The sequence below is a fragment of the Miscanthus floridulus genome, chromosome 18 (genome assembly GCF_019320115.1).
Source record: "Miscanthus floridulus cultivar M001 chromosome 18, ASM1932011v1, whole genome shotgun sequence".
Taxonomy (NCBI): Eukaryota; Viridiplantae; Streptophyta; class Magnoliopsida; order Poales; family Poaceae; genus Miscanthus; species Miscanthus floridulus.
This window is the reverse complement of record NC_089597.1, coordinates 24,253,888-24,389,666: the sequence shown is the minus strand read 5'-3', so window position 1 is coordinate 24,389,666 and position 135,779 is coordinate 24,253,888. Positions and strand designations below refer to the sequence as shown.

Sequence of the window (135,779 nt, the reverse complement as noted above, 5' to 3'; positions counted from 1 at the left end):
ATATGGAACTCTTCTCCTCCTGCTGCAGCTCACAAGAAGCATGATGAGGCCTTCCTTCCAACAAAGCATGTAATTTTTTTGATTCCAGTAGGATAAGTACATAATTTCCAAACATCTTGTACAGTAGTGCTTCAATTCTATGGATTTCTGAAAAAAAAAGTTGCTTACTGACTTTGGAGTTTCACTGTCTCTAGCATTCTATATTCATAAAAATGCAAAGGTCTCCTACAAATGAAATGATAATAGTGCATTTTGGGTTAAAAATCACAATGGGCTGAATGCAAAATTTATATAAAACTTAGAGGACCTTAATTAATTTAGATGACTACAAAGCAGGATACAAATTCCAAGTAAATTTTATATGCTTCTGCAATTTTATAAGTGTTTCTTTGCTTCTGCAATTTTTGTTTTTATAACAGTAGGACCTTAATAGAATTTTGCTTCTGCAGTTTTGGTTTTTATAAGTGTTTCTTTGCTTGGGCAATAGGAGCTCCAAATATCTTATATGCTTCTGTAATTTACACCATTGCTAAGATAGCTCTCCTTAGTGCTGCTACTGCAGCCTTCATCATATCCTATACTCGTATAAAGCTAAACCCCACTACCCATTTCTCTTTGATTTCGTGAGGCCACGTCATCGAAGGGTCCCACAAGTCACTATGCTCAAAGCTAAACCCCACTAACAATGCTATCTGATACTAACGTCATCATCAACTAATACAGAAGAAGCATCGTCAACTAATGCAGAAGAAACTGAAAAGCTGCACGGCATCAAGTCGACTGGCCTTTACAATTCCAATCAACTGAATAGGTTGAGAAACCGTCGTCATGCAAAAAGCGTGTGAGGAAGAGAACGAGATTGTGAAAGATATACTGCTCTATTGCTCGCTGGAATATACTGCTAATTTGGATTTGGGTATCCCCCGATGAAAACAGTCTACATGAAACAACTAGCTGAATGAAATGAAAACGGTGATAATTATGAACACTTTTTTTGGCAATAGCCTTCTCAATCAGCTTTCTGCATGATGAAGAGTGTTTACTGTAATTTGAGTTGTTCAATAAGCAATTAGCTACTTACGTTCCCAAATTATACTTAAGTTTTAAATACTTTGTGCTCCATAATAATAATAGTAATAATATGAGATGAATCTATCGCTAATTCCCATAGCAACACGTGAAAACTCCATCGCTGATTCCCGCGGCAACGCTGGGGGAGTTGTTCTAGTTGTTGATAATTGGCATCCCGCCAGCTGTTGATCTTGCCGTCGCCGGGGAGGCCACATCTAGCCCAACGGAGGCCGCATCCCACTAGCTGTTGATCCTGCAAAAAAAAGTAACTTTTTCCCTGTTGTTCATTACTGTACACTGACATAAAGGAGAAAGGCTACACCTAAAACAGGTGCTGAAATGAATTGATCCCAGTATGACACTATTTTAATCTTAAAAGAAGGCTAAGAGGTCTAACTCCCATCCTCACCCAGTCACCCCTAGAAAATTCAGCTTTGTTTCATAGTCACTACATGGTGATTACTACAACATGCACGAATTTTATTATTAGAAAGTCTAATCTTGAGTTAGTGGATTTACTGTCCTACTGTTACTGATGCGACTCTGCAGAAAAGATAGTACGGAGAAACTAATGGTGTTCTTGGATGTATTGAGCAATGGGATGCTATACCAAATACTGATGTTGCAGTTGTGTTCAGCCCTTGACAAAGGTGAAATTATTTGTCCTCACTATTTGTTAGTTTACATCTTTAGAAATAATCTGAACTTTGCAATTTGGGGATTACTCTATGAAAGAAAACCAACGAAGCCCAATCACACAGTGTCCTGAATTGCTAATGCGTCATCATGTAACCCTTTTCCTTTTAATGCGATATATGTGATTGAGGACTTCATTTCAACATGTGTAAGCAACTTATGATCTTAAGAGAGACACTCTTTTTTGCAGGTAGCAAAATGTGGTACAACACACACTTTCAGTAATTATTACACATGCCAGCGACATTGTTCCCAATACAAGAGAAGAGCTCCAACTTTGCACAGGTCGCTCTGGTGGAAAGATGGTGGCCCAACCTTTTCTTCTTGCGTATCGAACTAGCAATGGCTACTTCCCAACAGTTTTACAGGGAATGGCTGCTTTCCTACGGTTTTACAGTTTGAGACAAACAATTCTCTTCGAGCATGGAATTGCCGCTGCGCAATGCAGCCTTATAGCTATTGAATTATACGTATACATATATGTGTAAGGACAATCAATTACTCATCTATAATGATCATAGGTTTAAGATCGACTATAGATACATGTGTGTGCATAATCGATTACTCACCTATACATAGATATCAGCTGGCTTGGTAGTGGGGTTCTGGCTAGTTATTCTTAGGCCCTGTTTGGTTTCGACCTCATAAAACTTTCTTAAAAGTTTTAGGTAGCCTTCTAAAACCTCCTAAAAGAGTGTTTGGTTGCACCTCCTAAAACTGACTAAAAGCAGTAAATGTTGTTGAACAAAGATACTTTTACCCTTCTTTAGAAGCGAGGGAGAGGGAGGGGGCAATAAATGAGGGGTGGTGGGGGTTTAGGAAGGACTTTAGGAGGTTTTAGGAGGGGGTGGAGCTCCTAAAGAAAAACCAGCCTCCTAAAACTTTTAGGAGGTTTTAGGAGGTGGTGTTTGGTTGTTTAGACAGATTCTATCCAGATTTTAGCTCCTAAAGCTTTCAGGAGGGGTAACGCCTTATTCTCCTCAGGGTAAATTGGGTGGCATTGCTAGTTTCGCACACATCCAAGGTCTGCAACGAAAAAACACACGAGCCTCTTGCCCGAGCCGCCTCCGACTCCCACCCTTCTTATACCCGGGAGACTAGGGTTTTAGTGGCCTCATTTCTCTCTCTTCTCCCGCCGCCCAGCTCCGCGCCCCTTCTCTCTCCTCGGCGGCGCCGCGGCGATCAAGTGCGAATCGAGTGCGAGACGGGCCTAACCGAAGAATCCATTATGGGCGGCGAGAAGGAAACCTTTGATATGTCCGACCTCAACGCCTCCCTCCCCGCGGCCGCTGCAGGTAACCGCCCGCTCCGCCGACGCCGTATCGCATACGCTCGCCCCTAATCGATCCGCGTTGTATTTGTGGTTTGCCTGTAGCCCTCAGCGCCGAGGACCGCGCCGGCCTCGTCAATGCCCTTAAGGTACGCCGATTTGGGATTTGGGTTATAGGCTTCTGTAATTTCCTTGCATGCCTTTTGTTCATGTGTTGTCTGATTCGGTTGCAGGATAAGCTGCAGAGCCTGGCGGGCCAGCACGCCGATGTGCTAGAGTCGCTTTCGCCCAATGTTAGGAAGCGTGTTGAGTTTTTGAGAGAGATCCAGGTTGACCAGACTGTTCCCTTCTTCGCTTTCCGCTTCTATGCAAATCTGATATGAACTGAATGTGGTATCCCTTTTCAGGTTTAGCGTATTTCCTCTCATTGTCTTTTAGAATGAAGTGATGATACACAATTCCCTTAGTTATAATGTTAGCCTGAGTGTTTGTCCCGGTTCTTTGAGGCTATGATGAAGGACTACAATTTGTTGATTTGATGGATTGACCAGACTGCCTTTTGTTGACCATAGGTGTAGTTATTAGACAACATCTGGATGATATCTGAACCTGTAGGACATCTGTATTCAGTTGCTTGTTCTACATTGTTCTGATTGATGATAAAACTAATGAACTGGCCTTTACTCCTGGGTCAGGAGAGCACATGTGATCAATTTTTAATAACTACAATAGTTAGAGATTTTAGCTGGTCCCATGGAGTTGGTTACGGATAAATCACATAAGATTATATGTAGAGTGGATCATTCCATTTGAATCAGTTAAGCCAAAATCCCTCTGGTGTATTGTGTATATTGTTGACTGTTAATAACATCCCACACACCATTCATTCCCCATCAGTCGTCACTAAGTTCAAAGAAATGTTCAGTTGTTCAATCTTTGCATTTGTATTTACCTTGACTTTTAATATGATAAAATGCCTAAACTGGTGTCAGGTTTTGTTTGGTTTAGTAAGAAACCTATTACACAGTACCACTGTTACGTGGATAGGGGTGTGGGTGTCGATGTCTAATTCGAGTTCGTTTGTCTGATTTGGCAATTTTTCTTGGGATGTGCCAAATATACCACTTGGAATCTGACATGGGTGCCCGGGTAACAGTGTAACATGCGTTCATAATTTTGGGTGTTGATGTGTCAAGGAAGGATACATAATTTCTAGCAGAAGACAATCAAGGAGGACATGCGCATGAAACATCATGTGACCTGAGCTATGTTGTAGGCTGCCATTCAAATTGCAATACCAATGCATGGAAACACCTAGGCCTAATGCCAATCATGGGGATGAGGGGAACAAGGCTTGATATATTATTTATATATATATAGGTTTGCAAACAGTGAAGGCACATCATTCTTATTTTTCATCTTCTCTTAGATTTGTTTGTGCAATGAAGGAGTGATTCATTTCCATTGTATTCAGTGATATCCTATGCAAGACCTTTTATTTCCATTTTTGTTACATTATTGGGGAGCTAAATTTTGCAATGTAGTATATGAAATCTTCTATTTTCTTTATAACTTGAAAGCATTTCAGTGCAATGCCATTTTGTGTGCCTCCTTTTAACAACTAATTGTGATAACCTATCTAAACTATGTCAAAGGCCAGTTGCCGAGCCTTTTCCTTTCTTGGTTTCCAAGCATAAAATTTCTTGTTTGTTTCTTTTTCTGCCCTTGAAAGTGTGAAGCCTGCTTGGGGGCACAAACTCTTCTCACTCTGTTCCCTTAGCCTGCACTTAACTATCATGATTGGAACTGAATTCTTTCAAACTTTTTTCTCGGTAATAATGATGTAGAGCCAACACGATGAGATTGAGGCCAAGTTTTTTGAAGAGCGAGCTGCACTTGAGGCAAAGTACCAGAAGCTTTATGAACCTTTGTACACAAAGGTAGAGTAGTTTTTTTTCTTTCTGTTTATACTATTTCATCTAATTTTTGAAAACATCTAGTTTGTGGTGTGTCCTTTTTTGTGCAAATTGCTGGTGTCACCTGTTTTATTTTATTTCATCAGAGGTATGACATTGTAAATGGAGTAGTGGAGGTAGATGGTGTCAGTGATGAACCGACCGGTGACAATGCTGCCGAGGGAAAAGAACCAGATGGTATAAAACTGAACTTGGAACTCTTGTTTAGTTCCCATTCTGAATGACTGATTTGTATTTAAACCATTTTTCAGCTAAAGGAGTTCCAGATTTTTGGCTTACTGCTATGAAAACAAACGAAGTTTTGTCTGAGGAGGTAAGTAATTTGACTGCCCTTCTTTCTGTGTTGTTTTCTTTCAATACATTGTTCTATGATACTGACTAGATTTCTGCTTAAAGATCCAAGAGCGTGATGAAGCCGCTTTGAAATATCTAAAAGATATCAAGTGGTCTAGAATCGAGGATCCTAAGGGTTTCAAGCTGGAGTTTTTCTTTGATACAAACCCATTCTTCAAGAATTCTGTCCTGACAAAAACTTACCACATGGTTGATGAAGATGACCCAATTTTGGAGAAAGCTATTGGGTTGGTGTTTTGTATTCTCTTTTTCCTCTATAGGTTGCTGTCACTTTGTTCTTCTGTATCGCTGCATGTTTGTGCATGGCTTACTGAACACATTGTGTTTGCAGAACTGAAATCGAGTGGTATCCTGGGAAAAAACTAACACAGAAGATTCTAAAAAAAAAACCAAAGAAAGGTTCAAAGAATACTAAGCCTATTACTAAAACTGAGGACTGTGAGAGTTTCTTCAACTTTTTCAATCCCCCACAGGTCCCTGAAGATGATGAGGACATTGATGAAGACACTGTACGTCTAAGATCTGTTGTTGACTTTTTTTTTAGTTGTCACGTTTCATATTGCTCCATAGTGAGCTGCATTCAATGTTCTATGTAGGCTGATGAGCTGCAGGGTCAAATGGAGCATGATTATGACATCGGGTAAGTGCAGTTTGCTTCCATTTCCCAAGCAATCTTGAATCCATCGCCTGCTTATAGTATTCCTGTCTATTATATCGCTCATGTACTGATATATTACTGAAATTGGTTTTCAGGACCACCATAAGGGATAAAATTATCCCTCATGCAGTTTCCTGGTTTACTGGGGAGGCTGTGCAAGGCGAGGATTTTGCTGACTTGGGTGACGATGATGATGATGAAGACGACGACGACGACGACGATGAGGATGAAGAAGAGGATGAGGACGAGGATGAGGAAGAGGACGAGGATGAGGAAGAAAGCAAGCCAGCAAGGAAGGTAGATTTGCTTGACCTGCAATCTGTTTAAATATGGGAATTGAACCTTTCCTCTTGCTAATACATACATTTCATTTCTAATTGTCTGAACAGTCGGGATCCGGTCGCAAACATAAGGTACATGATCAGAAATTCTCACGCTGAACTGAATTGTCCGTATATACCTATTTTCTTATTTTCCAGGTATCGTACCAATGCACATATCTAACTAATGGTGTGTTACAGGTACCGCAGAAGGTGTCGCAAGGAAATGCCGAACAACCAGCAGAGTGCAAGCAGCAGTAAACTGGCTGGTTGCCATTTCCGGCCTGTTGCTGTTGGTGTTTGGTTGATGCAGTATTTTCCATTGAGCTGCCTAGAGGTTATGTCGGTGGTTTTATGCGCAGGCCAGATGTTGATTTTGATATCTCAAGTGTGGTTTTTATTAGGTAGTGAGGGTGTTGTCTGGAGCACTTTGTGCTGCGTCGGTGGATGGAATATTGGTTTGCTACTTGTCTGCTATTGTCTTGGGGTTTCAGCTATGTGCAATCGGATGATATTATATGGTTGTGTAATTATCTTTGCACTCAGCCGATAATGGCTCGTTATTTACCCTAGGTCTATATTGGCTATCTTGAATTGATTTGTAGTTAGCTTAGGCTGTTTCATTAGTTTGCAAGGGATGACTGAAGAGCTCTCTTGTCAACCATTATTCGTGTCTCGTGCTCTATAAGAATAGTTGACAAGATGAGATCTGTGGCGCTGTAGCATGCTGGAGTCGAACATTTTGGATTATTTCAAATTGCGAGTTTGATGATGATTTTGACAGCACTTGTTGATGTTGATGACTCTATCTTATCAACTTGACGGTGAAGGGTGATGAGGACGGGAGGAAGACACCAATTACGTCCCTTGCTTTCGAGCTGTGCATTATCCACATGGCTCTTCGAGGGCTAAATCTGGACGTCCATGGAGGTGTATAGCTAACTTAATCATAGTGTGTAGAACTTCTATCTTCAGGAGTGTCCGACAATTGCAGTTGTTGTCAGCATCCAATGGCATACGATGATTGAAGCATTATTATCCAGCATCCAATGGCATACGATGATTGGAGCATTATTATCCACATGGTTGTTGTCAGCATCCAACGGCATACGATGATTGGAGCATTATTATCCACATGCTTCTTTGAGGGCTAAATCTGGGCATCCATGGAGGTGTATAGCCAACTTAAGCATAGGGTGTAGAACTTCCACCTTGAGGAGTGTTGGACGCTCTTGCGGTTGTCAGCATCCAAGGCCATCGTCTTATTTTCAGCCACAATTGCAAGATTAATCAATTCATTGAAATCCTTGAAGTGAGGTCATAGACAACCTCTCTTGAAGCCTCAAGCTCAACCCGTTCTTGTTTCTAATGCACTCTTGAAGCCTCAAGTTCAATCCATTGTTGAATCTAATGCACTTGAACTGCCTCAAGCTCAACCCTTTTTTGTATCTAATGCACTTGATCTTATCAGTGGACACGTCTAGTGGGGAGGGCATTGATCTTTTCTTTATTTTTTTAGATTGCTATATCAAAAGCAAATGTGGTTATGTAAAAAAAAAACTCGACCCTCGAATAGCTAGATAGCCCGGAGCTTTGCGCTTTAAGAAAGAGACCACTCACGCAGGTCGAGAAAAACCCTAGAACCCCATACCCTACCCGCACACACGGGCCCGTAACCCTATGAGTGGACCGGTCCGCAACCTGTGCTTTGAGAAAAGCAGGGCAGGCGAGGGGATTTTTTCCCCTCCGGCCAGCATAAATCGCCCCCAAGGGGGGTTCGATCCCCGGACAGCAGGGTGCCGCGGGAGCACTAGACCAACCGGACTAGCTCCCGTTGGCAATGTGGTTATGTAGACATTGTACACGGTTGATATTGGTGACTTGCTCCTACCAGGACGCTCGTCCATGACTGCGTCCGAACACGCTCCCCAGGAGCGGGCCCCAAACTAAAAACAAATCCCTATTCAGACGGACGCCTCCCGCCGCTCACTCTAGCACGCGCCGCTCGCCTCGCTTCCTCCTCCCCATTCTTATTCCTTCCGCGCTGAAAGGTCCTAATATGGCTAGAGGGGGGGGTGAATAGCCTATTTAAAATTCTACAAATCAACTAGAGCAATTTGATTAGTAAGACAAATAGCGAAATGCAAACTTGCTCTAGCTCTACAAGGGTTGCAAGCCACCTATCCAACAATTCTAGTTGCAATGATAGCTAGACACACAACTTGCTATGATACTACTCACTAAGAGCTCTCAAACTTTCTACTCTAAAGAGCTCCAATAAGCAAACTTAAATAGCAAAGCAAGCTCTCAAATCTAATTACACTAAAGAGCTTGCTACAACTAGTTTGCAAGAATATAAATGAGTGAGTAGGATGGTTATACCGCCGTGTAGAGGAATGAACCAATCACAAGATGAATATGAAACCAATCAACAACAACAACAACAACAAAGCCTTTAAGTCCCAAACAAGTTGGGGTAGGCTAGAGTTGAAACCCAACAGAAGCAATCAAGGTTCAGGCACGTGAATAGCTGTCTTCCAAGCACTCCTATCTAAGGCTAAGTCTTTGGGTATATTCCATCCTTTCGAGTCTCCTTTTATTGCCTCTACCCAAGTCAACTTCGGTCTTCCTCTACCTCTCTTCACGTTACTGTCCTGACTTAGGATTCCACTACGCACCGGTGCATCTGGAGGTCTCCGTTGCACATGTCCAAACCATCTCAACCGGTGTTGGACAAGCTTTTCTTCAATTAGCGCTACCCCTAATCTCTCACGTATATCATCGTTCCGAACTCGATCCCTTCTTGTATGACCGCAAATCCAACGCAACATACGCATTTCCGCGACACTTAGCTGTTGAATATGTCGTCTTTTCGTAGGCCAACATTCTGCACCATACAACATAGCAGGTCTAATCGCCGTCCTATAAAACTTGCCTTTTAGCTTCTGTGGTACCCTTTTGTCACATAGGACACCAGACGCTTGCCGCCACTTCATCCACCCTGCTTTGATTCTATGGCTAACATCTTCATCAATATCCCCGTCCCTCTGTAGCATTGATCCTAAATATCGAAAGGTATCCTTCCTAGGCACTACTTGACCTTCCAAACTAACATCTTCCTCCTCCCGAGTAGTAGTGCCGAAGTCACATCTCATATACTCAGTCTTAGTTCTACTAAGTCTAAAACCTTTGGACTCCAAAGTCTCCCGCCATAACTCCAGTTTCTGATTCACTCCTGTCCGGCTTTCATCAACTAGCACTACATCGTCCGCGAAAAGCATACACCAAGGGATGTCCCCTTGTATGTCCCTTGTGACCTCATCCATCACTAAAGCAAACAAATAAGGGCTCAAAGCTGACCCTTGATGTAGTCCTATCCTAATCGGGAAGTCGTCCGTGTCTCCATCACTTGTTCGAACTCTAGTCACAACATTGCTGTACATGTCCTTAATGAGCCCGACGTACTTCGTTGGGACTTTATGTTTGTCCAACGCCCACCACATAACATTCCTTGGTATTTTATCATAAGCCTTCTCCAAGTCAATAAAAACCATGTGTAGGTCCTTCTTCTTCTCCCTATACCGCTCCATAACTTGTCTTATTAAGAAAATGGCTTCCATGGTTGACCTTCCGGGCATGAAACCAAATTGGTTCATAGAGACCCGCGTTATTGCTCTCAAGCGATGCTCGATAACTCTCTCCCATAGCTTCATAGTATGGCTCATCAACTTAATTCCTCGGTAATTTGTACAACTTTGAATATCCCCTTTATTCTTGTAGATCGGTACCAATATACTTCTCCTCCACTCATCAGGCATCTTGTTCGATCGAAAAATATGGTTGAACAACTTGGTTAACCATACTACAGCTATGTCCCCGAGGCATCTCCACACCTCGATTGGGATACCATCCGGTCCCATCGCCTTACCTCCTTTCATCCTTTTCAACGCCTCTCTGACCTCAGATTCTTGGATTCTCCGCACAAAGCGCCTATTGGTGTCATCAAAAGAGTCATCCAACTGAAAGGTTGTGTCCATATTCTCACCATTGAACAATTTGTCAAAATACTCTTGCCATCGATGTTGGATCTCATCCTCCTTTACCAAGAGATGCTCCCTTTCATCCTTAATGCACTTAACTTGGTTGAAGTCCCGTGTCTTTCTCTCACGAACCCTAGCCATCCTATAAATGTCCTTCTCTCCTTCCTTCGTACTCAAATGTTGATAAAGATCCTCGTACGCTCTACCCTTTGCCACACTTACAGCTCGCTTTGCAGTCTTCTTTGCCACCTTATACTTCTCTATATTGTCCACACTCATGTCATGGTACAAGCGTCTATAGCATTCTTTCTTCTCCTTAATAGCCCTTTGGACTTCCTCATTCCACCACCAAGTATCTTTAGCCTCACGTCCCCTTCCTTTGGTTACTCCACACACCTCTGAGGCTACCTTCCGAATGTTGGTTGCCATCTTGTCCCACATATTGTTTATGTCGTCTTCTTCCTTCCAAGAGCCCCCTTTGATAACCCTTTCCCTAAATACCTCTGACGTCTCCCCTTTCAGTTTCCACCACTTTGTTCTTTCAATCTTAGCTTGTTTATCCCTACGGGCACGTATCTGAAAACGAAAATCTGCCACCAAAAGCTTATGTTGAGAAACAACACACTCCCCTGGTATCACCTTGCAATCCAAGCATGCTCGTTTGTCCTTTCTTCTTGCGAGGACAAAGTCAATCTGACTACAGTGTTGTCCGCTACTGAAGGTCACTAGATGAGATTCTCTCTTTCTAAAGAAAGTGTTGGCTATCATCAGGTCAAAAGCTACCGCGAAGTCTAGAGCTTCCTCCCCCTCCTGATTCCTACTACCATACCCAAAACCTCCATGAACTGCCTTGAAACCTGCGCTTGTAGTACCTACATGCCCATTAAGATCTCCTCCTATAAAAAGCTTCTCACTACTAGGTATAGCTCTAACCAGGCCATCTAAGTCTTCCCAGAACTATCTCTTAGCACTCTTGTCGAGGCCTACTTGAGGGGCATACGCACTAATTACGTTCAAGACCATATCACCAACGACAAGCTTGACTAAGATAATCCTATCTCCTTGCCTTCTCACTCCCACCACACCATTCTTGAGGCTCTTATCAATCAAAACTCCTACTCCATTTCTATTCGCGACTGTCCCTGTATACCAAAGCTTGAAACCTGTATTGTCCACCTCCTTCGTCTTCTGACCCTTCCATTTAGTCTCTTGAACGCATAATATATTTACACGCCTCCTAGTCGCGGTATCAACTAATTCTCTTAACTTACCTGTAAGTGACCCTACATTCCAACTACCTAAACGGATCCTAGTTGGTTCGACTAGCTTCCTTACCCTTCGCACCCGTCGACTCTGATGCGAAGACCCTTGCTCATTTTTCACTACACCCGGGCGCCGATGTAGCGCGCCACTAAGGAAGCGATGACCCGATCCTTGGTTACTTGACACCATGCCCAGATCACGACACGGCGCGTCACGGGGGTGACGACCCGGCCCTTGCCCATTTAACACCATACCCGGGTTCCGATATGGCGCGTCGCTAAGAGGGTTACGCCCCAACGATTTTCTTTCGGGTTTCATCTCCATTTAAGTGGCTAAGTTTTTACATTGGCTCGCCACGCCTAACACAACCCTCCTAACCAATCACCGGGAGAATATCAAATAGCAAGAGACAACCAATTTTTCTCCCGAGGTTCACGTGCTTGCCAACACGCTAGTCCCCGTTGTGTCGACCAACACTTGGTGGTTCGACGGCTAAGAGGTGTTTCACAAACCTCATCCACACGATTGGACACCGCAAGAACCTACCCACAAGTGAGGTAACTCAATGACACGAGCAATTTACTAGAGTTACCTTTCGGCACTCTGCCGGGGAAGGTACAACTCCCCTCATAATCACCGGAGACGATCACGAACAATCATCAACTTATGCCGATCCTCCACCGCTGCACCGAGCCGTCTAGGTGGTGGCAACCACCAAGAGTAACAAACGAAATTCGCAGCGCAACACGAATACCAAGTGCCTCTAGATGCAATCACTCAAACAATGCACTTGGATTCTCTTCCAATCTCACAAAGATGATGGATCAATGATGGAGATGAGTAGGAGGGTGAAGGGTCGAGATGGCGGACTAGAGGGGGGTGAATAGTCTTTTCTAAAATTAATCACGTTGGCTAACCGAAACAAGTGCGAAATTAAAACTATTGGTCTAGCCAAGACAACACCCCTCTATATATGTTCTCTAGCACCTTCCAAAGATACTAATTATGCAACTAAGGTGCCGGGCTAGCTAGAGCTCTCCTAAACAATTCTAGGAGCAAGGTTACACAAACCTATGCCACTAGTACTTTAAGCAACAAGGGAGCTCCTACACATGCTAGTAAGCAAAAGCACAAAGCTAACTAAGCTCACTAGCAATGCTCAATAACAAGGCAACCAATGTCTAATTAGAGAGCGCAAATACTTAGCTACACAAACTAAGCAATGTGACTAACAAGGTTACTAAAACCAAATTAGCCACACAAGGGAGCTACTTCTATGCTACACAAGCAAGAAGGTAATTAGCAAGCTACACAAGCTATCTAATTACAAGAGCAACTACATAAGCTTAATATGTATAAAAGTAATTGCAAGCTTGTGTAATGGGGATGCAAACCAACGGGAAGAACAAGGTTGACACAATGATTTTTCTCCCGAGGTTCACGTGTTTGCCAACACGCTAGTCCCCGTTGTGTCAATTGCTCACTTGGTGGTTCGGCGGCTAATTAGCATCACCCGCTAAGCCCGCACATCGGGCGCCGCAACAACCTACCCCGGAAGTGAGGATAGCTCAATGACACGCTTTACTAGAGTTGCTCTTCGCGGCTCCCGCGGGGCGAGCACAATACCCCTCACAAGCACTTCTCCGGAGCGCCGCACAAGCTTCTTACGGGCTTCCACGGAGACCACCACCAAGCCGTCTAGGAGGTGGCAACCTCCAAGAGTAACAAGCATCACCGGCTTGCAACTCGATCACCTAGTGCCACTCGATGCAATCGCACTAGAATCACTCACTCACACAATCGGATGATCGCTATCAAGTATGTGTGAGATGGAGGGCTCCTAAGCACTCTCAAGCATGGACATAAAGTCCCTCAAGGTGCTCTCTACTAGCCATGGCCAAAGGCCACTTCTATTTATAGCCCCAAGGGCTAAACTAGCCGTTACCCCTTCACTGGGCAAAAATCAGGCCGGCCGGATGCTCCGGTCGTGTTGACCGGACGCTGGACCTCAGCGTCCGGTCGCCCGCAGATGGCCACGTGTCCCGATTCCAACGGTCACTTGACCTGACCGGACACAGCAGCTTCAACTGACCGGACGCAGAAACCTCAGCGTCCGGTCGTTTCCAGTAAGCTCCCCGAGGCGTATTTCTTCGACCGGACACGTCTGGTCGCATGTGATCGGACGCAGCCCAGCGTCCGGTCACACGCCAGCTTCTGCATCACCGTACGTTAGCCTGACCAAACGCACCCTACTAGCGTCCGGTGCTTTCAGATCCAGCGTCCGGTCAGTTGACCGACGCCAGCATCTTCGCGATCAACTCATTTTCACTTCTAACTTCTTCACCCTTGCTCCAATGTGCTAACCACAAGAATTTGCATCCGGCGCAATAGAAAATAGGCATTCCATTTTTCCGAAAGCGCCGAATCCCGCCGCCACGCCACTCGATCCTAGCGACGATGCAAAGTTAGATCACTCGAGTGGCACTAAATGACCGATATGCAAATAAGTTTGCCCCTCTTGATAGTACGGCCATCTATCCTAAACCCGGTCATAAACTTCTCTACACACCTATGACCGGTGAAATGAAATGCCCTAGGTTATACCTTTGCCTTGCGCATTCTATTCCATCTCCTCCAATGTCGATGCAACACATGCACCAACACGATCAACAATGATATGATCCACTTTATATCATCACGTGATCATATTGGTTCATCGATCTTGACTTTACTTGCTCTTCACCGTTGCCATCGTCCATCGGCGCCAAGTCTTGCTCAAGCTTCACCGCCATGCGGTCCATCACTCCAAAGCCTTTGACTTGCCCTTCACGCTTGCAACCGATCCATCAAGCCAAGTCTTATCTTGATCTTCTCCACCTTGATCACATGACTCAATGTCATGTCTCATGTGCATTTACGCTCCTTCATCATCACATGTGTGAGCTTTGCAACATCTCCAAGCCATTTTCACCTTCATGGCATATGTTGCTCACACACATGTACCTGTGGACTAATCACCTGTGTATCTCATATAAACACAATTAGTCCACCTAAGTTGTCACTCAATTACCAAAACTAAACAAGGACCTTTCAGAGGGCTTTGGCTAAGCTCACAAGGTTGCTATGTCAATGAAAATGTGCAAGAGAGTGAGCTTAAACCGGCCATAGGGCTTAAATAGAAGCCCCCCACGAAATAGTGTCGCTGGCTCAAATATTTGGCTGACTGCGTATCGACCGGACGCTCCGGTCACAATGCACCGGACGTAGCACCGGACACTCCGGTCGTGAATACCGAACGCGTCCAGTCAGCCTACCGGACGTGTCCAGTAGCTCCCAGACTGCCACGTGTCCTGTTCAAACCAGCCTAGCTGTTGCTGCTCATTTTGCCGACGGTCGGACGCACAAGCTCAATTGACCGGACGCTGAGCCGTCGAGTCCGGTCGAGTCCAGTAAGCCACCAGGGCCGACCGGACGCATCTATTAGAAACTGATCGGACGCTGAGCCTTAGCGTCCGATCGAGTACAGTAAGCATCCACGCTTGACCGGACGTGTCCGGTCACACCGGACTGGACGCTGCCAGCGTCCGATCGACTGCTTTGCCGAACTCTGTGTTTTCTGATTCACACCGGACGTGTCCAGTGTGGCGACCGGATGCGTTCGATCGCTAAGTTCGTTGCCAAATACCAGACGTGTCCGGTCATCATACCGGACGCATCCGGTCACTCTGTAAACAGCGCGACTAACTCCTCTTTGACTCTATCTTCTTCACCCTTGCTCAAATGTGCTAACCACCAAGTGTATCACATTGTGCACACGTGTTAGCATATTTTCATAAACATTTATCAAGGGTGTTAGCACTCCACTAGATCCTAAATACATATGCAATGAGTTAGAGCATCTAGTGGCACTTTGATAACCGCATTCCGATACGAGTTTTACTCCTCTTAATAGTACGACTATCTATCCTAAATATGATCACACTCGCTAAGTGTCTTGATCACCGAAACAAAATGGCTCCTACAATTTTACCTTTGCCTTGAGCCTTTTGTTTTTCTCTTTCTTCTTTTTCAAGTTTAAGCATTTGACCATCACCATGCCATCACCATTGTCATGATCTTCGTCATTGCTTCATCACTTGGAGTAGTGCTACCTATCTCATAATCACTTTGATAAACTAGGTTAGCACTTATGGTTTTATCAATTAACCAAAACCAAACTAGAGCTTTCACGTGCTCGTGCCCTGCCCCACCCCGACACGCGGCCATGGCTGCCTCCTTGGATGGCGGCGGCGCCCTCCCCCACCCTAGCGTCTCCTTTCCCCACCCAACAGCGCCCTCCCCCCACCCCGGCGTCCTCACCCACCGGGAGCGCCCAACGCCCGTGGATTCGGTGGCCCTCTCCTCCACCCGGCGCGGCGCCCTCTCTCACCCTGGCGACTGAGCTTCCCCCCCCCCTCGGCGTCTGGAATCGACCGGCCCAGCATTCCTCTCCCTTATGTTGTATATTTATGTTTCAAGTGTTTCAGGCGTATGTTGCATTTGTTTCATATGGATATTGCAAAACTAGATCGGGGGATGTTGCACATGTTGCATTTGTTGTAATTGTTTCAGAGGCATGTTGCAAGTGTATGTTTTAAGTGTTTCAGATGTTTTAGAGGTGTGTTTCATCTGTGTTTTTTGGACACATGTTGCAAGTGTGTTTGTCTAAATGTCACATATGTTTCACACATACGTCGTATGTGTATTACTTGATGTTGCGTATGGTTGCAATAGTTTTGAAGTGTTTTCATGTGTTTTATTCAAGCGTTTGAAAAGCATGCTTCAAGTATTTCAACTGTCTTTAGACATATGTTGCAACTGTTGTATTTGATATTTCAAAAGTAGATCGGGTGTTGCATCGTGTTGCATCTCTCCTCCCCACCTTCAGCTGCGTTGTCTCGGTGTGTTCTCCTCCCAGCGCCGGCAGGACATCCATACGACGCCGCGTCCAGGTCCTTCCAAATCAGAGGCGCCATGCGTCCTTTCCCTCTTGTCGCTCAGGCGGCACGAGTCCCACGTCCACGCGAAACGGTGGGCAGCGACATCCGAGCACTAGCACTACCGAATATAATATACACATCCATACACGAGCACACAAGTCATTGGTTGGCTATTGTAATGTAGCGTAGGCACTAGAAGTACTCGTGATTATTCAGAAACAAAAAAGTCACCTTACCCAAGAAATACAACCCTCATAGTAGCCCTAATCGCTTCTCTTATAATCCATCTTTTTTAGCTTGTTTTTTCAGCCAGAACAGTGTTTTTCTCTCACAACAAATCAGCTGGAACAGTATTTTGACTTATTTTTTCAGCGAAGCGAACGAGGCACTCACAACAAATCAGCTGGAACAGTGTTTCGGCTTATTTTTTCAGCGAAGCGAACGAGGCCAATAAATATCTGGAAGGTGATTTGGGTAAACAATAATATTTGGAAGGTCACACAAGAAATAGAGTAAGCATGGAAGTGCATCAGTGTTGTACAAAAGCCTATGAACAGTTAGCCAAAAAAAATGCTCACCGCGAAAAATCTTTAAACATCGTCTGTGCTAAACATTGAACCTGATATCTGCACATATGCCATCTGAGTGTAACCATTGAACACCGAGGCATCCAATCTTGCTAGACCGATTTTTCGAAACAAGCCGTAGCAACCATCTTCAATGATTGGGTCAACTGCACGTGCTGGGTCATACCTTGTTTGATGTGTTAAGGATGGACCAGCAACAGGAGGAAGCTCCCAATACAAATCCATCACAGATTCCACGAGCCTACTGTTCTGAAAATGCTCTTTGTGCGAGATGGCTTTATTGCTATGGTTGAAATTGTCTCGCATGTAACCTTTAACACCCCACCATGCATCATCCTTTCCACATAGATCATCTATCTCCACAGCCTTTTCCCAGAACTTCTTCCGTTTAAATCTTAATCTTGCCTCGTCACTATCCCAAAAGCAGCTATGTCCACCACCTGGATGCAAGAGAATGTGGTGATTACATTTTGCAATTATGGTGCACTATCACTATGTTCTTTTAGAATAATACTATACTTTATCACAAGGAATCTTCAGGCTGCAGAACATATCACAATAATGTGCGCAAACAAATACTACAGATTAATAAAAACCCTTTGCTCCATAACAAGTAATCTAGGAATCTTTGATAAGGTGAGCAAAGGGGAAACAAGTACGTTACTCTATGGGCAATGTTGACAAATACATTCCTTGTCATTAATTAAAAGAAGATGTAGATCTGATGTATGATTGATCACAGATGTGTTGCACAGTGGATATGCTGTACCATGGACATTTAAAATCTAAGGTGTGACAAGCCACAAACCTCTGATGTATGATTGATCACAGATCTGCCTCAAGGAATAATGGTCACCTGTACCAGTATCATAGTTGTCCTCAAATATGAGATGCTTGAATCCAGCCTTTAGTGCTTGCTTTAACCTATGCATAATATGTTTTAATATAAGTATTAAAACAAAAAGTAATAATTGTTTGATTTCTCGTCACTTTCATGCTTAGGATTGGTGGCAAAAAGAACGGTAAGCGCACACTAAAAAACATGGTACATGGAATCAGAATTACAGTTTACCATAATCAAGATAAAAACAAACAGAAAAGTTCTATGAATAGATTTTACCTTTTCAACTCACTTTGGTGGTCATCAAAGAAAATAAGCACCTTATCGGGATCAGAAATGCCATGATTTCTCAATAGTTTTCCCCAATCAACGCTTCCAAAATCAACAAAATCCTTCCCAGCAAGGTAAGTGCAGTTTCCATCAACATATGCAGGTCCCTTCTTAAGATATTTCTCAGGGTGCCTGGGAGAGAGTGATATAATCCTAGTATTTGGCATGGCCTTCCGCAAAACCCAAGTAGAGTGCCCCTTGAAAGCACCACTCTCAATCATCAGATCCGGTTTAAGCCAGCGAGCCATAAACCAAAGCCCAAAACTGTGGTCAAAGCCCATTCCATACATGTTATTCTTGATGGGGCGTGTCTCATATATTGGTACAAATTCTTCCAATCCATTAAGTAGGTCTTTAGATGTCCATTCCACAGTCTTCCCTGTTTTTGATCTGCCTTTTGTGACGGAGAAAAAGGATAAGATATGGCATCCCACATAATGTAAGTTTATTGTATCGAATAAACTGACACCAAGGAAATTATGGGTGGCATCATCGAAAAAAAACTCACTTCAGAATTCACACCATCAACAACCTACCAACATAAATAACTGTTCATTACAGCCAACAAGTCTATTACTGTCCAAAACGTCAATACCAAGGAAGTGCCAATAGTTATGGACTGACGTTTTCAAGAAAAAATTGAACAACTTATGCCATGTACGGGTTAGCGGAAATGAGTGGGTTATACGTAACCAGTTGGCCCTTACTGATTATAAAACTAACAAATTAGCCATTGCGGAGAGCAAGATTTCAAACAATCGTACCAGACTACCAGGCAGCATTTCAGCTGAATCTATGAAGTGGCTAGGTGGATTATCTATTAAGTGACTGGAGAAGGCAGATTAGTTTGCCACATGAGGATTTCCCCCACACAAATCGATTAGGTTGGCCAAGCACGAAGAAGAACCAGAGTGCTTGAACGAAGCAACGAGATCTCTCTCCCCGAAAGTGGAAGGAAGGAAGAAACAGCGGCGCGAGTGCTTACACCAGGGGACGCCGAGGGAGCCAAAGTCGGAGGCGGCGGCGGCGTCGGGGAGGGCGAGGAAGCGCGCATCGAGGCGCGGCGGCGCGCAGTCGACGCTGGGGCGGGCGCGGCCCGCAAGGAAGGCAACGACAGCGACGGTGAGAAGGAGCAGAAGGGAGACGACCGCGCGGTGGGAGGAGTGCAGGCGGGTGTAGGCGGCGGCGGCGACGAAGCCGGGGTGCGCCTTCCGGGTCTTGGACTCGTCGCCGCCGTCCCCGCCGCCGCCGGCGGCGGAGGCGGAGGCGGAGGAGCAAGACGTAGCGCCGGCTGCGCGGGCGGAGAGGCCAATGTCGTGCATGCCGACGGAGACGGTGAAGAGACGACAGATCGGGGGAAAGTTTCGGTGGTGGACTGGTGGTGGAAGATTGGCCGGGCACGAGTGCGCTGTAACTGTGCGCGAGTGGGAGTGGAAGAAAATTGGTTATCTCCACTCCTAATAATTCCTAAAAGGCCGGTGAGGGTCTCGCGCCTCCTCCACTGGTTCGCACTCGCCGCCGCCGCCGCCACCACCGCCCGCTTCCGTATCTACCAAGCGAGCGAGGAAGCGGCGCGAGGAGCTGTTGAGGAGAAGAACCCCTACGCGGCGTGCCTTCCACGTGGCTGTCGCCGCTTCTCAGTTTTGCCCAACGCCCGAACTTAGGACGAGATGCTGTCGAGGAGGACAGGTAGAAATCACTTTCTTTCGTATATCGTTCTCATGTTGTAAAATAGTCTCTTGCCCACGTAGAAGCTGGCGTATCGCTTTGATATTTTTAGTATATTTATTTTATTATATATTTAGATATAATATATGTTTACATACGTACCAAAATAAACGTTTATAAAACAAAACAACTTATAATTTGAAATGGGAGAGTATAAATTAGGGTGTGTCTCCTGCGCAGGTGTCTTCAACCCCGCGTGTTCACTCTCGCTTGCCTCAGCGATGGTCGCGCATTCTTCCTCCTGACGTCCACCCGTGCCTTCTTCGCTGGCGGCCATGCCTCCTCCTCAACCTCGCCCCTGTCGCTGCCCATCGTCCCGCCGCGACGCGCTAGGGTTTTGCCGGAGCTCCAGCAAAACTCTAGTGTGCCCGTGGTTGCTGCCTTCTTTCCTTCTCCCCTTTTCTTGGACACGTCGTGCCCTGACTTGGCCCGGCCGCCTCCACCACCGCCGGGACCCCTAAACCGCCCTATCGCCGTCCCCACTGGCCCTTCCTCCCCCCAAACCCCTTCTCTTCTAAGCCCGTCGGAGTTGGGGAAGAAGGGGGTGGGGGCAGGCACGGAAGATGGGGTATAAGAGCAGTGCGGCCGATGATACCCACCACGTGCGGCACGCTAGGGAGGGAGATAGGGGAGGTGCGCGCAGGCGCGTGCGTGTGGGCGTAGACGTGGGCGCGTCGACTGGCGGATAAACAAAATTTCAGTCGCCTGCGTTTGACTAAATCTGTATAAATTAACCACATGAGTTTGGATAAGCATTGAACGATGATGTTATCTATCATGGCAAAAAAACAACAACTGTGGATTACCCGCAAAACAAAAGAATTGTGGATTAAAGGAAGGAGGGTCCCTAGAATGAATCTGCTCAAAGTTTCAGACTTCTAGTAAATTAAAATACTTTGTTTAGTTAATGCCCTTGAGTCAAGCTAAAGCCCTACGTTGATGCATGACACCAACCCAATCTAAACACATATGTATTGAAGTAAATATATGGGCATATAAATAAGCCCTCATGTGTTCATCTGGAAGAGTTAGAGCACTTGAAGAGAAAAGCCACAAATTGCTTGGACTCCTCTACATTCACCAGAAAATGAATCATCATCTTCAAGTATTTGGTATGGCTCTTTCGACTCATCCGCATAAGCTACTGTTAGATCCATGCCAAACAGATCCTGAAAAATTATATTACTAGACCTTTGTCGCTTGTTTGTCCAAAGGCCCCTGAAATTATTGATACGACCCTCAATGTAAGCAGGAGTCTCAGGAATGTCCTCCGTAACATGCAAGGAAATAGCCTGTCATATGGCCACGCTCGCGTTTTTTCTTTTCTTTTCCGGACTATGGCCACGCCCGCTAGTGGTGCTGAGTTTGTCCGTGGTGTTCTTTTTCTTTGTTTAGTTGTGTTGGTGGAGGTATTGTAAGTTTTTTTTTGACCTGGTTTTCTTAAAAAAAGCTAGAGAAATATTTATTTTTTCTTGTTATTTTTTTGAGAGGTTGTTTTTCTCGTTCTAATAAAACTTACTTCAAAATTTTTACCGTCCTTTTTTTTAAAAATACCGCCACACTCGCTCCTAAGGAGGTGACCCCGCAAGCCAAAAAAAAAAGTCGTGAAAGATAGGTTCAGTAAGCGACAGAGATTTGAAAAAGGAACAAAAAAAAAGAGTGCATACATTGTTGTTCGTAGCGATGGAAATACAAAACGTGCGCTGCCTCCAATCCAAAAAATAAAAAGTTTTCCTTTTTTGAAAACGTGCAAATCTTTTTTTGAACTGGGCCCCCAACCACGGCCCAGTGAACGCTGCGTCCCGATGGGCTGTTCTCAAGTTCACGGCTGGGCCCAACTAACCACACGGGTCGCCGGCGGCACTCGGCAAGTTTGCGCAGACGACGACGAGAGGGAGCGAGATGGAGGCGGCGCTGCGCGGGATCAGGGCGAAGCTGACGGAGCACCGGGAGAAGGTGGTCAGCGCCCTGCTGCTGGGCTCGTTCGTGGTGCTGGGGTGGCGGTCGTCGGAGCAGCAGCGCGAGATCGACGGCCTGTTGGCCGAGAAGCGCTCCCTCCGCGCTACCAACGCCTCCATGTCCGCCGCCATGTGGGCCTGGCGGGAGGAGCTCTTCTCCCTCGCCGCCACGCCCTCCTCCCCCATCTCCGTGTCCCGGCTCCGCCACATCTACGGTGAGGAGGAGCCCGCACCGCCCGCGTCCAAGCTGCCAGGTGGGTAACCCAGTGCTCGCTGCAGTGATGTGATTCACTGTATTTTTTTTCTTGTATTCCGGTAAAATTTCATGTTTGATTGCCATCGAAACGTATACTAGTTGCAATCCAGAACTTCATTGAGTTTGCAATCTCGTTCTTACGAATTGTCTAGTGAGATTTCACTGTTCTAAGTGTGGAGGTTATGCTCTTGCACTTGACTTGACAGGCCAAGGTTCTTTGCTGCACTAGTATGATGCCATTCTCCATACTGTACTGAATTTACAATTTCCTGCGTGAAGAGTGTAGGGACTTAACAACACATCATATAATGCCAAAATTCCAACCTGGAAATCAGTTTGTGGGTTGCACACTTGCTCTCTTGGAGCCATATTTGAGAGAATCGCTTATAGAGTTACAGTTTTGCCATTTGCATACCATTTTATCCATTTAAAATTCCCTGTCCAATTAGCATTTTGGGTTCCATGATTCTGTTGTAAAAAAATGCTTAGGCTTTGCTGTCACCCAGATTGAATGAGATTACATAAATAAAAAAACACGAAATGCACTTCAAGGGTTTCTTGTAGCTTCAATTCTGCAAATGTGCGGTTATGCTATTTTCCTTGTTCTTGTATTAGGCACCTTCAATCACATTGTACTAATAGTCTAATACTGGTACTTAACAATGACAATGTGCATAATGGATTTATTCTTTGTCAAAACTAAAATTATCATGCAGTCCATTTCTAATGTTAGATGTTCTGGTTTTCCATGTTCTCTGTTTTATTTGCTGAGAGAGAAGAAAAGTAGCAACTTAATATGCATTGGAGGTGTGGAGTATGCATATTTGTTCTTTTGTTAATAAGGTATTATGAATTCACAATCTGTCCATCAACCATGCCTTAAATCTGTATATTTTGGCATGGGTTTACCATAAGAGTTCCTTAACAAGTGTGCAGCGAGGGTGATTATGATTTTCCTTCTCAGTTCTTGAACTAGAAATCTTTGGGTCGCAACATCACATCTACATTTTCTTTCCAAAACAAAAGAATCACATCTACATTGCTTGCGGCAAGTAATTGCGAAAATGAGCAGGTCACTAATTTTGCATCTGAATTTTGAATGCATCGTGGCTATAATAAAACCGTTGGCCTTTTCAATATGCAGGATCAGATGCTGGGAAGGAATCGATCTCTATAGCCTGAACTCTTTCGCACCTTTCCAATCGAGCTTGCCGTGTACATGGCTGGCTTCCTGAAGGCTAGGATGCTTTGTTAGATAATCATGAGTAGTTCTGCACTGAATTGCAAATAAATTTTCTATGGACCTAACGTAAGAAACAGTGGTATCTCAGGTCTGGCTTTTCAAAGCTGTACTGTAGACTGACATAAAGGAACAGTCAGTTGTCAGTGTTGTATTTGGGTGCTACAAATATGAGCTTAAGGCTCTAGATAAAGCAAAGTCGAGTGTCAATTGACAAAGAAATAAACAACAAAACGTACACGATTTGAAATGAACGTGCCAGCGACCATGCAGGAAACGATGAAGCTGAAGGCATAACTGAGCTTTGATCTGTTCGTTTGAATTTATCAGCCCGACTCATCAGCCATGGTATAGTGTTTTTCTCTCAAAAAAAAAAAAAAGCATCAGCCGCAGAAACCGTCCACCGAACAGCCTTGTCTCCAAATGTTTGCATCGTTTTTTTAGAAAAAAAACTCATAACCGGTGAAAGTAGGCGCTCCATATCCTGAGAATTTTCAAGGAAATGCTAACTGTTTGAAGGCGACGTTTTGGATAGTTGAGACTTGAGAGCACATTGGATAGCAACATGCGCTCGGCCTGTGAAATACTTAGGGGTGGATGCAGACTTAGCCTGAAGGAGAGGCTTCATCTTCAACCTTCAGCCTCCAGCCCCTCCTATCTTCTACGCATTCAGCATCCAGCCCCTCCTATCTTCTACGCATTCAAAAATGAAGCAGGGCTCAGGGAGGGGCTTTAGGGCTTGCAGTGGGCAGGAGGGGCTCAGCCGCTCAGGCCCACCTGCTGGATCCATTCTCCTAACTAGATAGCACTAGTTTATTAGGCAATTGTACTTACTTTTGTATAAAGTATAGTCTTGCAGATGAAATAGAGTAGTGCTAGGAGTCAGTAGATCGAGGTAGCTGAAGAGCAACACAACACACTGTCCGCTCTTCCGTTTCACTGACAAAGGACTAAAAGAGCAAGAAGAGAGCATGGAGGAAGGGGCAGGGAGGAGAGGGATCCCTTCGCTGCTGAAATCACAGGTGCCGGCTGAAATCGAAGCCGCTTCTCTGCAGCAGGAGCACATCGCCTCTGATATTACCCAGGTGAGGCCATCTAGTCTCTCTGTCCTGGGCTCCTGGCATCGGTTTCCGACTTTTTTTTTCAGTTTATTTATTTTCTTGCTTGTTTGCATTTTTTTTGTGAAGATTTATTTCCATGTATTTTAGTGTTGGTTTGAACTGCCATATACATATGTATCAACCCCAGTTTCCCTGCAGCTTGTAGGATGGACGCCACTGATAGAACTGAAGAGAATAGCTGAGAAGGACAATGTCAACGCGCGGATTGTTGGCAAGCTGGAGTGCTACCAGCCCCTCTGCTCCGTCAAGGACCGCAGCGCTCTGAGGTATTATCTAGGGTTTGAACTCGTGTCATGTTGAAGCTACTCGCTGATGCAAACATTACTATCCAGTCTCTATCAGAAAGTAATCCATGTTATTTTATTGGTCCATTACCAATGGCCGGCACTGTGACTGTGATGTTCTTCACAGAATGATTGAAGATGCAGAGGAGAAAGGGCTGATCTCGCCTGGCATCACAACACTGGTTGAGCCGACGAGCGGCAATATGGGCATAGGTCTGGCGTACATTGCTTTGACCAGAGGTTACAGATTCGTTGCAGTCATGCCTGCAGAGTACTCACTTGACAAGCAGATCTTGCTGAGATACCTGGGAGCCAATTTGGTGTTAACGGGTAAGGATTGCAGCTATGGAGCACATACTGTCATCTTGAGCCTTGAGACCAATGTAAAAAATGGAGTAGTGCATTTGATGTCTGTTTAGTTTTCGCATTTGCAGGACTGGCTTATATTACGAATTCTAATCCAATGCTATGCTGTTTTCAGATCCTACGCTTGGCTTTCATGGACAACTTGACAAGGTGGAACAGCTCAAGAAAGAAATACCCAATGTGCATGTTCTTGACCAGTTTGCAAACGCAGCAAATCCTGAAGCACACTTTAAATGGACTGGTACCTATCTTTACAAAGGATCATCTAATCACATAAGAGTGATAAATGAACTTACCTATGAAACATTAGCAGCATTTTTTTATCCGGATCAGAAAATGTCATGTTGTATGATACATCACCTCTGTCCATTTGTACTTAGGACCTGAGATTTGGAAGGATACAGCAGGCAAAGTAGACATCTTTGTGGCCGGTTCAGGCACAGGAGGTACTGTTTCTGGTGTCGGCAAATACTTGAAGATGAAGAACCCAGCTGTGAAGGTCATTTGTGTTGAGCCTTCTGAGAGTCCAGTTATTTCAGGTAAACTGCTAGCCCTGCAATCATGTAAAGTTGTAAACATAAAATACCTCATCGAATGATAAAATGCTACAAGAAATAAAAAAGACAAAAAAAATCTAAATTGGCCACTTGCAATGATTTTGCTACACGAGTTAAATTGATTTGATAATAGCTTTGCTGATTTTGTTACAGGTGGCAAGCCTTCTAGGCATAAAATTCAGGGAGTTGGCCCAGGATTTGTGCCCAAGAACTTGGATACCTCAATCACTGATGAGATCATTACAGTAACTGCAGAAGATGCAATGGCAAACGCTAGGAGGTTGGCCAGGGAAGAGGGCCTGCTAGTTGGCATATCATCTGGAGCAAATCTGGCAGCTTGCCTGAAGGTTAGCACTATCCCGAACTCTTTAATTCTTCTGACTGGATGTAGCTCCATGCATTCTTTCGTATCTTTGCTCACCTTACCTTATATTTTAAATAATCAAATGTATTTTTAGGTGGCATCAAGACAAGAAAACAAAGGGAAGATGATTGTCACTGTGTTTCCTAGTGGTGGCGAGAGATACATGAACTCCGATCTCTTTGCCTCTATAAGAGAGGAATGCATCGCCATGACCTTCTGATCTCGACGCTTGTGCAGATCTGTAATGGTGATCTGTTATTGCTCGGCATGTAATAAACTTTAGTATCATTGATCCATCCAATCCAACAAGTTGCTGAGGCGGGCAGGGTTCAAGATTTGGGACCTGCTGGCAGAAGATTGCTACGCATGTGCATTCCATTAACAGGAAAGACATGTTCTTGGCTAGGGACCTTTACAGCCTTTTGAGGATTGATGTAGTTGGTCGTGTTTGTTTGCTTCCTAGTTTCCATATTTCTTGGCACGGAAATTTCAGCAAAGAATTGTACCAGAAATTATAAACTGTGATATGCAAATTTTCTATCTTGGATCTAAGTGTCATGTTTGAAAAAAAATAACCACTTGGCCTCTGAATAAATACATTAATTCACCTCAGTTTACTTCATTTATTTGCCGGATTGCAGTTTGCATCTTGTTTTGAGTTCTAGCAAAGCCAAGACGCACCTCCTTTAACAAAGTAGTCATAACCGATGGACAATTACCAGGCCCGTGTTCCAAATGTGGACTGACCATTTCATTTTTCTCGTGCTGCGAGGCTGCGACTCACTGTCGACGAGCAAAGGAGGAAAGCCCACTTCCGAGCCACCGTTGTACCTGTCGCAGTGTCTTTTCTCAACAAAAAAAAAACATGTCACAGTGTCACCTCAGCTTAGTGTTTAGCACCACCTCGCTAATCCACACTCCACAACACCAGTTTAAATATTCGTCCCGACCGCCCACTATCGCCGAGCTCAGTAGCGAGAGCTTGTAACCCAAGTGGGGGCATTAAGGTGGTGCGGATGCTTAGTGCTGGCTTCTGGGCTTGGGCCCGTGGTGTGCCTTTGCTGGCCTGCCCATCCCAAGTTGGTAGTGGTTGGCGGGGCCTTGGCGAAAGCTTGGGCCTCTCTAAACCTGAAGTGGCAGGAATGGCGTGAGGCTGGTTTCACAGAGCAGCGATCACTGCCCGCTACCAACGGTGGGAGGATAACAAGCCGCTGCATCATGAGCCCAATTCAGGCCTAGAGTCTCTCTATAGCAGACCGCCACTTTTTTTTTTTTTTAATCCAGTTAGCTCTATTTCTTCATATTTTGCGATCCGCAAAGTAGTCTTCAGTACCTGCCTGTTTTCCGCCAATGAGAAGAGCAGAATGGGAGTATCCCTTCTCTTCTGTAGTCAAGTGAAGGTGGTGTTGGGCAGGACGAAGTAGGCACACAATGACTGATGTCTCATTTAGTTTTCAGTTTGACCGATCTGTTTCGTGCACGTCATTTAGATCTTTGCTTCTTCAAATCTATCCAGACCGTGAGGCTAAACTAGTTGGACATAATAAGCTAGAACTCTGACGAGCTTCAGCTTTTCTAGTGTTTCTGAACCACATCTGTTCTTTAGGTGAATAATACCATAATTTGTCTAGTGTTTCTTTTGTTCAGTTACCAACGTAGCTCTTGACGTAGACACAAGTGAGCCATAACCATTTGTCCAAATAAGGTCATGGGTTAGAGTGGGGCTGCAGCTACAAGCCTACAACAAATATCTCCGAGCTGCAGGATACACTCGTCCCTGTCTGCCTACTCCCTCCTCCAGCTCCAGAGAAGCGAATCCAAGAAGGAGCAGGAGTGTCGAGCTGGAGCAGCAGCCATGGATGGCGAGGAGGGGTATTCCTTCTCTGCTGAAGCTATCTTCCTCCTCCATTGATGGCGGTGCTGGGGAACAAGAGCACATCGCTTCTGACATCACTCAGGTAAGATCTTCTATCCTCTCTTGTCATCCAATCTTTTTGGTTCTATGCTACTGGTGGAATAAGGTGAAATGAGAGATTGATTGTTCTTGTGCAACAATTTCCTCAACTCATAGGATGGACACCACTGATCGAACTGAAGCGAATCACCAGCAAGGCTGGGATTGATGCGCGGATCGTTGGCAAGAGGCTTACCAGCCGCTTTGCTCCATCAAGGATCGCTCTGCTTTGAGGTACCATCTTTTCCATTCAGAGACCTGTATTTGTTTATGCTAATCCAAATAATTTTTTTTCTCTCCCGAGAAAGGATGGCGAAAACTTTTTCATTGCGGTTGTATTATTATTAGGAGAAGAGAATAAGATTCAGCTAACATCTGTGTTGACACTTCCTTGTTCCTTCTGTTTTCTTCTGAAGAATTGACATAAGATGCACACCTGTGCTGACACTTACCTTCCATTTTTCTTCTGAAGAATGATAGAAGATGCAGAGGAGAGGGGATTGATTTCACCTGGAGTCACAACACTAGTCGAGCCGACGAGCGGTAACATGGGGTTAGGATTGGTTCTATTTGCTATTCAGAAAGGTTACAGGCTCATTGCAGTTATGCCAGCTAAATATTCGCTTGACAAGCAGATCTTGTTGAGATTCATGGGTGCTGAGCTGCACTTAACTGGTATGATTAGTTGAAGAAAGTTATGGCATCACCTTAATTGCTTTTTTCAGTCATATTCCCTTGATTAAGGAATTTTATGGGTGACCTTCTTCCTTTGGGTGTAACGTATGTGCAGATCCGGCCCTTGGTTTTCCGGGCATGTTTGACAAAGTTGAACAGCTCCGAAAACAACTGCCTAACGTACATGTTCTGAATCAAGTTACGAATAAAGCAAATTCTGAAGCGCACTTTAGATTGACCGGTATGGATATAATATGTGTTCAAATGGTGCTTATATCTCGGTAAACAGGAGTTATCTGCTATCATTTTACGGATATAAGAGGATTAGCTGCTGTGGAATAGTTTTTTTATGAGAAAGTATCATTTATGCATTTACTGTATTTATGAAAGTTTGTTTTTTGCTTCTACACATGCTAATAGGGGTGTAAATGGTACGGACATTTTTCTGACCGACCGTCATACTATGCTAGTGCAAATATCTGGTATGCTAGTGCAAATATCTCTGTACCAGAAATTCAGAACCTGAATCCTTCGTGCAACATGTTACTCTACAGGTCCCTGTTGCCATCATAGTATAGAAACCCACCAAAATCTACAAGAATTTTGTATTATACTAGAACAGTAACCGTTACTGGTCAGGATTTGTATTACTAAACAAATTCTGCTAGTACTGTTGTAGCTTAATACTATGTTGTTACTACATGGTGTCATGATACCTTGCCTACTGTTTACAAACACAGGACCTGAGATCTGGAAGGACACAGCAGGCAAGGTGGACATATTTGTGGCCGGTTCAGGCACAGGAGGCACTGTTTCTGGTGTCGGAAAGTATCTGAAGATGCAAAAGCCAGGCGTCAAGATCATCTGCGTTGAGCCTGCAGAAAGCCCAGTGATTTCAGGTAGTATTACACAAATGTAGAAACGGCAGTTAATTCAAAATAATATTTTGAAAGCCTTGACTCTTGAGCAGTGGCTTAACAAAATACAATATTTGCTATAAGAATCACAATCTCTAAAATTGTATATGCACATTAACACTAAATTTTATATAAATCCCCGTTGAGGAATACCATTTTTACATCCATCTGATATAACTCTAAATTATAATATGCCATTAACACCATTATGATTTTAAAAAAATCCTTACATAAGACTAGAGAGAAAATTCTCATTATAATCTTTTTATTCTCTTTGCGTAAAGCATATTGCCACAAGTCGTACTTTATATCTTTCTACATTTTCTTTGAAGTCACATTTTGTCTTGTAGACCCATTAACAGCCTACTGTTTTGGCTCCATTAGAAATTACTTCTAAGTCCCAAACATCGTTGGTACTCATCGAATTTATTTCAACTTTATAGCTTTTGCCATTTAAACGAGTAAATGCTTCTCATGGTTTCTTCAAATGAGATGGGATCACCCTCCATTTGAATTTTTTTACTAACATAGACTTCATAGTCATCAGAAAACTGATCTACTAATTCTTTGAGACCTTCTAGGGCCTCAGCTACTGACACTTTCATATGGGGCTGTTGTTGCTCTTCATTACCAAGAGACAATTGATTCTACATGCTCCTGTATTACAAGATCTTTGTTTACATTATTCATCTTCTTCGAATAGCCAACAACAGGTGTTATATTAGTCATACAACATCAACATGTATTGTGAAATTCGTTGTTTTGAATCACTGAAGTGGGCACGCAGTTCCGCTTCTATTCAAGTCTTAGGTCTCTATATACCTCTACATACCATGCTCCCCCAGATCTTCTCATCTTTTCTAAAGATAGTGTATCTTCAAATATCTTATTTTGGATTTAATCCGTTAAAATCTCATATGACGCTTTAGCACCACCTTAACATCTTTGAGACTGATCGCACTATTTTCCTGTCAGAACTTTAAAAAATCAGGAATTTAGCTATTTCTCTGCTTAGGGGTATCATTGTTGTAACCGTTGTACTCCTCCAACGGTCATATTAATCTTAATTAATCTTTATCTCACTCTTAATGAAGAGTGTCTTTCTTAATTGATCTTCATATTCCCCCCTCGAAATATGGCATGAACTTTACTGTCATAATTTCGATAATTATTCAGAAAGCCTATAAATGAGGAGACACTTATAACTTACTTCATTCACATGATGTCATGTAAATAAAGTTATTTCTTGATCCGTTTAGGAGTACACTTTCCTTAATTCACTTCAAGAACTCGACGCGGTCTTTCATTAGCAGTACTTTTGTAAGTCACGCTTGCATATTTTCTTATTCTTTGGTTAGTATTGACCATGATGATGCATTTCTATTGTGCCATGGTCAATACTAGGATAGCCTAAGAGCTGTCCAAACTTCTCTCGCTATGTGGGATACAAAAACATATGAGTCATCATAAAACTTCTCCTGCCATGCTGGATGAACTAGCATAATTACTATGCCAAAACTTCTCCCCATGCGGGATACATCTATACTAAAACTTAGTCATGACGACTAACACATTCACTTATACTTTATTTTTCAATTAAATCTTCCCGTTGGTTCTAATTTAATCAGAAAATGAGTAAACTAGCAAAAACTGTCATGAACTGGCTTGACTCAAGCCTTTTCATTCACATACCCTAGCATTGCAGCCCATTGGCATGCAACCGAGTGATCTCGTCGGTTAAATAAACAAGGTGCTTCTGTATCAATTCTACATCACCGTTGGGCAGAAAATAAAATTAATGCATAAAACTCAGAAATTAACTTGAAATCCATATAACTACTCTTCAAAATTAAATTCTCCTATCGGTTCGAATTTAATTGAAAGATAATCAACTTTATTACAGTGAAAACATGTTAATAAAATACATTCTATTAGTTCAGGAGCATTTCTAGGTCCTTATCTACTCTGAAAAATTGACCATGTTGGTGTGAAATTTATCAGAGATTTAAAACTTAAACTTGAACTCATTATAATATTGTCATCATCAACGTTGGTCAGAAAATAATAATACCATAATCTGACTTAAACAAAACGGACTACTCCTCTAATTTTAATTTTTTCGTTGGTTCCAATTTAATTAGAGGATAAACATGATCATAATTTATTAAATATAACTACTCTTCAAATCAAATTCTCCCGTTGGTTCGAATTTAATTAGAAGATAATAGACTTTAAACTTTGCAGCGGAAACATGAAAAACTATTTATCTACTTTTCAGAAGCATTTTACTGTGTACTTATCTACTCTCTAAACAATTTATCCCGTTGGTTCAAAATTGAATAGAGATGAAAAACTAATAAAAAATTCATCAAAATTCGCTTCTGAAAATAAATAAACTAATTCTGATCGGTACTGTGCATTTGGCTCGGCCTGGAGAAATAGTCCGCAACCCATTTTTGAAATCTTGCCTGGGCGCCCGGCCCAGCACGCCTAGGTGCCGGTCCGTGACCCCATTCGCGTGCGCTTGCCCGCGCTCCCCCACGCCCAGGCCGCAACCTAGGCCTAGGCCGGGAATCCCTACGCCCGCCTGGGCTGTAAGCCGGCCCGGTCATCGTCGCCCGTCCATCTCGATCGGACGGTCGTGCGCGTTGATCGGGAGAACAAAACCCCACCCCCTCCCGGCCTGCCTACCCAAACCCTAGAACCTCATTTCCTCCTCTCCCTTCTCTCTCGGGCCGCACAGGCGTCAGCGGCGGCGGCCATGGTGGCCGTCGCCGTCAGTGAGGAAGGCAGCCACCATAGCAAGTCTGGCTCCTCTTCCTCCTCTTGCTTTCTATTCCCTTTCCCCTTCTCTTCCTCAGCGCCGCAGTCAAAAACGACCACGACGCGACGGTAGCCCGTGGCGGCCGAAGAAAAGGAAGGTGGCGGCGCGGCTGCGGGGACCCTCATCGGCGCGCGCGCTCGCCCAAGGCTGAGAGCATCGCCGTCGAGCGGCTTTGTTGCTGCGCCCTTGACCCCAAAGCCCAAGGCGTAGGCCGCGTGGTGACTTGACCTCCCGGCCGGCGGCTTGGGTGGTTCTTCCTGCGCGACATCGGAGCAACGCCGACGATGGTGACAACGGCAGGTGAGCCCTAGGTAGGCCCCTGTCACGTCCGTCCATCATTCATCGAATTAGGGTTAGGGTTACTCCCGTTTCTGTTCGCTCCCCCAGCCGCTCAGGTGGCTTCCCGCGCGGCGTCGAGACGACGACCGGCGGTGATGGCAAGGTAAAATCCCACCGTCTCTAATCTAGGGTTAGGGTTAGAATTTTGGGAATTTGAAAACCTGTTCATCTCCTTCTAAATTTGTTCTTCTTTTCTACCCCAAGACTTAGATCTACACCCTAGCGTGGCTCTTGATACCATTGATGGACTGTGAGGTCAACTAGGAGTAGATCTTGTGGGTTTACTTTACTATTGCAAGTGTATAAGCCATGGGAAAACTGAGAAGACTTGGAGAGAGAGAAAAGGAGTAGAGGGCCATACCTTCGGGCTTGGCAGAGTAGACGCCATGGCAGTGGGTACGCAGTGCGGGCGGTGAAGTCCGGCATGGTGGTGGCCATGCAGAGGCGATGGTGAAGTCGGTGGCGGCTTCCCGTCGCTAGCAGCACACTCTCTTTAGATCGGGTTAGGGTTCCTCTGTAGGAGGGTTGCGGTGGCTCAGGTCAACCTCGTACCTCGTGTCCCGGCCCCAACTTCTCTTTTATGGTGCTGTGCGACGGGGGGCCACCAACCATGGAGTGGTTGGACGCCCCCGATCAGGGCGTTGATCCAAGGGCTCAATTGGCCATTGGGCCAATTGGTGGAGATCAAACTAACACCCAGGAGCCGACCAAGAGGAAGTGTGAGATCTCCGGAGCGGACAGGCCGATGCGGTCACGGAGAGCGAGGAGGCGGGGCCCGATCTTGTTTACACAGGAGCGAAGGATCAGTGGGTCTGCGGCGACGGCGGCGGCGATGTCGGCGCAGGAGAGCAGGGCGAGGACGGCGTCGGGATTGGAGGCGGGGGTAGCAAAGCTCCTCGAATGGTTTCCCGACTTCTCTGGATGCCTCCTCGAACGCTTGCTTGGACGCCTTGCGGGCTTGCGCTGGGCTGAGGCCACAAGTGGCCACGAGGTAGTCCTCGAGGGAGAAGGGGGCGGCCGCGGAGGCGGAGAGGAGGCATGCGCGGTGGTGGTGGATGGGAGAGAGCAGCGGGGACGCGGCGCGGAGCAGAGGGAGGAGGTGGTTTCGGAGGCACAGCATCGCAGCGGTGCAGCTGGCTCGGGCGGCGACGCGGTGAGTCGGCGCTGGGTGGGTGGAGGTACTACCCTGAAGTCTGAAGCCTTGGACGCTCGAGTGGGCTGGGCGGTGCCTACTGCCTAGTGGGCCAGTGGCAGCACGAGGGCCCTGTCCTTACGACGAATGGTGCGACGAAACTCAACGCACGTTTAGCCCGGCCCGTAGAGGAGAGCACGAGGTGCGTGGCCCGTGACAACTCAAAAGGGCCTAGAGGTGGGAACTGAAAGCGCATGTTTTTGTCCCACCTCAGAAGGGGAGAGACGGAGTGACAGGTGGAGGCGAGTATAGTAAGCGGGGGCGGGCGACCTGCAGAAACAATCTTTTGCGCTTGGGGCAATGGCGCAGCTTATGAGGTCATACCGAGCCGCGTCAACCGCTGGTTGAAAACTATTTCCAAACCTCCTTTTTGTCCTCTGGGCCACTGAGAATTTCTGGAAGGGCTCCTTCTCTTCGGAGAGGAGAAAGCCCTACAAATCAATTGTTAGTAGCAGCTAATTGAACAGAATCAGTTTACCAGGTGGCCTCTGGCTGAATGCCTGCATATCTACGTACAGCAGAGCCTAGTGTTCAAATTATCTTGCCTGCTGATTCAAAAGCCGGGCCGGCCTGATCAAACCCCAAACGTCAGACGCTTACCCTGACACGTGGTACTTTGGTTTTTTTTATTATACTAAAAAGAAAAACTATCGAACATTCAGTCTGTTCGCTTGTTGGTTTCAGCCAGGACTTATCAGTCAGTCAACAGTGTTTTCCTCTCACAACAAACCAGAATCAGCCGAACTTATCAGCCTAGAAACCAATCAGCGAATAGGCCGATTGATATAAGACGATGATGGGTTTAAAACCATAATTTATTTTATAATGAGTACGACATCTTATATTATAAGTGAATATGATAATATCCTATAAAATGTATCGGATTAGAGTATATTGTTTTAATAAAATCACAAATAAATCAAGGAGTTAATAGTGAAATTTTTAGTTGTTAGGAATTAGAGAATGGTGAAATTCAAAAACTCATAAAATTTCATTTATTATTTATTTTTAATGTTTAAAATGATTAGCACTCATGGAGGGGCAAAATTCCGGCGGACGGGATTTCTGCCTGGGCAGTATTGAACTATTGACCTCCGGACGGCCACGGCACCTACAAGCTCGCGCCACTCGGGGATCGCTCGCTCCCCGCCGCTTTCCCCTCCGCTTCTTGTGCCTGCAACCACGCAGCTCTCTGTCCCTCCGCTTTCCACACACATGTATAGTGTCCCAGTAGCTGCAGCAGGTGGCTGTGGAAGGTGAGCCACATCTCAACATGTACAACATCCAATCTATTTTTGAAACATCCAGATGAAATATTTTCACCATGAGTTTGAAGACAGATGAAACACTTAAAACATGCGTACAAAACACTTGTAAAAACACTTGAAAACACTAAAAAGCTATTGCAAAACATATGCAACATACAGATAAAAACACTTGCAACATATGTGTGAAACATATGCAACATCTAAATAAAAACACTTGCAACATACATATGAAAAAATGATCAAACATTTGAAACAGACGCTTGCAACATACGCGTATAACCATTGCAACATTCCGATATACTTTTGCAATATCCATATAGAACGAAACATCTAAAACATTTGAAACATACTTTTACAACATATAGGAGGAGTGGTCGGAACCGATTGATTCCGGCCGTTAGGGTGGGAGCCGCCGCCGAGCGGCGACACGCGAGCACCAGCAGCACTAGCACCGTGCTCGTGGGTACCCCATGGCTCGGCCGAGGACAACCTGAGGTTCCCCTGGCACGTGCACCCAACCACCATCGTAGGGCTTCGGCGGCGAGGTATCCCGACAGCGTTGGGTTAGGGAAGAGGCCAGGGAGGCACTGCCGAACTGAGTCAGGAGACGGTGTAGTCGGCTTGGGCTTTGCTGCTGCTAGTGGACGCGAGAGAGACTGAGAGATGGGGAGGGCGAGACAGAGTGAGGAGATTTTTTTTTGAGAGAGGCGAGCGAGGCGGAGTGGGAAGCCACGTCCCAACGGATGCGGGTGGACGGACGCTTGTGCCGAAGTATTTCCGTTTCGGCCGTCCGTTTCGGCCTTTATGAAACAAAACAAAATAAAGAACGCTTTGCACGAAATAAAGAATGTTTGAACGCGGGGTTCTTTTTTTATTGGGTTAGATCGGGTGACTATGGGCCGAGTTTGATTTTTAGTGGGTCGGGTCGGGTGACCATGTTCAAATCTATTTGAAATCAAATGTTGTTAATATTTTATATAAATCCAATCAAATTAAAAAAATAACTTAAACCAAGAACTATATTTTTGTGGAATGGAAGATGTACATCGAATATGGTACTAATCAGCAATGCAAGGCGATGGCATGGTTGATCATTTCATCTTCAGGCTGGGTTTAGTTTTCAAAAAGTTTCCCAAAAAATGCTACAGTAGTCATCATATCAAATCTTGCGATACGTGCATGGAGCATTAAATATAGATGAAAAAAAACTAATTGCACAGTTTTGGTTGAAAATTGCGAGACGAACGTTTTAAGTCTAATTAGTCCATAATTGAACATTAATTGTCAAATAAAACAAAAATACTACGGTAATCAAATTCTTAAATTTCGCGAACTAAACACAGCGCAAGGCTTTGTTTTAGCTGGATCCTTTCATCTCTTCTTCCGAGGTCTTCCTCCTTGGTTCCAGCGGAAGTCAGAACTCAGAAGTCGTCAGAACTTATCAAAAACATGTGGCTGCCAAATGGACATCCCTTGGTTGAAACCTGACAGTAAACAGCAGGCCGTCAACGAACAGGTCACTTATCTCGTGCTGAGACTCGCTACCAACCATCGCAAACCTCCAATCCAGAAACATTTGCAAATTTATTAGACGACATGGACACTGGTGTCTGGTGGTGCTGGACTGGACCATGTTACTGCAATTTACTAATAGCCTATAAAAAAATAGCAAGTGCAGCAACTAATAAAAGAGTTCTGTGGCTCGCAAGAGGCAAACCTTCAGTCGTCAGTCTTCACTGACAGCACGCTGCGAGAGGCCAAGAAACGCTCGGTAGTTTGGACTTTGGAGCAGCATCCATGGCGGGAGAGGAGGCCGGGAGGAGGGGGGTTCCCTCTCTCCTCAACCCGTCGTCCGCTCCCAGCGAAGGGCAGCAGGAGCACATCGCCTCTGATGTCACGCAGGTCGTCAGCCCCTCCCCCCTCAAATTCTCTTCCTTCTCTCTCACTCTCGTCTTCGTGCTTGCCTTTTGGTTTTGGGGGCGCCATGAGAGATTAACTGTTCATGTGCGACGATTCCTTCAGCTCATTGGCTGGACACCTCTGATCGAGCTCAAGCGAATCGCCGGCAAGGAAGGGGTAGATGCCCGGATCGTCGGCAAGGTCGAGGCCTACCAGCCTCTCTGCTCCGTCAAGGATCGAAGCGCTTTGAGGTCTGACATTTTTTTCCCCTCCTTTTTTTCCCAACTGGTTAGGGAGTTTAGATGGAACTCTGACCAGTTTTAGTTATCCTGTTTCTCGATCATCTGATTCGGATTTTAGCTGAAAAATAGCAAACTGGGAAGAGGGAACACAAAGTCAACTGGCAGGCAAAGCCTGCTCGCTCGGTAGTAAACGATCGTAAATTTCTAACCAGAATAATATTTTTCTCTTACACCAAACTAGCCAGCAGTAATAATCCACAATCGTATACTATCGTTTCAACCCCAGCCGAACAGGCTGTCTGTCAAGTTCACACATGTTCAGAAACACTAGACTATTTCATGGTCTTAGATTTTCTGGATTTATTTATGCTGTAGCTTATTTCTGGATTTATTTATGCTATAACTTACTACTTGTTCCCTTATTGTTCCTCTGACTGTACAGTAACATTTCTATTTTCTTCTGAAGAATGATTGAAGATGCAGAGGAGAGGGGTTTGATTTCACCTGGTGTGACGACACTTGTTGAGCCGACAAGTGGCAACTTAGGGTTAGGATTAGTACTCATTGCTCTTCGCAAAGGTTACAGGTTCGTTGCAGTTATGCCAGGTCAATACTCGCTCGATAAACAGATCCTGTTGAGATACATGGGTGCAGAGTTGTATTTAACAGGTAAGAAAATTTCTACGACGCTACTGCATCACCTTGTTTGACTTTTCATTTCGGATGCTACTTACATTACATGCTGCAGTGGCAGTGTAAATTCAGTGGAATTGTATGGGTGAACTATTCACCATTGATTGTGACATATGCAGATCCAGCCCTTGGTTTCCCAGGCATAGATGCGAAAGTTGAGGAGCTCAAGAAAGAATTGCCCAATGTACATGTTCTTGATCAATTCAAGAACAAAGCAAATCCTGAAGCACATATTAGATGGACTGGTATGGTTACTGAATGAGTTTGGATGCACTGTTTTTATTTCAGTATACATTAGTTAGCTTACGGAGACGACTTTTTTTCCCCCTGAAATCTATACTTTCTCGATGTTTCAACTTGCAAAATTATGCTATGCACTCTTTTAAATTCTTTCCTCCGCACATGATGACAATGCAAATCTCATAACATGATTGCTTGCACTGTATTTATTGGCCCTGATGTCATCGATAGTTCAAAAACCAAAGGGTTGCACCGAACATCCTGAACACTTCAAGGGCTTTGTACTAACAACATGTTTGGTTCCTTTAGTCCGCGGACAAAAGTTTAGTCTCTGAACTAAAGTTTAGTCCGTACCCTGTTTGGTTCCAGGGACTAAAGTCCATTAATGCAGTTGTATAAAGACAATATTACCCCTATTGAGATGAAGATAATACAGTTGCTGGCCGCTGCTAGCCGCGCTGCTGGCCGCGCTGCTGGCCGAGCAGAACCCATTCACCCCAAAACATCACAACTGCTCATACATTCAAAAAAATGCTCATACATTCAAAAAATTGTCCATACACTTAAAACCCATCACAGCTATGATCTACTAAACAAACCATCAGCTATCCAATCACGAAACTGATTCATGGTTTGATCTTCGTCCCCGTGTCGTGTATTAGCAACATTTGCTTCAGAAGATGATGGCTCGGTGAATGGAACATAGTTTTCATCATTATCAAACAAATCAAAGTCCTCATCCCCCAAAAAAACTACCTCGAATGAAATTATGAAGTGCCATGCATGCAAGAATTATTTGACTTTGCTTTGGCATCGGATAACTTGGTAGATCTAACAAAATCCTCCACTTCATCTTCAAAACTCCAAAAGACCGCTCGATGACATTACGAAGTGAAGAGTGTGCATAATTAAACTGCTCTTTTTTACCTCTTGGCATTGGGCCTTGTCGATACTCCGGGAGATGATACTTTGTACCCTTGTACGGTGCAAGATAACCCGAGTCGTTTGGGTACCCCGAGTCGACAAGATAGAACTTGCCTACACATTCAATATTTTTTAATGTAAGACATGCAAAGTATTGAAAAAATGAGAGAAGAAGACAGAATAGAACACGTCAATACCTTGAGGTGGATGTGGAAACTTGTCTCCATATTTCTCAATTGCATCTTTGAACACCCTCATATCATGAACTGAGCCAGGCCATCCCTCCACGACAAAAGTAAATCTCATATCGAAGTCACATATGGCCATCACATTCTGACTTGTATATCCATGTCGTCCCGTATGTTGGACTACCTTGCTAGTTTGTACCACAACAGGGACATGTGTCCCATCAATTGCTCCAATGCAATTGTCAAAGAATGGAGAAAAACATGGAGATTGCAACCTAGGATGCACATTCTTAAATTCAGGGTCTACTGGCCTAATGATATCAGCCGCAAGCTTGCTCACACTATGCAGTACTTTATCAAACTTCCTACAAACTATCTCCAATGACCTAGTAAAACGGTCTTCAGCTTGTCTAACAGACCGAGGGGCACCACATATCCACAAAAACAACCCTAAAGCCTCCATAGATGACATCCTCTTTGTGGACTTCAAACCATATGACTCAACTAGCAAACTGTGAAGCTTGTCAAACACACACCTACTCATCCTAAACATGTTGAAGCAAGAAGTCTTATTTGCTAGTGTTCTCATGACCCATTCATACCCACTTTCTGTTGGTACCCTGTACTCAGATTTGTTCATGTATGTGTCAAAGTGGTACATACCGATCATGGCACTAGCAAGAATAGCAATTCTTCTCCTTTTCTTCTGGCACTTCAAGATATAGTCTACTACTTCTTGATCATCATCGGACCCCTGTTACAACATGAAAATGAGTTCAACAGCAGCAGCAGCAGGAAAATGTTAATGTAACAAACAGCCAACCACATGAAAATGCAACTAGACAGCCAACCACATGAAAATGCAACAAACAGCCAACCACAATGCAACATAAGTTCAAGCTCTAGTTCAACACACATGCAACCAGCATGCCAAAATGAGTTCAAGTTCTAAAGATGTTGCAGATAAACTAAGTTACAACAACAAATCATCTGGTGTCATTGCAGCATCTCTTCAACCACATCAACCTGTCTTCATTCTTTTTGAACTGGCAAAAGACTTGTCGATTGTATTCAGAACAGAACAGTTTAGTAGCCATGTAGTATTCCTCCGAGTTATAGTCCGCACCACACTCCACAGCCAAATCTAGACATCTTGCTATATCCTTTTTCTTCTCCTCCTTCTGCCGGCTCTTCTTGTCTGCCATTTGAGCTATTGTTTCTTCTTCCTTATTTCTGGTAATTTCTAACTCTTTAAGCAGCCCCTGAAACATCTTCAACATTGGACTTTTGCTTTTCTTGAGTGGACTTGAGGCTGTGCTTGTACTGCTGCTTGCCCTCTTGCGGCTGTTAGAACTCATTGGGCTATTCACAAAGCCTTCTCCATCTGCATCTTCACCTTCCTCATCAGCACATTCTTCTGGATCAATACTCCCTTGTCCAGGGATGCAAGAGGTGGATCCATCAACTGTCACCCCATGGAACATTTCACCTAGTTGGTCAACGTAAGTCGGTACGCCATACATGAACTTCTTACATTCTGTTTTTTTCTGAAACACACAAAGAAAGAGACAAAACAAGTAAGGAACAAATCAGCAGTCATTAAGACATAACCACAGGAACGAATATGTAATGGCAAAGATCCAATAGAAATTACCTCTGTCTCTTTTTTTCCAGAAGGCAAGCGGTGCTATGATCGTTCCATCAGGTCGTCGCCCTAAAGCAGTATGATTGTTAAGCATTACCCAGAAACTGTATAGGGCCTTGCATTGGGTCATTCTGTTCTTCAGTTGTTTGGTTGAATGATTGAGGCCAGTCTTCACGAAAAATTGCTGACGCATCTCCTTGTAACCTCTACCAGACATTGTCCCATTCAAGCAATTCCCTGCCCTTATTTGTTCAACAGCTACATCACAGAATATGTGTGTGTTTTCTTCGGTCCAATTGACTTTGTCAAATAGATTCTACAAATGGAGCCTAATTATCTACTGGAGCATCTCAAAACAGGTTGAAAACAGCTACAAATGGAACATCTGAGCAAAATGAGATCATGGTTTTGGATCTTACCGACTGGGAACTATGTTCAGTTCCGTTGTCATCTTCATCCTCGATAGCGCCGAGATGCTCTTGAGGCGCTGTAGCTGTGCCCGGCAAACGTCGATCCACGGCCTTCGCCACGGCCTCCCCCCCAGGACTCCCCCACGAGCCTCCCCCACTGGCCACCACCGGATCCCGCTCCAATGGTCAGGGACCTAGAACCGCGGCCTACCCCACGTCCTCCTCCACGGCCGGATCTGCCACCAGGGCCACGGGGAGGTAGGCCTTGGTCGCCGGGAACCTGTTCCGCCTGCAGGAACTCCTGGTATGAGCCCAGGTGGGGGAAGCCCTCAGCCTAGGAGTTCAGATCCAGATCCTCCATCCGCGTCTGGGGAGCGATGAGGCTGGGGGCCGTCAGTTGGGAGAAGGGGCCAAAGTCATCTTCGTCGTCGGCATCCGGGAAAGCAGGGAAGTTGGGAGCCACCAATGAAGAACCTGCCCGAGAGAAGAAGTTGCGGTAGGTGTTCCCGTGGCTATCCATGGTAGATGCGGAGGTGGGAAGGAGATGGGGAGGTGGGGAAGGAGCGGGGGCAGCTGTGGCGGCGTGGGGAGCGAGCGGTGGTGGCTCTAGAGGGCAGTGCGCTGACAGCGGGGAGAGAGCGGGTAAGGGAACGAGTGGATAGGCTTAGGATGGGGAGTGCGCTGATGGAGGGATGGGAGCGGGTAAGGGCAGTGCGCTGACGGTGGGATGGAGAGTAACGAGGGGTAGGAATGTCTCCAGAACACTTTAGTCCAGTTTAGTCACTCTCTCATGGACTAGAGGACTAAACCCTTTAGTCCAATATTTAGTCCATGTGTTTGGCATTTTAGTCCACATTTTAGTTTAGTCCATGGAACCAAACAGGCCCTTATAGAGTAGTGATAGTTATTGTTAGACCTTGAACATGATCTATAGCCATAGAACTAGCATATCTACTTGCTGTTGAATAGAATCATGAACCCTAGAACATCTACTAGTGCACTAACAGTAGGTAGAACGAGAGAAAAAGGGAGAGATAGAATATGGACGTGTCAAACCTGACACCACAAAGGGAGTCGATCTAGAGGCATCGACCATCTCATTCGTCGATGAAGTCTACGCACGGGCAACGACGTTCGGAGAAGAGGTCGATGAAGCCGTCGACGTCGGTGGAGCGAGGCAGCGTGGCTGGTGGCATCCCATCACTGGTTGTGCCCCTCTAGATTGGATTAGGGTTTAGGTTTTGATGGGGAGCTCAGCTCAGGCGAACCTTGTGACTTGAGCCGCTGCCCCCCACCTCTATTTATTACGTAGTGTGACAGGGGTCCTTCAGCCATAGTGGGCTAGGCGCCCCTGATTAGGGCATAGATCAAAGGCCCAACTGGGCCATTAGGCCTAGTTTGGGATTAGAGATCAATTTAACAATCTCCCCCTTGATCTCCTACCATCTTTCAATTTTATATCATTTACTTTTGTTCATTCTATTACAGATTAGCGCATAGCGCATGTTTCATCATCACGGTCAAATGCTGATAGATTTAACAACTACAACACACCACTCTGTTCTGAAATAGATACTTAACTTTGGGTCTTCTTTTGTCTAGGAATTATAGGCTTTCCCTTAAACCCATGCCGACTACATGTTCTCTGAACACGTTGGGTGATAAGCCTTTTGTAAGCGGATCCGCGAGCATCTTTTCGGTACTTATATGCTCAAGATTTATGACATAATTCTAAACTTTATCTTTTACAATATAATACTTTATGTCAATATGTTTGGCAGTATCACTTGACTTATTGTTGTGAGCATACTATACTGTCGGATTATTATCACAGTATAACTTAAGTGGTCTATAGATGTCATCAACCACCTTCAAACCAGGTATGAACTTCTTTAGCCAGTTCACCTGCCATGTTGCCTCATAACACGCTATAAACTCGGCATACATTGTGGACGATGTAGTGACGGTTTGCTTTGAGCTTTTTCATGAAATAGCTCCCCCTGCGAGAGTGAATACATATCCAGACGTGGATTTTCTATCATTTTCCGCATAATCAGAATCTAAATATCCCACTATATGGAGTGAATCAGATCTTCTATATGTCATCATGAGGCCTTTCGTTCCTTGTAAATAACGTAAGACTTTCTTTACTAATTTTTAATGTTCTGTTCCAGGATTGCTCTGGAATCTGCCAAGTAACCCGGTAACAAATGCCGAGTCAGGGCACGTACATACTTAAGCATATTGCAAGCTTCTGACAGCTGAAGCATATGAAACCGCTTTCATTTAATCGATCTCATATTGGTTCCTAGGGCATTGAAAATCCTCATATCTGTCGCCCTTGACTATAGGAGCAGTTGAGGGACTACATTTGTGCATACTGAATTTCTTTAAGATCCTTTCTATGTATGCCTTTTATGATAGTCCTAATACCTCTTTACTTCTATCTCGGTGAATCTTGATCCCTAGAACGAATGATGCTTCACCAAGATTTTTCATATCAAATTTTGAGGATAAAAATTTCTTTGTCTCCAGTAGTAGACTGACATCACTACTAGCAAGTAAGATATCATTCACATACAGGACAAGGAAGATAAACTTTCTATTCTTAAACTTTACATAGATACAATTGTCCTCTACATTCTCTTTAAACCCAAAATTCCTTATTGTCTGATCAAACTTCAAGTATCACTGTCTTGAAGCTTGTTTTAATCCATAAATGGATTTCTTTAGGCGGCATCCCATTCGTTCTTTTTCTTCTATGACAAAACCTTTCGGTTGTGCCATGTAAACATTTCCATAAATGGATTTCTTTAGGCGGCATCCCATTCGTTCTTTTTCTTCTATGACAAAACCTTTCGGTTGTGCCATGTAAACATTTTCCTCCAAGTCCCCATTGAGAAATATCGTCTTTACATTCATCTGATGTAATTCTAAATCATAATGTGTGCCACTAATGCCATTATGATTATGAAGAAATCCTTACATGAGACTGGAGAAAAGATCTTATTGTAATCAATGCATTCTCTTTGTGTAAAGCCTTTTGCCAAAAGTAGCGCTTTATATCTCTCTATATTCTCTTGAGAGTTAAGTTTTGTTTTGTAGACCCATTTACATCTACTGTTTTGGCTCCTTTAGGAATTATTTCTAAGTCCCAAACTTTATTGGCATTCATAGATTTCATTTCATCTTCCATGGCCTCAAGCCACTTTGATGAATGATCACTTCTCATGGCTTCTTCAAATGAGGTGGGATCATCCTGCATTTGAAATTCCTCAGTGTTGTATACTTTATAGTCAGCAGGAATAGCTGATTTTCTAACTCTTTGAGACCTTCTAGGGGCCTCCACATTTGGCACATCTTCTGTTTGAGGCTGTTGTTGCTCCCCCTCTTGTGTGGCAATAGGTTCTATAGGATCTTGAAGAACAGGTTCCTCATTGTCATTCATTGTTGCCACATGCGAAATAACAACAGGTGCTGGCACCACAGTATCTTGCACTGTCGATGCAGCGACAGCAGGTAGTGAGAAAAATGGCCCTGAATCATCGGAGTGGGCACATACACCCGCTTCTCTTCAAGGTAAATTTCTCGAGCTACCATGCCCCCCTTATCATTTCATTCTCTAGGAAGACAACGTGTCTCGTTTCCACAAACTTTGTATGTCTGTCTGGACAGTAGAAACGAAAACATTTTGACTTTTCTGGTTAGCCAATGAAATGGTAACTTACTGTTTTAGGATCTAGCTTCCCAATGTTTGGGGTAAATACTTTAGCCTTAGCAGGACTCCCCCCACACGTAAGTGTGAAAGGATCAAGATACCCAAGAGTGGGGGGGGGGTGAATTGGGCTAATTCTAAATTTTTTTGTAATAATTAAATCCTATGGTTAGTCCAATTAACCCCTTGTGCCTACAAAGTGTTCCTAATTGTTCTACCGCACAAAAGACTTACAACCTAAGTTCCAATTCTACTCTAGCATGACAATTCTAAGAATATAAAGACATGAAATGAATTGCTCAAAGTAAATGCTCAAAGTAAATGCTCAAAATAAATAGAGGAAGGAACGCGGCGATGTTTTGCCGAGGTATCGGAGAGTCGCCACTCCTCACTAGTCTTCGTTGGAGCACCCACGCAAGGGTGTAGCTCCCCCTTGATCCGCGCAAGGATCAAGTGCTCTCTATGGGTTGATTCTTCGACACTCCATCGCGGTGAATCATCCACAACTGCTCACAACTTGAGTTGGGTCACCCACAAGCTCCGTCGGGTGATCACCGAACTCCCAATCACCACCAAGCCGTCTAGGTGATGGCGATCACTAAGAGTAACAAGCACGAACTCTCACTTGACCACGACAAGCCTAATGAGAAGGTGGATGCACACTTTGCTACTCTTGATCTTCACTAATGAGGGCTCTCTTTGGGATTCTCAAATCTCAATCACCTCACTAGGACCTTGCTCTTCTTGGCACTCTCTAAGATATTTCTCAGCTATTGGAATGAGCAAAAGTACCACCACACACGAGTGGAGGTGGTATTTATAACACCGGCTAAAAAACGAACCGGTATGTGCCTCTACGGGGTGACCGGACGCTTCGGTCATGTTGACCGGACGCTCCGGTCAGTATACCCCTAACTCTAGTGTTTACAGTGTGACCGGACGCTGACCAGCGTTCGGCCAGCACTGATCGGGCGTGTCCGGTCGTGATTTTCCCTCTCTGGAACCTTACTGGAGTCGACCGGACGCTGGCCCTCAGCGTCCGGTAACATGACCTCGCAGCATCCGGTCATTTCTAGACGATTTCACCTTGGTCAAATGAACTAACTAGACTCTGAGCCAGCGTCCGTTCACACCGGAGCCAGCGTTCGGTCAGTATTTGACCCTCCATTCACTTTCAAGTCTCGAACATATGTGAATAAAGTTTGCTCCATTGGATGAAAGGGCTATTATGGAGCTACCTAGTGCTAGTTTTAATAAGTGTGCATCACACCTAACTCACTAGACTCACCTAGGTCAAGTTACCCGTTCATACCCCTCTTAATAGTATGACCAAAAGAAAAACAAAGTCCTAAACTACTCTAAGTGCCACTTCAACTCCAATCGACACTTAGAACTAGTTCATCCTTAACCTTGTCGTCCATCCTTTGAAAACCAAAATGATTTCCACCGTAGGGGCATGACAACCATGATTGCCCAATCGATCTCTATTACCGTGACCTAACTCAATTGTTTCTACAAAACACATGTTAGTCACAGTAATCACATATTATCATTAATCACCGAAACCTAACTAGGGGCCTAGATGCTTTCAATCTTCCCCTTTTTGGTGATTGATGATAATACTACCTCGAGTATGTGAAAGAGATGAGGTTTTTAACATGCTTGGATCATATAAGCTTTTGGCAATAAGAACAAAAGTGTTAGGCAAGCTTATATGACCCAAGCCATCATGATGTACTCAAAAGATATGAAATAAGCATGAGTACCAAAATAAAGCTCATTTGCATCGGAGTAAAACATGGAAGCAAAGGCAAATGAGCAAAACATAAATGATATGACATATAAAGAATACCAAGTAGAGAGCACACATGTCATATATCACAATTACGTAGATATCACTATCACATAGATATAATAGTAAACATGAATGCATAATGTATCACACACACAAAAGCATAATAGTGTATCTCACAAATAGAAACTTCAAATGTAAATAGATAAGCTAATATAATAACTAAGCTCCACCTAGATAAGTAGCTCCCCCTAAGCCTAACATACTCGAACCATCTCCCCCTTTGGCGTCAAACACCAAAACCTACGGGTCGGTCGGCGGGGCTGCAGTGGACGAGCCGAACGCTGAGGTACGAGGAGCAAGGTGGAACTAGGTGCCATCATCATCTGATCCTGAGCTCTATGCTGCCTGACCCTCTATAGCTGGTACTGACACTAAAGTAGTCTGGGTTGGATCAGGAGTTGGTGTTGCTGTAGGCTGAGCTGGTAAAACTGAAGCAGCTGGCTCTGATGATGTCATTGAGGAGGGGAGCGTCTCTGTCGTTGCTGTGATAGGTGCTGCCATCGAAGGACCTAGAACATGTAGGTATGGAGGAGTGGACTGCCCTGTCAACTCATTGAAGGAAGCACCAAGGCTCCTGGACACTTTGGTATCTGGCTCTAGCAGCGATGACGTCACAGCCGGTGTGAAGCCCATACGAAACGGTGTGAACTGCGGGGCTAGCACTGACGTAGCAAACCATTGGTACACCTGCTCTGTAGGAGAAGCAAACTATGCTGGTGGCTATCCCTGACTCTGAAGCCCACTGGGCTGTAACGCTGGAGTCATGGAAGTGATGGCAGGCTAACCAAGCTGGGGCGTAGTCTGTGGCTGTGGGCCCTAATAGCCTGCACTACATGCTGCATGAACCCGAGAAGCTACTGCTGCATGAGTATCTGCTACTGATGCATAGCCTGCTGCTACTGTTGTAGTGCCTGGGTCTGCTGCTGAATAACAAGCTGCTGGCACTAGAACTCGTCCTACCGAGTCTGGAACTGTGCATGTGTAGCAGCTGTCTCCTGAGTCTGTCTGGTCTGGTCCTGCCTCATCTGCTCAAGTATAGCCAGAAGAGCGGGGTCAGTCTATGGGGCAGGTGGCACTGAACTAGAGCTACCGGCCTCAGCATCATGTCATCGTGGAGGCATCTATGGAATGGGCTGGTAATCATCATCAGAACTGTCACTGGGCTCACTAGTGACCAACCCCTCCTACTGAGCAAGCTTCTCCTCTATAGCTGCAATACCCTTGATGATATCATCCTGCTGGGCTGCAGTCTCTGGCACCTCTAGACGATGGCGCGGCTGACTCGGTGCCTGTGGTGTACTATGCCGAATCATCTAAGACAGGTTATAAGCAGGGAACTTTGTTGTGGCACCACTGTACTCAGCAATCATCTCAGGCGACTTAACTGAAATAGCTCTATGGATAAGAAAAGTGATCCGGTGAGCATAGGGTAGCTGTCTGTGACCTCTGAAGCCCTCAGCTATAGTATCCTCCATCTCTGACAAAAGGAGATCCCAGATATCAAAGACTGTCTACTACATAAGAGAGTTTAAAAAACATAGCTGAATCCGAGTTAATCCCTCTCTGTATTCCATCCTCGGGAGTAGAGTCCTCCTCATGACAGCCTCAAGCACGCGAGCAGTGGGCGTGAGATCACTAGGGTTCCTCGAACCCTCGCCAAAAGGCTCTGTAAAGCAGTGACGTACCAAGTCTGTAGGGGGTACCATGCAACCATGAGGACATCTGGGGGGTGCAGTCTATCCATAGCACACCTCATGGAGCCTGACTGGCTGCTCCTGAAGCCTAAGAATCTCCCTAGCCCTGGTGCTCATCAACCGATAGTCTCTGCCACCGAATGCAAAGTGAATGAAGTTATGGTGCGGGTCAATAAAGAGGGAAGCATAGAACTGCCGAACCCAAGATGGAACATATAATCTGGTCCATCCAATCAGATCTGTCAGCCCCGATAGATTTGTAAGGTAGGGGCAAATGTGCTCTCCAGCTGCTGCAACAATCGACTCGATGGTGCACACTGTCTAGGGTCTAAAGACTGCTTCACTGTTCAGATAAGCATTGTAGAAGTCCTCCTACAGGGGTGTATAGAATCCCTCTGATGCTCTCTCATCCCTCTTGGGTGGAAACCATACCTCAAAGTCAACAAACCTCAACTGCTGCACCTGCTTGGCCGTGGCGGCCCTCAGGTCAAGATGGGTCCCTAGAGGCGGACTCTATGGTCGAGGCGGTGGACGAGAACCCCTCCTCTGAGTGACTGGCCTCGGTGAAACTAGGACACGAGTGCGACCAAAGCGGCGTAACTATGGCTGTGGTGCCGGCTCTGTCTCCTCGGCTTGCTGGACCTGCTCACCCTCCTGAGACTGCTGTGACGGCTGTGCCTCCTGTGTCTGCTGAGCTAGCTAAGACTGCTGCTGTGGCTCCCCCTAAGGCTAAACCTCGTCAATGGCAACTCATCGTCCTTCAATCATGAGGGTCCCAGCTGGACCACCATGAAGACGCTCAACACGCTGAAGTGTAGCCATTGCCTCTGGTGAGAGTGGATCGGCAATCTGGACTCCACTACAAGCGCCTCCTCTCTCGGCACGCTCTACGGCCTCTGCAACTGCTGTGGCTCTCGTTGTATCTACATCTAGATACTTGCGCTTCCTGACTGCCAGCTTCTTGGTCACCTTGCCTTTAGGTTCTGTAGGCTGGCGAGGCGGGGGCCTCGGATCCTCGTCACCGGGACCACCACCGACATTCTTCACGCGAGCCATCTGATAATCTGAAGAAAAAACTGCCGCTGACAAAGAACAACTGTCAATTTGTCGCTTCCGAGGCTTGGCCTCTATCCATACTCGCGAGCTTGGCCCCGAGTTAACTGACAACTACCACACGATCTCAATGGCACTGACTCGCTGCATGATGGAATATATATGATATACAAGTAAATACAATATACCTAATAGATGCGAAACCCTAGGAAGCAAGCAATTTAGATACGAAATTGAAGTGCAGGGCATTGCTACCTGACCAACCGGCGATCCAATGAAAAGATAAGCGATACGTGGGGAACCACCGAATATAGGGTTAGGGTTGTGGTGAACAGTGAATCGATGGCCCTGAATGAGATTGAAATCACGGTGAGTAGTGAAACGACTGGCTTGATGAATAGCAAGGTCACGGCGAAGTCGTGATATGGATGCTAGGGCATGACGGCAGGGTCTTACCGGCGCTGGAGTAGGGCTCGACTGCTGTGGAGGCACTGGTGGTAGTGAAGTCGATGTAGCCGGAGCTAGGGCGGCTGAGCGGTGGCTCTGGAGCACGGCAGCGTAGGCCACAGCGAGGGAGGATTCCGGCGTGGGTGCGGGCGAAGTGGCTCAGTGGCGCGCGTGCTCGGGATGGCGCGACTGTGATGCTGCACGGTCGATAGAGGATAGCGCAAAGCATGGCGGCGGTGTGAGGTAGGGCACGGTGGTGCGGTGAGCACTGGAGCGGAGCTTGGCAGGGAGGTGCACGGGAGAGGCAACGGCGCGCGGGCGAAGTCGACATGGCGTGGGAGAAGAATAGGGTTAGGTCAATGTCGGCGTTTGATTAAATAAGGTGCCCCCCGAGTCAGAGAAGGAAACAGGAAAAGAGATCTGATGCCGCACGTTTTCTATTGACCGGACGCTACCACCCAACGTTCGGTCGATTCCAGAGAGGTCCAAATCCTCTGGAATCGTGACCGGATGTGTCCGGTGGACACCGACCGGACGCAGCTGGAGTCCGATCACCTAGGCTTGACGTCTTCATCATCGACCGGACGCTGAAGCTCCTTCTGACCGGACGCTGGGAAAACACAGTTTCAGCGTCCGGTCACTCCTTTGGTAGGAGGTTCACCTCCTATGAGCTGACCGGACGCTGGACATCAGAGTCCGGTGCAGCGTCCGGTCACTCCTTCGGTAGATCTTCAAAGTCCTTCATGCTGCCTGTTCCCAATCAAGTCCTAACTCCAATAAGATCCAAATAAACACCAATTAGGACTGATATGAGTGACCTCTCTTAAACCCTCAAAATTTTCAAAATATTTTGCCTTAGGCTATAATTCTTTTTAAGAAAATAGACAATAAGAGGGCAATTTGAAGACAAACGACAAACAACAATCATGCATATGCAATGCAATACTTGAAAGTAAATCTAATTGTTTGTCAAGTTTGATCTAAGACTAAGCTTTTCACACGCTTTTCGGCGGTTATCTTAACCATGTTAGACAAGCCCTATATGCATTATAAAACATTAAGCATGTTGTATATTACAATGCAATGCAAGGGACAACACAAGCTCAATTTTTAGTGAAGTTACTATAATTAAGCACATTGAGCTCATTCCGCAATCTACAAAATGTTGCCTCATCTAGCGGTTTAGTGAAGATATCTACCAATTGATCCTCGGTCCTTATATCTTCTAGTGATATATTATTTTTAGCAACATGATCTCTAAGAAAGTGATGATGGATATCTATGTGCTTGGTGCGAGAGTGTTAAACCGGATTATTTACAAGTTTTACCGTACTTTCATTGTCGCACAAAAGAGGTACTTTATCTAGAACTACACCATAGTCTAGCAACGTTTGTTTCATGTAAAGTATTTGTGCACAACAAGCACCTGCGGCAATGTATTCCGCTTCGGCGGTGGACAAAGTCACACTATTTTGCTTCTTAGAGGACCAAGACACAAGTGATCTACCAAGCAAATGGCACCTTCCGGATGTGCTTTTTCTATCAACTTTGCATCCGGCATAATCCGAATCGGAATAGTCAATTAATTCAAAACTAACTCCTTTGGGATACCAAAGGCCAATGCTTGGTGTGTGCTTAAGATACCTAATGATTCTTTTTACGGCAATTAAATGAGTTTCTTTAGGATTAGCTTAAAACCTAGCACACATACACACACTAAACATGATATCGGGCCTAGATGCGGTCAAATACAACAAGCTACCAATCATAAAGCGGTAGAGAGTTTGATCAACCGGGTTACCTCCCTCATCTAGGTTGAGATATCCATTGGTTGGCATTGGAGTCTTGATTGGCTTACATTCATCCATCTTGAATCTCTTGAGAAGATCATTAATATATTTCTCTTGAGAGATAAAAACCCCTTCTCTCATTTGCTTGACTTGAAAACCAAGAAAGAATGTAAGCTCTCCAATCATTGACATCTTGAACTCCTTCGACATCAATTCACCAAATTCTTTGCATGAATCTTCATTTGATGATCCAAAGATGATATCATCAACATACACTTGATAAATGAAGATATGCCCATCAAGTTTCTTGATGAATAGTGTGGTATCGATCTTCCTAATGGTGAAGCCCTTCTTAATAAGGAAGTCCCGAAGGCACTCATATCAAGCTCTTGGGGCTTGCTTAAGCCCATATAATGCCTTGGACAACCTATAAACATGATTAGGATATCTAGGGTCTTCAAACCCGGGAGGTTGATCAACATAGACTAGTTCATTAATAAAGCCATTTAAAAAAGCACTTTTTTACATCCATTTGATAAAGTTTTATTTCATGATGTGATGCATATGCAAGGAGGATACAGATGGCTTCTAATCTTGCAACCGAGGTAAAGGTCTCTCTAAAATCCAAACCTTCAACTTGAGAGAACCCTTTGCAACTAGTCTTGCCTTGTTCCTCACAACAACACCTTGATCATCTTGCTTGTTTCGAAACACCCACTTTGTTCCAATGACTCTTGCACCTTTTGGTCGCTTTTCAAGAGTCCAAACTTCATTACGGGTGAAGTTGTTTAACTTTTCATGCATGACATTGATCCAATCCGGATGTTAAAGAGCCTCCTCTATCTTAGTAGGCTCAAAGCAAGAGACAAAAGAGTGATGAGCAATAAATGAAGCAAGTTTTTAAGATCGAGTCATTACACCCTTTGATGGACTCCCTATGATAAGATCTTATGTATGATCTTGAAGTAGGGTGTATTTCTTCTTTTGACCACTTGAGGGGGAGATTGTGGAGCATCAACATCTTGTGCTTGTACCATCATTTGTTTATGGGAGACATGAGTATCTTTATTTTCTACTCTCCCATCTTTTTTATCATCTTGTGGCACACTTGATTAAGAAGGTGGATCAATCACTTGTACATTATCTTTATCATCTTTAGGTTTGATGTCTCTAACCGGAATGTTCTTCATAGCCTCCCTCAATGGTTTATCACCTACATCATCAAGATTCTCGTGTGCTCCTTGGGAGCCATTAGATTCATCAAATTCCACATCATATGTTTCTTCAACCAAGCTGGTTGCATGATTAAATACTCTATATGCATTGGACTTTGATGAGTAACCAACAAGAAAACCAAAATCACAACGTCTTTGAAACTTCCCTAAGTGTTGCCGTTTCTTGTAGATATAGTATTTGCAACCAAACACCTAAAAGAAAGAGACGTCCGGCTTCTTTCCATTGAGCAACTCATAGGGTGTCTTGCCAAGAAACTTTTGAAGGAATATGCGGTTGGATGCATAGCATGCGGTATTGATTGCTTCCGCCCATAGAGCTTCGGGGGTGTTGTACTCATCAAGCATTGTTTTTGCAAGAGTGATCAAAGTCCGATTCTTTCTCTCAACTACACCATTTTGTTGAGGAGTATATATTGCGGAGACTTCATGTTTGATTCCAACTTTATCACAATAAGCTTCTATGTTTGTGTTGTCAAATTCTTTCTCATTGTCACTTCTTATCTTCTTGAGCTTCACTTCAAATTCATTTTGTGCTCTCTTGGCAAACTTTTTGAAGCAAGATGCAACTTCAGATTTGTCATGAAGGAAGAATACCTATATATACCTTGAATAATCATCAACAATCACAAGACAATAAAGATTTTCTCCCAAGCTCTTGTATGTTGTTGGTCCAAATAAATCCATGTGAAGAAGTTCTAGCACTCTTATGGTTGACATGAAAGCTTTTGTTGGATGGGTATTTGCAACTTGCTTGCCGGCTTGATATGCACTACAAAGTTTGTCCTTCTCAAACTTCACATCCTTCAGCCCTCTCACAAAATCATTCTTCATAAGCTTCTTGAGTGAGCTCATCCCAACATGAGCAAGTCTTCTATGCCATAGCCACCCAAGTATTGTTTTGGTGAATAGATATGTCTTCAAGTTTGCATCTTTGGAGGTGAAGTCCACTAGATATAGGTTGTTGTATCTAAATCCTTTGAATATCACATGATCATCATCCTTTTTGGATACAACAGTCTCCTTCTTGGTAAACAAGCATTGGAAGCCAAGATCACACAATTGTCCAACAGATAGCAAGTTGAAACTCAATAAAGCAACATATAGCACATTTGAAATGGAATGATCATTTGATATTGCCACTTTGCCCAATCCTTTGACTTTGCCCTTTGAGTTATCTCAAAATGTGATTCTTTCTTGCCCATCTACTTCTTCATCAAGTGAGGTGAACATACAAGGATCACCGGTCATATGTTGTGTGCAACCACTATCAATAACCCAATGATTTCCACCGGTCTTGTAGTTCACCTACACATAAGAGATCAAGCTTTAGGAACCCAAACTTATTAAGGGCCCTTCACCTTCTCAACAAGTGACTTTGCAACCCAAATTTTCTTAGGCCTATTCTTGTTGTAAGGACCTAAGAACATCACTTTCATCTTTCCACTAGAATCCTTTCTAAGTATGTAGTGAGCATTGAAGGCAAAAGGTCTAGTATGCTTGGGCAAGGGTTGTGGTCGTGGAGTTTGGCACTCATGAGCAAAGTGACATTCTTGTCCAAACTCAAAGCATCTCTTTGGCTTTTGCTTTGGCTTTGATTGTTGTTGTTGAGCTTGAGCCTTCTTGTCTTTGTTTGCCATGTATCCAATTCCACTTCTATCCATCTTCATGACGGTGTTCATTAGAAGCTCACTTTGAAGATATTTGCCTCTAGTGAACTTGCTCAATCCAATCTTGAGATGCTCTTTTTCCAACTTGAGCTTCTTATTTTCTTCCTTGAGTGCATCACTACTTTTATCTTCCTTGAGTGCAACCTTGTTTCTTTCTTCCTTGAGTTTCTTATTTTCTTCTTTTAGCTTCTCATTCTCAAGAATCAAGTTACCATCATGATCAAGATTTTCTAGCATAATGGTGTTGTGGATTTTAAACTCTTCAAACTCTTTCTTTAGCTTTTCATCGTCATACTTAAGCTTGACATATTCATCATAGTCATTGCACTCAACCACTTGCTTGCCTTTGCCACTAGATCCTTGCTCAATGCTCTCATCAATTAAATCATCAAATGATGTAGCTATATTAATCTTAACAACATCGTTAGTAGCATCATGTGGCTAATTGGGTAATAATTCTTGAGCAATAAGAAGATTGTCATGATTAATCTTGAGAGTAGTGTATTTATTTTTTAGCTTGTTATGGCTAGTGAGGAGCTCTTTGTGCACCCACTCAAGTTTATCATGTTTATCTTTAAGCTCTTTCTTAGAAGATTTGAGCTCCTTGAGTTTGGATGGCATAGCATCATTTGCTTCTCTAAGCTCAACACTAGCCTTTTCGGCTATCTCACATTTAGCTAAAAGAGAATCATTCTTAATCTCAAGCTTTTTATTTTTAGCTCTAGTGTTTATAATGATCTTAGTGTATTTCTTTAGTAATTTAGCAAGATCATCATAAGTAGGTGACTCATATTCATCATCGCTATCACTATCACTATCATCATTATGAGCATGATCATCACCACTACTATCATCATCATGTGATACCTTGCGTTCACCCTTGGCTATAAGACATAGGTGTGTAGAGGATGATGGCGGTGGTGGCGGTGAAGATGACGAGTCAATAGCAATGGCGGCCACCTTCTCGTTGTCATTTTCATCATCGGATGATCCACTAGATGAATCAATGTCCGTGAGCCAATTACCGACGATGTAAGCCTTTCCACTCTTCTTCTTCTTGTGGAAATCCTTCTTCTTGCCATCTCTCTTTTTGTATGGCTTGTTCTTTTTCTTCTCATCTTCATCTTCATTGTTTGAGTCATCTTTCTTGCCCTTGTTCTTGTACTTGAACTTGTCTTTCTTGGGCTTTATGCATTGGTGAGCTAGATGACCAAGTTCTCCATAATTGTAGCAATCTATCTTAGAGATTGGCTTCCTTCTAGAGCTTATGAAGAACTTCTTCTTGTCATCAAACTTGATGCCACTCTTATTGAGCTTCTTTAGCATCTTGGCGGTCTTCTTCACCATGAGAGCAAGACTTTCATCATCAACTTCATCATCACTTGAGCTCTCATACTCAAGTCTTTCCTTGCCCTTCTCTTGGCTAGCTTTGAATGCTAAGTCCTTATCTTTCTTCTTGGTAGAGGATGAGCCATCTTGAGGAGTGATGTGCATGTACATCTCACGAGTATTGATCTTCCCCAAGATTTGTGTTGGTGTAGCGGTGGAAAGATCACCTTGATGTAGCACGATCATAATATGCCCATATTTGTTAATGGGGAGGACACTCAAGATCTTTCTTATAACATCGGATGGTTATATTTGAGTGAGTCCAAGCCCATTGACTTCCTCTACAAGAACATTCAAACGTGAATATATTTCATTAGCACATTCTTTAGGAAGCATTTCAAAAGAGTTGAGCTTTTTCATGACAAGATGATAGCGTTCCTCACGCTCACTCTTAGTTCCCTCATGGAGCGCACAAACGTTCGACTATAGTGCATGGGCGTCTTTGTGGTTTCTCATCCGATTAAACATATCTTTGCAAAGGCCTCTAAAGATGGTGTTTCGAGCCTTTGCATTCTACTTCTCATAATTTATCTCATCGCCTTGTAGGTTAGTAGCATCCCGAGGTTTTGGAAAGCATTGTGAGGTGACTCTAAGTATACCAACATCTAGAGCCTCTAGATACGCCTCCATGCAAATTTTCCAATAAGGAAAGTTATTTCTCTCAAAGATAGGAGGAGGTCCATCCCCGTGAGACATCTTGCTCTAGGCGGTTAAGCCTAAATATGTGAGCACAAGGCTCTGATACCAATTGAAAGGATCAAGATGCCCAAGAGGGGGGTTGAATTGGGCTAATTCTAAATTTTTTGGCAATAATTAAATCCTATGGTTAGCCTAATTAACCCCTTGTGCCTAGAAAGTATTCCTAATTATTCTACCGCATAAAAGACTTGCAACCTAAGTTCTAATCCTACTCTAGCATGACAATTCTAAGAATATAAAGACATGAAATAAATTGCTCAAAGTAAATAGAGAGGAAGGAACATGGCGATGTTTTGCCAAGGTATCGGAGAGTCACCACTTCTCACTAGTCCTCGTTGAAGCACCCGCGCAAGGGTGTAGCTCCCCCTTGATCCGCGCAAGGATGAAGTGCTCTCTACGGGTTGATTCTTCGATACTCCGTCACAGTGAATCACCCACAACCGCTCATAACTTGAGTTGGGTCACCCACAAGCTCCGTCGGGTGATCATCGAACTCTCAATCACCACCAAGCCATCTAGGTGATGGTGATCACCAAGAGTAACAAGCACGGACTCTCACTTGACCACGACAAGCCTAATGAGAAGGTGGATGCACACTTTGCTACTCTTGATCTTCACTAATAAGGACTCTCTTTGAGATTCTCAAATCTCAATCACCTCAATAGGACCTTGCTCTTCTTGGCACTCTCTAAGGTGTTTCTCAGCTATTGAAATAAGCAAAAGTACCTCCACACACGAGTGGAGGTGGTATTTATAACACCGGCTGAAAAACGAACCGTTATGTGCCTCTATGGGGTGACCGGACGCTTCGGTCATGTTGATCGGATGCTCCGGTCAGTATACCCCTAACTCCAGTGTTTACAGTGTGACCGGACGCTGGCCAGCGTCCGGTCGTGATTTTCCCTCTCTGGAACCTTATTGGAGTCGATCGGACGCTGGCCCTCAGCGTCCGGTACCATGACCTCGCAGCGTCCGGTCATTTCCAGATGATTTCACCTTGGTCAAATGAACTGACCGGACTCTGAGCCAGCGTCCGTTTACACCGGAGCTAGCGTCCGGTCAGTATTTGACCCTCTATTCACTTTCAACTCTTGAACATATGTGAATGAAGTTTGCTCCATTAGATGAAAGGGCTGTTGTGGAGCTACCTAGTGCTAATTTTAATAAATGTGCATCACACCTAACTCACCTAGGTCAAGCTACCTGTTCATACCCCCCTTAATAGTATGGCCAAAGGAAAAACAAAGTCCTAAACTACTCTAAGTGCCACTCCAACTCCAATCGACACTTAAAACTAGCCCATCCTTAACCTTGTCGTCCATACTTTGAAAACCAAAATGATTTCCATAGTAGGGGCATGACAACCATGATTGCCCAATCGATCTCCATTACCGTGACCTAACTCAATTGTTTCTGCAAAACACATGTTAGTCACAGTAATCACGTATTGTCATTAATCACCGAAACCCAACTAAGGGCCTAGATGCTTTCAAAGTAGTTTAGTGAGGGTACTCTTCCTGTTCACAACTCATATGGTGTTTTGGGCACCGACTTACTTGGTACTGTATTGAGAATATGAATGGCGGTTTTTAATGTCTCCATCCACAGGCTCAACGGTAAGGTGGGGTAACTTATCATACTACGCACCATATCCATTAGGGTACGATTGCGTCTTTCAGCTAGTCTATTCTGCTAAGGTACGCCCGGTGTAAAATACTGGGCTACTATGCCATCTCCTGTAAGAACCTTGCAAAAGGTCCAGGAACTTGGCCATATGAGGTATGCCGACCGTAGTACTCCCCTCACGGTCGGACTTGACTATCTTAATCTTTAAATTATGTTGGTTTTCAACTTCTGCCTTAAATATCTTAAATTTATCCAATGCTTCTGTTCTTTCTTTGATTGGATAAATATAGCTATAATAGAAGTAATCATAACCATCTACACTCTTTATAGAAAACAGACCACAAATGTCTGTGTGAATAATCTATAAAATTCCTGTGCTTCATTTGGCATCTTTCTTAATTTTCTTTACATACTTTCCGTTTATGCATTATCTGCATTGTTCTAAATCTGAGAACTCTAATGGAGGAAGAATATCATTCTTAACTAGTCTTTCTATTCTCGCCCTCGAAATATGGCCTAAACGACAGTGCCATAATTTCGACAACGCATCGTGAGCTCTCTTTTATTTTTTGTTTACATCCGTAGACGAGGATACATACTTATTATCGCACGCAACGTTCCCATCATCGCATACAATATTCACATCATCACGTAGTGATAACAAATAAAGCTCATTTTGTAAGATAGCAAGATCAACACATGCATTATTAAATGTTATATTACATTTTCTATTTCCAAAATGGCAATCATATCCATAATTGTCCAAGCATGAAACACTAATCAAGTTTCTCTATAAAGCGGGAACATAAAGTATATCTCTAAGTAAAAGTGTGAAACCATCAGCAAGCTATAGAAAAAGATCGCCAACGGCTTCAACATCTACTCAGACTCCATTTGCAACTTTAACGTGTCTTTCGCTTCTTTGCGTAGTCCTCGTCGAACGGAATCCCTGTAAATAATTAGCAACATGAACAGTTGCACCTGAGTCAATCCACCAAGTAGATTTCGAATACTGTACATACAGGGATTCATTTATGAACGTAATAATGTTCTCACCTTTTTTTTGCCATGATCATCTTTAAGTAATCGGGACAATCTTTCTTATAATGTCCCATCTTCTTGCAGTAGAGACACTGGTCTTTCTCTACTGTGAACTTATTCTGCTGAGGCTGATGCAGCAAGGGACCCTTTCCCTTTGGCTTTGAGGAGTTAGCATTATTATTCTTTTTCTTGTTGTCTTTCACATAATTAATGGTGCCACTATTGACAGCTTTCATTCTCTCCTTCTCTTGCACACACATAGCCATGAGCCTCTCTAAGTCCTACTTCTCTAGTTATATGTTGTAGTTGACAACAAACGTGTTAAATTCCTTTGGCAAGGAAGCAAAAATCAGATGGATAATGAACTCTTCCTTGAGAGCCAGATCTATTGGTTTTAACTTGGATGCTAAATTGCTCATTCTTAGTATGTGCTTTCTTATGCCACCATTTTCAGAGTACCACTTTGTCACCAGCTGCTTTATCAGCTGGGTAGCATATATCTTTGAAGAGCCAGTGAACTGACTCTTTATTCTATCAAGGTACTCGATGACCGTGCCACACTCTAGGATTGAGCCCACAATTGCAGGCTCAATCATGTTCTTTATCATAGTCAAACATTTCTTATTGGCAGTGACCTACTTTCTATGCTCATGGTTATAGAACATCTTTTGGGATGCAAAATCCCTCTCTCTTGTTGCCCAAACGACATCAGCCTCGTTTGTCTCTCTCACCGGTGCCACAGGCTCAGTGGGACACAGTGAGGTGACTACCTAGTCCACCTCAACCAAGATGAATGACAGGTCAATCTTTTTCTTTCACTCCGTATAGTTGTCACCTTTGAGAGTGAGGATCTCTTTGATACAACCCATCAAGTTGTATCCGCCTGAAAACACAATTCATATGGAGTGAGAGCATAAACATAATAATAACAATTGCATGTCTTAGTTTTAACGTTAGTCAAAATTAAAACATACAATTGTCCTCTACACTAATTCTACATCACCGTTGGACAGAAATAGAATTAATGCATGACAAAACTCATAAATAACATCATAATATTATCATTAATCAACGTTGGTCAAAATAATAACAATATTATAATCAACTAAAAACATATCTATTTTCAAAATTAAATTCTCCTGTTGGTTCGAATTTAATAATAAAAATAACAACTTTAAATACGCAGCGGAAAAATAATCTCAATTTAGTGAATTTTACTCATAGGAAAATTTTCTTTTCTATTTCCTTTAAACCATTTATCCATTTTTCAGGAAATAAAAATTTTACTGGAAAAAGAAAAACAAAAATTAACTCAAATCAACACTGTTCATTCGGCCCGACCAAGAAATCGGCCCGGCCTGCCTCCCTTGCACGCGCACTGCCCGCGCCTAGGCCGCAACCTGGGCCTGGGCCGGCAAAGCCGCGCTGCCACGCGCGCCCGCCTGGGCCGGCTGGCGGTCTAGTGAATCTGGAGCGTCCACGTTGATCCGACGGCCGCGCGACAATGTAGCTGGATCAAACCCCCCCCCCGGCCGGGCGCTGCCCCTGAAACCCTAGGTATTTCTTTCTTTCTCTCTCTTAGCCGCTCTTCTTCCTCAGCGCAGCAAACAGCAGCAGCAACCGAGAGCGAGAGTGCAAGTGACTTTGGCGCCGTTGCCGGCCCCCTCGCCGGCGCGCGTGCTCCCCACGCGGGTGAGCGCGCCGCCGTCGAGCGGACTAGCGGCGGTGCCCTGATCCCCTCGAAACCCTAGATCTAACCCGGCCTATTCTCCTCCTCCTCTGTCTCGGTCCCGATGATGACGGCGCCGTCACTGGCCCTCTCGCCGGTGCGCGCGCTCCCCAGCAGGTGAGCGCGCCGCCGTCGAGCGGCCTGGCCATGGCGCCCTTGGCCCGAGCACGCGCCCGCACGCCGATGAGGCAGCAGCACGGTGCGGCGGCGAGGTAGGCTTCTTCCCCTTCCCTTTTCTTTTCTTTGATTTTCCTTTCTTCTTTTCTCGGATCTATCCGAATTAGGGTTGGGGATGGTGTTAGGATCGAGATTAGGGTTTGGTTAGGGTTAGGGTTTCGTTCACTGTTCATCTTCCCCGACGGGTTATTGTACGGTTGAGTCACTGTTCTTCCCGACAGGTTAGGGTTCGTTTCCTGATTAGGGTTAGGGTTTCAATCCGAAAACGGATCGAACCCTCTGTTCTTTTCTCAGATCCGAATGGATCTAATCTGATAGGCTAGATCTATACCCAAACAAGGCTCTGATACCATTGTTAGACCTTGAACAGGATCTATAGGCATAGAACTAGTATGTCTACTTGCTGTTGAATAGAATCATAAACCCTAGAACATCTACTAGTGCAATAACAGTAGGTAGAACGAGAGAAAAAGGGAGGGGTAGAAGATGGACGTGTCAAACCTGACACCGCAGAGGGAGTCGATCCAGAGACGTCGGCTATCTCGTTAGTCGGTGAAATCTGCGCACGGGCAGCAACGTTCGGGGAAGAGGTCGATGAAGCCGTCGACGTCGGTGGAGCAGGGCGTCGCGGCTGGTGGCTTTCCGTCACTGGCTGCGCCCCTCTAGATCGGATTAGGGTTTAGGTTTCGGTGGGGAGCTCGGCTCAGGCGAACCTCGTGACTTGAGCCGCCGGCCCCCCACCTCTATTTATTGCGCAGTGTGACAGAGGTCCTCCAGCCATAGTGGGCTGGGCGCCCCCAATCAGGACGCGGATCAAAGGTCCAACTGGGCCGTTGGACCCAGTTTTGGGATTAGAGATCAATCTAACAGTTATTACTAGTAGCTTATGTCCTATTTAATATAGTTTGTTGGGACCGGTGCAGGTGACAATGTTGTTTCTACATGCTATCATAATAAATTGCATGTTATTGGCGTGTACTGATATACAGGACCTGAGATTTGGAAGGACACTGCTGGCAAGGTGGACATATTTGTAGCAGGTTCAGGGTCAGGAGGAACGGTATCTGGTGTTGGGAAGTATCTGAAGATGCAGAACCCCAGTATCAAGATCATCTGTGTTGAGCCTGCAGAGAGTCCAGTTGTTTCAGGTAGTACACCATTCAGAAACATCAATTAGGTTAGTATGATCTTTGGAGTTTGGAATGCATGATTGTGGTATACATAGGAAGTTAGGGAGGTAGAGAAAAATGTGTTATATTGAGTGCTTCAATGCTATATAGAGTGCTTCAATGCTCCCAGAAAGTATTCCGTTAAGTAGCTAACATTTCTTTAGATATACTTCAGTTTCCATTATCGTTGTCCCCTATTGATGATGGCCCATAAATTTTCAGATTTAAAGTCAAAAGCTCTAGCCAATTATTAGTCACAGTGGAATGTCACTATATGAGTTTTAGCCAGGGATAAACATAGTTGTATGAGCAATACTGTATATACTTCTAGAGCATACAGTACTTTGTTTGTATGATCACAGAGCAACGTTGTCTGCACTGAACAATAGCAATCCATTTGCACATTGAATGATAATGACATAGTATTGTTGTCCTTCAGGTGGCGAACCAGGCAAACACAAAATCCAGGGAATAGGACCAGGATTTCTACCTGAAGTACTGGACACCTCAGTTATTGATGAGGCTGTCACAGTGACCACTGAGGAGGCAATGGTGAACGCTAGGAGGCTGGCCAGGGAAGAGGGCCTTCTTGTGGGCATATCTTCTGGAGCAAACTTGGCAGCTTGCTTGAAGGTTTGCAAGAATCCTAACTAAAATCTCTTCCATTAATTCTTATTTCTAGCGCATTCTGATTTTTTTAGTAAACCTTAAAATGAATGCACCTTTAGGTCGCATCGAGAGAAGAAAACAAGGGGAAGATGATTGTCACCATGTTTCCAAGTGGGGGCGAGAGATACATGAACTCTGACCTGTTTGCCGCTGCTAGAGAGGAGTGTATTGCCATGACATTTTAATTTTTTCAGAAGAGGGCTATGGGCTATTTTCCATGTAACGGTCGGCATGTGTTGCATGTAGCTGATATTCGGTCATACCACAATGAATTGCGTGATTTTGCTACGGAATTTATACTCAACGAATATGTATGAATTAACTGGAGGAGAAATGGACAACTAATGTGTTCCAGGATTATTTCAAAATTTTGTTTATCTTATAATTTGCTAAACATATGGCCAACACAAATTGCCTCCGCATTGTTATGATGTTTTTTTTAAGAATGAAAGACAGATGTGCAGTGTATCTTTATCTTCATATGGTATTTGTTTACTTCGTACATTTATATTTTTTCCCCGACGGGGGAAGGGATTCTATTAAATCAAGAGATAACAATTATATGCATGTCCATCCAAGTCTCTGGACAACAAGAAAGATACAAACGAGTAAATTGAGAGCCCCCCTAATGTCATTCTTCACCTCCATGTTCGTAATGATTGCCTAGTTCGATATAACGAAACTCAGGGATGCACAGAAAAGGACCTTGGAAACACTCCAATTCATTTCCAGTTCATGTCATTAACAATTGGCTAGTTCTGATATATCGAGACTCAGGGATGCACATCCCCCGAACCTTGGAAACACAACATGATCCAATGCCACGGGAATGTCCATTTGACATTGAAAGTACCATGATGTCCAAGAGGATGGTAAATTGAGATAATCTAAAATTTTCTTGGAAATGAACCTATCACCTACCCAAATTCACCTATTATGCCTAACAAGTGTTATATTCCTACTGCATAAAGTTTTACATCCTAGTTCCACCTCTACTCTAACATATAACTATAAGAATATAAAATGCATAAAAGTAAATGAGTTAAAGTAAAGAGGGTTAGAAAACACAAATAATTTTTGTTCAAGGTATCGAAGAGTCAACACTCCCCACTAATTCTCGTAGGAGCACCCACGCAAAGGTCTTACTTCCCCTTGATCCACGCAAAAGTTCTCTCTATTAGTTGATCCTCCAGAATGGTGGATCGCTGCAACCATGTACACCTTCTTGGGCCTCTCGCAAACACTAATGAGAGATCACCAAGAGCCACACCAACACTGAGTCGTCTAGATGATACCGATCACCAAGAGTAATAAACACAAACTCTTACGTGACCAACCAAGCTAAGTGAGAAGAGTGGATGCACACTTGCTACTCTCTAAGTACTAATGAAGTCCTTAATCTTTAATTAATATTTCTAACCACTCTAATAGTCCAAATCACTCTCTCAAGTACGTCTAACTAGCTACCCTAGCTTCCAAGAGACCTAAAATGCATGAGGATGGGGTGTATATATGTCAAGCACCCAAAACTAACTGTTGGAACTCCACTCAACCAAAAACCAATCACCGGATTTCTGTTGTGCTTTCTCGGTGTAGCACCGGAGAATTCTGGTGGCATTCAACTGGCTCAACTCTGTTGTCAAAAAAAAAAAAAAAAGGTTCAACTCCAAACTAGCCGTGAGTGTATATACAAACTCCAGCGTGGTAACGGAGGATTCCGCTGACATTGTTTCACCGGCCAAATGCACTCGTCTATAGCGTATCTCTGATGCAAACTCCGATGACTTCATCTCCTCTCAGCCAAACTGCACACGTCTCTGTTGCGTCACTCCGGTTTCTACACCAGAATTATTTCTTGAACAAACAGAGAAAACCCTATCCAAACCAATGTTCTATAGCTCTGGTGGTTTTTGCGGTGCCCAAACCGGAGAGCTTTGATGCCTACAAAAATAGTGTAAACTCTTGCAATTCAACTCCATTGAGTTTGGCTTTGGGTTTCAATCATCTTTGGGCTCCATCTGAGGAGCCTAGTGCTAGTTTTTTACAAGTGTACATCACATGTACTCACTAGACTCACTTAGGTCAAACTACCCATTCATACCTCTCTTCGTAGTATGACCAAAGGAGAGAATAAGAACTTAAACTGCTCTAAATGTTTCTCAATGTCAAACAACACTTAGAACTAACTCGTCATTAGCCCTTTGAAAACAGATCAAATCCATCATTAAGGGAATGAAAACCACATAAGCCCAATCAATATACATCATTTTGACCTCACTAAGAAATGGCACTGCAAAACATACATTAGTCACAATGATTATATCGTCATTAATCGCCAAAACAAGTTAGGAGCCTAGATGTTTTTAAATCTCCCCCTTAGGGCACCCATAATGGTTAGAGTTAATTACCAGCTTTAAGCCAACTTCTCCAATAATGCTAACTTTTAGAACAAAGCTTTTAATATGATAGGCCTACATGATACTTTCTCGTAACCTTGAAATATGTGCAACAACATATGCCCTGTTCGTTTGGCTGATAAGCCATGACTGAAAGTACTGTTGGCTGATTTGTTATGAGAGAAAAATACTGTTCGTTGGCTGAAAAAGTACGGCTTATAAGCCAAACGAACAAGACGAGCTCTTTATCAAAAACTAGTTTCTCTCTCTTCTATTAAAATATAAGAAAAATATTTAGAGTTAGCTTTAGAGTCGATTGTTGAAGCTCCCCTTATCTCACTGGTTCCCCTCATCTCGCGTGCTCGGACCAGTCACTCTCCCCAATTAACGTCATGCATCTGAACCTAAGGGCCTGAATACGGGGAAGTCGCAGATGAGCCAGGCTCCGAGGCGTGCAGAGTGAAATGAAATTGAGAAGCGTCCTGCCTTCAGCGTTGGTTTCCATAACAAATTATAAAACGGCATCTATTATGTAACGTAGGGAGTATACGACATGGACACTGCCACACTGGTGGTGGACCTGACCGTATTTCTCTAATATAGCGTATTAAAAATTATTTCATTTGTTTCAAAATAACGGTAATGCTCTCTACCGAACGTCCGGTCGGCCAGACGGGACGGACCCTCTTGCCCCGTGCCTCGCGCACCCCATTCACTCCTCGTGCCTCGCGCCATGCACTGCTCTTGCCTCGTGTCGCCTGCGCCTCACGCCGCGCGCCTCGCGCCTCCCGTCCGGACTCTCACTGTGCACAGCCGAGGTCCAACCTCCACGCCATGGCATCGAGGTCCGTGCCGTCATCAAGCTCCGCGTCAATGAGCATCCATTGGAGGACAGCAAGTAGATAAGCACATGTTGCAATCGTATGTTTTATGCGTTTCAGATGTATGTTGCATATGTTTCATCTAGATGTTGTAAAAGTAGATCTGATGTTGCATATGTTGCAATGACTATACACATATGTTGCAAGTGTAGTTTCAAATGTTTCAGGTGTTTCAAACGTATGTTGCAAGTGCTTTATCTGGATGTTACATATGTTGCATTGGCTATACATGTATATTGCAAGTGTATGTTTCAAATGTTTCAGCTCTTTCAAACGTATGTTGAAAGTGTTTTATCTGGATGTTGCATATGTTGCAATGCCTATACACATAAACATATGTTGTAAATATTTCATCTGTTTCAAACTTATGTCGCAGCAAATGCTTTATGCTGCAAGTGTTTCATGAGCAGGCGCGACAAGGGCGCGCAGGCGAAGGTGGTCCCCTTGGGCGCAGCGGTCCTCGCATGCGTGCGGGAAGCGAAGCGAGCGTGGCAGAAGGCGCGGAGCACAAAGCTATATCCATAGGCGTGGCAGCCGGTGCGGAGCACGAAGCTGCATCCATGGTCGGGTAGCATGCGCGGAGCATGAGGCGAAGCGGAGCATGAAACTGCATCCATGGGCAGACAGCAGGCGCGAAGCACAAGGTAAAGCGGAGCATAAAGTTGCATCTATAGGCGTCCTAAGGGTATCATTATTGAAAACGGACGGGTAGCGAGCGGGTAGCGGGCGCGGCGTCAAGACGTCCGGACGCTAATCTCTCCATCAAAATAACTACACATCTCATTTTTTAAGTAGTCAAAACCTTTTAAATTTGACCAACTATAGAATCAAAATTACTAATAATTTATTATACGTAATAAGTATTAGTAGATTAATCATGATATATATTTATAACAAATTTATTTGTTAATATTATTTCTTATAAGGTCAGTTAAATTTAGGAAAAAAAACGATTCTAGAAGCGAGTTATTTTGGAAGGCAGGAGCGGTAAGCAGTCGGTTGAGATTTTTAGAGTGCACGTGCGGTTGAAACTCAGTTAAATTTATTAGAAAAAAAATTATATATAGATATTTTAGAACGCATGAGCGGTAAGCATTCTTGGGTTCAGACTTCAGAGTGCACGTGCGGCTGGTAAGGACTCTTCTTGCGGCTCGCAAGAGGCAAGCTTCAGTCATCACTCATCAGTCTTCACTGACAGCACGCTGCGACTGCGAGAGTCCAAGAAACGCTGCTGCATCCATGGTGGGAGAGGAGGCCGGGAGGAGGGGGATTCCCTCTCTGCTCTATCCATCATCGTACGCTTGCAGCGAAGGGCAGCAGGAGTACATCGTCTCTGACGTCACGCAGGTCAGGCAGGCCCCTTGTGTTCTCTTCCTTCTCTCTCGTTCGTCTTTCTGCTTGCCTTTTCTCGGCTTTCTCTTTCGTCTTCCTGCTTGCCTTTTGGGCTTAATAAGGCCACATGAGAGATTAATCGTTCGTGGGCGACGATTCCTTCAGCTCATTGGGTGGACACCTCTGATCGAGCTCAAGCGAATCGCCGGCAAGGATGGGGTCGATGCCCGGATCATCGGCAAGGCGGAGGCCTACCAGCCTCTCTGCTCCGTCAAGGATCGCTGCGCTTTGAGGTCTAACCTTTTTTACTCCTTTTTACCCTACTGGTTAGGGAATTCAGATGGAACTTAAAGTTATCCATTTTCTGGATCATCTGATTCGATTTTTAGCTGAAAAATACTTCATCTGTTCTAAATTGTAAGTCATTTTGGCTTTTGTAGACACATAATTTTTTACGTAGATAAGCCAAAACGTTTAAAAGTTTGGGGCGGAGGGAATATAGCAAACTGGGAAGGGGGAACACAAAAGTCAACTGGCAATCTTGTGCCTGTCCTGCACAAGTCTCCCAAGTTCACATATGTATGGCCTGCATTTTTGCCATGTTCAGAAACACTAGACCCCTAGAGTATTTCATGGTCCTAGGTTTTCTGGATTTATGCTGTAACTTACTACTTGTTCCCTTATTGTTCCTCTGTCATATGATTGTACTAGCAGTCTAGCACAGACTGCACAGTAACATTTCTATTTTCTTCCGAAGAATGATTGAAGATGCAGAGGAGAGGGGGTTGATTTCACCTGGTGTCACAACACTCGTGGAGCCAACAGGCGGTAACATGGGGTTGGGATTAGTCCTCATTGCTATTCGCAAGGGTTACAGGTTCGTTGCAGTTATGCCAGGTCAATACTCGCTCGATAAGCAGATCCTGTTGAGATACATGGGTGCAGAGCTGTATTTAACAGGTAAGATAATTTCCAGGAAGCTACTGAAACACCTTGTATTATTAGTGGCAGTGTAAATTCAGTGGAATTAATATTGTATGGCCGAACTCCCCTTGAGTGTGACATATGCAGATCCAAGCCTTGGGTTCCCGGGCGTAAGTGCGAAGGTTGAGCAGCTCAAAAAAGAATTGCCCAATGTACATGTTCTTGATCAGTTCTCGAACAAAGCAAATACTGAAGCACATATTAGATGGACTGGTATGGTTACCGAATGAGTTTGGATATGATGTTTTTATTTCAGTACACATGAGTAAGCTTATGCAGACGTCAGACGAACCATTTCTCCTGAAATTTATTACAGAGTAGTGATAGTTAGTAGTTTCTATCCTATTTAATATACTTTGCTGGAACTGGTACAGGTGACAATGTTGTTTCTACTTTCTACATGATATCATAATACCTTGCATGTTGTTGATGTGGACTGATTGATATACAGGACCTGAGATTTGGAAGGACACTGCTGGCAAGGTGGACATATTTGTAGCTGGTTCAGGCACAGGAGGTACGGTATCTGGTGTTGGGATGTATCTGAAGATGCAAAACCCCAGTATCAAGATCATCTGTGTTGAGCCTGCAGAGAGTCCAGTTGTTTCAGGTAGTACACCATTCAGAAACATCAATTATCATTAATTAGGTTACTATGATCTTTGGAACGAATATGATCTTGGTATATATAGGAAGTTAGGGAGGCAGAGAAAAAATGTGTTATATTGAGTGTTATGCGCTCAGAAAGTATTCCTTTAAGTAGCTAATGTTTCTTTAGAGATACTTCATTTTCCATTCCGGCCTGTTTGGATCCTTAGAATCGAAATCCATTCCAAGAATCACAATTTGGGCCGCATGGGGAACGTACTTGTGTGCTGTTGTTAGTCACATGGTGGAGAGACTTGTATGTTGCACTGCTGCAGGCTGCCGGTGAGTGAGTCGAAGAGCGTGGTATAAGTTGCAGACCAAAAACAGAGTGTGGGGATCGACAAAATTTAGTTCTATCTCTCAGGCATGAATTTAAGACAAGTCTATATCTAAACTTTGGAAAGTTGCGGATGTCAAATTCCAAGCCAAATAGCTTGGTCCGCGAACTAGTTTCCAATTCAAAAAAAAATGATAGGATCCAAAGAGGGGTTCTCCTGTATTCGCCCTGTTCGTTTGGGCTTGTTTGGCTGATAAACCATGGCTGAAAGTACTGTTGACAGATTTGGTGTGAGAGAAAAATACTGTTCGTTGGCTGAAAAAGTACGGCTTATAAGCCAAACAAGCCCAAGCGAACAGGGCGATTGATGGCCCATCAGTTTTCCACTTTAAAGTCGAATGCTCTATGCCTATTATCAGGCACAGTTGGACGAGCACAGAGCGACGTTTTCTGCACTGAACAATAACAGTCCATTTCCACACTGAATGATAATGACATAGTATTGTTGTCCTTCAGGTGGTGAACCAGGCAAACACAAAATTCAGGGAATAGGACCAGGATTTGTACCTGAAGTACTGGACAGATCAGTTATTGATGAGGTTGTCACAGTGACAACTGAGGAGGCGATGGTGAACGCGAGCAGGTTGGCCAGGGAGGAGGGCCTTCTTGTGGGCATATCATCTGGAGCGAACTTGGCAGCTTGCTTGAAGGTTTGCAACAATCCTAACTAAAATTTCTTCCATTAGTTGTTACTCCCTCCATTCTAAATTATAAAAAGTCTTGGATTTTTTAGATAGTTTTTTCTATGTACTTTGATATACACTATGTATGTCTAGATATACGGTAACAGGAATATTTTAAAAAAAACAAAACATCTTAAAATTTGGAACGAGGGAGTATTTCTATTCTGATTTTTTTAGTAAACCTTGAAATGAATGTACCTTTAGGTTGCAGAGAGAGAAGAAAATAAGGGAAAGATGATTGTCACCATGTTTCCAACCGGCGGCGAGAGATACATGAACTCTGACCTGTTTGCTGCTGTTAGAGAGGAGTGTATTGCCATGACATTTTGAATTTGATCCTGTATTCAGAAGAGGACCGTGGGATATTTTCCATGTAACGGCCGGCATGTGTTGCATGTAGCTGATATTCGGTTATACCGCAATGAATTGCGTGATTTTGCTTCAGAATTTATACTCAAGGAAAATGTATGAATTAACTGGAGGAGAAATGGACAACGAACTAATGTGTCCCAGGATTAAAATTTTTAAAATTCTAGAAAATAGACAACGATCTAATTAAGGAGTCCTACGATTATTTCAAATTTGGTTGATCGTATAATTTGCTAAACCAAACAAACTGCCTCAGAATCGGTATGATGTTTTATTTTTTTTAAAGGAAAGAAAAACAGATTTACAGTGAATCTTTATCTTCATACGGTATTTATTCACTCTGTATATTTATAAATCTTTTTTAAAATGGAAGAGAACAGTTATATGCTTGTTTACATCAAGTCTCTAGACAATAAAAAGATACACTAGAGTAAATTTAGAGTTCTCTGATAATATTCTTCATCTCCAATCTATTTCCCCTCAGGATAAAATATTTGCAACTACTAATAAGATCAAAATGAATGTCAAAATCTAGATTCATGACACCATAAATCTTGTTCTGTATTTTTTAATACTTTATGTGTTCTAAAGTTGTAGTCCATGCAGGAACAAGGATTGATGGACTAGTTAATTAACTACTCTCTTCGTTCCAAATTATAGGTCACTTTGGTTTTGTTCTAAGTTAAACTTCTCTGACTTTAACTAAGTCTATAAAAAAGGTGCCAACATTACAACACCAAATTAATGTCTTGACAGTGCATGTCCACGAAATCTGATCGGTAGTCTACCGAGGGGTATACCCACGGTAGTAGATGAATCAGTGAGGGTGCACGTGATACGAACTAGATGGTAATACAAGCACCGAGACACAAGATTTAGACAGGTTCGGCCGTCAGTATGACGTAATACCTACACCCTGTGTTCTGATGTATTGCATTGTATGATATGTATATGTCGATTAGGGGACCACTGTCTCTCCTTATATACTCTGGAGGGATAGGGTTACAAGGAAATTATCTTATTTGGTACTATATAATATCTTGCGGTGCACGTCGACCAGCTGTGCACGCCTTGATCGTGTGGGCTAAGCCACCTCTGATGGTGCGGCCTATGTCTTATCTTATGGACACCGGGGGTCATATCCCCCACAGCTAGTCCCCGAGCGCCTTGTATCATTTGAGCAACGTTGTCTTGAACAAGTCCGAGAACTTTGACGTGAAGCCGATTAGTTTAACTGGTGATCCGAGCAGTGGAAGTCGAAACCGACTAGTTTAACTGATGACCTGGGCGGTGAAGGTCGATGCCGACCAGTTTAACTGATTAGGAGACCTCGGACTTAGCCAAGTAAAGCTTGCTAGAAGGATGTAAGGGCTCAAGGTAAAATTTGAAAATTCTTCCACTTAGGAGAAGTGTAGCCACTTAGACTCCGTCAATAAGGAGGGTAAATAAAAAATAAGCACTACATTCACCGCCAGGTGAAGTGTAGCCACTTAGTCCCTGAGCCTGCTGGAAGATAAAGAATGAATCTTGTAGTAGGGTCAAAGAAAAGAAGTCTGAAAGCTTGCCGACGTCATCTGACATGCGCATATCAAGACCCTAGATGTGCTGTCCAAGATCAGCACCCTGATCAGAACAGCATGGAGCATCTTGATAGCACACCGATGAGACGTAGCAAGATTCGACCACCAAAGGAGTCTTCAGCTTAGCTGGCGATGCTTGCACGAAGAATCCAAACACTGAGAAGTCCCCAGCGTAGCTGGCGATCTCCGAGCACCGAGGGGTCTCCGGCATAGCTGGCGATGTCCGAGCACCGAGGAGTCCCTAGCGTAGCTGGCGATGTTCGAGTACCGAGGAGTCCCCAGCATAGCTGGCAATGTCCGAGCACCGAGGGGTCCCCGGCGTAGCCAGCGATGTCCGAGCACTGAGGAGTCCCCGGCGTAGCTGATGATGAAGCACGAGCGACGAACAGTCCGGTCAACTAGTCGGCGGCGAAGTGAGCATTGAGTAGAAACGACCGGCGAATAGTCCGATCAACTGGTCGGCGACGAAGTCCATGAACCTAGCGGTTTGACCAGTTGATCGGTCGAGAAGTCCGAGCACTAGGTGGTCCAATCACCTGGACGATGATCCTACAATATAAATATGTAGAACGGGTAGTACATGATGTAAAAATATATGAACTCCGGAGAAAAATCAGCAATGGTGATGAAATAGCGTATGTGCTCGGTGATCAGTTGGTATGAAGATGTATTTATATTTAATACAAACCGCCCGACCAGTTAGTGTGTAGCTGAGTCTCTAGCCCTAGCTAGCCTGTTAACCATAACACGGAGCGCGGAGCCCGTGTGCGTGTAGGAAGAACAAAGCGTCGCTAAGGAGCCGCTGCCAACCACCCATAACACAAAGGGCAGACACTCGTGCATATGTAGGGAGGAGCGAAGACAGGGCCGTCTCTAGGGACATCCGAGCGTCAACATGACTGTTCGAGGGTTCGCCTTAGACTTAGCTATATGTCATCTTTAAGATGGTATACATGAAAGAAAATCGTTTGGAGAGCAAACATGGAGAAAACAGCTCGGAGAAATATTATGGCGATATACAAAGATTGGAGAATATTTAAAAAAATATTAAAGCATGACTTAGCTTTAGACAGAATATCTGGTCGGTAGCGTATGGCGTTATCTGGTTGGTGACGTGAGTAGTTCGCTTAGCGGCTCGCTTGACGGCTAGAACGAAGTTGATCTTGTGTTGGAGTAGGACGGACGTAGTCAGAGCTTGGCGATGTCAATCCGCGTACGAAGACATGCACCGTGGTTGTCGAAGGATGTCGACGCGATCCGCCGAGTTGCCATGAAGGATGTTGATCTTGAGTTTCGCCATCTGGTTCGCCAGGGATCAGCGCGCACAAGCCCCATGGTGGGCGCCACTATCGATGAAATCTGGTCGGCAGTCTACCGAGGGATATACCCACGGTAGTAGATGAATCGGTGGGGGTGCGCGTAATATGAACTAGATGGTAATACAAGCACCGAGACACAAGATTTAGATAAGTTCGACCATCAGTATGACGTAATACCTACATCCTGTGTTCTGATGTATTGCATTGTATGATATGTAGATGTCGACTAGGGGACCCCTGTCTCTCCTTATATACTCTGAAGGGATAGGGTTATAAGGAAAGTATCCTATTTGGTACTGTACAATATCTTGCGGTGCACATCGACCAGTGCCGTGCACGCCTTGATCATGTGGGCTGGGCCACCTCTGATAGTGCGCCCCATGTCTTGTCTTATGGATACCAGGGGTCATATCCCCCACAGTGCACTTACTTATATTCTAGATGTCATTACATATTTTCTATAAACTTGGTGGTATTCTAGATGTCGGTGCGAAAAGTGACCAGCACGTAAATATTTGTAGTTTTGTCGTACGTTGTGATCGAATGTGGCCTAGCACTCAATGACACAGGGTTTATACTGGTTCAGGCAACATGCCCTACGTCCAGTTTGAGTCGGTCGGTGACTTTATTCCTGAGCCTAGGTGCTCGAAGTTTGCTGTGGGGTTACAAACGAGAGGGAATAAGATGGGGGGTGTCAAAGGTCTGGCCGGAGTCTAGACCAAAGAGCCAAGAGTGACGGGAGCTCCAACGTGCGCTAAGTATTGGAACATATGCTCCGTGAGGCTTTAGAGTTCTAGAGCCTAGTAGAGAGAGTCAGAGTGATCCGTCGTCCAAATGAATCGTCGGAATCGGTCCTAGAATCGATCGTCTGTGTTGTCTATCATCCTTTGGGAGAGAGCGCATCCCCTTTTATAGATGAAGGGGATGGCTTTACAAGTGAGAGAAAGAGAGTGTGTGTGCTACCTAGTCTTGTTGCTCACACCATCGGGTACAAGAAGGTTTGTCGGTGGCGACAATACTGTTGACGCCTAGATGCATGTGGTAGGATCCATTGTGTTCTTCTGGTATGGCCAATGTCAGCGCCTACCATACTGTAGGACAAATGTCGGCACCCACAACACTGTTCGTGTTCTGACATGTCTAGAAGGTTGCAAAGCACCCTTCTGACATGGCCTGTCAGAACTGTCCCACAGGTGTGCAGGGTACGGTCCTCGGTATTGCGGTTGACTTGAGCGCCTTGCTTTATCTGCTCCGCCTGATTCTTGGGTCTTTACCGAGCGGGCATCCCTGTTTGGTAGTTCCTAGTCGGCTCCGACCATGCCGGTTGGAGAAGAGCCATAAGCAGATGTTTAGTGTATTCCTAGTCGGAGAAGCGGGTCAGAGTTAGAGAGCGTCATCTCCTCCTTGGCTAGGCCTTCCAGTCGGAGAAGCAGGTCGAAGTCGGAAGCGAGCGTTGTCCCCTCCTTGGCCAGGCCTTCCTGTCAGAGACTGGATCGCTCTTCTGACCTATCGTTTAGGTATCTGGGTCGGCTTAGGAGTTGCGCGTCGTTTGCTGGCCAAGCTTTTGCTGGGAAGCAGGCTCATTAGGGACCCCGGGTTTATGAACCCGACAGGAGCCCCCGAGCCCTCGGGCGATTCGGGTAGAATCATCTGGGGGATTTTTTTTGTTTTGATAGCGGGTGCACGCGAGCGCACCTGGTGGGTGTAGCCCCTGAGCCCCGGGCGATTTGGGTAGAATCATTTGGGGGGTTTTCTGACTTGCCAGCGGGTGCACGTGGGCGCACCCGGTGGGTGTAGCCCCTGAGCCTGCGTCTGACTAGTGAGTTGGTTGGAGGCTTAGTATCTTGGAACTCTTTCCTGGGTCCACAGACTCCTGTGTTTCTGCCATTTGGGGTGTTCATCCATTTTTGTCCTATCCGCGACCTGCGTGGTCGGGTGATTTCCCAAGTTGGTGTTAGGCGACCTAAGCCCCTGAGCCCCGTTGGGCTCGGTAGGGGTTGGTCTAGTTCCGTGCATTACCCCGTCCGTGGTTTCCACAACTGGAGGGGCTGAGCTAATGTCGCTTGCCTCGATGGCTCGAGCGTCGTGCTCGGTGAGCTCGCTAATGGGCACGTTCGAGTGGAATCCGGGTCTGTCATTCATAACAGGGTCAGCATAGCCCTCATGTGGCATTCCACTGCTCCTTAACCCGTGTCCTAGTAGATGCCTGGGTCATTCCGGAGATCAACTCAGGTGGCCCGCTGGCCTCCCCTCGATGGAGATTCTATGGGCATGGCTCGAGGTTAGGATCGAACGAGAAGGTTGAGATGACCCTATCTACTTCTGAGCATATCAGGCGAGGGCCGCTGGGGCTTATCTGTGTTTTCTCCCCTGGCTCTATTTGACACGAGGTGGCCTCAAGCCCTTCTCGGGCCGGCCTTCGAACCTCGGTCGATCGTCGCTCATGTCGAATGAGGCGACTACCGCTTCATGACGCAACATGAAGCGTTGTGATGCAACAATTGCATATGCAATGCTTGGATGTATGGGATGAATGAATGATTTTATGAATGAAAATGGATGAATGGATGATTATATAAAGAAAAGTGGGGGTCAGTAATGTTAGCTCAATGGCACGAGTGACTAGTTCTGGGAGCTTTTACCGGATATGTCAGTGCGGGGTCTAGGTCCGACGTTCATGTTGGGGCTGGTGTAACTTGTGCAAGCATCCTAGTCTTCCGTATCTATCTCTCGGTAGTCGCCTGAGCCGTCCGATCGACTCAAGAAGCCTGTTGGTCTCTTCTCGATAGAGATCCCATCGGTGGGCCCTTCCAAACCCTGCCCGAGAAGGCGGAGGGTTGTTTGTGTATTGTTGCGCCTTATTTCCTGCGCTCGACGTGTAGTAGTGGTGGGCCATGCCCAAGCCACGTCCCATCTAACTAGGCGTCGCTTTGTTGGGCAGGGTGCGTCCCATCAGTCAGGACACGTCCTTGTCCTGTTTAACCATGCACCGTTTCATTAGGCAGGGTGCATCCCATCAGTCAGGACATGTCCCACCGCATGCCTATCTACATTGAATAGGGGAAGAGAGATGGTTTTTTGCCCTATTCCTTCACCTTTCTCCAACTACTGCCTTTCCTCCTTAAATAGGGGAAGGGTGAGGGTTTTCGTCCCCTTCCTTCACCTATTCTCCACTTGCTGCCTCTCCCCCTTCTTCCTCTTTGCCAAGCGTGTTCATGCGCCATGGCAGTTTCTAAGTGAGAGACAGTAAAGTGAGGGAGAGGAGAACTCACAGATCCGTTCATAAATCCAAAGCGCAATGTCAAACTAGAGGCCATCCAACATGGACGATGTGGTGCTGGCTGCCTTCACCGAGAAGGGGATGCTTCCGTCGAAGGAGGTGGCGCACTGGAGGGCTCCTGCGCTAGGGAAGCTATTCCGTGACCTTAGGCCGATGAGGTTGTCTCCTTCCTCACCTTCCATGAGTGCGGGCTAGGATATCCTACGCACTGGTTCTTGCGTGGGCTCCTCAATGAGTGGGGCCTGGAGTTGCAGCACCTCAATCCGACTGGGGTGCTGCACATTGCTGGCTTCATGACCATCTACGAGGCATTCCTCGGGATGGAGCCGCACGTGGACTTCTTCTGGTGGATCTTCACCGAGCGAGCCTTGTCGGAGGGGAAGCTGCCCAGGACCACGCCGGTTGGGGGCTTCACATTGTAGAAGAAGCCAAGGCCGCTGGGCTCCTACCCCACGTACTCCCCCTATGACTCCAATTGGGGATGGCATGGGGAGTGGTTCTACATCAGGAACCCAGTGAAGGCGCCGTTCCCACCATTCACCAAAAGGGGGCCAGAGAGGCGAGAGAGCTGGTCGTGGGGTCTCGCCAGTCGGCAGAACAAGCTAGAGGTCATCAAGGCAGAGCTCTAGAAGCTAGTGCAGCACGGCCTCAATGGGCTACAGGTGTTCCATACCTTCTTCCACCGTCGAGTCACACCATTGGTGAAGAGGAGGAGGCCATTGTGGATGTAATCTGGCCCAATAGACCCCGACCGCACTTTGCTGGAGGAGTTAGCGAAGGACAAAGTCTAGAGCTGACACGATCGGGTGCTACAACTGAGGGCCGAAGAGTCCCTCGATGGAAAGCCTAGTCCTCTCCATGCTATGAAGCTATCCAATGTGGTACGATCCCCTCTTCTTATTCCGTGGCCTTTTTCTCTTGCTTTCCTTTGTTTTGACTTTGAGTCATCCATTTTGTAGGGACTTATGGGTTACAGATCCTGGCCGCACCTTCCAAGGGGGCCAGAGTGCATGGCTCGGCAAGCTACCCTGAAGGAGGCAGTGGCCGCCAAGAAGAAGAAAACTGAGAAGGCTTGGAGGAGGCACATGAAGGAGATGGAGATCGCCCGGCGGGTGCGGGCCGGTGAAAACCGGAGCGACGCAGAGACTGAGCTCGAGTTGGAGGACCCCACGGAGATGGGTGGTGATGTGAGCATGTCCAAGGATGATGGAGATAGAGGCATCAGCGCAACCTCGGTGGAGCACCGTGCGCCTATGGCCACATCCATCGACGGTGGGAGGGATGTGGAGAGGCACGGTGATGCTCCTACATCGAGGAAGCACACCGTGAGCTCGGACACCACCGTTGAGCGAGAGAGGAAGCGGTCGTGGTCGCCGCATCCTTTTGAGACGTCGTTGCCTTCGCCCCCCTGCTCTGAGCGTGGCGGGGCACATCGGTCGGCCAGAGGAGCATGCCCGCACCCCCGCATCTTTAGGGTCGGTGCGTGAGCATGACCCACAATGGGGAGATGCCCCGTCAGTTGCTTCAATGGGTGCGCCATGAGTCGGCGGTCACGGTGACTCGTGAGCCAATCAGGAACTGGCCGGGTCGACACCTCCCTCGGTCGATGTGAGGGGGCGCGGGTCGCTACCCGTGAGTGGTCCTCGCTCAGCAAGCTCATCGCCAGCGGGTCGGGGCTTCAAGTCCCTACCGCTTTCATCCAGGTATGTATCCATGTTCCTTTTTTGATCTCATAGTTGAGTTTTTTTAGCATGACTGACCTATATTTATTTGATAGCGGCCTGGTACTGATGGGACTGAGCATCACCCTACCTCCCATGCGGAAGGAGTGGAGACCCAGCCTGCAGCAAGTCGCAACGAGCAGTGGGGAAAGTAGGCTGGCGGCGATGCGACCTTCCCCTCTGAGGGTTGCGCCCTCTTGGCCAGTCGTGGGCACACTGACAGTAGCAGCGGTGGTGATGGCGGTGATCCTCGTGGCAACGGTAGAGGTTGGGTTGGAGGTGACCCTTGCGATCCCTCCTGCACCAGCTATGGTGGAAGAGAGGAGGGAGACTAGGCTCCCTAACTCGCCCGGTAGAGGGACGCACGGCTCGCCCTCCTGGTCGGAGCTAGAGGTGTCGAGAGGTGACGTGGCTAGGCCGGAGGCAGAACATCCGCTGGTGGGCCACGAGGTCAAGGTAGTGGAGATCCCCTGCTCTGGCGAGGCAGGTGAGAGGGTGGAACCACCGATCATCCCACCATCGCAGGAGCTGGTGGTGGTCCGATCGTCGCACGATGTTGTGGTGGCTGGATCTTCCAGCGGGTTGGGGGCGACCCACCAGCTGGTGTGGCCCTGCCCTAGCAACCCGAGAAAGGCTCAGTTCATTCTTCACGATGAGGAGGAGTGTAACACCCTAGGTGTTAGCCTTGCATAACTTGACTTGCATAGCATGGGCATGATCATCAAGCATTCATATATAAGCATTTACACTTGAAACATTCGATTGAAACATATGCAACATTTCTTATTATTTCATGTTTCCATGTGTTTATGCATATGATCATGAGTGCAAACATGTAATTGATTAATATGGGTCACAAACACATATTAGCAACACTTAAGTTAGCAAAGGGAACATGGTTCATGAATGTCACCTTTCATGATCAAGCACTTAAGTAATGTTACATATGTTGACCTGAATAGCCCTATGTGTGACCAATGCATGAAATGATTGAGTGACCTTGCAATTAGCTTAAACATGATTAGAGTATCATTATGAACAACTTTGATATTCATGGTTAGGGGTAAATAGGTCATTAAGCCCTAGTTTGAATGTATACCATCATTTGAATGTGACATGTTTGACCAAGTTTGAACTATGTGCTAGAGACCTTGCATGGAGGTGGTCACTAAAGCAAAGTTGTAGTTTTTGATATGGGGAACAACTTTTATTTTTAGGTCATTGACTGGTTTAGCTCCTAACATGCTTGATTTTGGCTCACAAAAATCAGCAAAACAACCTTTTCAACACTTAAACAATTTTTTCTAAGTCCTAAGTGCTGACACGCTCACTTTTGAGATGATTTTACTCACTAACCGTTGGGAATTAGCGCATGATTCCTTAAGAACAAATGGAGCTGGTACATAGGTCTACAAAAGTCGTTTAGGTCATTTGCACTTTGGAGCTACGGTTTAGCAGTTAAATCGCTGTCAAAACCCGCTGTTAGGCGTTGCTGCTTAACTGAATGAACTGAGCGACGCCGGGTTTAGTGGCCGACACCGGCAGGCTTTGCGCGCTGCGTGGTGGCCAGCGACGACCGCGCATCACCGGCGTCATGCCCAGCGTGGCCAAGGCGGGCCAACACGTACTACTTCACTCCCAGCACCCGCCCGCACTGCCCCGCGCTCACCATTCCATTTCCTCAGCCTTCTTTCTTTGCCACAGCAGCAGCCGCCTCCGCACCGAGCGCTGCCGTCGCCATTGCTGACGCCAGCTCGCCCTCGCCGCTTCTCCACCACCGAAGCTGCTCCACCAGCACCCCTGTGACTCGCCGCATCCACCCGTGCTCGCTGACCGCGCTCGGTAAGCCCCAGCACCGTGCACGAGCTCGCCGGAGTCCCGTCGCCGAGTCCATCGTCATGGCCACACCATCACCGTCCACCGTTCCACACGATAGCTTGTGCGCTAGGTTTGCCTGAGTCCATAGAAGCTCGTCCGCGCTTTAGATTGCTTCACCGTGACCTTCACCGGCATAGCGCCGCCGTCCTGCTCCTCCGAGCCGCCATGGTCGCCGCTGTCGTCGCTAGCACCGACGAGAGGCCTCACCAAGTAGCTCAATCGGTGCGCTAGGTCACGAGGGTCATGTCGTGTGATGTCACCGCCGGCGAACTCACCAGCGACGAGCTCTGGCCACGCAAGCATCGCGCAGCACCGCTGCTTTGTTCGGAGTCACTGACGTGTGGGGTCCTCTATCAGGCGGGTCCCACTGGTCAGCGGCAGTAGAGATTAGGATAGTTCATTTGATTCAAGATTTCATGCTATTTTGTAATATTTATATCTCCAGTTGTGTAGCTTCAAAAATTGTGAGATAAATTTGGTAGTGTTCCTTAGGAAGTATAGTATTTAGGAAAAATATAATCTTGACACTTGCAGTAGAATTTTTGGCAATTGAAACTTGAAATGTGTTTTTGAATGCATGCAAACTTGTTTATTTTATATCTAGAGTTCCTGTGCTCCAAAAATTATGAAATTTTTGTGGTAAGCTATTCTTGACATGTATGAGCTCTGGTAAAAATTTGAGGATCAGTGCATGTGTATATTTGTAGTTATAGATTTTTCTTTTATAAATAGGTAATCCTTGTATGAATTTTTATAAATTATTTATGAATCCAATATTCATGAAATTTGTTGGAGGTTATCCTAGTACCATATGGTTGATAAGAAAAATAGGAAATCTGTTGCTTGACACTTTTCACTAAGGTTTTCTATTTTTGCTATTGTAAGCCTTTCTGTCTTGTCATTTTTATATAGAATGTTCTACTAGGTAGAATGGCATGAAACTTTTACAGTAGTCTTTTGGTAGCATTAGAAAGGCACTGTAAATTTTGGAGAATTTATGATGCATATTTAGTATATGTTTATTAATTAACCTAAGTATCTAAATAAAATGATAAATGCATTTAAATAAATATTTTGGGCTTCACCATTATGTTTTCTTGAGTGTATTGGGTATGCTTGCACTATTGGTAGACTTTGTGTTGTAAAAATTTGAATACTTATGTGAAGTAGAAGTATTGTTGCTTTATAATTCGATTTGAGCGGATTTAGGACAGATTCTATAGTTTGATGTGTTGCATGGTAAAAATGGTGTTTGCTGTAAAAATGGTTAATAACAAAGTTGTAGAAAACTTCTTCATGTACCTTGTGTTAAAATTTCAGAGCAATAGGCCAAAGGGTTTAGCAGTTATGGCTGTTCAAAGTTAGTGTTTCCGAATTGCTTGCTCTCTGGAATTTCTGGACAGCACTGCGTTGCTTGTCTGTTTTGGTTAAGATAAATTGTGAATTAGCTTTTGATGATTAAATAAGAGTTGTAGGCAATTTTATAAGATTTCCAGAAAGTCCAAGATTACAGCATTTGGATAAGTAGAACTACAGTTATGAGTAAAATAAATAGCTGCTGTTTTGTAGTGTGGTACATGAACTGCTGAAGTGTTTGATTGAATCATTAAGAAGAGATATGCACCTACTCAGTAAAAACACGATACACTTGTTATTACTTCAGCACCATGATGTTAAGAATACATACAAGAATGCATTTGTCACATATCATTATATTATACTTGTTATGCATACATTCACAATACCTTATGCCATATTCATGCATCTAGGATCGGAGGAAGGAATAACGTTGCTGGAATTCGACGAAGTAGAGGAAGGAGACTAGCAGGAGAATCCTCAAGCCGCAGCTCTTGAAGGTGAGGAGCAGAACCCTGAAGAGTTTCCAGAGTGCCCTAATCATCGCCCCACGTCCTTTCTGAAAGGCAAGCCCCGGAGCATTCTAAGTCTCCCAATATTTTACAATTGATTACTCAAGTTCTTATGATTGATGCATTAGGTTATAAGAGTTGATTGGAACCACTTGATGCATATGAATTCCTTGTATAGAAATACTACCTTTAACCCGATATAGGTCCAGGATTGAGTATATGCTTAGCCATGCTTAGACCGGTAGAAGTCGGGTGATTTCTTGTCACCTGCGAGATATAGGTGGATACCGGAGCATGGTTATCTATATTTGCTATCATGGAGAAGAACCATGGGGCAAAAGTAAATCAGAGCCGGGCGGAGTCTATGGGTAGGTTGACTCATGTGACCCCGTCCGTGCTGATTAAGGACCATACCGTTGTTGGCGCTTCTGACAAGATTGAACGCATGCCTATCATTTAGCTGGCCGGATAAATCGTTCCGACCGTGAAGCCGAGTAGCTCAACTCAGGCCAGGCCTCATTCTATTGTGCGCTCCTTACGGGGAGCCAGACGTGAGCCCAAGGGCAGGGTAGTCCTGAACATCCTGGCAACTGGTTGTCCCCGATTGTGCAGCGCGGTACGAACCCGCGAAATGTGTACCTGAGTTGTACCAAAGGTGACCTAAGGCTGCCTTCGCGCGGCATGCCAGGGTTTATGTTAGGAATAAATTTTCAGCTGGTTGAAATCGATTCAAATCACCGTCTCTCCCGGATAGTGAGAAACTTGGCTAGTCCCAACATCGTAGTAACTGTGTTATAGAACATGATGGTTCGAATGAATATGGAATTACAATACCTGCTATGGTTACTATTGTATGCTCTTAAATTGATATACCACATGTTTGGCATAGGATAATTGCTAATCTAGAGATGGATAGTTATAATTAACTTGATAAAGGAATCATAATTGTATAACTGAGTCAATCGCTTTTATGCAAAATGTTGTCAAGCTATCTCCACTTATACAGCCTTGCATAATCCTTGGAGTCGAATTATTTCTAGTTTATGATGGGTAAGTCTAGCTGAGTACCTTCTCGTACTCAGGGTTTTATTTCCCATTGTTGCAGATGGCACTATGTATCATGGTTATTGCAAGAGTTGCTTCTATCCCGCTATGGATGAGGAGTAAGCCTTGGGCAGGCTTCTTTATTAATCCCTCTATTTGCTTTTGTGGACTGTGATTCTAGTTCGGCACTGTATTAAACTATGTTGGAAACTTTACTTTCAAACTTAATTTGCTTCCGCTTTTGATTATCAACTCGGTTTGTAATAACTTGGTTTCATACTCTGATGATGAAAATGTATCTGTGAACTTTATGTAATATGTGACATGTATGTTGAATTATGTACGATCTTGGTTGTTGTAAATCATTTATCGAGACCCGTCGTGGTACTCAACGGACTACCAGGTTTATATGGGTTCAAGTATGACAGTGCGACCGCTTGCGGGCTGCCATTGTACTTATACTCTTATAAATTGGTCGGTTCTGCGATAAGGAGGTGGCACTGTGGCACTTCCTAGAGGAGAGCGGACTGTCGATGGAGTCCAACCTCGCCTAATCCAAGGCAAAGCTCAAGGAGGCCTTGGAGCAGGTTGAGCTCGTCCATCGGGCAGTCTCAGTTGACTTGCCGTGCACCACCGAGGTAAGCCTTCTATGTTTTTAGTGTTTGTCCTCAACTCCTTGGTCTTCCACTGGCTGTCTTAGCATGCTTGCTTCTTGCTTTATAGGAGTTGGAGACGACATCGATCCGCAAGTCCCGTTTCCTCTGGGAGGAACACGGTCGGATGGAGCAAGAAGTCATGATGTCATGGCGGGTCACCGAGCTTGAGTGCCAGCTAGAATCTGCCCGTCGTGAGTCCCAAGACCAGGCGGCCGAGGCGACGGGGGCTCGGGTGACAGAACTACTTGCGGTGGAACAGGTGACTATTGTTGAGCGGGGACTGGCGGAGACTGAGGCGACACTCTAGAAGTCCTTGGATGCTCTGTAGTTGGAGTGGAAGGCCTGATCGGAGGTTGACCTGGAAGTGCTCGCGCTCTGGGGGCAGGTGCTTGGGGCGGAGGAGTCAAACGCTCGGCTGCGCAAGAAGGTGACTCGGCAGGAGGAAGGACTCTCCATCCTCAAGAACACCCACCTCAGTATGTACCTGTTTTGCCTTTGGTTGATGCGTTAGTTTTTCCCTTCCTTTGCTTCTGAACTTGTCGTCCTTTTTTAGAACTGGGCGTCAAACTTAGATCTCTGGAGCGGGAGCTGGAGATGGCCAAGGCGGCGATCGGTCGGAGCATGGAGGCGCTAGCCAAGTCCCTTGAAGAGTGACGTGCTCTCAAGGGGGAGCTCAACTAGATCCACAACATCACCTAGGTGGTCGTTTTGGAGGTGTTCAGGTTGGCGTCGAGCACCAGCACACCCGCCATCCAGCTGGCGAAGGTCCTGAATGAGGTTTGGGTGCTCATCTCCGATGGGATGTTCTACGGGACATTGGGGGTGCTGACCTCAGTGGCGATGCACCACCCAGACCTAGACTTCACCACCATTTGCAGAGGGTACACCGACGGCTAGAGCGCGAACGCCATCCATGCACTCGGGGAGAGCTTGGTGCCATGCCCACAGATGGTTGCCGAGCAAGTCTCCGCATAGTGGGTGATGGAGGCTCACCGTGCGAGTGTGGCTGAAGGCGTGCGTCAAGAAGACGTTATCCAACCTGTGGATGGAGTGGAGGCTAGGTTAGAAGCGAGAGTCATCCCGCCTCCGACCGAACCGAACATCGCCCCACCGATGTCGTCGGGCGGCCATAATAGAATTTAGGGTAGAAATAGTCAGCAAATGTAAAGGATAAGTTCGTGGGGGAGCCCCTATGTGAACAATTGTTTGTATTCATGAATACTTTTGTTTTGTGATGGAATCACTTGGTAAGGGAAAGCTTGTCCCATTCGTTCCTTGTTTTTACCCTAGCATAGTTTTGTTTTTTTATCCTTTCTTTTTCGCACCTGCCCGTTTGACCCGTAGGCTACAACCTTAAGAACACGGGCATGGCCCGTGAGGCTCAGCTGCTCATAACCGTAGGTCATGGCGGGGTGTGATCGGTCGAGAGTTTTAAAACAAAGTTACGTAGGGTAATTAAAGGAACGAACTACCCTTTTGTTCGGGTAAAAAGTATTTACTATGTGATAGTAAAAAAGAGAGGTGGTATCGCACCCTCATGGAGCCCCTGAGCGACCCGAGCCGAAAGTGTTCGGGCTAGGGTGCTTGTAGGAGCAAACGTTGAATGAAAGAAAGCGGTAAGGCCGAATTTTTAGGGGAAGAAACGATATAACTGTTCGATGTTCTAAGTGTTGGTGAGAACGTTGCTGTTGTCATCCTTCAGTTGGTAGGCGCCTGATCGGATCACCTCGATCACTGTATAGGGACCTTCCCATGGTGGAGAGAGTTTATGTTTCTCCTTGGTTGATTGGGTTCTTCAGAGCACGAGGTCTCTGACCTTGAGGATCCTCCCTCTGATTTTTCTTTCATGGTACCTACGAAGAGTTTGCTGGTAGCGAGCGGAGCGAATGATGGTCATCTCACGAGCTTCCTCTAGTAGGTCGACCGTGTCCTGTTGAGCCTCCGTGGCTCAGTCTCGGTCGAAGGCCTTCACTCTTGGGGCAATGTGGTCGAGGTCGGAGGGCAGTACCGCTTTAGCTCCGTAGGCCAGGAAGAAAGGTGTGAATCCTGTGGATCAGTTTGGGGTCATTCTCAGTCTCTAGAGGATCACTGGGACCTCTACAACCCATCACCCAGCATACTTATTGAGCCAGTCAAAGATGCGTGGTTTGAGTCCTTGGAGGACCATGCCATTGACCCGTTCGACCTGACCGTTAGTATGTGGATGTCCGACTAAGGCCCAGCCGATCCTGATGCCGTATCCATCATAGAAGTCTAGGAACTTCTTCCCGGTGAAGTCAGTTCCATGGTCAGTGATGAGACAGTTAGGAACACCGAAATGGTAGATGATGTCAAGGAAGAACTTGACCGCCTCTTCCGAACAAATGTTGGTGATGGGCTTCGCCTCTATCCATTTGGTGAATTTGTCCACTGCTACGAGTAGGTGAGTGAAGGCGCCTGGGCCTTTTTTGAGGAGTCCTACCATGTCGAGGTCCCAGACCACAAATGGCCAGATGATGGGGATGGTTTGGAGCTCCTGTGCTGGCAAGTGAGTTTGCCGAGCGTAGAACTAGCATCCCTCACACCTGCGGATGACCTCCTCTGCATCTCACAGCGCAGTGGGCTAGTAAAAACCTTGGCAAAAGGCTTTTCGACCAGCGACCTTGGGGCTGCATGATGTCTATAGATTCCAGCATGAACTTCAAGGAGGAGTTGTCTCCCTTGGTCGGTGGGGATGCATTTCATGAGTACTCCTGACGAACTTCATTTGTAAAGTTCATTACCGAGTGTGATGAACATCTTGACGCATCGAGTGATTCATTGCGCTTTAGTCCTTTCTGGTGGAAGAATCTCCTCAAGGAGGTAGGCGAGTAGCGGCGCTCGCTAGTTGGTTTGATCGAGTGCTACCACGACGACGTCGACGAGCGATGTCGTCATGGAGGCACCAAGGTTAGAGCCCTTAAGCGCCAGGTTGGTGTCGAAATGTGTCTAGATCGGACCTTCTAGGATGTGGGCAGACGGCTCGTGAAGGTCATTGATGAAGACCCCATCCCCACCTGGCAGCCAATTTTGCGAGAAAATCAGCGGCATCGTTGTCCTTACGGGGGACATGGTGTAGCTCGATCCCCTGGAATTTGTCCTTGAGCTTGTGCACCTCCTGGTAGTATGCTACCATTAGGGGCTTTTATAAGAGGACTCCTTCATGACTTGGTTGATGACCAACTCCGAGTCACCACGGACGTACAGCCACGTAGCGCCGAGCTCGATGGTGATGTGTGGTCCGTTGATGAGGGCCTCATATTCCGCGGTGTTGTTTGAGGCCGAAAAGTGGAGCCAGATTGCATAGCGGAGCCTACTCCCATCTAGGGAGATCAAAACATCTCCAGCCCCCAAGCCGGGCACCATTACGGACCCATCGAAGTACATCATCCAGTACTCGTGGGTGACGTCTGGGTCAGGAGCTGGACCTCCATCCATTCGGTGATAAAGTCCGTAAGAGCCTGACATTTAATAGCGGTGCGGGGGATATACCTGATATCACGGCCCATTAGCTCGAGTGCCCACTTGGAGATTTGTCCCGTGGCATCGCGGTTGTGGATGATGTCTCCCAGTGGGTATGAAGTGACGACCGAGACTTTGTGGTTGATGAAGTAGTGTAGGAGCTTCCGGGTCGCCATTAGCATGGCGTATACAAGTTTTTGCACCTAGGGGTACCAAACCTTGGCGTCGGTGAGTACCTCCCCGATGAAGTATATGGGTCATTAGACTTTAAGGTGGTGTCCCGGCTCCTCCCTTTCGATGACTAGGGCAGCGCTCACCATGTGGTTGCTTGCCGCGACATAGAGGAGGAGGGGTTCTCCCCGTTCGGGAGCGACGAGGATTGGGGGCCGACATCAATGATGCTTTGAGGCATTCCAGAGCTTGCTATGCCTCCTCAGTCCAAATGAACGCGTCTATATTTTTGAGAAGCTTGTAGAGAGGCATCCCCCGCTCGCCTAGCCAGGAGATGAACCAGCTCAGGGCGGCCAAACAGCCGGTGAGCCTTTGTACGCTCTTGACATTGCGTATAGGGCCCATGTTGGAGATGACCATGATTTTTTCAGGGTTGACCTCGATACCACGTTCGGACACAATGTATCCAAGCAGCTTCCCCTTTGAAACCCCAAAAACACATTTTTTAGGATTCAATTTGATGTTGAACCTTCGGAGGTTCGCGAATGTTGCGGCCAAGTTCGCGGTCAGTTCACAAGCTTGAGCCGTTTTGACCACTATGTCATCAGCATAGACGACGATTGTTGGTTTTGGCCGCTCGACTTGGTCAGGCTGATTGAGCAGGTTGATTTGGTCAGCAAAACATTGCTGCATGCATCGTTGATAGGTGGCGCCACTGTTCTTCAGACCGAAAGGCATGGTTACGTAGCAGTACGAACCATATGGGGTAATAAATGAAGTTGCGAGCTGGTCGGACTCTTTCATCATGATCTGGTGGTAGCCTGAGTAGGCATCCAAAAAGGAGAGGATTTTGCATCCTGAGGTGGAGTCGACTATCTGGTCTATGCGTGGCAAAGGGAAATGGTCCTTTGGGCATGCCTTATTGAGGCCAGTATAATCAAGCACATTCTCCATTTCTTGGTCTTCTTTTTAACAAGAACAGGATTGGCAAGCCAGTCGAAGTGGTAAACCTCCTTGATGAATCAGGCTGCCAGGAGTTTGGCGACCTCCTCGCATATGGCCCTGCGCCTCTCGCCGTCAAAGTGACATAGTCGTTGCTTGGTGGGCTTTGAGCCCGAGATGAGGTGTAATGCGTGCTCGACGACCTCCCATGGTATGCCCGGCATGTCAAAAGGTTTCCATGCGAAGACATCACAATTGGCGCATAGAAAGTTGGCGAGCTCACATTCCTATTTGGCCAGGAGCTTGGATCTGATCCGCACCGTCTTGGTTGGGTCGGTGGGGTCAATCCCCACCGCCTTAGTTTCCTCGATTGGGTGGAAGGTAGTCGAGGAGGTTGACTTGTTGCAGTCTAGGACTGCTAGAATCGATGAATCTCTGAGCTAAGGGAGCTTGGCTAAGTTGATGACGACAATGGCGAGCTCGAAATGCTCGTGGTCGCACGTGTAGGCATACGAAAAGGTGCTACCCACAGTGATGACGTCGTTCGGTCCTGGCATCTTCAACTGGAGGTAGGTGTAGTTGGGGATCGCCATGAACTTGGCGTAGCATGGCCGCCCCAAGATGGCATGGTAGGACCCTAGGAAGTCCACCACCTTGAAGGTGAGGACCTCCAAGCGGAAGTTGACTTGGTCGCCAAATGTGACGGGTAGGTCGATCTACCCGAGCGGGTATGCCTGTGTTCCTAGGACCACGCCATGGAAGGGAGAGCTCATTGGGCGGAGCTCCAACCGAGGGATGCGCATGGTGTCGAGGGTGTAGATGTAGAGGATGTTGATGCCGCTGTCTCTGTCCATCAACACCTTGGTGAGGCACTTCTTGCAGACAATGGGGTCAACGATGAGCGGGTAGCGACCCGGTCTAGCAACTTGGAAAGGATGGTCCCTCTGATCAAAAGTGATCGGAGATTCTGACCAGCTATGGAAGGAGGGGATGGCCGTTTCGGCGACACATGCCTCTCTATAGCACACCTTGTGCTGATGCTTAGAGTAGATGGCATCGAATCCCCCAAAGATCATGAGACATTCCTCGGGATCGGGAAAGCCATCCCCATCCTTGCCTGCCATGCCTCCTGTCTTGGCCGCTGCCTCCTTGCCCTTTCCATCTTTTGGCCCACCGGCCTGTCGCAGAAAGCGCTTGTGGAGTTCGCAGTCCTTGTAGAGGTGCTTGACAGGGTAAGCGTGGTTGGTGCATGGGCTATCCATGAGCTTGTCGAAGTGATCGGGCTGACCCTGCTGGGGCTGCTTGCCCGTGCGATCGGTCACGGTGACCAAAGCAGAGTTGGCCGGTCGGCACCGATCCCTCTTGTTCTTTTTGCCCCTTTGTGTGGATGGGCCCTCGTCTTGGTCCTCACGCTTGGCCTTGCCCTTGTCCCGGCCTCCGCTAAAGACTGCTCCAACCGCCTCCTCGCTGAAGGCGTGGTTCATGGCGACGTCGAGCAGGTCACAGGTGGTTTAGGGCTTCAAACAACCAAGCTTGTGGATTAAGGGACTCATAGGTTGTTTTGGAGAGGAATGCGCTGATGATGTCTACGTCGACGACATCAGGGAGGGACTTGCATCATTTTGAGAACCTTTGGATGTAATCCCGCAGGGACTCATTGGGCTCCTGGTGATAGCTCTTGAGGTCCCAGGAGTTCCTAGGGTGGACATACGTCCCTTAGAAATTCTCGACGAAGATCCTCTTGAGATCCGCCCAGTCGCAGATGCTGTCAGGTGGGAGGAATTCGAGCCATGCTCGAACATGTTCCCCCATGCAGATGGGGAGGTATTGAATGATGAAGTGGTCATCATCCACTCCTTTAGCTCAGCAAGCGAGCCAAAAGTCTTCGAGCCATATACCGGGATTCGTCTCCTCAGTATATTTGGTGATGTTGGTAGGCGGTCAGAAGCGCTGTGGGAACGACGCCTTCTGGATGCGACAGCCAAAGGCCCGTGGTCTTGGGCCGTCTAGGCTAGGACTCCGGTCGTCTGGCCGGTGACCATGCCTAGGGTGCATTTCCCCACTCCCCTCGATGGTCCGGCCAAGGCCCGTTCTGCCTGCCCTCGCCGCCCCATGATGGATGTCATTATCATGCCGGGCTTGACGCCGATTGTTGATGACGCTGCGAGCGTCTCGGTTCGGCCTGAGCCATTCGCGCATAGGGGGTCGGTGTGGAGCGGACGTCGGGTCAGGCCATGGTGCAGCTACGGCCTCCTGTTCCATGCCTAACGACTATAGTGGTGAGCAGATGGAGCGATTCGTCTGGTGCATCCCCATTCCCCTAGTGGGGAGAGAGGCTGCAAGTCGGTGTTGCGACGCGGGGCTCTCCGCCTGTTGAACGGCGGTGGTTTCCACCAGCGCCCGGAGGTTCTAGTGGACCGCCTACTCCTAGGGGTCGACAGACTCTGGAAGGCCGCGTAGAAGCATTGCTGCAGCAGCGATGTTCTGTCCAGCCCGAGCGAACTATGGGGGATTGTTCCCCCCGTCCATGATGTTATGCTGGACCTAGTGGGCATGACCCTGGGCGCTGCTAGCCGGGTTACGCGCGCGTGGCGCAGCATGTTGCACTGAGCGCACTGGCGCAGGTGGGGGCTGGCTTTGCCGTCTTTGTCGTAACTCCTCGCCGTGCTCCTGCACGAGCGTGAGGGCCTCTGCATGAGGGTCCGGAGGGGTGTGAGTCTGTAGAGACTCTGCTACCATCAGTGGCTGTCCCATAGCATCCGCCAAAGCGCACTCCCAAGACAGAGGGTGGCTAGGTGCCACAACATCGCCGATGTTGGAGCCGTGGCTTTCAACCTCGTCATCCACAAGGTCGTGGAAAGAGGCAGGAGCGTAGCCCTCCATCCCCACAAATTCGGATGTGAGAGGGGGCGGTGTCAGCATCTTTCGGAGCCCCCGTGCATAAGCGTCTGCGGGGGACGTGAGGCCGTAGGGGAACTGGTTGCATGGCGGTCGCGGTGGCGACAACGAGGTCCCTCCGGAGAGTCGGCGGAAGATATTAAATAGCGAGTAAAGAACAATATGTACATTACTCATAGTGGGGTTTGAACCTAGCGTAGGCTCGGAGCAAAGCGCAGGCGTCTCATCGTTGAGGTCGCCGGGTGTCCTGGGGCCGACGGAGGGCGCTCCTCCTCTGACCGGCGCCGGGACAAGTGCCTCCTCGCGAAGGTGAAGCATGCCGAGCTGGTCGGCGACGAAGTTCAGGCTTCCGAAGAGGAAGGTCTGGGACAGCTCGAAGACGGGAGGAACCCATGTCCCAACAGGTGGGAGCGTGGAAAACTCCAGCGAGCCAAAGTGAATCGAATCACTTGAGCCCGTCATGACGAAGATGGTGGAAAGGTGGGTCATCCGATGACCAAAAGCATGAACGTACGACGTCCTCCCCCACGGACGGTGCCAACTGTCGGTGCAAAAAGTGACCAACACAAAAATATTTGTAGTTTTGCCGTATGTTGTGATCGGATGTGGCCTAGCACTAAATGACACAGGGTTTGTACTGGTTTAGGCAACGTGCCCTACGTCTAGTTTGAGTCGGTCGGTGACTTTATTCCTAAGCCCTGGTGCTCGAAGTTTGTTGTGGGGTTACAAACGAGAGGGAATAGGATGGGGGTGTCAGAGGTCCGGTCGAAGTCTGGACCGAAGAGCCAAAAGTGACGGGAGCTCCAACGTGCGCTAAGTATTGGAACGTATGCTCCGTGTGGCTTTAGAGTTCTAGAGCCTAGCAGAGAGAGTCAGAGTGATCCGTCGTCCGAATGAATCGTCGGAATCGGTCCTAGAATCGATCGTCTGTGTTGTCTATCGTCCTTTGGAAGAGAGCGCATCCCCTTTTATAGATGAAGGGGATGGCTTTACAAGTGAGAGAAAGAGAGTGTGTGTGCTACCTAGTCTCGTTGCCCACGCCGTCAGCACAAGACGGTTTGTCGATGCCCACAATACTGTTGACGCCCAGATGCATATGGTATGGCCAATGTCGGCGCCTACCATACTGTAGGACAAATGTCGGCGCCCACAATACTGTTCGTGTTCTGACATGTCTGGAAGATTGCAAAGCACCCTTCTGACATGGCCTGTCAGAACTGTCCTGTAGGTGTGCAGGGTACGGTCCTCGGTATTGCGGGTGACTTGAGCGTCTTACTTTATCTGCTCCGCCTGATTCTTGGGTCTTTACCGAGCGGGCATCCCCGTTCGGTACTTCCTAGTCGGCTCCGACCGTGCTGGTCAGGAAGAGCCGTAAGCAGATGTTTGGTGTATTCCTGGTCGGAGAAACGGGTCGGAGTCGAAGAGCGTCGTCTTCTCCTTGGCTAGGCCTTCCGGTCGGAGAAGCGGGTCGGAGTCGGAAGCAAGCGTTGCCCCCTCCTTGGCCAGGCCTTCCAGTCGGAGACTGGATCGCTCTTCCAGCCTGTCGTTTAGGTATCTGGGCTGGCCTAGGAGTTGCGTATCGTTTGCTGGGCTGAGCTTTTGCTGGGAAGCAGACTCATTAAGGACCCCGGGTTTATAAACCCGACACTAGATGTTATTATATATTTCTATAAACCTTTGACTAAGTCTTAAAAAAGTTGCCAACGTTACAACACCAAATTAATGTCTTGAGAGTGCACTTATTGGTATTCTAGATGTCATTATTATATATTTCTATAAACTTGGTGGTATTCTAGATGTTATTATATATTTCTATAAACTTAGTCGAAGATAGAGAAGTTTGACTTAAAACAAAACTAAAGCCAAAGTAACTTTATAATTTGGTAGAGTGAGTAATAAATGTTTCTTAAGGGCAGTTCCAATGGTGCATTGATGTTGGTTTCTATCTTTATTAATTAACTTGTCAACTAAGTAAATTGCTGATGTGGCAGTAGAATTATTACGGAGAGAGGAGGAAAAACATAGAAACCGTTTCCTGAGGAGGAAACGAAGTCGTCCCGCGCGTGCCGATGCACGAGGAAACGGCGTGATCTACGTTGGGGAGAAACGGGTCGTTTCCTTCCTTCCTCGCTCGGATCTCCTGCTCCAAGCTGCGCCCTCGCTCCGGTCGCCGGGGGCTACCTGCTGCAGCAGCTTGGCCGCGTGGAGCTCCGGCCTGACTGTCGCCGCCGTGACCCGCGCCCTGACTGCGAAGGCGCCGCCGTGGAGCTCTGGCCTCGCCGCCCTCCCGATGGTGCCGCACGATGCTATGGAGCTCGCTGGCTCGCGGGTCCGCGCATGCTCACGCCATGGACGAGAGGCGGCCCAGCACATGGACGAGTCGCGGAGCTCACGCGGCTCGCCGCCGCAAGCGGATCTCGCGCGAGGCCACCCAGCGCCGTCCGCCTCGGCCTCCCGGCGGCTAGCGCTCGTCGTCCGCGCCAGCTCCACTGCCGCGGTGGTGCCGCGAACGCCGCGGAGTCAACCGTGGACACGCAGGAGGAAGGCCGTGCACCTTGGATGATGAGCAGCCAAACGATCCTTCCAGGTGATGGATGAACTCGACCAGAGCTCGGCGTGGCGTGGCTAGTTGTTTCCGTGCTAGCTAGCAGGCAAACGTTCCACTGCTAGCTAGTTGTCTCCGTGCTAGCTAGTTGTCCCCGTCGGCTTCTGCTGCTTCGAGGCGCTCTGCCGCCAGCAGCTCCCCGGCGACGGCGTCTGGTGAGCCTTCCCTCTCCCGGAGCCACCGCTAGACATCGAGAGGGGCAGGTCGGACGAGAGAAAAAAGAAAGAAAAGCCAAATGCGCAGAGGATCCGAAGATGGGAGATTGAAACACAGCGAGTGATTGGGCTAATTTTTATCTAGACTCTAGTACAAATTCATGCAACGAGAAAGATATATAGTTTCTTGGTGCCATATATACTGTAGAAACGGTCATGGTTTTTTTTTATTGGGACTGCCCTAAGTAACGTGATTGAACCATAAACTCATACGTTGGCCACGTATGGTTAGGCTATTGCTATATTGCATGGTACTGTATCATGCACATTGAATGAGTGTCATATAGGATTTGGTTGGCCCCATTATTGTGTGGAGTTAATAAAGAAAGAGACAAAAGTAAAGTTGTATTTGGTTTGGGCTTGATTTTCAAAACTTGAAAACCGTGTATAAGCTTTTAGCCCATTAGTGCAAGTATAATATGTAAGATGAATGCTGAGTTGGAGGAAAGAGAAGAGAAGAGAGATGGGAAACTAGCTGTAAGCTTACAGCTAGCTTATGTACAAGAACCAACAAACTTTGTGAGAAGAAAGTATGCATATATTAATAGTGAAGAGCTAGCTACTATATGTATAGACCGAGGGCATCCCCAACAAGGCCTTCCTAGCTAGCTATTTGCCAACGTGGAGGAGTGAGAAGGTTCGAAAATCTGCTAGCTAGCGATGAGCTCGTCGCCTATCTCGCTCAGTTTCCAATGGATCTCATGTCTCTGCCTTGCATGACCCACTTCCCTCTGTACCATGCGGGTGGCAATTTTTTCTTTCTTTATTTGCACTTAGCTAGCGATTTCGTATTGATCATTGAGGATGCCCTCAGAGATGGGCAGTAAAGACCCATACAACTATTAGCCTTGCTCTTATCAAGGTGTCCTTAACGACTGACAATATAATCAACTACTAAAATGGGAAAGTCATCAACGCGGTGGAGAGAAAAACGGGAGAAGGAAGACTCACCATCAAAGAAATAACCTCTTTCACCGTCGGTTATTGATGACTAGCCTCATCACTGTCAGTTGCAAACCAGTGTTGGAAATAATAATCAACAATGGATCCTCATATGAACTGATGATGATTATTGAAAAAAAAAACTGATGCCCACACTGGTAAGCCCGCCACATCCTCATGCCACCACCCGCCGCCGCTGCCAGATCTGAGAGAGGGGGTTAAGGGCATTGAGAGAGAGAGAGAGAGAGAGAGAGAGAGAGAGAGAGAGAGAGAGAGAGAGAGAGAGATCTGAGGGAGAGGAGCGTACGGGGGCTCATCGCCGGGTCGTGCCGTTGGGAGGGCACCCGAGGAGCTTCCGCTGGGGGTATCGTAGAGGGAGTGAAGGAAAGAGGAAGAGAGTAAATGGAAACATAGGAACGTAGAGAGGGGCAGAGTCAATGATAGATCCGTGTGCTCTAAAGTGGCGAACCTAGCTAAGAACGTCGTCGGGGTCACTGGGTTCTGCTCACCATGTGATATAAATTTTCTTGAACTGTAATAGTGTTTTGCTAAAGGATTTATAAATTTTATCAATTCGCCCCTGGTGCTCCACGAGCATCCATTCACGTGGCCACATAGACCGGCCTCTCAGCCACCCCGAGGAAGCACAACATACAGAAGACAAGACATAAGGCAAGAATGGTGGGCGCACACGCAGAGGTCGGATGCGGTGCACAATTTTCACCATCAGCTCCTCTCCTGAATGCTTTTTGACGCCGTTTTGAAATAAGAATCTACGGTTTCACTGTTGGTTTTATTCAGAACCAGCATTGATATATTATCACAAAAAGGTTTTAATAAAACCAATAATAAAAATAGTATTGGTGAAAATAGTTTCAGTAGTATCGTAAGATGACACATTTGGTGAGTTGTACTAGTACCATGCATATTTGTATTTATAAGCATAGCAGCTCTGGAAGGAACTAGTGACCTGATACAATGTACTCTATTGAATTGTACAGGTAAGTCAGGGCTGTTTGCGTGTACCGTGTATAGTAATTGAATTTTACATGCAGTGTCTCCTTCGATGGCACAATTAATTCTGCGACCCCCGTGTGTGATCATGATTTAACTGTTCTTAGTTGCGTTAGAGCTGTCCATATACAGCATCTCCTTCCATATGTACAACTAGATCGCACGTGTAGTCTAGCCATGACTATATAAACGCAAGCTATACGAAAGAGTTGTGCTACTACTAGATACAATCAAACCTACAAGAAGAACAAGTCGATCATCATCGATAGCTGTGCTCGTCGGTCGTCGTCGAAGTCGTAGCGATGGGCAGGTGCGGCGGCATGGTGTTGTACCTGATGGCAATCTTCCTGCTCGTTGCGCTCTTCGCATCGTCTGCGAAGTGTAAGTATACATCTACGCCCTCCTCAAGCTGTTATTTCAGTTTGAAAAGTCGTCATGCCGTCTCTGGAACATGGTCGCAGATATTTCTGTCTTTTTTTAGAGGTTTTTGTCTTCGTTGTGATTGCTTGGTTTCTCATGTTGAGAGCTAGATGTTTGTCGCAGGCCGTCCTGAGCCACTCGACGACAAGGCGAGCAGCAGCAATGGCAAGGCCATGGCGCTCAACTCCACGGCAACGACGACGTCAGTCAATGGCAGCAGCGGTTCTGGCGACGTGAAGCTGGTGTGGTGCATCATGAGGAACTATGTGTACGAAGGACGTGGCAACGCCCCCTGCTTCTGCTGCGCGGCCATGAAGCCGAACGCGTGCTACGAAACGAGGGACCAGTGCAACGGCAACTGCGTGTAGCCGCCGCCGACGCCGAGCGACGATGGGAGATCGATCGATCCATCAGCCGTCTGCCGTCGTCGTCGAACGACTAAACAAACAAGTGCGTGTGTTTTTTTTTTTGTCTTGTCTTGATGAAGAACTGTGGTAATTGCATTGTTGTATCTTCTCTGATGTACATGCTGTACCCTTGCGTTCAATCAAATAATATCATGTCGATGTTGCTTGGGAAAATCATCATGCACTAGTGTTTTGCTCGCTTGATGCATGCGCTGTCGTCTCCGGTGCCGCGTTTCCGCTGTCGTCAGGAGCCAAAACGAGTGGATAGTTGGACTCATTTGATATTCTATGGCCCTGTTTCGATCTATCTGACTAAAGTTTAGCTAGCTAAAATTTTAAAGCTAAATTTTAGCCAGCTGAGTTCTCCGAGTTAAACTTTAGCTGAGGTGTTTGAATCATTCAGTTAATAGACTCAACTAAATTGGGTTTAGCTGGGTTAAAGTAGCTAAACCCAGCTAAACTTTAGCTAGTCTTTTAGCTGGACTATTTGGATCTCTAGCAGGTAAATTTAGATAGCTAAAGTTTAGTTGGTGGATCCAAATATCGCCACCTATATATGGTCTATTTGGATCCACCCACTATATTCAGCATGTTCGCTTGTTGGTTTCAGCCAGAGCTTATCAGCCAGCCAACAGTGTTTTCCTCACACAACAAACCAACACCAGTCGGGCTTATCAGCCCAGAAACCAACCAGCGAATAGGTCGATTATAGCTAGCTAAATTTAGCTGTTAGGGGTCTAAACGACTCAGCTAAAGACCAGCTAAAATTTAGCTAAGTTTAGTTGTTTCAACCTAGCTATTAGCTAAAGTTTAGCTGAGTTTATTAGCTGGAGAATGCAGTAGAACTTTTAGCTGGCTAAAGTTTAGCTTTGAAATTTTAGCTAGCTAAACTTTAGTTGAGTTGATCCAAACAGAGCCATAGATATCAATATACATACATTTCTATAAATTTGGTTAAAAATAGAATTTTGCTTGAAACAAAGCTAAACTTAAAATAGTTTATAATTTTATAATTTGGAATGGGCTGAGTAATAAATGCATCTTGAGTTACGTGGTTGAAACCATAATTCACTGCAAGGCTAATAAAATATTGCATCACCATCTCCAAGCCTATTTATATAATAGTTAGATTTGCTCAAAAAAATATAATAGTCAGATCTTCACTGTAAATATAACTTTCTTCTTCACTGTAAACTTACAACTCACCTTGGCTAGATGTTTTCTCTGTTCTTGTCTTTTTTTTTTCACCTTAGCATAAAGCTTACTTACAGCTTGTTACTATACTTACACTCATAGGCTGGTCACGTATGATGTCATGCACATTAGATGAGTGCTAAACTATATATGATTTCATTAGCCCTCATTGGTGTATAGAGTTAATTAATAAAGAGAAGAAATAAAGTTGTCTATCTCAATTTAGGCTTGATTTTCAAAGACTAGAAAACTATGTATAAACTTTTAGTCCGTTATCAAGGTGAGGACCGACAAGTACCTATACCGACCCTCATCATCACATAGCGTGACTTCACGAAAGGCTAAACCCCTACCCAACTCGGACATGTCGTTCAGGGGCCACGACTCAGGAGGCTACCACCCACTGTTCCTGGGTTCGATTTCGCGGCAGCGATCTAGTTGTTCGTCATGGATCGATATGTGAGTCTCCGATGGCTTAAGCATTCAAAACATAAGAGATTTATCCTGGTTCGGACCTCTAAGCCCTACGTCCAGCAATAGTGTTTTGCGTGTTAGGAATGCTCAATCGTGGAGTTTACAATCGCGCGCGCACGAGAGAGAGAGAGAGAGAGAGAGAGAGAGAGAGAGAGAGAGAGAGAGAGAGAGTAGGGTAGCGCTATGGTTCTAATCTAGAATTCTAGTGTTCGGTTTCTGATCAGGTAGATCAGTTTACTGATCCCCTCTATAGGAGCCCATGCCCCACCTTATATATTGGAGGGCGATGGGAGTACAAGTCGTATGGCTTTAGGGAATTTCTAGGGTTTCAAGTTCCACTTCTTTGATCCATCACGACGCCAAGCACCATCCTTCATCTTGTAGTGGGGGAGGGGAGGGGGTGACAATGTTCCAACTGCTCCTAACATCCTCTGCCACCACCTGGAGCTGAGTGTTGTATGCTACTGTTATGCCTTCTCCGGTTCCCGCCTCCCTGTAGCGTTCATCGCACGCTATGAGTCCAGGCGCATGTAGAGCGAGACTGCCAAGCGGGTCCGGACTCCTCCAGAGAGATGAGCATGGTGGCACTTGTTGTATTGCGTCATGCCCCATGCGTGACCCTGTGGGAGTGGTCGAGACGTCTCCACGAGGGAGAGGGGGCAGAGTCCCGATAGAGCCTAGCACCCTGTGACTCTGCCCTCCTATCAGGTTTTGTGCACCTAACAGATTCTAGGGGAATATTCTCAGCATCGGTTGGGAATGGGAGCCTAGCCTGGGCGAGGCCAAAGACGCCTGGTGTAGACTTGGCTTAGCCACCGCCATGGGTGGTCGGGGAATCACCCTAGCCCGGCCAAGCCCCGAGCTCCTGGGCGTGGGGCGTGGGGCACTTCAAACGGGGTTTTGAGTCCTCTGCCTGCCCTCCCTCCGAGCATCGAGATCTTCCCTGGAGCGGGCCCTTGAGGGCATGAGCGATAGCAATGGCAATGCCATGGCGCTCAACTCCACAGCGTCCATCAATGGCGGCAGTGGTTCCCCTGTGAATTTGGTGTTTTGCATCATGACGAACTGTGTCCACATAGGCCGTGGAAATGCTCCCTGCTTCTGCTGCGCGGCCATGAAGCCCAAGCAGTGCTATGAAACGAGGGAAGAGTGCAACTTCATACTACTTCGTGTAGCCACCCATGGGAGATCTCGATTGATTGATCAGCCATCGTCAAATGAGTGCACTATATTAGCTAGGAGGGAAGAACTGATGTGTTGAAGTGTCTAGTTATCTATCGACAGATTTTATGTGCTTAAATTTATCAAATTTTGACCTAGGTGATAGTTGTAGCACAAATCCTAAAGCAGTATCAAACGTATAGAAATCTGATAGATTTAGTAAAAAAAAGCTGTCACCCGATAAATAGCAAAATTCTTGTTATCTTATTAAATCCCATCCAAATAATATCATGTCGATCTTGCTTCGAAAATCATCATATCACGCGCTAGTTTCGCTTTCCCCTCAAAAAAAGGGGCTATTGCGTTCTTGCCCCTATTTTGACGTCCGATTATGATTTTACCCCTGTTTCTGTCATCGTTGTGATTTTAACCCTGTTTTTTTAAAAACGAAGCTTAAGTTTACCCCTACTCCGAGAACAGCAGGTAACGGTGTCAAATGGGCTCAGTAAGGACAAGTTTGCCCATGCGAAATTGCCCCTACTTATCTAAATACATTGTGATTTTACCCTTGTTTTTTTAAAAAATTGGCAGCATCATTGCACAACTTGTTACATATGATTCCACACAACATGCAAATATAGATACATAATATCACATCAAATGAAAGTGTAGCAAAAGTATCCATACAGTATCAAGCCTCATCCAACATACAAGTCCAATAAAAGCGGTAGCTACTAGTGAGATATTACATGTTCAGTGTCATACATCACATTCATGCATCTATTCCTAACAATGCACCCAACCTCCCTCCTCTTCCTCTTCCTCTTCCTCTTCTTCTTCCTCTTCCTTCTGTTCCAGCCCCTTCTGCTCCTTCTATTCCAGGTCCTACACTTGCACACTTTCTGTTCATCTTCACCTTCCCCTTCCCCTTCTCCTTTCCCTTGCACTTGCAGTTCACATGAATGGAGAAAAATGGTTCAGTAAACAAGTTGACTAAATAAGCATTTTTTTCAAACAATAATAACTTTCTAATAGAAATTCTCTACTATGAAACTTTGTAAAACACTGAAACATCAAAACAAGCACAAGTTACAAATGACACAGAAACAACCTAAAGATATGACAAGGTAAACCATCAACATTTAAGAGGGTGCTACGATAGTAGACTACTGGCTCTACTGCTATGCAAACAAGGCCGACTAACTAGTCTAATATTGAGAGGTAAGAGGGTGAAATACAGAAGCAGTCATAATGCAAAATGTGATGGCACATCCACAAGTTGCTGATGCCTGTTGGGCTGGTTTCAGTTGCTACTTCTATTATTGATTTAAATTCAAGAAATACTTGCAATTGAATAAAAATCTATGGTTGTAATGAATAAAACAAACTATCAACATCTATTATATCTTTCTTTTGAAAAACTGAAACTTATTCAAACTTATTCAAAGTGTAAATTGTTGGGTATTTCGCTGGGTTACGTGGCAGTAGCCACACAGTGAATCATTCTGTGGATGTGCTTCGCAACAGACACTTAAATATGGCAGGCAACAAACACTTAAATATGGCAAGCAACTACAACTGTATCATCTTTTGAGTAGTCATTTAAATATGGCAAGCAACAGACACTAACGAAATCATCTTTTGAAATACAAATGAGCATGACTCACATTTCTTGTGAAGATGATTTATTTTGAGAAGATGAGCGATTCCTCTTTTGACTAGCAGTTGGACCTCCTTGGCAATGCTTCGCTATATGGCCTAGTTCATTACATTCAGAACATGGTCTCCTTTTCTTAGTGGTGGTGGCCTCATCATAGGACTTGATCCTAGAATTTCTTGGTCTTCCTGGTTTCCTTCTCAGTTTAGGCTTCTTGATTTTATAGCTTAAATCAACATGTGGCCAATTATTCTTGGATGTCATTGGGTTGAAAGAACATGCATATGCCTTTTTTAACCAATCAACAGAGAAGTATTCATGCACAAAGTCATCCATTAGTACCTCTCTACTAATCTTAGAAATGAAAGCTAAAGCATGGGTGCAGGGCTGTCTAGTTACTTGTCAAGCCCTACAACTACATGTTTTTGTCCTACTAGGATCATGCCCGTGCATTGCAACGGGAACAAAATAATATTACAGTAATTTTAAGTTTAATCATGCATATTAGCCTGTGAGTGTTATTTCTTTATGTGATTGCAGTATTTCAACAGATTTCTCAGCTTTTCTTCAACAATCTCCACAAGGGAACTTGTGTGTTGTAGAGATATGATTTTCGATGAGGAAGAGTTTGTTTCTGAAATGGTTTTTTTTACTGTATCTTTTTTCGCAAACTCTTTTTGCCGTATTTTTTTAGAAACGGGGATGTGGAAGAGTTTGATTTTTTTTTTGCCTTGTATATGTTTTTTTAGAAACGTTTTTTTTGTCGTATTTGATTTTTTTTGGTTTGGAAACGGGGAGGTTGGTTTTTTTAATGTGTTTTTTTTTGCCGTGGGGCGGGGCGACGCGGACGATAGCTGTAGGGGTTTTTAGGTGTAGATAGATAGATAGAAGATAGCTACCTATGTGGACGTGGCGATCGCGTACACAATGATCATCTCCCTTTTTAGGTGGTCCGATCCGGATTGCATGTGGACAGGCTAAGACTGATCTGGAATTTTTCTTTTGGCCAAGACCAATCCGGATTTTGCATGTGGGCATGCACGTGCACCGTATATCCTAGGGGGCGAGCGTCCGGAATTTTCTTTTTGGCAAGACCCATCAACGTATTCTCCGGGGGCAAGCGTGTACACTCTGAGGTTTTTTAGGTGGTACTAATTGGCGGCGTGGGGTGATCGCGTATTTGATCACGATTGTTATGGGAATTGATTTTTGCCTTCCTGATTTGTTGCGGTTGTTATGGGGATTGAGCTGATCGTATGGAGCGAGTGCACGTTGCCTTCCTGATCTGATCGCATGGAGGGAATTGATTTTTGCCTTCCTGATTTGTTGCGGCTATTATGGGGATTGAGTTGATCGCATAGAGCGAGTGCACGTTGCCTTCCTGATCTGATCGCATGGAGCGGCTTTGGTGTAGCACTTGTGGATAGAATAGTTATGAATGTTTTAGTTGTAGAGATAAGTTGATTGCGTACCTGAATCTATTCATAGTTACTTCAGTTGTTCCAGCCCCACATATCAATACCTCATGGCCCTTGATACTCTTGGCTTTAGCATTTAGAGCATTGGTCACAGCTGGAATGATTATGCCTGACATTTTACTAGCAATCTTGGCTCTCAAAACAAATTTCTCAATGATCATTTGTCTTATCTTGTCATGCATATCCACAATTTGAAAATCCTTGGTTTTGGACACCCAACTGTTAAAGCTTTCAGAGAGGTTGTTGTTGATGTAATCTACCTTGCATTCTTCCCCAAATTTGCTTCTACTCCACACAAATGGATGGTTGTCATCCAACCAAGATAGTGCACTAGGATCCTTCTCCTCTATGTTTCGCATGAAGTACTTGAACTTGTCATTTGTGAAGCTCTTGGCAGCTGCCCACATATTCTTACCATAAAGCTCACCACTGTACCCATTCTTCTTCATGTTCTTCCACAAGTGCCTCATGCATTCTCTATGTTCCACTCCTGGGTACACCATGTACAGCTACCTCAAGTCCTTTGCCCGCATCTGCACTAATGACCAAGCCTGTAGGAGTACCAATAGCCTTCTTTAAGTTTGTCACAAACCAAGTCCAACTTTCCTTAGACTCGGTCTCAATCACACCATAAGCCACTGGAAATAAGCAGTTTTGACCATCCACTGCAACAGTTGCTACTAACTGACCCCTTCCCCTTCTAGTCAAGTGTGTGGCATCCATGGCAATATAAGGCCTACATCCTTGCAAGAACCCATCAATTCATGGTTTAAGAGCAATAAAGAACCTACTGAAACATAAATCACCATTGTCATCTTCTTCAGTGTCTATGTCAACGATGCTGCTAGGTACTACTTTTAGAAGCTCAGCTTGATAAGTTGGTAGCAAGTTATAACTATCATTCCACTTCCCATATATGATGTCCATTGCCCTTAGCTTGCCTCTAAAAACTCTATCGTATGGAACTTCTATCGAGTACTTCTTCTTAAGCCTATCTTGCAACTCCTTTGGTCTCATTTCAGGGTCTTCCCATAGTAAATCGATAACTCTTTCAGCTACCCATTTATTGGAGGCCATTGTTTCACCACAATTGTTGAATGAACCACACGTATGCTTTGGACCACTAGTCTTAACCTGCAAAAAAACAGCAAGAAAAGAACCATTTTATTAGTAAATTGCTGCACACTAATACTTCTTACTTGATGCCGAATGTTACAAAAAATTTGAAATCACCTTGCAGCCAATGTACTTTTTATTTGTAGATGCAAAAAACTTCCACTTGCAACCCTGATTTGCTCTCTTGCATATGGCTCTAAATATGCTCTTGTCCTTTTTCACAATCTCAAAAGCATGATCATTCAAGATGGCATGATGTGTAACTGCAGACTTGCACTGATACATCAATACATGGATTATCAACTTCATATGAGAAGGGTGGAGGGTCATATTCATCATCATCAACAACAACTGGTTCATCGAGATTAAACTCAGGGTCAGAGCAATCATCATAAGAATCAGAGGATGCAGCCAAGTCACTATTGAAAGGATCAAGATGCCCAAGAGGGAGGATGAATTGGGCTAATTCTAAATTTCTTTGTAATAATTAAATCATATGGTTAGCCCAATTAACCCCTTGTGCCTAGAAAGTGTTTCTAATTGTTCTACCGCACAAAAGACTTGTAACCTAAGTTCCAATCCTACTCTAGCATGGCAATTCTAAGAATGTAAAGACATGAATTGAATTGCTCAAAGTAAATACTCAAAGTAAATGCTCAAGGTAAATAGAGAGGAAGGAACGCGGCGATGTTTTGCTGAGGTATCGGAGAGTCACCACTCCCCACTAGTCCTCGTTGGAGCACCTACGCAAGGGTGTAGCTCCCCCTTGATCCGCGCAAGGATCAAGTGCTCTCTACGGGTTGATTCTTTGACACTCTGTCGCAGTAAATCACCCACAACCGCTCACAACTTGAGTTGGGTCACCCACAAGCTCCGCTGGGTGATCACCGAACTCCCAATCACCACCAAGCCGTCTAGGTGATGGAGATCACCAAGAGTAACAAGCATGAACTCTCACTTGACCATGACAAGCCTAATAAGAAGGTGGATGCACACTTTGCTACTCTTGATCTTCACTAATGAGGTCTCTCTTTTGAATTCTCACATCTCAATCACCTCACTAGGACCTTGCTCTTCTTGGCACTCTCTAAGGTGTTTCTCAGCTGTTGGAATGAGCAAAAGTACCCCCACACACGAGTGGAGGTGGTATTTATAACACCGGCTGAAAAATGAACCGTTATGTGCCTCTGCGGGGTGACTGGACGCTCCAGTCAAGTTGACCGGATGCTCCGGTCAGTATACCCCGAACTCCAGTGTTTACAGTGTGATTGGACGCTGGTCAGCGTCTAGTTAGCACTGACCGGACGCGTCCGGTCGTGATTTTCCCTCTCTGGAACCTTACTGGAGTCGACCGGACGCTGGCCCTCAGCGTCCGGTACCATGACCTAGCAGCGTCCGGTCACTTCCAGACGCTTTCACCTTGGTCAAATGAACTAACCAGACTCTGAGCCAGCGTCCGGTCAGTATTTGACCCTCCATTCACTTCCAACTCTCGAACATATGTGAATGAAGTTTGCTCCATTGGATCATAGGGTTGTTGTGGAGCTACCTAGTGCTAGTTTTAACAAGTGTGCACCACACCTAACTTATTAGACTCACCTAGGTCAAGCTACCCGTTCATACCCCCCCTTAATAGTACGGCCAAAGGAAAATAAAGTCCTAAACTACTATAAGTGTCTCTCCAACTCCAATCGACACTTAGAACTAGTCCATTCTTAACCTTGTCGTCCATCCTTTGAAAATCAAAATGATTTCCATCGTAGGGGCATGACAACCATGATTGCCCAATCGATCTCTATTACCGTGATCTAACTCAATTGTTTCTGCAAAACACACGTTAGTCACAGTAATCACGTATTGTCATTAATCACCGAAACCCAACAAGGGGCCTAGATGCTTTCAACTATCATAGCTGCTATCACTTGCTGCCACAAGTGAATCAGTGTTAGAATATATGCCCTCCTCGTCAACTCCTACACCCTCATCACGATGTGCGCCTTTTGCTTTGGATTTGGTGGCTCTCTCTTTTTTGGTGGCTCTCTCTTTTTTGTTTGTGGATGTGGCTCTCTCAGCAGTGTTTATCTCATTGGTGGGCACTCTATTCCTTACATAAGGGTGGCACCTACGTTTTGTTGGTGAAAATCGCAATGGACCCTCAAAATCATTAATTTGGGCATTAATATACACCTTTCCCTTATCTTTATTGAGTTCAAACCACTCAAGCAACTGCTCATCAGTTTTAATCTCAATAGAAGGTCCTCTAGAAATATCATCCAATGCACGCCACAAACTTATGTACTGTTTTGAACCCCACATGTAGTGCTCAGCTATGAAATTAACTAGCTACAGTAGGTCAAAGCTATGCATGTCAACAACTTGAGTAGGCAAGGTTCTACCCCGTTGCCATGACTTTGGTCCCCCATCAGGCAAACTGAAAAACGACAGAACTCTAACAACAAGGCTCATATCCATATGATTTGGCCTACAAATCACATCACTGAATACACAGTTAGCTAAATTGCTCTACAAACAGAAACTCATTCTTCCTACAGATTGAAACTAATTTTCCTATAGACCAAATCACATGAGCTCCAAATCTTACCTAGTCCTTCACCAACATCGCATAGATCCATCTCACGGCGACAGGCAGTGAGAGGACAGCTTCCAGTCCACCAACAAGAAGTCGTCAGGCGAGAACCTGGTGAAGAACACGCACTGAGAGGAGAGCTTCCAGTCCACCAACAAGAAGTCGTCGATCTGCGCAACAGTTGGGCATGAAATTGACAGTTTCTTCTTGTCCAGCAAACCAGCACAAGGACAGGGGGTTCAATTTCAATTTCAATTTCAATTCAAACAAAGGGAAACCGCAACACAATCTGAGAATCATAGTCACGAAGTGTGGGTGGCGGAAATTCACCTCTGCCGAGCGCGCGGTCCGCAGGCGGCGCGTCCTCTCCTCACAGCGGAAACTGAAGAAGCATCTCATTCCTGTGCCGTGAGTTCCTTATCCACATCTCGCGTGGCGGCGAGCCAAGTCTTCAAATCTACACTGGCTCCCCCCGCGTCCGCCGTTGCCGCTTTGGCGTTCGACCTCGCGGTCTTCGCCTGCTCCGACTCCAAACACCCGACCCTTCGTCGCCCCTCACCTGGGCCTGGCCCGCCCCTAGCCACCGATAACCACAGGCTGGCGCGCCCCGCGCTGCGCCGCCACACCACAGGCCCCGCACGCTGCCCCGAGCGCCCAGTCCGCCGCCAAACCACGCGCCGCCGCCGAACCGCACGCTGCTACCAGGCCCGGTTCTTCGCCCCGACGCGCGAGAGAGAGCGAGCGACCCGTGCCTCTGTTTTCTTCTGAACAGATGACGAAGAGAACAAAGAGATAAAGGGCAATTTGGTCTTTTGCCTTTGTGTTTAGATATTTTGATTTTTTTAATTTATTTTATTCTAAGTGCATCTGACGGTTATCCAAAACAGGGGCAAACGGAGTTTTCATTTCAAAAAAGTGAGGGCAAAATCATAAAGTTAAAAAAAACAGGGGTAAAATTACAATTAGACTCTGAACAAGGGTAAGAACACAATTTCCCCAAAAAATAAATATCACGCGCTATTTTTATTTATTTTTGGATTGCTTGATGCATGCGCTGTCGTCTTGCTTACGACGAAGGCGTGTCGTGTTCCCGCTGTCGTCACGAGCCAAAATGAGGCACGCGCGACCTGTGCTGCATCTGCCTCGTCGTCGTCGCCACGCAGCCGCGCGCGCCTGTCGCCAGCCAACCACCTCCAGCGCCGCTGCGCCCGTCGCAACAGCTGCCAGTTGGCGCCACGCCGTCGCTGCCATATTAAGCTAGCGCGCCATGCTAATCTGGGCGTCCCTGCGCACGCGCAGGACTTGCCTCCCTCGCGCCTCGCCGTCGTATTTATTCGCTCTCGCAGGGCGGAGAGCCGAGCTGCCTTGCAAACAAAAAAACCCACGTTCGAACGAGAGCCGTCGAATCCAGCAAGCCCCAGCGCAGCTCGTGCGACCGATTCCATTCGTGGTCCGTGCGCGTGCGCGCGTGCGCCACGCGGTTCAGACGTGCGGCGCGGCGCGGCGCTGGGAGCTGGCCGTCGTCTGATCGGAGATCTCATTTCGCCGCCCGATGCTCGCTGGAGGCTGACGAGGGCCGCCGCCTCGCTAATTTGCCGCAGGGAGACACCACCCCAGCCGTCCGAGACCGGTCGGACGGCTGTGCTGGTGTACCAAAAATAGCGAGCGTCCCATGCATGCCGCGCGCTGACGAGGCGTTCGCCCCGGCTCCGCTCCGCTCCACCAAACGAGGATTAGGCGTCGTCGTCGTCGTCGTCGTCGCCCCGTGCCACAGGCGCCGCGCCGGTCGCGTCCAGATCGGTGACCGGCCGCGGCTGGTGCGATGGCGTTGCCCCTGCAGGACGTCGCCGCCCGCGCCGAGCTCCGCGGCAACGCGGCGCCGGCCTCGCCGCCGCCGACGCAGCTCATGGAACGGCTCTCGTCGTCGGACAGCAGCGGCACCGAGGAGGCGGGCGACCCTGACAGGATCCCGGCCGCGGTGTTCGAGCGGGACCCGTCCGAGTCCAACAAGGACTGGAGCATGATGTCCACGGAGTCGGTGTTCGGCCTCCAGGTCGCGCCGTCCAGCGACTTCACCGGCTTCTTCCTGGCGCACCCGGAGCTCATGGACATCGCCACGCCGCCGCGCAGCAGCAGCGCCGCCGTCCTCGACGCCGACGCCAAGGCCGCCCCTGTCATCTCGCCGCCCTTCGAGAGCATCCCAGAGCTCCCCGAGAGCGCCATGAAGGGAAACTACTCCTTCGCCTTCCCAAAGTACGCACACCACCATTCTGCCATTTCGTTGCATACAATACGTTCTTGTTGTTTAAAAGCTGGATCTTCTCGACCAACTGATGAACAAAATCTTATCACGAAGCTTGATAGAGGACAAGAGAAACTACTCCAAGAAGCAGTCTCAGCGGGAACACCAGCCGGAGCCAGCAGCACCAATGGAGGCGGCTAAGGCCGCGCCAGCACCGGCGGAAGCTGAAGCGAAGGCGGAGGCGCAGCCGCAGACGAGCAGCAAACCGGAGGCAGCTCCGGTTCCGGGATCAGGAAAGGGCGGCTTGTTCTCATGCTTCCCCTGCTGCTGATAAGCGACCAAAATGCAGTGGCCAGCATGATGTCTCTGTAAATCGCCACTTGGGCGCTATGTAAAATGGAGTGTTTTAGAGTGCAAAGAAATGCAGGGCGTGCAAGTGTAAGGGCAAAGGGTTTCCTGGTACAAAAATTGGCGTTGGGGCAGCAAAGGCTCTTGCAATGCAAGGAAGTATATATGTCGAATTCAGAATGGCTAACTTGCTATACTGGCGGTGCAAACGATCTTTTTATGTACTACTGAACAATTCCAAGTCATTTTTTAAGCTTCTATAATGCCCTGTACAGTTCAGTTCTGAAAGCGTTGTAATGGTCCTTTTATGTATATAAGCAAGGGTATCTACCAGGACTCTAAAAGGCCAGGGATGAGTATATCTGGGCACAAAGCCCGAGCCCGTGAGCCCGGCACGGAGCCCGCTCTTTAGGCCCGGCCCAAGCCTGGCCCGGCCCGAAGGTTAATGGGCCCTGGCTGGCACGGCACGGGGTGCAGGCCGTGCTTGGGCCGAACCCTAGGCCCACAGGCCGGCACGGCACGGCCCGCAAGCAGGCAAGCAGGCCGGCGGCCCAAGAACGGCCCCCTCCCCTCCTGGCCTCCTCGGCTCCTCCCCGGCCGGCTCCCCATATAACCGAGACCCCCCCTCCCCTGGCCGGCCCCTAACCCTAACCCCATTCGCCTCGCCTCCCAACCGCAGGCCGCAGCCGCACTCGACACCCTAACCCTAATCCCATTCGCCTCCCAACCGCAGCCGCACTCGACACCCGCTCGGTCCATCTTCGCCTCCTCTCGTCGATCCATCTTCGTCGCCGGTGCGACCGTCGTCCTTGGATCCGGTGATATCGCCGCCGCTCCATCACCCTAACCCTAACCCCATTCGCCTCGCCTCCCAACTGCAGGCCGCAGCCGCACTCGACACCCTAACCCTAATCCCATTCGCCTCCCAACCGCAGCCGCACTCGACACCCGCTCGGTCCATCTTCGCCTCCTCTCGTCGATCCATCTTCGTCGCCGGTGCGACCGTCGTCCTTGGATCCGGTGATATCGCCGCTGCTCCATCACCTCTCCGGCTCTCCCTGAGTTCCCTGCTCCCTCAGTCCATCTCCGTCTTCCTTTTTACTCCTTCTCCTCTGTTTGTCGATGAACATGTGAGTCCGCCTCCCCGTCTCTCTTGCACCGTCGCTCGCCGTCCTTCTTAATCCCGTCTTGCCCTTGTGTGGCCCTCGTCTTCTCCGGCGCCAGGCTCCGGTTGCTCAGGCAAGTCCATCCCCATTCGTAACCCTAACCCTAGCCCCTAGATCTATACGTTTCTCAGTGTTTTGATTCTGTTTTTGGGATCATTTTCTCATCCGGCTCCGGTTGCGCAGGCAAGTCCATCCCCATTCTTAACCCTAACCCTAGCCCCTAGATCTATACGTTTCTCAGTGTTTTGATTCTGTTTTTGGGATCATTTTCTCATCCTTTTCTTCTTTGCGTGTTCTTTTTCTTTGCAGGTCTGCTGCCGATGCCTCGTCGTCAACTAGCCTTGGCGTAGACGGACGACGGGCAATGGCACCGCGGCCAAGCCGTAGCCGCGCACCGTTGAGGAACGGTGCTGGAGTTCAGCCGTCCGCGGCCGAGGGCCCCATGGCGTGTGACTCGCAGGGCGACGGTGCCATGTTCCCTGTGACTGGCGACGATGACTTGGTCGCGGCTGGGCTGTCCCTGGAGCACGACGACGACGGCCGTGACCCCTTTGCGGTGTTTGATGACGCCACCCGCGGGACACAGCCGGCGATCGACGTCGATGCCGTCGATGCAGGGGCAACAGGGACAGGGACGGTGGACTCCAACACCCACTCCAACTACACTGGTGTTAATGGTAATGCTGATGGTAATGGTACTCGTACTCCTTCCTCTGGTGCTGTTTCTGGACTTGGTAAGCGCAAGTCTCAGTGCTGGGGTGACTTTGAGGAGGTTTATGAGAAGATTAATGGTGTCGATGTGCGTGTTAGAGCTATATGTAAGATGTGTAGAACTGTGTTGAGTGCTAGATCTACTGCTGGTACTGGTCACATTCTTAGGCACCAAAAATCTTGCAAACAGAAACTTGATAATGCTTCTAGGGTTCAGTCTCGACTAGCTTTTAATGCTGATGGGTCTTTGCATAATTGGAACTATGATCCTGCTGTTGCTAGAACTGAACTGTGTAGATTGATTGCTAGGCTTGATCTTCCTCTTGGTTTTGGTGACACTGATGCATTTGAGGAATATATTAAAAATTCTCATAACCCAAGATTTGTTAGATCATCTAGAAGAACCACCACTAGAGATCTGGATAAGTTATTTGCTGAACGTCGTGCTATGATTAGGAACTGTGTGCATGCTTCTGCATCTGTTGCTTTGACTTCTGACATATGGTCTGGTAATGCTAAAGAGGATTACATATCTGTTGTTGCTCACTATGTGAATGCTGATTGGGAATTGCAAAAGAAGATTGTTGGTCTTAGGTTGATTCAAGTTAAGCATTCTGGTGAAAACATTTCTGCTTCCATTGCATCTGTTGTTGAGGAGTATGGCTTGGTTGATAAAATCTTTTCTATCACTTTAGATAATGCATCTTCTAATGCTAAGGCTATGGAAACTTTGACACCCATGTTTGCTGGTTATCTTGGTTGTGATCCTGCACCTGATGATCCTGCACCTGGTTACAGTCTTGTGCATCAACGTTGTGCTTGTCACATTATTAATCTGATAGTCAAATCTGGACTAAAAAGAATCAAACTTTATATAGAGGATTTTAGAACTGCAATTAATTTCTTGAACTCCTCTAATCAAAGAATTGCTATGTTTAGAAACTACTGTGAAGCTAAAGGTATGAGACCTAGAAAATTTGGCTTAGACATGGATGTTAGATGGAATGCTACTTATCTCATGCTAAAACACTTGGTTCCTTACAGTGAAGTATTTTCTATGTTCATAAATTCAAATTATGGTTCTGCACTGTTGTCTCCAGCCCATTGGCACGTGGCTGGGAAAATATTGGAGTTCCTGGAAGTATTTTATGACTCTACTGTTACACTGTCTGGTGTTTATTATCCTACCAGTCCTCTTGTGCTGCACCATGTTCTGGAGATTGCAACTCATTTGCATGCATGTGAAAGAGATGTTAATCTTAGACCCTTTGTGTACCCTATGCAGCATAAATTTCTCAAGTATTGGAAGGACATTCCTCTCTTATACTCATTTGCATTCATTCTTGACCCTAGAGCTAAGCTGAGAGGTATGCAAAGGGTCCTCCATTTACTTACTGAATATACTGGTACTGATTACACTACTTACTATGCTGATTTGAAAACTGAGTTGCATAAAATGTTTGAGAAATATTTGAGAAAGTTTGGTGCAACCAGGTCACAAAGGGTTGCTGGTCCTACCCCACCCACTGGTAAGAGAAAACAGGCTTGGGGGGTAATTTTTGGAGGATCAGGTCTGCCTGGTCCTTCCAGTGGCACTACCTGTTCTTCTTCTCACTCTACTGCTTCTGAACTTTCAAGCTATTTGGACAGCGACTGCATAACTGCTTATGAGGATGGTTTTGACATTCATCTGTGGTGGAAGGACCACAAACTAACCTATCCTATCCTGGCTATTATGGCCAGAGATATCATGTCAGTTCCTGTTTCCACTTGTTCTTCAGAGTCTTGTTTCAGCTTAGCAGGGAGGATCCTAGAAGAACGGCGCCGGAGCTTGAAACCAGAACATGTTGAGATGCTGACCTTGTTGAAGGACTGGGAGCTAGGAGAGAAGAGGGAACAACATGAAGCTGCTGATACCGAGGAAATTGAAGATGCATTCGAGAATCTGTTCCTGGATGAACCAGAAGGTGAAGATGATGGATCTGGTGGCTGACAGTGGCATTGGTTGGCTGGGAGTGTTGGAGTACTTTTGTGTGAGTTGAGAGTGGATGTGTCCCTCACTCACTTGCTTAGTTTTCATTTGAACCTTTGAACAATGGTCTGTAATAACTATGTAAGATTAAGACATTTGGAGCTGGCTGCACTCTTTTTTCCTGCCTAGGGTTTCTCACAAGGGTGAGTTTTACCTAGGTAGGTTTTTAATGAGGCAGCATTGCACAAAACAGCTCTTTTTGATATTTGAATGGATTGAGATGTTTATTTGGAGGTGTTTTAGATTTAACGGGCTGTGGGCTGGCACGGCCTGTTATTTTTGCCGTGCCTCACGGGCCAGCACGGCACGAAAAATGGCCCACAGGCCCGTGCCTGGGCCGAAGGCCAGGCCCGCAGGCCGATGCGGCACGGCCCGCAGGGCACGGCGTGCCTCCATGGCCCGATAGCCATCGTGCCGGGCCGGCCCGTGACCGTGCCGTGCCGTGCCGTGCCGGGCCGGCCCGTTGCCCAGGTATGGGGATGAGGGACCTGAATCTGAATGCAAACTAGGATCACAGGGACCACATGATTAAGATAAGTTTGACTAAAATGTTACATGGCAGAAATGGTTCCTCTAGCAGAACACAAAATTCAGCAGAGTTCTCTCAGATCAGTTGAGCATGACATGACCTGCAGCGCGACTAAAAGTTTGCAAACAATACAAATTTAAGTGCCAAAGATTTGAGCTCTTTGTATCATGTGCAACTACATGCTGAATACCCAGTCAAACAAGGGACAGCAACAAAAGGATGTCTCCTTGGACAATTACAGCATAGTACAGAGAATTCAGAGATGGAATCTCTATCACACAGAACAGGCATTCTGATCTAGTAGAACGGTAACGCCAACCACCTGCAAGTAACTTGATGTTTGCATACCATTCAACTAGAAGACCCTACTGCTGGCTGGAGACTGGCGTGCCATCTTCATTCTGTGCAGCTTCGATTGCCAGAGTTTTCTTAGCGACTTGTTTGGGAATATCAAGGTCATCTTGGATGCAACGTTGCAAAGGATGGGATAGAAGAATGCACATCTGACGAAAGAGAACGCGAGCAAGCCCTTGACCAGTCTCAAGAATGTACCCCTCATACTGGCTGACATGGTCAAGAGCATCAACCAAGGCATCATATACCATCTGTGGGCAGTTGTCAGCACTTGGCTTGTCATGGAGATAGATTATGTCAAGGGTGAAATTCTTTGGCTTCACAGGCCACTGATGCTGTGGCTTCATAGAGGAACGGCAGTAGATAAGTACCTGGAATGATTAGACTTGAAGCAGTCAAGATCCAAGACACTATATAACTGAAGATATGCAAAGTAAATAACTTCGTGCCAAAACAGTGTGCCATTGTTAAAAGTAAAAATCAGGAAGATGTTGTCCACAGAAGGAAAGATAGTGATCCGAGGAAAATTAGCACCACGACAATTCAGAGTGGTCCTGCATTTTACATATATTGAAACAAACTACTATTTCCAGAGCACCATAATTAACAGAGAGAGCCATTTATGTTAAATTTACATCACACCTGTGATAACAATAAAAACATTATCAACAATGTTCTAACTTGTAAGTGACCACTTCTACTTGCTGTCCAATTGGTTACCAGATACTAACATGGAATCAAATTTGCAGGCAGACACAATTTAAAAACAATGAAACCCTGAGTCCTAGTTACAAAAGGCTTACCACCCTGAGAAGCCGGCCTTGCGATTCTGTTCTTGTCCCTTCATGGTTAGCTATCATGAAGAGCTGGGTGAGATCAGCCATTGCATATCTTGATTCTGAAGCAGACAGGGAATGGATTGCCTCCATTGCTGAACCAGCGTCACTGCTGAAGCCCTTCTTCACCTTAAAATTCAAAGGGGACAAGTTATATTAACCAATATATTATCACATTCCAGAGATACAATAAGCATCTTGACCAATAACTCTCAGAGCAAACTATAGAGCAATAATACATGATGATTGCGGAAATTTGGGGGCGAATATCTCACTCAACTCCTAACTTAAAGCCAACCTAAACAGAATCCCCTCTCGTAGATCCCCTTATATCTCGAACTGGGCGCTCAAACATTAATGGTTCCCCACATCACAGAATAAATCCTGATTTCTAGTATTACTGTATGAGACAGCAGGTAGTAACATTTCTGCACAAATAGGAATATTCGTTCCCTAAATTTCTCATCGAGAACTCGAGAAGTGCAAGGAACGCGAAACCCGACTAAATGTTGCCGAGAAATGAAGGGATCAGGTGAGGGGAACCGTGATACCATGGAGAACGCCTCGCCGAGGGAGCCGAAGGCGAAGCGGTGGTCGGGGCACATGGTGAGCTTGCTGTGGACGAAGAGCAGCAGGGCCTGCTTGATCGCGTCCATCCGCCTGACAGCGGTCCGGGGCCCCGCCGCCGGGGCACCCCCGGCGGCCCCCGCGGGCTGCGGCGACGCGGTGGAGGTGGAGCCCGAGGACGCCGCGGCGGCGGCGGACTTCATCTCCGCGCGCGCCTCCAGGTCGACGTCGACGCAGAAGAGGATGTCCTCCGCGGGGAGGCGGCCCGGCGGCAGCGAGTAGCGCGGCGCGGCCGCGGCGTCCGTCGCCATCGGGACAGCAGCGGGTGGTGGGCTGGGTGGGGGAAGGGTGGCTGGGTGGGTTCGGTTTCGGTCAGGCAGGTTGGGTTCAGTTCGTGGGTGCGGTCAGAATCAGTGAAACTCGCGAAGGCCCTTCGGCTACTCTACTCTACACACACGCTTCGCCCCTGCAGGGGACCAGAAAATTGCAATTATACGACGCGAAATACTCTACACACACGCTTCGCCCCTGCAGGGGACCAGAAAATTGCAATTATACGACGCGAAACAATACGTTTTGTTATTATAGGGCTTCAAATATCGACTTCGCTAAAACAACTCTTAAAACAACTCTTTATAATCACTTTTCTTAACTAAAATACATGTATTTTGTCATGATGTGACTGTATTGCCCAAAGGGCTTTAATTGACGTGGGATGGGGCTGCTGGCCGCTCGCCTATAATTGTAATTTTCTCTGCCACGTCTGGTTGCAGGAAGAGAAGACGAAAGCCATGACCTTGTGTTTGCCTTTGTCCTGCACAGTGCAGATAACTCTAAACGATTTCTCCTCGTCATTCTCACCGGCTGGAGCCAAAACGGGTAACAGATGTCGCGGTGTACCATTGTCTGGGGTGGAGGCCGCCAGTAGGTCGTCGGGTATGCGTGGAATCTTGACGTACCGGCGATGCAGGGGTCGCAGACTACGAAATCCTCGAAGGCAATTGCGGCGGAGATGCGCCGGGAGAGGAGGACGTGGCCATCGCGGGCGTCGCGAGAGCTCCACGTGCTGGGGTCGGGGAGGAAGGAGAAGGTGAAGTCGGCGTCTTGTGCGAGCGCGCGGGCTTCCGGGGGCGGAGCGGTGGGGCGGCCCGACGGGGAGGAATTCTCGGTATCCGTATCTGATGAACCCGAGGACTGGAGGGGAGTGGAGGGACCGGAAGCAGCGGACGAACCAGCGGTCGGAGACGATACGACGGAAGGAGGAGTAGGCGGCGGAGGCGCGGGCGAGGTCGGCCACGGCGTCGAGGCGCAAGAATATCTCCTCCTAGATCTCGTCAGGGAGGACGGTATGCGCCGGCGGCGCTCTGGCAGTACGGCGCGGCGCCGCCGTCGATGCCATCCGCGCTTGGCACCTACGCGTCGCTGCCTCTCGCTCGCGTCAATCGAAACCTGAGGGCAATACGGTCACATCATGGTAAAATACATGTATTTTAGTTGAGAAAAGTAATTAAAAAGACCAAATGTCATGTATAACAAATTGCCAACGTTTCAAGGGTCGTTTTAGCGAAGTCGATGTTTGGAGTCCTATAATAGCGAAACACATTGTTTCGCGTCCTATAATTGCAATTTTCTCGGGGGGGGGGGGGGGGGGGGGGGACTGGCCAATAGCGCATCTGTTCGACTCATACATAAGCCAGCTGATAAGTCGATTGAATCTGTTTTGTTGTGAGAGAAAAATACTATAGATTCTAACTAATAAGCCGGCTGATAAGTTCAAGCGAACAGGGCCGCAGAAAAGCGCTGGCTGCTAAACCAGAAAAGGAAAAAAAAACTTGGGGATTTTGGATGAGGGAAATACTGTAGTGTTTTCTTCAATGTTTGCTATATACACCGAAGGTAAAACACTCCTTGCTGTTCACACGACGTTGTCGAATAGGCCCTTGCCTGCCCTGCCTATCGCCGGTGCCAGCAATCCAGCATCGAAGAGGATGCTGCAATAGAGGAACACCGAGAGCGTGGTGGTGAAAGCCTGAAACAACTGCTACAGCTGGTCCTAGAACGCCGTGACTCTTTGGGTGTGTTTGGTTGGCCACATCTTTGGCATCCTGGCCCAACCAATGCGCATCTCTATATAGGAATCCTGGTTCCAAAAGACGGATAGCGGATCAGGCCACGTCTGTCCGATCCGGCGAACAAGCGATATCAACCGTTCGATCGTGGTCTTCGCGGGTCTCCTACCCGTTAAGCCATGCAACCGGGCCGTCACGAACGCTCTAGGACCCACTCGACTCGCCCCCTCCGCCTCGGACGGATGCGCGCTCGTACTCATGCGTCGCCTCTCCGTGCGGCGCCGCCTCCGTCGTCCCTGCTCCCACCCCTCCCGAGGCTCGACGACGCTCGGGGCTTGCCACGTCGCCGGGTCATTCTGCTCTGCCACACGCCGCCCGAGGTCCGAGGAGGACGGCGGTGCAGGGAGCCACGGACACGAACAGGTCGCATCACGGCGGAGCGAGGGCCGCGCTCTATGGCGAGGTGGAGCACGGGCCGCGCGGATGGCCGGTGGCGCGGGTCCACGGAGCTACTAACAGGCCGCGGCGTAGCGACGTGAGGGCCACACGAACGGGCGGTGTGGCAGCGCCCTATCCAAACGTGAGCTCCACACGCCTTGCGTGCCTACCGTTCGACAAAATGTCGCACTCAGTCTGAGCTTACTCCAAACACCAGACGACAGCAATGCTCACACTGGCCCATGTGAAGATCCACGTTGCATAAAGACAGAGGTGTAGCGCCGGCTGACGAGCTCCTAGCTTTTGACACCCATTCACTACTCCTTCAACCTCCTGCATGCCTGAGCAGTCAGCAAGAACACGTTCACATCCGAAGGTAATTCCCCCCCCCCCCCCCCCCCCCCCCCTTCAAGTCCTACTTGACAGCACAGGGCAAGATCTATATAAAATCCCACATTTTTAGATAATGAAACAACTTAATTGCAAGCTTTGTGATGAAACAGCCGAAATATAGTGACCCCTTGATCTTCTCAATTTGGTTTTCATACTTATGCTCCTCAACATTTTAGCATATGCTACATTTTTCTTCCATTTGAGTTTGTGGAAGAAAAAAGTTCTATAGGGTTTACCTATTCTAAAATCTTAGCAAAGGGCTTCCATACTCATGTAAGATTCTTTCTTATAGGCACTCATCATATTGGGTATTATCATTTGTTTATGTTCTAGGTGAGTCTGCAGCTGCAATACCTACAGGTTGTAGTGGAGGCTTACTACCATGCTGCTTAATAGGGTTACATAATTATATATAGATAAAAAGTAAAACTTATTTTATATGATTTAAGATATTTTAGTAAAATGAAAGTAAAAAAAATACATACTTATACTTTTTACTATACATACAGTTCAAATAATAGGCTCTAAAATAGCAGCTCATGTATGTCAAGTTGTTGCTTGACATGTGATTATGCTAATCTCATTGCTTTGATTAATGGTTAGTTCTTTGCTACTTGTAGTTGGGAAAATACAGGTCACAGCCAATTTTTTGGACATGAGTTCAGTACCGGCCTCACTATAATGTGCATCCAGAAATATTGGAATAAAAAATATGGTTTTTTCTGTAGTAGATCCTAATTTGACATCTAGAAAGTAGTATTGCACTTATACAAGTAGATTTTAGTTATAGAAAGTCCTGCAATGATGCTATTGGAAAAATAAAATAAAATATGAACAGTACGCTGGTAGGGTTCGAACCACTGCATAATTCTTCGGTTGTTCTAAAGTTTACCGCTCAGATTCTTTATTAACTCTGTCCTTTCTCCAAATTCATAACCATTTTCATCAGCACATGTCAGATATGCAATGCAAAGAAAATATAGCAAAAGAAAGAAAAATATAACAGAAGTATCAAGAAAAAGCATGAAGAACTTTAGAACAGGACAAACTATTCATCCAAGAAGAAAGACTATTGCTAAGAGAGGACTTGAATCTATGTAGGTGTAGCTTTGTAGCATGTACACAACAAAATTTCCAGGTACTACTTATTTTCCATTGAATATAGAGCTCTTGAGAACAAACGTTAACTATCAGCAGCTAGCAATACACAATATTCACAAACACCCTACACTTGTGCACTGTTTATAATCTTGTTGCTGAGATCAGGTGAGAATCCATCTAATTATTTGTTCATAAGCCTGTTTTATACTTCTTAGGTTGATTTAATGCCAATTTCTTGGTTTCTTATCTCTTACACTGCACATGCATGCGATGGATACACACCATGTACTCAGTGGTTTGTCTTTGTGGAATGATCTGCTGACTAATAAACAAACTAAGTAACCAACAAAATAAACATGCATGTCAGCAGCTAATTATAGTTAGTTCCATTGGAATTTATTTTGATCAAGTTATGCAGTAGACCCAAGATACTTTATGATATTTAATTAATTGTAATGTGACTCAAGGAATCTTAGTTCAAAATCCATGTCCACTTCCTCAAAGTGAACACTTCTCGGCACACAAGATGCCTTCTTTTGGTTTTCATCAGGCTGCTCTTCTACGAATTCAGATGACAAACTTTTTTTCCTTTGTTCAGTTTTCATCACTGTCGACGAAATATGGTCGGCAGTCCACCGAGGGGGGTGCCCGTGGTGGTAGATTATCGATAGACGGTGCGTGTAATCAGGAACTAGATGGTTACAGAGGCACAAGACACAAGATTTATACAGGTTCAGGCCGTCAGTGTGGCGTAAAACCCTACGTCCTGTGCTCTGTTATTTGTATTGATCTGGGGTGAGATCTGTTGTCGATGGATTGTCCTCCCTGAGGGGGACCCCTGCCTCTCCTTATATAGTCTGGAGAAGGAGGGTTACAAGTAAAGTATCATATTTGGTACTATTACAATATCTAGTACAACTTGTAATCTTGCTGTGCGCACCTTGACCTTACGGGCCGGGCCACCTCGGATGGTGCGGCCCATGTACCATCTTGTGGTACCTGGGGGTATATCCCCCATAGCTAGTCCCCGAGCGCCATGTATTCTGATGCGACACGCCGTTTCAACCTTCTCCGAACAGTGAGGCTTGAGTTCTTGACATCTCCGACCACTGTTGTTGCCAGAGAAGTAGGTTGTCCGAAGAATGTATGGTGCTCTTAAGAAGAAAGAAAAAGATTTCCGTCCTGGAAAGTGTGCCCACTTGTATTTCTGAAAAGAAATGTAAGTGCGTCTTGAAGCGTAGCGTCCTTGATCATCAGAGGCGTAGGGGTCAAAAAACAAACACATTCACCGCAAGGTGAAGTGTGCCCACTTAGTCCCCGAGCCTGGTAGTAGGTGACGTAGGCACGTGGTGCCAGGGTCTAAACAGAATTTCCAGTTAAGTTGAGAACCCAATCGTCATACAGGCGATACGAGATGCACTGACAGGTGCATCGTACTGATGCAGTCCCCAAGCTTGCTGGAAGGCGAGGTATGAGCCTTGTAGCAAGGTCTAAGTGAGAAAAAATATCCCAACTGTATGCGAGTTGCCAGTCACATGTAGTCGAGACGCAAAGTCTCCGAGCCATGGTTGGAGAGTGGTCGAGGCAGTCCCCGTGGTCGGAGAGTGATCGAGGCAGTCCCTGAGCACAGGTCGAGGAGCGAGCGACGAAGTCCCCGAGCCGTGGTCGGAGAGTGATCGAAGCAGTCCCCGAGCACAGGTCGAGGAGCGAGCGACGAAGTCCCCGAGCCGTGGTCGGAGAGTGATCGAGACAGTCCCCGAGCACAGGTCGAGGAGCAAGCGACGAAGTCCCTGAGCCGTGGTCGTAGAGTGATCGAGGCAGTCCCCGAGCACAGGTCGAGGAGCGAGCGACGAAGTCCCCGAGCCGTGGTCGGAGAGTGATCGAGGCAGTCCTCGAGCACAGGTCGAGGAGCGAGCGACGAAGTCCCCGAGCCGTGCGTAGGTCAAGAAGCGAGCGACGAAGTCCCCGAGTATAGCTCGAAATTACTGCAATATAAATATGTAGAATGGTAGTACATGATATACAAAATAATAAATTATGGAGAAAAAATCAGCGGTGAAGAAATAGCGTATGACGCTCAGCAGTCATTTGCAAATGAGCATGATGTGATAAAGCAGTTGGTGCTTTGTAAACATCAGTGTTAATATGAAGTTTGTGTTTATACTTAATATAAACTGCCCGACCAGTTAGTATGTAGCTGAGTCTCCAGCCCTAGTTAGTCCGTTAACCATAACGCGGGGCGTGGAGCCCGTGCACGTGTAGAAAGAACAAAGCGTCGCTAAGGAGCCGCTGCTGACCACCCATAACGCAGAGAGCAGATGCCCGTGCACGTGTAGGGAGGAGCCGGAGACAGGGCCGTCTCTGGAGGCATCGAGCGTCAACATGACTGGTCGAGGATTTGCATTAAGTATAGCTGTATGTTATATTTAAGATGGTATACATGGACAAACGTTATTTGAAGAATAATCATGACAAGGACGTTGTGGAGAAACGTCGTAATGAAAATTATATTAAATATAAATATTAGAAGTGTACTTATCTTTGGATAGAAATCTGGTCGATGGCGATAAAGTCGTCCGATCCTCGTACTTTTTGGCCTGTTGTGATGGTGGTCGCGGTTGTCATAGCGCCTTTCTTCGTGGCGATCATCATTGCGACGTGGTCTGGTGATCGAGGTGGTCGGAGCTCGACGGAGCCGCTCAGAACGTGGTCGACGTGGTCCGTGGTCGACGTGGTCGAAGCTCGGCGGAGCTACTCGGGACGTGGTCGATGTAGTCGTGGTCGACGTGGTCGGAGCTTGGCGAAGCTGCTCGGGACGTGGTCGGAGCTCGGCGGAGCTGCTCGGGACGTGGTCGACGTGGCTTGCTGACAACTCGACGTGGGCTCGGACGGCTCGCTTGGTGTGTGACTATCACTCGCCAATCGGCTCGCTTTCGGCTCACTTGATGTCCGAGTCGCCGAAGAAGTCGTCTAGATGTATATCTCGTATTGACGTAGTGCAGGTTCCCAATAGCTAGCTTCTTTTGTACTTGATGACGCACAGCATGCACATTGGAGTTGGAGTCGGAGTCGACACTATCAGGCGGAGGCAGAGTCGAATTCTCTCACGGTGGCGGCGGTGCATCGACAAAGCAGGACGACGCCGTGCTGATGGAGATGAATTCCTGGCAACGAATAGATACATGAAGAAATAGATCCGGAAATACATATATACTCTGTATATTGTAATAATAAAAATATAACTTAGCTTGTCTATTTAGGCGACGCGACCCATGCATGTGCATGTTAGCATGCAGGCTGAAAGATCATGACCATCCATAACAAACTGCATGGTCTTGTAGATCGGATCGTAGGCCTCCCTGGTTTGCTTGATTGGATTTTTCTGTTATGTTCTTGGTCAGCTTGGCGTGGCTGGATCAAAGTTGATCTCGTGTTGTGAAACGTAGATGATCGTTGCTTTGTTACTCTGTGGATGTACTGCATCATGCACGTGTAGGTGTATACACGCACACAAACCTCTGTATTCAATTAGCTTGCATGTCCTTTTTGTTGGTTGAGGATGACTTGTACGTCGTCTTTTGCATGGAGCTGTAGCTCGATACATTGATACGCCTTTCTTTGTTGATTGCCTGGAGCCTTGATCGCACGCCGATCGCCGGTCCAGGCCCTCGCGACGAGTAAGCGTCCTCCGCGACAGCTGAAGTTGCCACGGATGTCGTTGTTGAAGAAAGATCCCATCTGGTTCACCGGAGGATCAGCGCGCATGACCCCTTAAGGGGCCCCTACCTGGCGCGCCACTGTCGACGAAATATGGTCGACAGTCCACCGAGGGGGGTGCCCGCGGTGGTAGATTATCGGTAGACGGTGCGTGTAATCAGGAACCAGATGGTTACAGAGGCATAAGACACAAGATTTATACAGGTTCAGGCCGCCAGTGTGGCGTAAAACCCTACGTCCTATGCTCTGTTATTTGTATTGATCTAGGGTGAGATCTGTTGTCGATGGATTGTCCTCCCTGAGGGGGACCCCTGCCTCTCCTTATATAGTCTGGAGGAGGAGGGTTACAAGTAAAATATCATATTTGGTACTATTACAATATCTAGTACAACTTGTAATCTTGTTGTGCACGCCTTGACCTTACGGACCGGGCCACCTCGGATGGTGCGGCCCATGTACCATCTTGTGGTACCTGGGGGTATATCCCCCATAATCACTCAAGGTCAACTTGTGATTACAGATGCCTCCCATTTCAAATATATTGTGTTTCGGACAAGCTGGGTAGTTGATGCCTTTCGTGAAGGTTTGAAGCACTGCTCCTAGAAATCCAAGGTCAGTGTGTAATGCAGTAAATCCACGCTAATTATTTGACAGAATTGTTGCTTGCTTTATTAATCTTTTATGCTTCTGTGTCATGCAGGAGCAACAGAATTACTGAGCACAACAGTGGGTGCTAAAGAATATTACACTAATGATTTCCAATAGCCACTTTGAATATACTCAGATCAATATAAGCTTCCTCTAATACCATTTCCTTATACCTTGTTTGCTAAGTTCCCAAAATGTAAACCATGTTGGCATTTGCTAAATTCTAGAAGTTGCACGGGTAATTCATTGCTGCAACTTATCATTTATATTTTATTATGCACAAATAGACGAGAAACAAGAACAAAGCTCATCACATTTTATGAATTATGACTGTGCACTCTATAAGGAAGTTGTAGGCTCTCAGTTCAGCTGGACACTTATAATCTGTTATAGATTCATTTTCTTTTCAGTCGACCACATGTGTCATTATAAAATATATATTTAAGAGTTGGGTAAGTTCTATGTTTTTTTCACTTGTGGCTTGGCAATTGGCGTCAGTTCCTAGATATGTACTGATTTGCATCAAGAGTTTTATAGATGTAAGTACTCAATTATAGATAGGAAGTTGCAGGCTCTCAATTCAGCTGAACACTAAATCTATTTAGTTTGGGTTGTCACCTCAGCCGTGCCATCAATTTATTCTTCACTATAAGTCGTGACAATAATTCTTAAAAACTTCACCAAACACTCAATTTCAGATCAGCTACATTTGCCCAACTAAAGCTCATGGATTCACGCCTTCATCAATCTTGTATTGCTCCTTCATTTTTGTGAAAGACTATTATCGCTGATTTATCTTTGTCATGGAATGGAATATATTCCTATCACATTAGACAAGAAGATCCCTAACACCTAGAGCTTCCTATTGAGCTTCAGTACTCTATTGTTTAACCATAGACCAATAAAATCACATGGGTTATCAAATGGCATGCTTCCAAATATGCTTCCAAAGAAGCCAGTTTGGATGGCTACTTCCACTGTTGAATCTCGACTCCGCTCGTGCAAATATACGGTGCCATCCTGGCCCGAGAGCAAAGCCCGATTCGAGCTTCACTCATCTTGGCCCGACGGATGCAAAGCCGCGGACACGCCGGAGACTCCCCTCGCGTGTTAGGGTTACTCGCTACTCCCTCCCCTCCGTCACCACACACCACCCTCACCGCACCGCTCTCGTGGTCCAGACCGCGCCGCCCCTTGCTCTCCAGACTGTGCTGCCCTCTCCTTCCTCCCTCCGTCCGGTGCATGGGCAGAGCCACGTGAGGGCCATAGGGGGCTGCGGCCCCCTTGGTCAAGGGAGTTTTCTGAAGAGCGAAACGTGAGTAGCTGCGATGTACGTTATTAAGTGCAATACGCTTGAGTGAATTCTTCGTCTAGTGCTATCCCAACACCTCTGGTCGAACTCAGCACACTGTGCTTTGATTAAAAAAATAGCTTGCACTGCTATATATGCACTTGAAGTCTTTGAACTGCTCTCCTCCCTCCCTCCTTCCCTCCCTAGTCTACGTGTAGGAAGGTGAAAAGTGACTTTTTATTTGTTACTAATGCTTGATACTTGATATGCTGGACTTTATGCTAGCTTGGTGCAATATGTTGGACTGAAATTTACTAAGATATATTGCCTCTTTGACGTGGACTGTGGCTAGCAATACCTTCTATTCTAAATGTTGCAACTGCTATCAGGCACTATAGATTTTTTAGCTCCCATGACAGTTGGCTGCTGCTGCCTACAACAATTACTATACTACGTAAAGACAATATATGTTTCGCAAGCATTTCTCTTCTTAAAGCATTGACAGGCATTGTATTGAATGATGTTGGAGCTCATCCACGATGTCATCAAACGAGTTTTATATATGCACAAGCACTTCATCTCATTTTTCATCTTACTTGCTGGCTTCTCTTGTTCATGGAGCAAGCACAAGCTGAAAGGTAGTAGCATATAGTTAGGTGTGGCATGAGCTTATGGAATTGGCCTCCTCTTGATTTTAGCTCAGGCTCCGCCACTGGTGCAGTTTTAATTTGTATCCCAGGTCGTACGTCGCCGCATTCAATTTCATGCAGCACAGGTAGTGGCCGGAGAGAGCTCCACGTACTAGCTTTGATCATTGCCGTGGCTGCAGCCAGGATGTCAGCAGGCAACAACAGGTCACAGGCGGGTGATGCCATGCCATGCCGCACAGGGCGGGAGACCTTCTCTTAGTCTATTTATATAGCAGCTAGCTCTTTACAGTTAATACATGGTCTATTTGTCTCTCTCATAGATTTTTTTGGTTCTTATGAGCCAGCTGTAAGCTTACAACCCGCTTCTCCCCTCTCTCCTTCCCTCTCTCCTCCATCTCAGCATTTAATCGGCTTACTGTCTGCTATTATACTTGCTCTTATTTAGCTACGTGCGATGATCGACAAGTGTTGAACCGCCTTGGTTTGTTTATTTCTTTCTATACATCTCCGACGACCATATATATATATATATATATATATATAGAACTACTATCCTATAGCTGGCTGCAGAATAACTTATTCTGTAGCCACTTTGAGTTACGATAATTACTATGTTAATTTACGAGATTTACAGTAACTCCTTACTAAGTGGTTTACTATAACATTATGGTAAATATTCCCATGTGTTATAGTAACCCAACTATCGTAAATATGTATTGACATTATGGTAAATTAGTATATAAAATTATGGTAAATAGAGGTGGCTACAGAATAACTTATTTTGTAGCCGGCTGCTGAATAGCCTCTCCCTATATATATATATATATATATATATATATATATATATATATATATATATATATATATATATATATATATATATATAATGTTACCGTTAATTCATCACTTAAGTTACACTTTCTGGAAAGACGTACGTGTATTCGATAGGCGCCTAATATTTACTCGATCTGGTAGGAGAAATTAACACAAGTAAGGAAAACAGGTATCCACGTAGACTCCAAACTTCCAAATAGTATAATATTATCCATTGTGAAAATTAAAGGCGAGCGGATCAAGAAACAATGAGTCCCGTAGGCAAATAGACTATGAGCAATAAGTAAACTCGCCAACTCGGTATCAAGCGGGTGGACATATGTTTTTCTCTCTATTAGCCATGATTTACATTATAAAAAAAAAATCCGCTCTTCGCGTGACAGTGAACTCAGCATCACATAGACGGCTAATCATCCACCTAGATAAGTATTTGATGTGTACGTATTTCTATTGGCGGCTACTGCTGGTGGTCTGCAAAGACTTCTATCATTGCTTTTTTATATTCACAATCACAATGAATCAATGATGATGATGATATATAACCATGTAGCCTTAGTACTATACTATGTTTTTTCTTTATTGTCGAATATAGCTACGTGCACGTGCAACGGCAACTACACACCACCTTAGAGCGACAGCCTATGATGTGGTCGTCGTCGTCCCCAAACGCCGTTAACTAAACGTTGCAAAAGCCATTGTACCGTAGCTTCATGAATTAGTGCACCTTTTTAAAGCTATCATCATATTATGCCACTGCTACATAAACAAATAGTAGAGGCGGCTCCAGATGGTTTGTAGGAGTGGTTTTGCCAACCGCCCATACCAAAGGGTGGCTACAAATCACGGATTTGTAAGAGCTGCGGACCAACCGCCCCTACAAATCGGATTTGTAGGGGTGGCTCACATTTTCTAGAAATTCACGAATCTGGAAAAAAATACGAATTTGTTTTAAACTAGGGAGGCCCACGACGGTCAGCCACATGTCACGCGCGCTCGCAAGTCGAGCATTTTTTTGCGTAAAATCGCGCGCTACGTGGCTGCCAGGGCTCGAACGGTTAGGGGGCCAAACCGGGACTAAAGATTAATCTTTATTCCCGGAGCATCACCCAAACTGGAACTAAAAGCTTTAGTCCCTACCAGCCGGGACTAAAGGTAAAGATCCCTGCCCCGCGGACGACCGTTGGGCAGGGACCTTTAGTCCCGAGGGCAAAAAATGCCGAGGCTAATGCCAAATTGGGACATAGTTCTAAAGTTTGTTCTCTAGTAGTGAACCTGTGACCTCGGGCTCACGTGTTTCCTCCTCTAACCACTCAACCCAATACTCACGTGTCTATACTTTGGGTCCCCACGTATTATCCTAAACCGAACATAAATTGATTGTTTAAGGCCATAAACGAATTGAAATGAAAAAGTTGTCAACTATAAAGTTTCATAATTTTTCGAGATCTACAACTTTCATTTTGGTAGTATCGCCATCCGAGGCCGTTTATAAAATTTGAATTTTAAATTTGAGAAATTCAAACGTAGTTTTTCATGGCAAGATGATTTTAAATCCAAAAGTTGTCAACTACAAAGTTTCATAACTTTTCGAGATCTACAACTTTTGTTTTTGCTGTTTGTCCATCCGAGGTCGTTTGGAAAAACTCGAATTCTGCGTTTATCCAGTCAGGAGAGCTGTCCGCAACTCAGAAGCCGACTGGACCATTTTTTTAAAAATAAATATTTTAATCAAAAGTTTGCAAACGTAGAAGCTGTTATAAAAAATAGCAAGTACAGTATCCTGTCGGTCTCTGGAAGACCGACAGGACCCACGCCGATTCCAGGCCAGTCGGCTGCCCAGAGGCCGATAGGCTCCCAGGACCCGCGCACACCCGCAAATACGTGCAGACTGTGCATGCTGTGTCCACGCACGCATGCTCCTAGTTTTATTCTGTTCCTCTGTCGTGTACTCATGTGTATGTGTATATGATGGTGTCAATCCTTTGTTGTACATGCTGCTGCGCCCAAGCCCAAGCCCAAGCCGAAGGTCGAGGATGGTATCTTCGGCACGTCCGGCGGGATCGGTTTAACCAAGGAGAACGAGCTGTTCGTCGGCCGTGTCGCCATGCTTGGCTTTGCCGTGAGTATATTTAGAAGACACTGACGCCCATGTTTTGCAGCTGCATCTGGATGGAGTGTATTCATGCACGCTTAGGAAGTAGTAGAAAAAAATGTTCTTATATACTCTCCGTATTTAAATATATATGACGTTTAGAATAAGCTAGTTAGCTTTATTAGCTAATTAGCATGTCTTAAACATTACATTTAAAAATGGAGAGAGTATATCTTTTAGAGTTAACAGAGGCGATATCTTTCATATTGACCAAAATAATTAGAGTAGTGCACACCATCCATCTATGGTATTATATTAGGAAAAACAACAATATATAGCTTTGGCAATAAAGCATAGCCATTCAATTTTTGTGATAGCTACTGCTGCTGCCGTAGCAGGATACGGTGGTCGCTGTTACGAACGGAAGCATGACCACATTCCACGTTTCGGGGTTCCGACGTTATAAAATAACACTCAAGTTCCCGTTCTCGTTTCCTCATGGGAACATGGCTGCTAAGTGTTACCTCTGAAGTTAGCAGCTGGGTTTCAGCTCCAGATGAAAATTCAGTAGGGAAAAAGAGGAATGATGGGTGGAAGAAAATCGCTAACGGTCAAAATAAAAGATTTACTCACCTAATTTGAACCCGAAATAAATTACTCAATTACTCCTGGTAGTTTGCAGTCTCCCAAAATAAATAAATTATTGATTGTTTAATTTATGCATTATCTTGTTATGGACAGCTACTCGTGTATGTATTATGGAGTTTGCTGCTGCTTGTATTATTAGCACTAAAAGATTCGTAGTAGGAGGTACAAACGGTCGAGAGAGGGACAAGTCCCAAGTCTTTGATGGAAAGGTCGAACGGGTGCTAAGAGCTCGGATGTTGCTTAGCTGTGCCGTGTGATATGTGTGGAATCGATCCGTCCCTTTAGTGGGGTGCCCTGCCCTTCCTTTTATAGACCAAGGGGGAGTAAGGGTTACAGATGGGAGAAAGAGGAAAAAATCAGAGGTAGAGAAGGTTCTTTGAAGGTGTCGGGTCTTCCTTTTCTCTTGAGCTTGCCCTGCTGACATGGCAGACGGTGCCAGGGATAGCACATTCGCTGATCCTGATAGGGCCGTGCTCTGGCTTCGTTCAGCAAGTGGTCACGTTCTATCCTACTCCGACGGACGATTGAAAGGTCCTAATGGCTAGAGGGGGGGTGAATAGCCTAATAAAAATTTCTACAACAACACTTAACCAAATGGTTAGACAATTATGAGGCGAAGCGAGTGTTGCACTAGCCTACTTAAAATGCAAGCCACCTACCACAATTCTAGTTTAGATAGTGTCTATTCACACAATAGCAAAGACACTATCCTATGTTAGTGTGCTCTCAAAGACTAACTAAAGAGCCACACCAACCAAGCAAGCAAGCTCTCACAACTAGCTACACTAAAGAGCTTGTCAACTAGTTTGCGGTAAAGTAAAGAGAGTGGTTAGGATAGTTATACCGCCGTGTAGATGAAGAACCAATCAATCACAAAGATGAATAACAATGAAGACCAATCACCTCGGAATCAATGATGAAGACAATGATTTTTTACCGAGGTTCACTTGCTTGCCGGCAAGCTAGTCCTCGTTGTGGCGATTCACTCACTTGGAGGTTCACGCGCTAATTGGCTTCACATGCCAAACCCTCAATAGGGTGCCGCACAACCAACACAAGATGAGGATCACACAAGCCACGAGCAATTCACTAAAGTACCTTTTGGCTCTCCGCCGGGGACAAGGTCAAGAACCCCTCACAATCACCACGATCGGAGCCGGAGACAATCACCTCCTCCGCTCGACGATCCTCGCTGCTCCAAGCCGTCTAGGTGGCGGCAACCACCAAGAGTAACAAGAGAAATCCGCAGCGAAACACGATCACTAAGTGCCTCTAGATGCAATCACTCAAGCAATGCACTTGGATCACTCCCAATCTCACTATGATGATGAATCAATGATGTAGATGAGTGGGAGGGCTTTGGCTTAGCTCACAAGGTTGCTATGTCAATGAAAATGGCCAAAGATGTGAGCCACAGCCGGCCATGGGGCTATAAATAGAGCCCCAATCAAATAGAGCCGTTATATCCCTTCACTGGGCAAAACGCGCTCTGACCGGACGCTCCGGTCATACTGACCGGACGCTGGCCCTCAGCGTCCGGTCGCCCGATGGACGCCACGTGTCATCGCCTTCAAACGCTGTTCGTTAGATTCCAACGGCTACGAAGCTGACCGGACGCTCCGGTTAAAACTGACCGGACGCTGAAGCCCCAGCGTCCGGTCGTTTCCAGTAAGCTCCCCGAGGCATGTTTTTTCGACCGGACGCGTCCGGTCCACCTTGATCGGACGCAGACCAGCGTCCGGTGCTCAACCCTAGCCTACTGTGCCGTCTGACAGCTCGACCGGACGCAGCCTTTCAGCGTCCGGTCGCTGAGTGACCCAGCGTCCGGTCAGTAGACCGACGCCAGCATCATTTCGACCAACTCCATTTCAACTCTAACTTCTTCACCCTTGCTCCAATGTGCCAACCACCAAGAATTTTGCATCCGGCGCAATAGAAAATAGACATTTCATTTTTCCAAAAGCGCCGAATCCCGCCGAGCAAGCTCGGCGGGAGGGAGAGAGGGACCCAAACCCATCTCAACCCTGCAAACACCTTGTGCACATGTGTTAGCATATTTTCACAAATGTTATCAAGGGTGTTAGCACTCCACTAGATCCTAAATGCATATGCAATGAGTTAGAGCATCTAGTGGCACTTTGATAACCGCATTCCGATACGAGTTTCACCCCTCTTAATAGTACGGCTATTAAACCTAAATGTGATCACACTCTCTAAGTGTCTTGATCACCGAAACAAAATAGCTCCTATGGTTTATACCTTTGCCTTGAGCTTTTTGTTTTTCTCTTTCTTCTCTTCAAGTTTAAGCCCTTGATCATCTCCATGCTATCACCATTGTCATGTTATGATCTTCATTTGCTTCTCTACTTGAAGTGTGCTACCTATCTCATGATCACTTGATGAACTAGGTTAGCACTTAGGGTTTCATCAATTCACCAAAACCAAACTAGAGCTTTCAACGATGCGGCGTGCCAGGGTGTCGAGCTATAACTCTACGGGGAGCAGACGGGGTAGTGACCATACGTCCGTTACTGTAGGTGATATGAGTTCCCCCCTGGATTGTAGTGGTTGTCGTATGCTTATGTCAGGATCCGCATCCGAGGGCTGATGGCGACGCCCACAACATTGTAAGACAAAAGTCGACGCCTACAACACTGTTCGTGCTCTATCATGCCTGGAAGGGCTTAAAGCGCCCGTCCTGTCATATCCTGACGGTACTTTCCCGCAGGTGTGCAGGGTATGGTCCTCGGTATTGTAGTTGACCTAAGTGTCCTGTCTTACCCTGTGCTCGTCATTATGAAGGAGCAGGGTGCAGACGTCGGGCGAGACGAAGCCAGCCCCGGGACATCGGGCGAGGCGGAGCCTGCCCCGGGATGTCGAGCAAGGCGGAGCTTGCCCCGAGACGTCGGGTGAGGCAGAGCCGACCCTCGGACGTCGGGCGAGGCGGAGCCTGCCCTCAGACGTCGGGCGAGGCAGAGCCCCGCAGAGCCAGCCCTAGGACGTCGGGTGAGGCGGAGCCAGCCCTCGGATGTCAGGCGAGGTGGAGCCAACCCCCAGACGTCGAGCGAGGCGGAGCCAGCCCTCAGCTGTCGGGCGAGGCGGAGTTTGGCCCAGACGTCGGATGAGGCAGAGTCCAGCCCTCGGGGGTCGGGCGAGGTGGAGCCAACCCTTAGGGGTCGGGCAAGGCGGAGCCAACCCTTAGGGGCCGGGCGAGGCGTAGCCAACCTTCAGTCGTATGCGCAAGAAGTCTAGTTATGCTCTTTTCTATTCAGAAGCATCAACATTTGGTGGTTATTAGTTCCACCTCTTTGGGTACCCCAGTATTTGGTCCCTGACAGTAGCCCCCGAGCCTCCGGGTGATTGTAACACCCCGGGTGTTTAAATATTAAAAACAGGACATGTCATCATATGCATTGCAAGGCATTTGGTCATATTGCAAACTTTGATATGCATTCACTAAAACAAGTTTACATTTGTGTTATGAGTGTTGAATTGAATTGTTTGAATCTAGTAAAAATTTGGTTTGGATTTGAATTTTCGTGGAAACCCTGATTTTCAGTATTTAAATACTACCCTAAAAACTCATTTCAAAATCTAAGCATATTTTGGGGTTGAGCCCAAAATCAAAAGTGTAGAGCTTGTCAAGTTATACAAAGTTTGTTTTTGGAGTTTTCAAAGTTGTTATGAAAAATTTGGAGTAAATCGAAAAGGCGTAATTCATTAAATATTCCCTATTTGAATTCAAAAGTTCATTTCAAAATGTAGACCGAATTAGGGGTTGGTTATAAAAGCAAAGTTGTAGAACTTTTAATTTTGAACAACTTTTATTTTTGGAGATTTTTGAGTTGTTACATAAATTTGGGAGTAATTTGAATTTGAAAACAAAGGGCAATTCTGTAAATTCTGTGAACAGTGTTCACCGCTCTAGTTACACCACCGGCGACCTTCGGTTCGCTTCCAGGCGTGGTCGTGGCCATCTTTGGCATCGCGCTGGCACGGTGAAGGCCACAACGTAGCTTCCTTACGCTTCTGAGCCGCTCTACTTAGCCTTGGCCGTCGTCGTTTGCCTCTGCTCTCTTGCTCTGTTTTCCCGACGCCACGGCCAGAACTTTGGCGAGCTCTCACCGTCGCTTTAGCGCACTCTAGTCACCACGAAAGCTTGCCACAGCTCCGCCTCATTCTTACGCGCCCAACCAATCCACTAATTTGGCTTGTCTTCACCGGAAACTCGCGGCCGACAGCGTCTCCGTCGAGCACGATTCGTCGTGGCTGGAGCTTCACGGTGCGTCTTTGTCATTGCTGAGCGTACCGTTAGCTTCGCCTTGTGCCCATGGTACTTTATCACTGGTTGATTAGTCCTTTTGTCCACTGCAGTCGCCTGAGCATCATCATCACCGTCGTTTGCGCCGCCGTGGTTGTTGTACACGTCGACTCACCTCTCCGTTGCTCCTCCGGTCTCGGTCTTTGCTCCAACGTATTCGGGGTGAGCTGCTGATACTTCTCGTGCACTTTGTTCAAACGCTACCAGGCTCCTGTCGCCGGCGTAGCACAGCCATGCCACCACGTCTGCCATGGCCAGTGAAGTGCTCGGTCCTAGCCACGTTTGGTCTCGGTTGTGCCATCAATAGTTGCGCCTGGTTGTAGTGATTACAGTGGTACCTTTGCCTTCGCCATTGGTCTCACCGACGGCGAGGAATCGCCGGTTAGCGCGCGGGTCGCCGGAGTCAGCGCTGGAGGTTGAAGATGACAAGTGGGACCCGGATGCCAGTGACTGTGTAGTTCAAAATGGATTTTTCTATTTTCAGAATTGAATAAATAGTATCTGTTTTTGTTATTTTTGTGTAGATTTATTGAAAGCTCCAAAAATTATGAAAATTTTTGTGTGACTTCTTTGTGATGTATAGTATTTAAGAAAAATATGAAATAATGTTTTTCAGTACTTTTTGAATGTGATGAAAATTGCTCAATTAATTAATAAATAAATTTCCATGATTTTTCTAGGCTTATTTATTTATCCAAAAATTATGAAAATTGTTTTGCCACTTAATTATCATGTGATAAACATTTACAAAAAATTTGAGGTCAATTGGAACAAGTTGATTTATTTCATAATTCTTAATTAATTAATTAATTCATAAAAGTAAATAGTAACCTTTAGTGATTTAGGTTTTGTTTGAATTTTTGATTGAGTGATGTCCTTGGGTCATTGTTAGAAATGATCTTTGGCAATTGATGTTATTATTCTAGAAAGGTTTAGTTAGTTTGACTTGTAACTATACCGCGAAGGAAAGTTGTATTCTAGTTGTTAACTTTTGCATCCATCATCAAGCATCATGTTTCGTATTCTTCATCATGTTAAACATGGTATTGCTACTATGTGTAGTGAACGAAGGTGAACACATGATAGTTAACCAAGTTGCTGAGGAAGTTAGTCCGTCTGTTGAGGTCGGATCGAATACTTGTGGAACGTCGCAGGAATCAGACTTTTCCGTCAACGAAGGCAAGCCCCGGATGCATACAACCCTACCTTGTATTTTACAAATTAATTTTGCTTTTGCTTTTCTATACTGCATCAAGTGATTAAGAGTTAAGTAAAAGCCTAATTGATGCATTACCAACATTGTTTTTCCGTATATACCTTGTTACCAGTTTTACGTCGTAAATGTCTAGATATGCTTAGTCATACTTAGTCGGGTGATTATCTGTCACCTGCGAGTTTTAAATGGATCTTTAGTTACTTATGTTATCATGA

General features: G+C 46.1%; 10 protein-coding genes and 4 pseudogenes across 11 annotated transcripts in view; 10 read left to right on the top strand and 4 right to left on the bottom strand.

The window, feature by feature from the left end:
• LOC136523493 (uncharacterized) overlaps positions 1 to 2,309 on the top strand; it is a 4,893-nt gene extending 2,584 nt beyond the window's left edge. The window contains exons 4-6 of the mRNA XM_066517160.1: positions 29 to 69; positions 1,621 to 1,721; positions 1,958 to 2,309. Coding sequence (XP_066373257.1) covers positions 29 to 69; positions 1,621 to 1,721; positions 1,958 to 1,992 — 177 coding nt within the window. The 3' untranslated portion in view covers positions 1,993 to 2,309. The remainder of the gene's footprint in view (positions 1 to 28; positions 70 to 1,620; positions 1,722 to 1,957) is intronic.
• A 297-nt stretch (positions 2,310 to 2,606) lies between these two features.
• On the top strand, positions 2,607 to 7,049 carry LOC136519587 (nucleosome assembly protein 1;1-like). The gene is made up of 12 exons (XM_066512969.1): positions 2,607 to 3,062; positions 3,143 to 3,186; positions 3,271 to 3,366; positions 4,885 to 4,977; positions 5,100 to 5,190; positions 5,265 to 5,326; positions 5,410 to 5,594; positions 5,699 to 5,876; positions 5,964 to 6,007; positions 6,121 to 6,322; positions 6,415 to 6,438; positions 6,547 to 7,049. Exons 1-12 carry the CDS (start codon positions 2,996 to 2,998, stop codon positions 6,604 to 6,606), a joined length of 1,146 nt encoding a protein of 381 aa, XP_066369066.1. The 5' UTR covers positions 2,607 to 2,995; the 3' UTR covers positions 6,607 to 7,049.
• Positions 7,050 to 17,078: 10,029 nt separating this feature from the next.
• Positions 17,079 to 20,046, bottom strand: LOC136521316 (uncharacterized). The gene is made up of 4 exons (XM_066515029.1): positions 19,371 to 20,046; positions 18,335 to 18,779; positions 18,023 to 18,138; positions 17,079 to 17,654 (listed from the first exon to the last, which is right to left on the bottom strand). The coding sequence occupies exons 1-4, from the start codon at positions 19,705 to 19,707 to the stop codon at positions 17,218 to 17,220; spliced, it is 1,335 nt and encodes a 444-aa protein (XP_066371126.1). The 5' UTR covers positions 19,708 to 20,046; the 3' UTR covers positions 17,079 to 17,217.
• A 1,930-nt stretch (positions 20,047 to 21,976) lies between these two features.
• LOC136520426 (uncharacterized) lies at positions 21,977 to 23,751 on the top strand. The gene is made up of 2 exons (XM_066513931.1): positions 21,977 to 22,325; positions 23,472 to 23,751. Exons 1-2 carry the CDS (start codon positions 22,016 to 22,018, stop codon positions 23,507 to 23,509), a joined length of 348 nt encoding a protein of 115 aa, XP_066370028.1. The 5' UTR covers positions 21,977 to 22,015; the 3' UTR covers positions 23,510 to 23,751.
• Positions 23,752 to 24,192: 441 nt separating this feature from the next.
• Positions 24,193 to 26,823, top strand: LOC136520425 (cysteine synthase-like). Its single transcript, XM_066513930.1, has 7 exons — positions 24,193 to 24,652; positions 24,827 to 24,954; positions 25,100 to 25,302; positions 25,454 to 25,579; positions 25,719 to 25,877; positions 26,049 to 26,242; positions 26,354 to 26,823. Exons 1-7 carry the CDS (start codon positions 24,539 to 24,541, stop codon positions 26,477 to 26,479), a joined length of 1,050 nt encoding a protein of 349 aa, XP_066370027.1. The 5' UTR covers positions 24,193 to 24,538; the 3' UTR covers positions 26,480 to 26,823.
• A 1,295-nt stretch (positions 26,824 to 28,118) lies between these two features.
• On the top strand, positions 28,119 to 30,239 carry LOC136523492 (cysteine synthase, chloroplastic/chromoplastic-like; annotated as a pseudogene).
• A 4,202-nt stretch (positions 30,240 to 34,441) lies between these two features.
• On the top strand, positions 34,442 to 34,591 carry LOC136524905 (U4 spliceosomal RNA; annotated as a pseudogene).
• Positions 34,592 to 37,126: 2,535 nt separating this feature from the next.
• LOC136520400 (cysteine synthase-like) lies at positions 37,127 to 64,048 on the top strand. The gene is made up of 7 exons (XM_066513902.1): positions 37,127 to 37,330; positions 37,451 to 37,578; positions 38,036 to 38,238; positions 38,382 to 38,507; positions 62,776 to 62,934; positions 63,395 to 63,588; positions 63,684 to 64,048. The coding sequence occupies exons 1-7, from the start codon at positions 37,226 to 37,228 to the stop codon at positions 63,807 to 63,809; spliced, it is 1,041 nt and encodes a 346-aa protein (XP_066369999.1). The 5' UTR covers positions 37,127 to 37,225; the 3' UTR covers positions 63,810 to 64,048.
• LOC136521098 (uncharacterized) lies at positions 39,082 to 41,476 on the bottom strand (annotated as a pseudogene).
• A 3,968-nt stretch (positions 64,049 to 68,016) lies between the features above and the next one.
• On the top strand, positions 68,017 to 71,392 carry LOC136520856 (cysteine synthase-like). 2 transcript variants are annotated; one of them, XM_066514522.1, is made up of 8 exons: positions 68,017 to 68,032; positions 68,100 to 68,248; positions 68,399 to 68,526; positions 68,991 to 69,193; positions 69,305 to 69,430; positions 69,669 to 69,827; positions 70,659 to 70,852; positions 71,090 to 71,392. In XM_066514522.1, the coding sequence occupies exons 2-8, from the start codon at positions 68,141 to 68,143 to the stop codon at positions 71,213 to 71,215; spliced, it is 1,044 nt and encodes a 347-aa protein (XP_066370619.1). In that variant the 5' UTR covers positions 68,017 to 68,032; positions 68,100 to 68,140; the 3' UTR covers positions 71,216 to 71,392. The 2 variants fall into 2 exon arrangements, with proteins under 2 accessions (XP_066370619.1, XP_066370620.1); XM_066514523.1 differs by lacking the exons at positions 68,017 to 68,032; positions 69,305 to 69,430 and having other exon boundaries at positions 68,045 to 68,248.
• Positions 71,393 to 97,169: 25,777 nt separating this feature from the next.
• Positions 97,170 to 97,655, top strand: LOC136520402 (uncharacterized). The gene is made up of 2 exons (XM_066513904.1): positions 97,170 to 97,248; positions 97,411 to 97,655. Exons 1-2 carry the CDS (start codon positions 97,170 to 97,172, stop codon positions 97,653 to 97,655), a joined length of 324 nt encoding a protein of 107 aa, XP_066370001.1.
• Positions 97,656 to 102,186: 4,531 nt separating this feature from the next.
• On the bottom strand, positions 102,187 to 105,059 carry LOC136523491 (uncharacterized; annotated as a pseudogene).
• A 3,681-nt stretch (positions 105,060 to 108,740) lies between these two features.
• On the top strand, positions 108,741 to 110,184 carry LOC136523418 (uncharacterized). The gene is made up of 2 exons (XM_066517106.1): positions 108,741 to 109,614; positions 109,718 to 110,184. The coding sequence occupies exons 1-2, from the start codon at positions 109,184 to 109,186 to the stop codon at positions 109,932 to 109,934; spliced, it is 648 nt and encodes a 215-aa protein (XP_066373203.1). The 5' UTR covers positions 108,741 to 109,183; the 3' UTR covers positions 109,935 to 110,184.
• Positions 110,185 to 114,524: 4,340 nt separating this feature from the next.
• LOC136521317 (uncharacterized) lies at positions 114,525 to 116,493 on the bottom strand. Its single transcript, XM_066515030.1, has 3 exons — positions 116,131 to 116,493; positions 115,547 to 115,708; positions 114,525 to 115,114 (listed from the first exon to the last, which is right to left on the bottom strand). The coding sequence occupies exons 1-3, from the start codon at positions 116,455 to 116,457 to the stop codon at positions 114,755 to 114,757; spliced, it is 849 nt and encodes a 282-aa protein (XP_066371127.1). The 5' UTR covers positions 116,458 to 116,493; the 3' UTR covers positions 114,525 to 114,754.
• Between the last annotated feature and the right edge of the window lie 19,286 nt (positions 116,494 to 135,779).

Excerpts from the sequence above, each read along its gene's own strand:
- LOC136519587 (XM_066512969.1), top strand. The coding sequence starts at position 2,996 with ATGGGCGGCGAGAAGGAAACCTTTGATATGTCCGACCTCAACGCCTCC. Across the intron at positions 6,008-6,120 it reads GAGCATGATTATGACATCGG|GACCACCATAAGGGATAAAA; the intron begins GTAAGTGCAGTT and ends ATTGGTTTTCAG. Across the intron at positions 6,323-6,414 it reads AAAGCAAGCCAGCAAGGAAG|TCGGGATCCGGTCGCAAACA; the intron begins GTAGATTTGCTT and ends TTGTCTGAACAG.
- LOC136521316 (XM_066515029.1), bottom strand. The coding sequence starts at position 19,707 with ATGCACGACATTGGCCTCTCCGCCCGCGCAGCCGGCGCTACGTCTTGC. Across the intron at positions 18,139-18,334 it reads CACCAAAGTGAGTTGAAAAG|GTTAAAGCAAGCACTAAAGG; the intron begins GTAAAATCTATT and ends TATTATGCATAG. Across the intron at positions 17,655-18,022 it reads TGATCAATCATACATCAGAG|GTGGTGGACATAGCTGCTTT; the intron begins GTTTGTGGCTTG and ends TCTTGCATCCAG.
- LOC136520426 (XM_066513931.1), top strand. The coding sequence starts at position 22,016 with ATGGAGGCGGCGCTGCGCGGGATCAGGGCGAAGCTGACGGAGCACCGG. Across the intron at positions 22,326-23,471 it reads GCCCGCGTCCAAGCTGCCAG|GATCAGATGCTGGGAAGGAA; the intron begins GTGGGTAACCCA and ends TTCAATATGCAG.
- LOC136520425 (XM_066513930.1), top strand. The coding sequence starts at position 24,539 with ATGGAGGAAGGGGCAGGGAGGAGAGGGATCCCTTCGCTGCTGAAATCA. Across the intron at positions 24,653-24,826 it reads TCGCCTCTGATATTACCCAG|CTTGTAGGATGGACGCCACT; the intron begins GTGAGGCCATCT and ends GTTTCCCTGCAG. Across the intron at positions 25,878-26,048 it reads TGAGAGTCCAGTTATTTCAG|GTGGCAAGCCTTCTAGGCAT; the intron begins GTAAACTGCTAG and ends ATTTTGTTACAG.
- LOC136520400 (XM_066513902.1), top strand. The coding sequence starts at position 37,226 with ATGGCGGGAGAGGAGGCCGGGAGGAGGGGGGTTCCCTCTCTCCTCAAC. Across the intron at positions 37,579-38,035 it reads AAGGATCGAAGCGCTTTGAG|AATGATTGAAGATGCAGAGG; the intron begins GTCTGACATTTT and ends TTTCTTCTGAAG. Across the intron at positions 38,508-62,775 it reads AGCACATATTAGATGGACTG|GACCTGAGATTTGGAAGGAC; the intron begins GTATGGTTACTG and ends ACTGATATACAG.
- LOC136520856 (XM_066514522.1), top strand. The coding sequence starts at position 68,141 with ATGGTGGGAGAGGAGGCCGGGAGGAGGGGGATTCCCTCTCTGCTCTAT. Across the intron at positions 68,527-68,990 it reads AAGGATCGCTGCGCTTTGAG|AATGATTGAAGATGCAGAGG; the intron begins GTCTAACCTTTT and ends TTTCTTCCGAAG. Across the intron at positions 69,194-69,304 it reads TGCAGAGCTGTATTTAACAG|ATCCAAGCCTTGGGTTCCCG; the intron begins GTAAGATAATTT and ends TGACATATGCAG.
- LOC136520402 (XM_066513904.1), top strand. The coding sequence starts at position 97,170 with ATGGGCAGGTGCGGCGGCATGGTGTTGTACCTGATGGCAATCTTCCTG. Across the intron at positions 97,249-97,410 it reads CTTCGCATCGTCTGCGAAGT|GCCGTCCTGAGCCACTCGAC; the intron begins GTAAGTATACAT and ends TGTTTGTCGCAG.
- LOC136523418 (XM_066517106.1), top strand. The coding sequence starts at position 109,184 with ATGGCGTTGCCCCTGCAGGACGTCGCCGCCCGCGCCGAGCTCCGCGGC. Across the intron at positions 109,615-109,717 it reads TACTCCTTCGCCTTCCCAAA|CTTGATAGAGGACAAGAGAA; the intron begins GTACGCACACCA and ends CTTATCACGAAG.
- LOC136521317 (XM_066515030.1), bottom strand. The coding sequence starts at position 116,457 with ATGGCGACGGACGCCGCGGCCGCGCCGCGCTACTCGCTGCCGCCGGGC. Across the intron at positions 115,709-116,130 it reads TCGGCGAGGCGTTCTCCATG|GTGAAGAAGGGCTTCAGCAG; the intron begins GTATCACGGTTC and ends TTGAATTTTAAG. Across the intron at positions 115,115-115,546 it reads AAGGCCGGCTTCTCAGGGTG|GTACTTATCTACTGCCGTTC; the intron begins GTAAGCCTTTTG and ends TAATCATTCCAG.